Source organism: Lemur catta, chromosome 9 (assembly GCF_020740605.2).
Source record: "Lemur catta isolate mLemCat1 chromosome 9, mLemCat1.pri, whole genome shotgun sequence".
In the NCBI taxonomy this organism is placed as follows: domain Eukaryota; kingdom Metazoa; phylum Chordata; class Mammalia; order Primates; family Lemuridae; genus Lemur; species Lemur catta.
This window is the reverse complement of record NC_059136.1, coordinates 39,213,227-39,356,739: the sequence shown is the minus strand read 5'-3', so window position 1 is coordinate 39,356,739 and position 143,513 is coordinate 39,213,227. Positions and strand designations below refer to the sequence as shown.

Sequence of the window (143,513 nt, the reverse complement as noted above, 5' to 3'; positions counted from 1 at the left end):
CCTGTGTCCTTTAAGCCACTGAGATTCGGGGGTTGTCTCTTCCCGCACCATGACAGCTTCGCCTGACTGATACAACCTCTGAGACCCCCGACTCACGGCTGGGCCGATCCTCTGTGAGACTGGAGTCCCAGGGCCCCAGCCTTGGGCTTTCTTCCCAAGACAGCGTTTGCCCCTGAGGACTAGGAGTGGTTTTACGTGCCTGGCACTGGGGTGGCTGAGAGCCAGAGCAAGTCCTGTTCCAACTTTCAACTCCTACCACACCTGGCCTCGTGCCACCTTTACTTCTGCTCCGGGTTGCAATCACACCTGTACCTCCTTTGTCAGGGCCTGCTTGCTGGAGGCCGTCCTTAACATACAGTCCCTACGACAGAGTGAAGTTCAACAATAGCAACTGAGCACCGCCCACGCGCCGGGCACCGTGGCAGCTCTGGACCGTGCATCTCTCTGCCCCAAAGAACTCCAAGGACAGAGAGAGTGGCTGGGAGGGACCTGCACGCAAACCGCCACCATAAAGAACATGAGAGAGGATGAACGAAATAGTCAATTCTTGGGGAGCACGGTGGAAGCACATCCCCCCTAACCCGGGATTTGGGGTCACAGTACCTACCTACGGGATTGTCAGTGGCTAGTGATCAACCTGCACCTCACAGCCTCTCTCCTGGAAATCACCTGTTGCCTTCACTCGGTCCCCCTCAGATGCTGACCTTGTATCTCCCCGTCTGCCCTGTGACAGCCCAGAGGCCTCTGCAGGCCCCGCCGGCCCCGCAGGATGACACAGCAGGGCCCTGGACAGTCCAAGTGCACAGTCAACGCTCCCGGCCGAGCACTGGTGAGGACCCTTCTCCTGCAGGGGGACATGGCTGCTCCAATAGTCCAGGACTACCCTCACTGTCCTCTCCCCAGACACCAGGGAGGAAGGTGCCCCTGTGCCCCACCTTCACTTGGTCACCCTGTTGTGACCTGTCATAAAAGTGCCAGAGCAGCTGCTTCAAATCCTTCATTTTTTGAACTGGATCCAAGAAGCTGCTGGACACAGAGAAGCTGTCACTCACTTTCTCAGCTTCCTCCTGAGGAGTGTCTGTGTGTCAGAAAAACTGTTATTAGCGAATGTAAATATCGCAGACACACACATCCAAGCATCAACACAACCTCCTTTATGTTGTCGCTCATTGTATTTGGTTTGAGACAGACACATGGATGCTCAGGCGTGCTCCATCCTTCTCTCCTCCGTGGGGCGTGGTGAAGAGGGATGTGCACACAGCGACGCAGTCCAGAGAGGCCGGGGAGAGGGCCACAGCGTGACGGTGCAGTGTGTGCACAAGTCCAGCCACAGCTCTGCTTTCTCAGGCCGCCTTCCTCCCCTGTCAACCCCCCAAGTCAGGCAAGGGCACCTTTCGCAGTCACACACTGACACCCTCTAGGCTAATGGCCTGGCTTGAGAGCAGAGATGTCTGCATCCTCCCACTGAAGGGCCGTGAAGAATCCCCATGCCCTCTGAGCTCCTTCCCTGTCTCACCTGAAAAGCACGAGCAGGCTGCTCCCTTGACCCTCAGGAATGGAGAGGAGCAAGAAAGGCCCACCGTGGAGGGGGGGAAGGTGCTGCAGACTAAGGAAAGGGGCAGCCAAGGAAGAAGGGAGCAGGTAAGAAAGTCTTGTCACGGGGTGGGGACGCTCCCTGTTTGGGAGGGTGCTGTGCTGCTAGGACTGCCCTAACGCAGATACCAGACTGGGCAGGTTGGACAACACAAACGTGTTTCCTCACAGCTCTGGAGGCTGGAAGTCCAAGATCAGGTGCCAGCATGGTTGGGCTCTTCTATGGCCTCTCTCTCTGGCTTGCAGATGGCTGTCTCCCTGCTGCCTTCCACATGCTTGTCCCTCTGTGTGCCTGTGACCCTGGTGTCTCCCTGAGCCCCCAATATCCTTTTCTTCTTTTTCTTTTTCTTTTTTTTCTTGAGATGGGGCCTTGCTATGTTGCCCAAGCTGGTCTCAAACTCTTGGACTCGAGTGATCCTCCTGCCTCAGCCTCTTGAGTAGCTGGGACTATAGGCGTGTGCCACCATGCCCAGCTCCATCTCCTCTTCTTATTGGATTAGGAGTATAAGGAGCTGTGTACAGATGCCAAGTTGACAGGGGGTGGACTTAAGATGACTAATTTTATGTGTCACCTTGACTGGGCCATGGGGTGCCCAGATGCTGGACAAACATTATTCTAGGTGTTTCCGTGAGAGTATTTCTAGATGATATTAACATTTCACTTCATAGACTGAGTAAAGCCGATTGCCCTCTCTAATGTGGGCGGTTCTCATCCAGGCAGCTAAAGGCCTGAATAGAACAGAAAGATCAACCTTCCCCGGAGTAAGAGGATTCCTCATGCCTGATGGCCTTCAAACTGGGACACTGATTTGTTTTCTTGCCTTTGGACTTTGAACTGGGTTTCAAGCCTGTTGGCCTTCAACCTGGAACTACACCATCGCTCTCCTGGGCCTCCAGCTTGCTGACTCACCCTGCAGATCTTGGGCCTTGTCAGCCTTCATAACCACATGAGGCAATTCCTCATAATAAATTCTCTTTCCACACACATATACACATACACACATATACACACATTACACACATATATACACACACACATATGCACACATATACAATATGTATACACACATTACACACATATATACATACACACATACACACACATATACAATATGTATACACACATTACACACATATATACACACATATATGCACACATATACAATATGTATACACACATATATACAATATGTATATACACGTATACACACATACACAAATATATACACACAAATACACATATACACATACATGTATGCACATATATACACGCACACATATACACACATACACACACACTTGCATATAGATTCTGTTTGTACTGGAGAACCCTAACTAATACAGATTTTGGTATTGGGAATTTAAAATTCCAGTTTCCAAATACAGTCATATTCTGAGGTCCTAGGAGTTAGGGCTTCAACATATGAATCTGGGGGGACACGGTTCTGCTCCTAACGGCAGGGCCTCCCCTGGAGGCTCAGACGGCCAGAGGGGTTCTGGCTCTGTCCACCAGGCTGCTCCTGCCCCTGCTGTCTGGCCTCCACCCGCAGCACCTGATTAGACGCAGCCCCTCCCTCTCTCGCCCTGCGGCAGGACAGCTGAGTGACCTCAGCCAGGGCCCCCAAGGTGGCAGTCCCCCGTTTAAGAAGCATTTCTCTGCCAGTGGAATCAGTGGGCTATTCTGGTGGCTGCTCTTCAAGCAGATGGCAGCCCTGAAGTGGAAGGGCCAAGGCCACTGCCTAACCTGTGCTCCCAAACATTCACGTGTGTCATCTCCTCACAGGCCTTGGCAGGGCAGCCGCTGTTAAGGGGCAAAGCCGGCACTTTGTTCTGGGAACCCTAACTGTGAGCACAGCATGAAAAAGTGTCCAGTTAATTGTTTCCTTGATGAGTGTTCTCTTCCAAGTCCTGGCTTTGCCATTAAAAAAGGGATATGGAGCCCTGCAGGCCTGGGCTCAGGGAGGCCAGCCTGGGTTCCCCTCCAAAGGGCCTGAATTCATGTATTGAGTCACAAATTTGGCCCACAGTGTGCCAAGGGAAAGAGATGTGGTTCTGACACTCAGAGAGCTCTTATGAGCCTTCACTGCCTCTGGTGTTTGCCCTTCCCTGCTCTGTGGTTTGCTGGCCTGAGAGGGTGACAGGGTGCAGTGACATGGGCCAGGGAAGGCCTGTGTGAGGAGAACCTAGGAGCTGAGACCCAGAAGTGAGAAGGAGCCAGCCACACAAAAGGCGGGAAAAGCATGCCAGCCGGCGGCCAAAGCCTTGCTGAAGAGTTTGTGACACACTGTCCACTCATGCAAATTCCCCAAAGCACTTGGCACCCTTCGTGGGTGTCTTGAGTCCACCTCCACCCTCCACGGTAGCACTCATACCTGGGGCTCTCCTAGGCCCAGAAAACACATATTGCTTGGAGTTCAAAGACTGTTTAACATTTGAAACCAAAATCAGATTTACTGTTACAGAGCACAACCCCAAACCAGCCATTCCCCTGCTCAAAAACTTTCCATAGCGGGGCATTTGCCCTCTGACTGTAGTCAAGCTTCCTTCTCGCCAGGCACGCAGGATGGGGCGCTGGCTCACCTGCCCAGCTCATCACCCGCCACCTCCCTCCCCACCCACCGGCCTGGCCGACCAGCGCCCACTTCCTCTGTCACTTCCTCCGTGCCTTTGCTCCCCTCGTCCCGTGACTGAGGACCCTGACACAGCACCTGGTGCACGCCTTCACCTCTCCCAAGGTCCAAGTCAGATGTCACCTCCCTCATGAACCTTGAGAGCCCGGCCCTCCTCCCTCCCGCCCCTGCCTGCAGTCCACCAGTGGACGTCCTCACCGCTAGCAGAGACGGGAGCTCCCTCGTAGCCCCTGATCTTTCATATCACCAACGCTCAGTCAAGGTCTTACCATTAAGCAGACGAGTTAGGGAATATCATTTATAAAAGAAATAGTCTTCCGACACACAAAATATTATTCTAAAACCAAGGTTAAAAGGACTCAAGTGGCCCATATGAGGATTCTTGAGTCACAAGTAACGGTGACCTGCTCAAGTAATCTCAACTTAGGGTCAGGTGACTTTGTGTATAGTTTTCTTTCACTGCTATAACAAATGACCACAAACATAGTGGCTTAAAGCTTAACACAATTTTTTCATCTTACAGTTCTATAGTTCAGAACTCTGACTTTGCCTCACTGGGCTGAAATCATGAAATCAAGGTGTCAGCAGGGCTGTTCCTTCCTGGACGCTCTAGGAAAGATCTGTTTCCTTTTCTACCCAAATTTCTTGGCTCTTGGACCCTTCCTCCACCTTTAAAATTAGCCACATGGTTTCTCTCTGACTCTGATTCTCCCTGTGTCCATCTTCCATTTTCTAAGATCCTAGTGATTATAGTGGGCCCACTTGAATAATCCAGGATAATCTCCCTATTATATTTTTTATTTTTATTTTTTTTGAAACAGAGTCTCGCTCTGTTGCCCTGGATAGAGTGCAGTGGCATCATCATAGCTCACTGAGACCTCAAACCCCCAGGCTCAAGAGATCCTCCTGCCTCAGCCTCCAAAGTAGCTGGGACTACATGCGCGCACCACGAGGCCCAGCTAATTTTTCTATTTTTAGTAGAGATGAGGTCTCGCTTTTGCTCAGGCTGGTCTCGAACTCCTAAACGCAAGCAATCCTCCCACCTTGGCCTCCCAAAGTGCTAGGATTAGAGCCGTGAGCAGCCAAGCCGGACCATAATCTCATTTTAAAGTTTGCTAATCAGCAACTTTAATTCCCCTTTGCCATGTAACCAAATGTATTCGCAGTTCTGGGGATTAGGACAAGGACATCTTTGGGAGGGGGCACTATTCTACCACGCTCATGGAGGCATCGGGCCCTAAAGACCAAGAAAGGCCTGGAGTCAGGAAGTGACAAAGCAGAGAACTGTTCCTCTGCCCCTTTTGTTTGGGCATCTCCTTCATTTTGTTTCTCTCTGCAGACTGGCTCTGCCTGTCCTCAGTCTGCTTGGCAGAATACCACTAACCCCTGCTTTTGAGCTTGAGAAGAACCTCATTTCTGACCCTCCAGGGGAGAATCTGCTGGACCCAGCTTGGGTCAGGAAGCTTCCCTCCCCACAGTTAGGGTTGTTGAGTACAATATGGCTTATGGCTGCCAGGTGCCCACCCTGTGGACGGGCAGTTTTTAGAGAAGGGGGGCAGAGTGGTCACTAGCTGAAAAGCCAAGCAGACACACACCAAAGCTTTGGGGGATGAAGCCACTCTGCCAAGGAGAGGAAAAAGAGAAGGAAGACAAATGCCTGCCTATCCTCTGTTCCTCCCAACCTCTTTAGCAAAGCCTCCCGGTGGACACATTTTCACTGTGGAGACAGAATTAGAGCTGCCACTCTTTGGACTGTTGTTTTGCAGACTCGGGTCATTCACTTCAGCTTCTGGCTGTACAGCAGCAGCTTAGCCAAGGTCCAAAACGCTAAGCTAAGGCCTGGCTTAGCAAGGGGACAAGGCCAGGCACAGAAAGCAAGTGTGTGCGTGACTGTCTGACTCGACTGCATGTGCAGCTGCACCATCAGAGCTTCGGGTGTTTTGTATACCCCTCTCTGCTTGCTTGCTTGTTTCTCTTTTATTTGTTTATTTTTTTAGTTAAGACCCTGGAAAGCGAGATGTAGACTACTTTTATAGACTAAGTTTCAAAAGCACTAGAAAGCTGCTATTTAGACAATCTTTTGGTAAATGGTGGCCTTGGATTTGTTTTATAGAGATTTTTAACCAAAGTTTTCCTAAAATGAAGCACATCTTTTCTGAAACGCGGCACTGTGCAGGCGAGCATGGGGCCCTGCAGGATGGGCCTGCGTTTCTGGCTCACTGCACTTCAGGAAGCCTCTGCGAGGGCCTGAGACTCCAGAAAGGCAGCGATGAAAGAAGTCATGGAAGGGGTCTGGGCCAGTCTGGGGATCAGGGGCATCTTGTCTGAGAATGACCTTTGAGCTGCGATCCATAGGAAGGGGAAGTTTATGGCTGGGCTGAGGAATTGCGGGAGAGAATGTACCAAGTAGAGGTAACTGGATGGCAAAGGGCTTGAGCGAGGGCAAGCTTGAGGAGTCCAGGAACATGAGAAAGCCAGCGCGGGTACGGTAGCAAAGGGAGCACAGTGACTTGGGCTGGAGTGAGCCAAGGCCAGACCATGTAAGGCCTCACAGGCCTCACGAAGGACTTTGAGAATGATCCTTTTAAGATCCCTCTGGCTCCAGTGTGACGATACGGGTGTGAGAATGTAAGACCAAAGCCTCTTGATAGCTCAAATACCCAGCATAGATTCCCCCTTAAAACCTATTGTCACTTCTAACACAGTGACTGACACAGTATGGATACATGTGAGTATTATTTATGAAATGAATAAATAAATGACCAAACCATAAAAAAAAGGAATTAAAAAAAACCCTACCGTCTATTGAGGACAGGCCATTTGAGAGTGCAAAAGGCAAGGAATTGCCGTTGGGTCTTACCCACCACCTGGAGTGCAGACGATCACAGCTGTGACACACATTTGCTCACCTTCCCAGTGACTCACTCACTGACAAGGGGGTGGTGGTGCCTGAATAGGCAGGCCTGAAGATCCTTCTTTAGCATAATTATTGCTCAATTCATTACCTTCACCATCTGTGGTGGAAATGATCGTGATGACTTCTGTGTGATGAAACCCAGAGGTGCCCAGTCTTCCTGGGTGCCCTTTCCCGCCCTTCATTACATGCAAGGCGTCAGAGTTGAGAGGCTGGATTCTCACTTGCATCAACATGCCACCGCCAGGAAGGGGAGGGGGGGGCAGTGAGAGCAAATCCATGAAGACCATTCAGGCAATCAGGATGGTGTAGACGGCGGGTCTGGGAAGAAAACCAGAGGACTAGAAGCTCAAAGCACAGGCAGAGTTGGCAAGGGGGCTGGGATGGATACTGGAAGCCGAGAAGGGTTAGGGGAGAAAAGGGGGTGATTCTAGAAGCCTAGATGGATGGGAGGAAGAGGTTTCACTACAGGCAGAGGAACAGGCAGTACGCTGCTGGGACTGCCTAGACACTACATCAGATCTACAGGGAAGCAACCTTTTGTGTAAGCAAAATAAGAGGCTAGCCAATTAATTCAGCAATTGTTTTCAACAACCATTTAGTGAGATGCCAGGTGTTCTGGGGACACAAACACAAACAAAATAGTCATAGTCCCTGACTTTATGAAAGTTAGAGTCTATTATGGGAAATCATCAGGCAAACATGGAAAACAATAGCATAATAAGATCGGAGTAACAAAAACAGAAACCATGATCACTGGGGGATCAGGGTGACTTCTGGGAAGCTAATCTAAGTCAGACCTAAAAGGTGAATCCGAATTAGCCATCTGATGGGGGAGAGGGGCCCCAGGTGAAAGCTATGGTCCACTTAAAGGCGAGGAGCAGTGAAGGATGGAGCTCCAGGTAGCCAGAGCTACACCACAAAGGGCTTGGCGAGCCACCCTAGAGCTTATGGCCCTATCCTGAGGGCAATCCACACCTAGACCACCAACCCCGTGATAACCTGTCCCCTGGCAACCGTGCTTGACACATAAGAGCTCAACAAATGATGGCTAATGGCTGAATGGAGGGCAATGGGGAGCTGTTGAAGGATTTCCATAATTTTTAACGGTTCCTAAATTGAAATGTCTATTAATTGTACAAGGTCTTTCGTTCACATTAGAGATGGAAAACAAATGGTGCAATTGCTGGTCACTAAAAGACTACTTTAAAATATAAGCAAGATCGGTCCTGGCCTATTTTGGGAAGGGTACAGGGAAGATGGGTGAGCAGGAAGAGAGTGTCAAACGGATACCCTGATGACTGCACCTTTTTGCCTAGGGCCGAAATTCTCTTCCCTCTGCTAAGAATGGTTAAAGCTATGCAAGACATTTGATGAGCTTTTGGTTTATTATTAAATTCCTCTTGTAAGGGAGCTCTTCCATCCCAGATAATTCACCAAGTAAGGTAATGGTCCTTTATATTTGCAGATGATGTTACAGACTGTAATTCCAACTTGTGTGGCTGAAAGGGTAGGAGGATCACCACACTGTGAGACAATGCTCTGTGGGTCTCTCGTGTCTCTGGATGTCTTATGAGCAACGCACTTGATGCTCTTTGTTCCAGGCTATCTTTTCAAAGATGTTTGCATAGCAAATAGCCTTGCAGAGGAGATAGTGTCTGTCTCTGGAGCCAAGGGCAAGCGTGCTTACTGCCCATCATAAGAAATTCCAGTTTCCTAAGTGCAGGGTTCCTTTTCTATAACGCCCGCCACCCACTGCATATGCATCACAGGAGACAGTAATGCACTTTCACTGTATGTGAATGTATGCATTCATCTGTGCCTGTATGTGTTGCCCCACTGGGACTTGGAGGCAAGAGAAACTGATACAAATATGCTGAAGCTTATATTGCTTGCTAGGCCATTAGTAATAAAATCCTTTGTCTCTGTCTCCTGTCTTCTGCCAGCATCCATGAAACTGTGGCAGGCTAACCTGTTAGCTTACAGGTTAGATCTCAGATCCTTTGAAGTGCTTGACATACCATTCTTAGAAATAGTTTGCTCTCACATTTCAACATTCTTGGTCATTCCTGATGAATTTACCTAATCAGTGTGGATTCTTACACTGCTGGTAGCTATCATATATAAACTGTTTTTAAAAGACCACAGATCTAAAAGCCTACCTTATACACCTTCCCAGCAGATATCTTCTAAAGGGGTAATAGGCCTAAGATTCAGTAATTATAAGGAGACAGCAAAAATCTAAAAAGAAAAAAATAAAGGAACACAGTATAAACAATCTGGGAGAAGCCATTTTTATAAAACATAAATAATCATTTTTAATTCACTATATTCTATGATTAGCAGTGGATCTTGTCTGAAGTAAACAAGGACAATTAATACAGGGCAAGATGTTTTTTGTTTTGTTTTTAAATGGACCACTAAGCCAAGATTTGTATCTCTGTATGGAACTGATTTTCAAAGGGACAAAAATGGTCTTTGATCTTTCTGAACCACTTGTCTTCAAATTCTTCAGAGGATGCGGTCACCAAGGCAGTCAGGGCTGCTGAGCCAACACACTTCACCTCTGAGTGAACTTCATCTTTTATTTTTTCTGGGATGATATCTTCTCCCATAACCTGTAGCAGGAGAAAAGAAAACTATCCCATTAAAGAGGCAGCAGATATGGGATGGAAGATTATGTTGTTTATCAACTGTAAAGGCTTTCATACAAGAGCAGAAAATACTTTAGCAGCCAGGAGACATTTCCAACATACTGAAAAGATGTCTGTTTAGAAGTAGTTATCCGGCCAGGTGAGGTGGCTCAAGCCTGTAATCCTAGCACTTGGGAGGCCGAGGCAGGCGGATTGTTTGAGCTCAGGAGTTCGAGACCAGCCTGAGCAAGAGCGAGACCCCGTCTCTACTAAAAATAGAAAGAAACTATATAGACAGCTAAAAAAATATATATATAGAAAAAATTAGCCAGGCATGGTGGCACATGCCTGTAGTTCCAGCTACTCGGAAGGCTGAGGCAGTACGATCGCTTAAGCCCAGGAGTTTGGGGTTGCTGTGAGCTAGGCTGACGCCACGGCACTCACTGTAGCCTGGGCAACAAAGCGAGACTCTGTCTCAAAAAAAAAAAAAAAAAAAAAGAAGTAGTTATCCAAGGACGACATATTTAAAATATCCCATATTTCTACTCTCATCCTCCCTGAGTGAACTAATGTAAGTACTAATGAGGCAGCAGTAATATTTGGTCTACTGGGAGTACTGAGTCAACCTTTTTCTATCAAGAGCATATTCTATTGGCGAAAATGCAACAGCAAGTGATTCTCCCTCCTGTAAATGGCTGAAAAGGGTGGGGCAGAGCCTAGAAAGAATATAACTGCTGCCGCGTGTGGGGCATAGATCCTGCCTCCTAGAAGTTTTCCAAAGAAGTCAAAGGCAGCAAACAATCAAGCAACAAGTAGGTGGACCCACCCTTTCCTGACCCTGAAACAGACTCCAATCCCTCTATAACCAAAGCAATCTTGGGGACTTACGGAATGCGTTTACCCAATGAAGGCACAATACTGCTCCCTACTGGTCACCACCAGGCCTAGAGGAACACAGGATCGTGTCCCAAGATTCTGGGTTGGTTTCTCTTTCATATAAGACATCACAAAAGTAGGCTGTAGAAAGCTTGTACCAGAACCCGCTAAATAATCAGCTTCACCTTTGGTAATGACAATGAACTAAAATTAAGTTCCAAAACATTTCATACCATTTGGCATGAAAGACTATGTGGCCATCTAGTGGGGATGTTGTGGAGGAATTTAAGTCACATATGGATTTGGACTAGATGATCTCTAAGATTCCTGCAAACCCAGAGATCCAATATGTTCATGAAAACTCAAATTATAATGCTTAGAAGTACATTCAAAGAATGAAGAAGAAATAAAATGGACTTTCAGCTGGCAAACACAATCTCCAGGCCAGCTATGCCACTGGAAATCTGACCTTAAGCAAGTCACAACTTCTCCGAGCCCCAACTGCAGCTCTACCTATCTTCACAAGCTGTTAATGAGGATGAATGGAGGAAAAAAATACACAAAACTGTGGCACAAATGTGAGCATTCATTCAACTCGTTCATTCAGCAATGAAACAAACAATTCTTGGGCATTTATGATGTTCAGGCAGGCAGGCACGAACAAGCACCGACAATAGATGAAACACGTCCCCTGCTGTTGAGCCTGCTACAGGGGAATGATATAAAGAGGCTGCGTTGGTGACTGTTGAGTGATCAAAAGGCTCATAAAGAAGAGACAAAGAAGTCCTGCAGTCGATGAGATTGGCCCTATTTTTTAAAAAATGGTATCAGAGCCAGGAAAAATATTTATGATGCCTTGTTTCACATACACCCGAGGGGATACACTCACCTCAGCTATCAGCAGCAAAGTGTCTTCTTTGAAGCTGAACCCTTTCATTTTATCTTCAATTTCCTGCTGAGTCCTTAAGTTCCTCTCCAAAGCAAACGACGTCTGCTGAGGTTGGGTAAGCTGAAGCAAAAGCCTGAAAAACCGAACGGCCCCAATGTGTAGGCTCCACTTAAAGGAAAGCAGGGAGGAAATGTTCACACAGAGCCCAGGCATTCAGTCGGATGTGAGTCCTACTAGGCTAAAAAGAAGGTACCTACCCTCCCTTAAACTCTCATTTGAATCCCTGAAGCTTCTTACTCTGAATAAATTGCCCAACTTTACACTGGAGCTTCATCTTTTCTAAAATTAATAGACCAATGCTTGTCAAAGAAATCTTTAGGGAGCAACACCTCAAAAGAGCTTCCTGTGGAAGCCAAGTGATTGAAAGGGTAAGTAATTCGGAGTGACAAGAACAAGCTCCCGGATCAAAGACTCCTCCCACACAAGCGTTCTGGATTTGTTCCCTTGAAGTCAGTGTTCTGTGACCCTCCCATCTCCCTGCCCCCACAGCAAAGTGACCTCAAGGACTAATTAGCTTCACTAACACCCTTCAATTATCCAAGGCAGGGCCAAATCTTTGATGGCCCTCTGCTGACTACTGCCTTACCACTAACTTCCCCATCATGATCATAACCTGGCCTCCTCTCTCATTCTTCCTCTCTCCTGTCCTCCTCACTTGACTCCTTCTCATTGCTTTTTAAAATATTGAATGTGCAGGTTTTTTCAGTTTCCTCAGGCCTCACTGGTCCCTACTGCTAGGCCCAGAAGCACTTGGCTTTCCTGTTTGCTTATTCCACATTCTGAGGAATGTACCAGCCACTGCTCTAGGTACTGAGAGCTGTTGGTGAGCAACGGTCAGGTACCTGCCTCATGGGATGGGAGGAGGAAGACTGCAAATAAGTAATTTCAGACAGTGACAAGTGCCATGAAAAAAAATCAAAGACAGGATAGAGGCAGCATCTCCTTCAGATGGGGCAGTGTAGGAAGGCTCCCCCAACAGCCTGTTCAAGTTATGACCTAACTGACGATGAGCCAGCTGGGAGAACATCTGGGCAAAGGACTTGGCCAGGGAGGAGGTGGCCCTGACACAGGAACTAGCATGACATGCTTGTGAATCATTAAGATCACTGTGGCTGGCAAACAGCCAGGGAGAAAAAACTGTAGTAAATGAGGCGAAAAAAAGACAGGACCAATTTAAATAAAACCTTGCAGGCCATGGAAAGACATGTGGTATTGATATAAGTGCAATGGGAAGCCACTGGAGTTTTATAGAGGGGCATGACCTAATTCACAGGTAAAAAGACCATTTGTCTGCACAAAGGACCTCCTAGTTTTCACTCTCCTCAGCATTGATCCTACCTGACTTCCCACTATCATGACAGATGATCTCTTTCTTGATTCTTCTAAATCTCTACCTCCCTTCTTCTGAGCTCGACTCCTACTTCCTAATGAGGAACTCTCACTGGATGTCCCACACGCACCTGAATTTCAGTATTTCAAGCCTAAAAATCATTACCTTCCACCCCAAATCTGCTCTGCTTGTCCTCCCATGTGTCCTATCTCAGTGAAAGGCACCACCACCTGCGTACCCAAGACAGACTCTCCAGAGATGCCTCTGTTCTCCTTACTCCCATCCTTCCCACACACTCAACTGGTCACTAAGTCCTGTCTATTCCATCCTGCAGTGACATCCTTTTCTTCTTTTTATTACCACTGCACTATCCTACGTCTGGCCCGCATCACCTTCCACCAATTAGTGCAGAGCTTCTACACTGGTGTCCCTAGCTGCAAACTCTTCCTTCTAATCCATCATCCCAGCCACCAGACCGCTCTCCAAATCCCAGCTCTTATCACATACTCGAATATTTAAAAACTTCAAATACTCTCCAGGCCTTCAGTACAAGGAACAAACCCTTTAAGATGACATTTAATATCTCGAGCAAAAAATAAAATAAAATATAAAAAGTATTACTAGCTGACATTTACCAAGTGCCTACTATATATGCTGTGCAGTACCATAAGTACTTTAGATACTTCAATTCTACAATCCCCCAAAACAGGCACTCTCCCCATTTCTCTATCTATCAAGATGAGGAAACTAGAGATTTGTGCAAGGTCAGCCAGCTGGCAAGAGGAAGAGTGTAAACTCATTCACTCAATAGCAACAATTTACTAAGTTCTTCAAAACCAGATCTGACTCCAAAGTTCTACTTCCTACTTACTCTGCCACCCTGGCATCGTGGTTTTCGGCCTTCCTCGAGCTCACCAATGCTACTCTTGCCACCAGACTATGGGACAGTACTGTTCTACCCTGGAGCTTCTGCCCTTTGGGCTGTGCTTTCTTTCTCTTTACATAGTCAGTTTTAGTGGCAACTGACCAGTGTTCCTACGTTTAGCAGAAGGATCATCCCCTGTGTAAGGGCTTCCTTCTTTCTGCCACACGGACAGCTCCCGTATATTGGTCTCCGTAGCACCTCTGCTGCCAGTCACCAGACATACATTTTCCCCAATATAGTGAGCACTGTAAAGAAAGAAACTGCTTTTTAAACCATCTTTATGATCCTAGCAGTAAGCACATGCCTGGCATGCAGCTGTACTCAATGTGCTTCTGAATTAAGGTGACATAGTCAACGGTAAATAAGCACCTACTGAATACATTTTAAATTCACCAAATAAACGCGACTTCTCAGTAAGCCTCACTTTAATTTTTCTTGAATTCTCTAGATTAAAAAAAAAAACCTGCATGTTCTCTAGTATCATTTGAGACATGAGCCTGCTGCTTAGCTCATAAATTACAGAACTGATCAAGTATATTCCCCCAAGCTTGCATCAGACTCTTACGCTTTTAGGATATAAAGTACTTGAAGTCCCTAGGGACAAACCATGGGAACTCTCAATAGAATAATTAAGCATCACTTATTCCCATTATCGGCAATTCAAACACAAGAGCAGACTTTCCTCTTAGTAGATTTCTGTGGAATATGACTGAACAATTCCTTCTTTAAAATATCTCTTCTCCATTTTTCAATGTTTTATACATTTAATTTTCTTTTCCTAATATTTTAATGTTTTCCAATTCTAACATTCTATCTTGAGCAATGACACAGGTTGTATTCTTGAACAAATGTAGTTTTGTTTCCAAATCTTACATACTGAACCAACATGTTCCAAGGATTCTGTCTAGACTGTAGGAAAAATTCAAAAATACCAAGTGTCTAGCCTAGAAGTTTTTGAAGCTTAAAATTAGAAAAATAAAACCTTCACTCTGAGCTTATTACCATGTGTTATTTAATCCACTCTTAGCTTACCTGGTTCGTATAAAAGAGGCACATGCTTTCATCTGAGTCTCTATCATCATTGCTTCTCTCTTTTCTGCCACACAGGCTTGGATATTTTTAAGAGCTTTCTCATTTCTCTGGCTATTACTGCTACTTGCTTCCATAGAAAACACAGAGCTCTCGGGCAAGGTTTCAGGGAAACACAACAGGCAGTCTTTTCCTGAGTGTGGAAAGGAGGATTCGATAGTTTTGTCACTTGAGGTGAAACTGTTCTGTTTCTGACATGACGCAAACACTGCTGAAAGAGTTGGCCCCAGATTCAGGTAAGCCTCTGCCAATTTGCCCCAGTTCCAAGGATTAAAAGGATGCAAAGAAATCAGTTTCTGCAGGCAGAAAATTGTTTTCTCCAAGTTCTGCAAACCTGAACAAATGGCAAACTGGAGGTAGAGCACAGTGGTTAAGTGGTCTGTGTTGGTTGCTTTATTTTCCTAAGGAGAAAAAAAAGGTTAAAACTCTTTAAACTGCAAGGTATTTTCCATAAAAATGAGGATGTCTAAGAACCCAATTTACATATGTTATAAATCAGAAGTATCTTTCAGTAGCTATATAAGTAGAGTGAACTAAATATATTTCAATACATCTCATGTTTAAAACTATAAACCTAAAGAAATATATGCTACCTAGCAAAATAGTCACCAGCCATTCTCACACATCCTAATATCCTAATAACATTTCATGTGATAGTGGCCTGACAAACGTTCAGCACCAAAAATAATAAACATCATTTTATTTCCAACTTGTATTATAATCTTTGTCTTCAGCCAGATATCTGAAAGATGCAGGCCAATTTTCTTAGACCCTGGCCCAATGGTTCCATTGTAATATTTGAGGCTTTCTAAAAATCCAAATGGTAATTTCCTTGAGGATTTGAACAAACTCCACTTCCAAATTTTATTTGGCTTAAACATCTTAAAACAGGATAGCCCTGAAGCTCTCAGTGCTTCATGATGCATCATAATTGAATCCAAATGCTTTCCCTGGCAACTATTACCAAGGCCAATTATTTTTGGCCAAAGGGGGTTGTTTGGTTTCCTTCTCATCAGAAAATCCTTTTCAAGTCTCCTTAACCAGAGCCACCACCTCTTACCTAACCTGCCAGATGGCAAATGCCCTCTAGGTTAGGAAAAACAGGCCTGCTTTTTCTAAGTTAAAGTTTGCAGAGAGCAGATGGCAGACTAAAATTAATCTGTGAGTTGATGTAAAGTCTAAGGAAAGCCTGGCCTGCCAGCATCCAGATCAAGCTCCCGCACAGAATTACACTGAGCATGAAATAGGAGCAAAACTGCCCAGTATACAGCCCAAAGACATTGGCAGACCAGCAAGTGAAAGCCTGTGGGAAGCTCCAAATATGCCTGTGTTGAGTGAAGAGATATGAAATAAAGCCCCATGCAACTTATTTGGTGATACCATACCCTCTCAAAGACAGAACGTACCTTGTTTTATCATTGCTATTGTTTAGCGTCTGTCCTTCCCAACAGATCATTAAGCTTCTTAAGAGCTTTTGTTCAATGCTGAATAACTAGTACAGAACAAGCTCCTTGGCCATAGGAGATGTTAATAACTGTTTAGTAATGACTCTTCTAAAAGCAAATCATGTCTTTTTTTTTATAATAAGGAAAGCAACATGTATAGACTATATCTGTAAGAAATGCTACCTTTCTTCTGTAACCAGTCTATAGTGCTTTATATGATTCAAAACATTTTCATACTGAGAAAGCAAATGTGTGTTAGGGTGGAGATTGTTAACATGATTTTGATACTAGGGTTTTGACAGCATGGTTAGTAAACTCCCCTCTGGAAATTCAATTCCATTTTAAACGAGTTTGAGGGATTTTTCCAGAATTCTACAACTCCTTCTGTAATAAAATGATGATGATGACAGTTAACATTTATGGAGTGCTTACCATGTGCCAGGCACTAAGTGTTTTACTCAGTTAATCCTCATGACAATCCTTTAAAATAGATTCTATCATTATCCCCATCTTATAGATGAGGCAGTGGAAGTCACAGAGAAGTTAGATAACTTGCCTGGGTCCACACGGCTGGTAAGAGGCAGAACTACAGTCAGTTATACTGGAAGCCACAGAATAAAGGGTACTTCAGAACAACTGACACGTATTAGCTGTAACACACCTGACACTAGGTGAGCACACTGTATGCTCAGGATATAGATATTGCTCATTTGTCTTCTTAGCATCAAACCCAGAATCAGGGAAATGGTGGGGCTGAAATAAATGTGTAAGAGGATAAATGAAAGAGATATCCACTATCAGAAAGACATTTTCTTACCACAGTTTATCATGTAAGCACACCAGCCACCATAAGAAAATGTTCTGATTATTTAAGAAATAAGTCCTATCATAAATTTTATCTAAACATCACTAAGAAGAGAGGTGAACTTCAACAGATGTTGTGTGCATACAATGTTCGTATCCTGATGGGCACTCCAAGACTTGCTGTCTATTTTATTCAATGTTACAAACCTACCAGTCCTCTCACAGAATGCAAGGGGAAAATAACCACTACAACAAAAAACAGACATGAGCCAGAGCTAAACAAAAGAGGGTCCTCAAATAGGGATGAAATTTAAAAAACAAAATAAAACATGAGTTACCAGGAAATAAGAAAACCAAGCAGCCAGGCACAGTTCATTGAGATAATGTGCAAGAAACTGAGAGAAAGGGGTGAGACCCACGAGGCTACTGTCTGTTTTGAGGAGAGCCCAGCACTCTCTCCTCAACAGGGTGCCTGATGAACAGTTTTGAAAGTCTTGACGTGGTGCTAAAGGTCTTCTGACTGGTGTTCCTCCTGCCTGGTTAACATCCCAAGCTCTGGCATCTGACTGACAACAGATCCTTCTCTGAGTCACAGAAACAGAGATTTACTGAGCTACAAGGAACCAGAGAGAATTCAGCCCCTGCCACTAATGTAGCTGCCACTGCCTTTGACAATCGAGGCAAAGAGGATGAAACACAATAGTGACATGCAAGAGATGCTACAAAGAGAGCTGATGGGAGAAAAGAAAAGTAACCAAGTCTAGAAAAAGGTACTGAAAGGGCCAAAAGCACTGTTAACTTGCAGATCACGAAGACTGGGAATGAACATGATTAAATTCCACTGAGTTCACTGTTCATGCCAGCGCTTCCTTAACAAAGCGATCCATCTTCCAGCTTATGAATTAACCCACAATTTGTAGAGAATGGAAGAGGAAGAACAAAACACAGCTGTTTTCCATGTTCTTAAGACAATTACCACCAAGGTTTCCTCACACTGTAAGAGGCTGAGGTCCCACGCAGTGAACCCCTGGGCAAGCAAAGCTTAGGGATTTCTCTTAGTTAATGAGACGGAGGGTGACAGCTCAATTGCATGCATACTTTGGGCTGACCTCTGGCCAGCAACATCCACAGGGTTCAAAATCAGTGCCACAGTGCCTCATTAATTCCCTGTGAGGAAGCAAACTGGTCACCATAAACTAGGATTGGTTGATTTAGACTAATTCCCATACAAAATTTACACAAAAATCAATACAAGTAAACCATAAATGGCTTGATCTAAAAAGAAAAACAAGCAGAGACTAGAATTTCAAAGAACTACCTTTCTTTATCCCTTAAAAAAATTCTGCAAATTCCACTTAAAAATAAAAACGACTATTAAGCTTGTCATGAGTATTTAGTCACTTTTTGTAACTTTTTCCTGCTTAAAAAAGTAATATATGCTCACTGCAGAAATTTTGGAAAATAAAGTTTAAAACAAATCTAATGAAGAAAACAGATCACTCATAATCCTTGCCCACTGAGTATTTATTCCTAACAAGAGAAAAACCTCTGCAAATGAGATTTTCAGGCAATAAAGAATTTTGACCATAGCACAAGAAAAACAGAACAAAATGATTATGTTTAGAGCTCCAAACTGTTCATCATAATAAAGTTCTTACACTACTGACAATTTTCTTCTGCTTATCCAAACCCATAGATTTTGCTCCTAGCAATAAGTTTGTTTTGCATTTAGAAAATAAGCTATTCAATTGCCCTTGGTATAAGAACATCTGTGAAAAAAGCAACGGAACCACTCACCAAGTTTGTAGCAATCTCCAGCGCTTCCATGTGCCTTCCTAGGTGAGCCAGACACCGAGCCTGGCCTTCCTGGACATCCCTTTTCATGGCAAAATTGGTAGAGGACAATTTTTCAGAGATACTGGAATACTCCTGAAGTGCTTTCTGGCAATTATTTGTTAAATAAAGGACATGAAGGGAAGAGCAGAAAAGAAAGGTGAAAACATAATAGAAAAAAGGATTCAGTGTAGGCACGATTTTTCCCTAGGTGAAAGGTAATGTTCCAACAGACTCCACAATGAACTAAAGACGACTTGAGTATTCTAGTCAGTCTTATTCTCCTAAAAGGTAGAGAAGGAATGGCTGGAGAATATAACCACTACCACCATGGAAAGCATCATGGTATAACAGAAAAAGCATTCTGGAGCCAAATATCCCAGGCTTTAAATCCTGATTTTGCCACTAACTTGCTGTATAACCTTTTCATCAGCAAAATAACAACAGGATTCTCATGAAGATGAAATGAGATATGTGCGTGTATATATATATGGTATATATGTAACATATAGCAATCTGACATCTAATTGTTAGTTCCTCCCTTTTCTTACACATTTTGGGGTGCTTTGCTCCTGTGGCACTATAAAATATCTGTACTGGAGGTTCCCACATAATGACATACAGAACCTGGGGAAACAGACCTACAAGAACCCCAAAAGGATCCTTTTGCTGGAGTTACAGGAAACAAAACAAATTCTATACAGCCACATAGAAAAGGACAGAAACTTGGGAGTCTAAGACTGTAAGCACACATCATAAAAGATTAAATTCATCTTCATAAACACACTCATAACTTTGTACACTGTTATTTACATATGCTGTAACTCATATATTAAGAGGCTACTTCAAGCACCACAAACTTATGTATGTTGAATTCTACCTGATACTCTTGTCGTCTGTAGGCCAGGTCTCCTTTGAATTTCTTGATAGTTAGCACTTCAACATCATCACTGCTCTCTGTTTCTTCATAAAACCACTACAAATCATGAAAACAGCATATTACAGAGGGAAGCTATGGTTTTCCACCTCATATTCAGAAGTTGATATAATTTTCCATAATATATATGCTTAAACCTCAAAAAAGACATACTTCTTCAGGATCAGACTGAGGGGGAATATACTTGAGGAAAAATGACAATTTTAATGATGGCCCAGTTTTTATTAAAATTATCACAAGTAATAAACATACCAATAACATGATACCTCTCTAAAAAAGCAGCACACAACTATGTGATTTTACCTACAGCATTTTCAATACAGGGTGGTGGTGCCTGGGAACCTACATTTATCTAGCACAGTTCACACTGGTTCTTCAAAATGAGATGTGTTTTCTTGTAGACAAATTTTAGAGTGAATGAACAGCAGACTGACAACTCTTTATTGAAAGGACATAGGAAAGAAGAATTACAATTATGGTGCTACACGAAAATGCCATAAAGGCAAAAAAGCAGAATCTAATCAAAGGAGACAGAAATTAAGGCTGAAAGGGAGTTTCAACACAATCAAATACCTAAGACCTACAGGAGAGAAGTCTGAGGACATCTCTCAGTATGCCCAGCTGGGATACTTTATTTGCTTTCCTACTGATTTAAATCCTTCTGATAGAAATGAATGTGAGACTGAGGTTTCTTACCTATTGAATAAAGAACTCTAGGTATGATGAAAGGCACTCTGTACACCACTTTTTTCAGCTCTAAAAAAAGTCCCTCATACTCCCTTTTACCCACAGTAAAACATATCAAGGCTGAATAAAGTCTATCCCCAGTTAAATGCTATCAATTCAAACGTAGATAGCCTTGTGATTGTTCCACTATTACATCAAAACTGCTTGGTTCTATTTCTAAAAGAGTTGTCTGAGTATCAGTGCCCCTTGTTATCATTGTAAAATTAGCTTCTTCCCTTAGCCTGATCCATCACAGGAGAAAGCTGGGCCCCAGTTTCTCTGTGCTCCTTCATGCATGGTGTAACTCAAAAACAACAGTCTATGTACTTAACCCCTAATTTTCCTTTGTATTCTACTGCTCTCTAGTCACATACTGTTTTAGATTAGCCAATCCTAACTTCTTGAACAACAACTACATACCTATAAACCTCCATCACATTTTCATTATCCTACTGGGAAATAATCAAGCAAAACTGGCTTTCAAATGATTACTTTTCTTCTCCCCCATAACCTGCAGGCCTGCAAGAATTTTGACAAGGGATGCCTTCAAATACCCCCCTCTGATAAGAGGAAGGAGGGAAGAGCTGTGACCAAGGGTGGGGACTAAGTGCATGGGAACAGTCAGGGGACAATAGAAACCTTCTAACCCAAACTCCTAGTTTTATAATGAGGGAAACCAACATGACTTGAATAAGGTCTCTGAGTTTATTTATAAATAGTATATTTGCATATTCATACAGCAAAAAAATTCTAAAGTGATTTTTAGATTTTACTTTATAAGCATACAAACCAGAACTTCTGACTAAGTATTTTCATATGCATTATCTTGTTTCACTCTCACAATAACCCTGTGAGCCAGCAAGTATTATTTTTTTCAAAAGACCGATAAGGAACTGACACCTTGAGAGGCCAAGTTGGTAAAGCCAACACTAAAATTCAAGGGTTCTTTCTATCTCATAACTCAAGCTTTTTTATTCCCCAACACATGACTTCCCAAGCCCATGTCCTGTTTTTGGTCTACGTGATGGAGCACTGCAGGTCACCTTGAAAGACTTCTGCATGTGGTAGGGAGAAAATGTAACTGAAATAAAACAAAAATACAATTCAGTAATTACCGAGTGCCCCGCATCTTAAGTACAACTGTGAGGGGCAAATGAGACAATACATATAACGGAACCGATCACAGTGCCTGGAACACTTCAGTCTCCCACAAATATTAGTTATGATTAGTGAGATGAAATTTATTTTACACTCATGAAGTACAAAGTAATATTCTACTGATTCAAGAATATCTATGGAGCTCCTACTATGAACAACTGTTAGGCACTGCAGAGGGCATCAAGTTAAGGACCTACTCTTGTGCGATACTTGAGCGCTCTGCCTGGATGAGGATACTAACAAGCGCTTTAAACAGAGGCTAAAGGGAGGGGAGCGGGCCAAAGACAAAACTATTTGGTTGGAAGAGGGAATCAGAAAAGACTTCCTGGAGGAGGCGGCATTTAAGATGTACCTTGAGAAAGGGATATAAGTAAACGCTTCTGACCATCAGACGGGGTTAGTGTGAGCTGGGGAAGTTCACTGAAAAGGGGCAGGCCAGTTTGCGAGTGCCACCATTTGGGGGACAGGCGACACCAAGGTTTGAGAAGTGGGCGGTGGCCGCATTTCTGAGGCCCCCGCTCCCCGCCGCAGGATCGGCGAAGGCAAACGGGAGTTGCCGGGGATTTCAGGGCGCGGGCGGGAGGCCAGCCAGCCGCGGCCAGACCGGCCACACGCCGGGGGGGAGTCCGACAACGCGGGGATCTCCCGCGCGGACGCGGGACGGGGTCCGGGGACGCCGCTCCCCCGCGGAGAGGAAGGGACGACGGGGAGGTCTGCGTGGGGGCAGGTCAGAGCAGGACGGCGGCAGACACCCGAGCCAGCCAGAGTCTGGGGTCGCGCGGGCGTGGGGCGTCTGAGGCGCGGAAGGCCGGGGACCCGCGGAGGACGAGGCCAAGAGGCCCCACCTCTCACCTGCGGCTCGCAGCGCTTGGCGCAGTAGGACGCGGACGGTCCAGGACGCCGCTCGGGCCTCTCCTCGAACACCGAGTCCTCGAACTCGCCGCCGAACCACCAGCACCCGGTCTCCATAACGCGCCCACGGCCGGGGCAAAGAGAGGGGGCGGTGCCTAGAGCGGCGGCCGCGTGCGGGCCCCCGGAAGGGGCGGAGCCACGAGCGCCCGGGGCGCGGCATTCTGGGACTTGTAGTCTTTGGAAGGGCCACGGGGGGTCGTGGCCCGCTGCGGACGATGTGAGGGACTTGTGGTTGAGCTGCGATGGTTAGCTGACTCACAAAGTGACCAAAAGCCAGGGCAGAGGGTTTGATTTCCCCGTGTCAGGAGATGGGCAGAGCGATCCTTACCTGCACTCATCAAAAAGCACTGTCCCAGGGTAGCTGTTTAAAACTCGCAATGTGCATCCTGGCATTGGGTCAATCACTTTTTTTGTGCTTTCTATTTTCGCCTAACAAGCGCCTTGTGAAAGACACAGTGATTCCCGTTTTGCAAATGAAGATATTGGAGCTTGGAGAGGTTAAGTAACTTGCTCAGGATTAGTTATTGCGTGGCTAAGAGCTGGGAAATACAGAAAGGAGTCAGTATTCCCCAATGTCTCCGCAGAAGAGACCACCACCACTAACAAGACCAGAGCCATTCACTCATTCACGCATTTATGAAACAGACGGCAGAAATTTGCCGGGGTGGGGGTGGCGGTGGGGGCTTGATCAGGGGGCATTCATTCCACCTGGAGATAAACACCAAATCCCAGAATTATAAGACTATCATTTCTTGACTCTAAAGAGTAGAGATTATTGACAAAATACTGTCCAGTATTGCACAGCACAATATTATGTGCCATGTTACACAGCAGCTAATGAACAAAGGGCTTCCTTGTTTTTCCTCCTATTCCTCCTCACTCTCACCCATTCCTCTTTCACCATTTTTCTTCCAGGGTTCTTTCTTCAACCCAATTTTTCACTCCAGAAACTCACCCTATAGGAACCTAATCCACTCCCCCATATTTCAAAAATCTCTCTGCTATTTACTCCCAAAATCTAGAACCAACCCATTTATTCAACAGCCTGGGGTGGCAGACTCCACCTGAACAGCCTCCAGGTATTAGCTACTCGTGAATTCATCCACAGAAAAGATCCATTTTGAAACATATTTTTTTGTTTTCCTATCTGAACCCCCCACCCACCGTCACTACCAAGTCCAGCCTCCTCCTGGCCCAACAACCAACCAGTCAGGAAGTGTTAGGGCGCTTATGAGTCAAGGTAGTTCTTTGCCCTAAGGACGCAGGATTCCTGGGCTCAGGGGTTTCTAGCCTTTTTACCACTAAGAATTCTTTCAGTTATTTTTTCCCCAAAGTTGTGGAGGATTTGTGTATAAAACTACATTTGTTAATTATTGCTCCATTTTCGTTTAAAAAATGGAATCCAGATCCTATATAACAGCCAATTCAAGCTTTTACCCAGCCTGAGTCTACCAGCATTGCCTCACTGTTTTATAATAGAATCCCAGCTGAAAGCAATGAAGTCGGCTGTTAGGGACTCTGGGAAGCCTGCAGAAAGATAAATTTGATTAGCATTGGGCCTTTGGCAATAAGAAAATAGCTCAAAGACCCCTATCACTACTGAGGACCAAGGATCTGGGTCCCCAGTTGCAAACCACTGTCTTACTTGATAGAGAGGCCTGAGGATAATGTCATTTTAAAATAGTGGACCAACCAAACACAGGGCCATTATACACTCTGTAAGTGTATAATACACTTAAGAAATGCCAGGTGTTAGGCAGTGTTAGGGAGTAAACTGGAATTCTGCAAGTATCTAAAATTGTATAATGTGATAACAATCTGTTTCTATAGATTTTTACCTATAAAAATCTGATTTTTGATTAAGGTGCTGGATTGAGTTCCACATCACAAGGTGAACACCACCTCCTCCAGGTAGCCCTCCTCCTTTTCTGTAATCCTCCCCTGCTTCTGTCTATCCACTGTGGCATTAGCACACTATGGAAGTTAGAGATGCTGTCTTTTTCACTCTTGTAAACTCAGCCTCCAAACAGGCCTTGGCCCAGAGCAACTCAATAAATGCCCATTAAACAGATGGACGAATGGGTGAATGAAAGGGAGAAGCACCAGGAAATGGCAGGAGGAGCAGAGGAGCACTTCGCAGTTTTAAGTCACATATTTATGTCCTGTGAGTCGGGGAGGGTAGAAACCAACATTTATTTAGCATCTATTCCAAGGTTGTGCTATGGGTATCCTATTAACTTTGTTTCAATTTATTCTCACAATATCTCTCTCTGAATTAGACATTATTATTCCTGTTTTTACAGATGAGGAAATAGGATCTGAGAGATAACTTGCCCAGAGTCCCAGGTGGTAAATAAAAGAGGTCAGCTCAAAGTCAATTTTATCTGACCTAAAATTCCACGTTGTTAACTATCCCCCAACAACAAAATGGCGGAGCTTCATGAAGACATGGAGAGCCGAGTCTGTCACTGGCTGGCTTTGTCTGCCCCATATTCTGGGTCCTTGGGCACTCTCATTTCTTCTCTGTGTATGTCTATGCAGAATGGCTTTCTCTGCCCTGCTTACACAGATCACAACCATGGCCTCCTCAGCCTGTGATTACTACAAAGCTACAATAATTAAAACAGTGTGATACTGGCATAAGGATAGAAATATAGACCAATGGAATAGAATTGAGACCAGAAATAAACCTTCACATATACAGCCAACTGAGTTTTGGTATCAAAGGGTACCAAGTCCAGTCAGTGGGGAAAATAATAGTTACTTCAACATACAGTCCTGGGACAACTGGACTGCCACATGCAAAAAAATGAAGGTGGACCCCTATCTCACACCATATACAAAAATTAACTCAAAATGGATTAATGACCTAAATATAAAAGCTAAAATCATAAAATTCTTAGAATATAGGGGTAAATCTTCATGACTTTGAATTTGGCAATGGATTCTTAGATGTGACACCAAAAGCACAAACAAAAGAAAAAATAGATAAAATGGACTTCAGTAAAATTAAAACTTTTTAGGCATCAAAGGACATTATCAAGAAAGTGAAAATACAGCCTATACAATGGGAAAAAATACAGTCAATTCTAATTATTCACAGTAATTATGTTCGATAAAGTCACTACAAACACTGAATTAGCAAATAAAATATTGAACAAATGTTCCTAGGGTTAGGGTCCTGGGAGCCCCTGGTCACAATATTTTCATCAATTATTCAATACATAACCATGGCTTATGTGTTTTTCTGTTTAAAGACATCTTATTTAATACAAACTATTGATTCATTAACATTGAGCTCAAGGCCAAAAGCACTGCAACTCATGCCTGAATGAAGCTTCTCTAACATGTATTTTCTCCATCGGGAACATGACTGCCCTCCAGAATTTAGGAACACTAGACAGCACTTCAGCACTACCATTTTAAACAGCAATATCACAAAAATATGGACAATATGGCACTAAACAGACTACAAAAAGGATGCTTCTTTACAGTATGAGAACTGAAACAAGAAGACAGAGCATAGGCTGGGTGCAGTGGTTCACACCTTTCATCCCAGCACTCTGGGAGGCTGAGGTGGGAGGATCACTTAAGGCCAGGAGTTTGAGATCAGCCTGGGCAACATAGTGAGACTCCATCTCTACAAAAAATTTAAAAAGTTAGCTGGGCATGGTGCTGTGCACCTGTACTATAGGTTGAGGCAGGAGGATCACTGGAGCTCAGGAGTTTGAGGCTGCAGTGAGCTATGATCACACCACTGCACTCCAGCCTGGGTGACAGAACAAGACCCTGTCTCAAAAAACAAATTAAAAAAAAATAAATGAAGGTAGAGCATCACTTTAGTTGATCTCAGCTGGGAATATGCATATTGACCAACTCAAATTTTTGCCATTCTGCGAACATGCAAGAATGACCAAGAATGTGCCATGAGTACTGAGTTACAAATAAATTTTAGTGAGTAGGCAAATTTGCACATACAGAATCCATGAATAAGGAGAATCAACTGTATTTGCAAATCATATACAAATGGTCAACCACTTAACATTTTTCAACTTTACAATGGGTCTATTGGGATGTAACCCCATGGTAAAGCTGAGGAGTGCCTGGATTTACAATAATTTGACTAATGATTGTTCAACTTTATGATGAGTTTTTTAGGGTATTAAATACATTTCATACTTATGATATTTTCAGCTTAAAATGGGTTTATCAGAATGCAGTCCCATCATAAGTTGAGTAGTATCTGTATCTGATAAGGCTGTGACATTCAGGATATATAAAGAATTCCTAAAACTCAACAACAAAAAAGTAACCCAATTAAAAACTGGGCAAAGGACATGAACAGACATTTCTCCAAAGAAGATATACAAATAGTCAATAACCACATGAAAAGATGCTCATTAGGGAAATGCAAATCAAAACCACAATGAGACACTACTTCACACTTACTAGGATGGCTGTAATACCTTTATAAAGACTGAAAATAAAAGGTATTGGCAAGGATGTGGAGAAATAGGAACCCTTGTACATTGCTAGTGGAATGTAAAATGGTACAGATGCTGTGGAAAACATTTTGACACTGTGGAAATGAGTTTGGTGGTTCCTCAAAAAGTTACACATAGAATTACCACAAAACTCAGAAATTTCACTCCTTGATATACACTCAAAAAAACTGCAAACAGGGACTCAAACAGATACTTGTATGCCATTATGCACAATAGCCAAAAGGTGGAAAACCCAAGTTTCCATCAACAGATCAATGGATAAACAAAATATGGGGGAGGGGGGCATATACATAGATTTATACACAATGGAATACAATTCAGCCATAAAAAGAAACAAACTTTTGATGTATGTGACAACATGGATGAATCTTGAAAACATTATGCTAAGTGAAATAAGCCCAATACAAAAAGACAAACACTGTATGATTCCACTTATTTGAAATATCAAGAACACGCAAATTCACAGAGATAGAAAGTAGGTAAGAGGTTACCAGGGGCTGTGGGAAATGGGGAGGTATTGCTTAATGGTTCCAAGTTTCTGTTTGGGGTGAAGAAAAAGTTTTGGAAATAGTGGTGATGGTTGCACAGCATTGTGAATATAATTTAATGCCATTGAATTGTACACTGAAAAACTGATATAATGGCAAACATGTCATATAATATTTTACCACAATTTTTTTTTAAAAACTGACTCAGATAATAAAATGGAAAAAAAATCACTGAAAACTACTAATCACTGCTAACTTTTATTTTTATATTCAAGGACACAATCAATCAGGAAGAGAAGGGTTCTTTTGCTCTGTCAAATAAATATATTTAAAAGCTAGCAAACATCAGAGCAGAATTTTATCAAGCCTATAAAAGAGATGGGGAAAATGTATTAATAGTTATTTACAGCTATACAGAGTTAACATATTGCAAGGAAACATAATATAAATATATTCCAAGACTTCATTTCCAATACTTGACATTTCAAATTTTGAGAACATTAAAATTACTGTCAAACAAAACTCAGACCACATTAGCAATGGTTTAAAAAAGGGAGCAATTTAATCATTATAATACAGAGTGCTTTAAGAAATTTTAAAACATGTAAAAGAAAAAACAGCTTAGTGCATTCAATTGTTAAGTCTTTACATTGCTTCTTTTTTAAAAAAGTTAACAGTAGTATGAAAAAAGCCACCCACAAAGCCAGCTGTCTGAGTGAAGAAATCAGCTAAATTGCAGCATTTTGGAATTACTAATAAAGCTATAGTTAAAAAATAAAAAGTTTATAAAAATGAAAGCAGCATGCATATTCAAGGCTTTTTCATAACATTTTCATTAGCTGACAAACATTTAACCAAGAGCTTAATATTTATTATTCATTGTATTAGATAAAATAAACTGGCCAAGCCTACTACAGCTGGTCATTCAGAAAACCATGTTAAAATCCAAAGCTAATTAAACCGAATATTTCTTCTATGAAGAAAGCACATTTTGAAAAGTGGTCCTATTGCCACAAAAGAAAGGGTTCTTCTCAGCATGGATGAACAGCACCTGTCTTTACAAAATTTATAAGTTAGTATGAACTTTCAGTCTCCTGATATGGCAAGAGCTAACAGTTAACGCTCCCATGATGTATAACTTTTAACTTATTATGATCAGTTCAGAATTTTTTGTCTATTCACTGAAATTGTTATATAAAGTAGAATTTCACCGAACGATAATTCTTGAAAATTCTGATCTGACACCTGTACAAACATATCTGATTTCCATATGATTGTAAGAAAACACTAAGTATATATTTACTACATGATTCTTTTTCACATTTTTGGTACAATATTTATTTCAGAGTTTCACCCTATCCAAATTCTCATGCCAGTTTCTTTTCCTTTTTCAATATTAATTCTCTTCCATTTAATAAAAATAAAATCAGCTTCAAATGAAAAAAGTAACAGATGAATTACAAGTAGAAATAGTGGTATCCATGAATGTGTTTAAATGAAAGATCCAATTATTAAGGGCCAGTGATACCACAAACTCTTACTGTTCCAACATGTGTAAATAGGCTGTTTTTACACTTAAAATTATATAAGCTCATGCACAACTTTTAATCTTAGTGCAGGGCCTGATAAGACATAGAAATAAATCAGGGTTTGGTTTTTTATTCCCATTTCTAACAATTTTTACTCTGTAAAACGTTTGGTCACTCAAAAGTTCTAAGCTTAATCACATATCAAAGCATAGAGGCAATGAAGCCCATCTTACTAGACACATAGTATTAAGCTGGACAAAATATGAGGACAAGCTCTAGTGGTCATTAAACCCCCTCAGAAAGTCTAAGATTCAGAATGTCTCCATCATATTAGAATAAAAATGTACTGTATTAAAATTTGAATTTTTACAAGTTGTTTTTTAATTAGTATTCTATTTACATTGCAGAACTTCCGCCAACTGCAGTAGTTTAACTTTGGCACAACATTAAGTTCCGTTTCTTTTGGGTATTGGATCCTGGTTTTTGAGAGTGTATATGCCCCAAAACGTTTTCAGTGTCATCAAAGATTGGGCCCATTCACAGTAAATCAGACATCTTGAGTTGAAGAATTGATTCTCCTTCAACGTTTTAGGCAGCTATAAAAGAAAAACATCATAAAAAACTGAAAATGTAAAGAAAACCATATTTTTATTTTTACTACTTTTAGAAACAAAAATTATATCAATTAGGCATGAAAATACATCTTCTGTATTTTCTTATTAATAGAGATCACTTGTAATATACATCTTATATAATGTACTAGACTTGTGTGCAACTCATATATATGTGTGTGTGCACATATATGTTCTTCATATGCCAGATTCGTTTATAAACATTTATCACCTTTATGTAATAATTTATAAAAAAATTATTAGCAGGAAGTATATATTTCATTGTCAGTATTTATAAAAAAGAGACTGTAATCTAATGACTCTTGTATTTTTTTCTATTTACATACAAGGCTGGCATGTGCAAAAGATATATATGGACCTCACTTTCTGTAATAACTACTTTGGGAAGGTTTTGGTAACTTATTTTTTATAAATTGAACCATATTTAAATGAAGAAATAACTCTTTATAAAGGGAAACCTATGATGAATCCTCTTATAAGTAAAAAAATTATTTTATTAAGCCAATAATTTGATAATTAATGCATTTTATAATTTTACAATTTTGTGTATAAGTAACCTACATGATACTATTTTTTGAAAACTGTAGCTTTCTGTGAATTTTCTGACCACAATTAGTATCCACTACAGTGTCAATATTAAAGATATAACTTAAGAATTATTCACACAAACTTAAAGATCAAACTAAACCGTACAAAAATGTTCACATTATTTTTAGAAGATTACAACTCCCCACAAAATCATTGCAGAGGTTACAACAACAACAATTCACTGCAGCAACGAATTTGCTGATTTAATCTTGGCTGAGTGCACATTTTTGTGTTTAGCAATGAAAAAAAAAATGCCTGTTAAAAATATTTTATGTATCTGGGTCAGAAGAAAGCCTGTCCTGAAGATTTCTGACATTAGGAAATGGAGGGCTGCACTTCAGGATAAAGCTGTACAAAACTGTTTAACTTCTTATGACTTACTACATTCTACCCCATAACCTAGGATGAGATTTATACTGCTTATTAAAATAGATACATTTTTAGTTTCATCTGTTGTTCTGTCTTAAAAAATGTTAATGAAAACAAAACCTGGAAAAAACATCACTAAGCAATAAGAATAGTGCCTGGCACATATTAAGCTCTCTATAAATAATTGTTAAAATAAATAAAACCAGGGAGAAAACATGGGGGAATTAAGGAAAAACCTCACAGAATAAGAGAGCATATCAGTAGAGGATGGGGTAGTGATGTAAAAAGCCATGGAAATAAGAATGCTCATTTGTAAAATAATAATGACGCTCTATGTTTCATTTCCTCCCTTACTGTTTGAGAACACTGCGGTAATTTCTGACAAGATGCTATTCGGACTACTGACAGACATACACAAACATTTCATGACAACTGCATTGTTTTCAAAGTAGTGAAGTGTAGAATACTCTAAAACAGAGAATAAGGAAGAATAAAAATCATGTTATTGAATCGCACAATTATTAACAACTGAAGTCCTAACTCCAAATCAGGTATCCGATTTGTAACTATGGTACAATTTTGATTAATTCAATTTATATAAGGTTTAAGGAACATGCCAAGACCTTTCAAATTTAACCATATTTATTCGTACTTTTTAGGACTACAGAGATATATTTTTAACCAAATACAATGTTTGTGCTGGTAGTAGATTTGTTTTATATCAAAGAATGAAAAGACATTTTAGGCAATTGAGTTAATTTCATATCAAATCTGTTATTTGCCTTTTAATCTCTATGACAGAAATAACTTATATCACAGTTTTCAAACACAGATGCTACCTAAGCAAACATGAATTTATTTATATATGGCCTAGAATAGATCTTTGACTTTTAATAGAAAAAGATATTGAATAATTTGAATACATAAAGCATTTTAAACTCTAGTTAAAAATCTAATAAAGTTTTGGGGGCAACACAATGAAGAAAAAAAAGATACCCATCTTCACCTAGTTTCCTAAAACTGAGCAATCCTCACCCCTGTGGTAAGTCTTTCCTTCGGTATACTTTTCCCCTTCTTTTTAGTTTTCGTTTTTGAATCCTTTCCTTAAATAGGCAAAAAATGAAGCTTTAGTGAAGGGAGGGTTGCAAGAAATACATTTTAGTCATGTTTAATATTTATTTGTGAATCCCCCTCGCCTACCAGTCTCCATTCTTAAAGAATGGGTAACTTTCCCTTAAAACACAGTAAAAAACATTTCATGTGAAAAATAAATAATTAAAGCAAAAATGAACTCTATGTAATAAATAGAATAATCACAATAATCAAGCTACACATGATAATAATTTATCTCTTGGCTATACTTGTGGTACCTAGTCTCATATTAGGGAAAAGAAAAACTCAGAAAAAAATATCAAAAGTGAAGATGACTGATACAACAAGGTGACTGTTCAAATGCACGTGGTTGATGAATATACACTCAATTTAAAAACTTACATTTCAGTCATCTGATTTAGAAAGCTTCCGCTTCACATGTCGTGGGGGTTCCCAAGTGTCACTATCATCTGTTTCTTCTTCGTCTTCTTCCTGGTCGTCAATAACTTCATCTTCCTCCTCATTTTCCTCAAATAATTCTATACCTAATTCTGATCTTCTCTGTCTTTCTGCAAACCATTCTCTGACCTGCTCATAGCCCATATGTGATTTGTTAACAAGTTCATCAAGGTCCTGCTCATTAAGAAATTTGTGCTTCAGGTAATAATCCTTAAGTATTGCAGTTCCAGTTTTAAATTTTATGAGTGACGGTCCCCTGTCCCAGTTGTTAATTCTTTTGCTTCCTCTAGGCCGCCCACGTGGTCTTCCTCTTCCCCGTCCTTTGGGTCTCCCTCTCCCTCTTTTCCTAAGGGAAGACAGACCATTCATACTACTCGAATTGGCACTTTGATAGTAGTAGTACCATTTCAAGTTTCCATTTTTCCAAGCATAACGGGTGTCCCCAAACCAACTAACTATGTCTGTTCTAGCAAGCCCACTTTCTTTGGCCAACTTATCATACTCTTCTGGTGATGGCCACTGTGTTCGAACAAATGCACTTTTAAGCATGTGCAACTGCTCAGGTGTTTTTTTACATATCTTGCCAGTACTCCCTGACTTAGCTGCACCAGCTTCATCTCCGGGAGAAGTTTCCCCAGCTTCTTCTTTGGAACTACCTGCATTACTTTCATCTATTTCCATTTTCTCTTCCTTTAAAGCTTTTGATTTCTTCTTCTCTGTAAACCAAGCATCAATTTCTCTTCTGGTAAGTTTGGTTTGCGCTCTTAACCTATTTAATTCTTCATCTGTAAGTACAGAGCTGTTGAGAAAACTTGCCTGAAGGACACGAAGCTGCTCTGCAGTTTTCTCTTTAAACTTTTGGGGGGTAAAGTCAGGAAAAGGATTCCATGATTGCTTATGCTGTGAAGTAACAACAGTTGGGGATTCTGTGGTTTCATCACTGGAGTCTATAATAATGGTGGTAGAGGAATCGTTGTTGAGATGTAAGCACTGATTACTCTTTGAATTTCTCTGGTTGTACCTTGTGTCACTAAACCATTTTTTAATCTCTCCTTTCGTCAGGCCTGTTATTTTCATAAGTCTGATAATTTCTGAATCATGGGGAAACTGATTTTTAAGGTAGCTAACTTTTAATTCTGCAAGTTGCTCTTTAGTCTTTTTTGCCCGGATGCCGAATGAATCAGGGTTTACCAATGCAGTTTCATGTTTGACATTTTGAGAAGTTGGAACTGCTGCTGTTGCTGGCTTTGTTTCTGCATTAGGCTGAGCAGCAGGTACCTGACTTTTCTGTACATTTGTTTGATTTGGAACCCCTGCCACCGTCAAGGCTATAGGTGCTGTTACTGGCAAGGTGTTTGCTCCAGCTACTTGAGTAAGGACCAGACCTGGTTGACCAACTATTTGGCATGTCTGTAAAATAGATGGTAAACCATTGCTCCCTGTAGAAATGTGTGTAGGAATAACAGTTATGGTCTGAGGTACAGTATGCACTGTTCCGTTGAACTGTTTTCTTCTTGCCTCCTCTACTTCCTCAGGAGTCCAACTAACACCATGTTTTAGACGTTGGGCTGAAAACCATATCTTGATCTGTTCCTCTGTATATTTTGCTTGAGCAGAAAGAACTGTAATTTCTGACATTGTTGGATAAGGGAATTTGTTGTAGGTGTTAAGTAAAAGGGGGTTGTTATCTAATGCAGCATTATAGGTGGGAATGCTATTAACGGGGATTAAGACTTTGGGAATCAAGTTAGAATTCTGCTGAGCTGATACAGCTGTTATCACCTGTGCTAATCCAGGAAGAACGGCTGCTGGTGTCACTACCGTAGTGGCAGTACTTGGATGTATTCTGTTCACAATGGAAGTACTTGTATTAGATTCAGAAGCTGAAGAACTTGGATTTTCTACAATTTCTTCACGGTCTGATTTGATTTCATTCTCTTTCTCTTCAGGAACGTCCTCAGCTGAGTTATGATGAACTGTAATCCGTTTGTTCTCTACTTTATTTTTCATCATTTTCATGATAGGAGTTTTACTGATAGATATTCCTGAAGAAGAAACTTCTGTAGATTCTGCTTGCTCAGCATTCTCCTCTTTAACAAAACTACCATCGAAAGTCAGATCATTTATTGTTTGTTCAAAGATTGTCTGGTTATTACGTTTCACCATAGTCAACTTAAAATTCTCTTCTCCTGGGTGATATTTCAGATTATGCTCAGAAAGTGCATCATACCTTTTGGTAAGAAAATTGCATTCAACACAAACATAGGATGAATTTAGCACTACATTGGGATGTTCTGAATCCACATGAAAAGTAAACATATTTAGATCCGGAGTTTGAAAAGTACAATATTTACATTCATAGCCACCTTCAACCTTTTTATTTTGCTGATTGTCAGAATCCACAGATTCATGAACTTCTTCGTCACTTGAGATACTCTCTGCTCTGGTGTTTTCTACAGGTGTAAGTACAGGAGGACCCTCATCCAAATCTGATATCAATTCAAGGTCTGGATCTTGTTCACTGGCAAGGACCATGCACGGTGTTGTTGATTTTCGCCTGCTTGCCATTCTGATGTTATGGGGAAAATCTCAGTGGTGATTAAAAAGCATTGAGGCTTAAAACTGTTCAGTATTCTTCATATAAAAACAATGGCTTTTGGTTCTTCAAGTCCATTTTTGTGCTCGTCAAGTCTCATTAGCAGCTTTCTCATGGTGCAATCAGGTAAAGAGCTTACTGTTAGCAGATAAAATACCGCTGAACTGCTGAAATTCTTGAAGCACAACTCCAATCACCTACATTAAAATAAATTTAAAAATGTTTTAAAATGAGTGACTATGATCTTTTATACAAATTAGAGTTATATTTTACTTATATAAAGTTGCTGGATAGCTTAGTTATAAAGATCTAGAATAAGACAAGAATCAGAAAAAAAGTCCTCTAAAGATCAAAATAGGTGTCTACAGTGAAGGTCATGTACTGTACTTGTGGGTCAGATCCAAGCCTGTTTATTTGTACTTTTTAGCCAGTAATATATTAGAAGGGAAGACGGAAAGGGCCTGCTTTGGCAGGCATACTATTATCAATGTGAGATGACAATCTGTTAACAGGGAGGAACTTTAAAACTATAAAGAGCAGTCACAGATATTAAAAAATGATGGCCATTAAGTGTACAAGAAATTCAATCCATCACTTATGTCCTCTTATTCTTACTGGTCTATCTCATCAGCCCCAAGCATGCTCAACTATGGCAAAATAGTAAAAATACAGGATGAATGATCACTGAGTCAGAGACATTATTCTTAATCATTCTCCACCATACTACCAGAATTTATAAAACATCAGTCTCCTGATATAGATCCCCAATCCTGAAGGAATAAAGTTCAAACTCCTTGAGGGACATATAATTCCATTCACAACCTGGTCTAACCTCATTTTGCTGCCTCCCCTCCTACCATCTGTCTCCTTCTATTTCCTTATGCTCCAGCACACCAGAAATGACTGCCATTCCAGGGACATTCAATATACTTTCAGACCCTTGCTCAGGTCCTTCCTTAGGCCGGGACACCTGTGTGTGCACTTGATCTCTCTGTCTGCCCCATAGATTATCTCTTCCTTTTCATTTGGTCACATCTCCTCCCCTGTTTATTTTCTGGTCTAGCACTTACCATATCATAGCAGAGGAATGTTACATTTCTGGCCTTGCCACCACATCCATACCTGTGGTCTCCTTATTATAGATATTATGTCCCATACTTTTTTTTTTTTTTAGTAACAGTTTGCTAGAATTTAATGTTTGACCCCCTCCAGATCTCATGCTGAAATTTGATCTCGCCAGCCTGAGCAAGAGCAAGATCCCATCTCTACAAAAAATAGAAAAATTAGGTGGAAATGGTGGCACTGGCCTATAGTCCCAGCTACTTGGGAGGCTGAGATAGGAAGATTGCTTGAGCCCAAGAGTTTGAGGTTGCAGTGAGCTATGATGACACCACTGCACTCTAGCCAGGGAGATGGAGTGAGACCCTGTCTCAAAAGAAAAAAATCTGATAACCAATGTTGGAGGTGGGGCCTAATGGGAGGTGTTTGAGTCATGGGGGAGGATCCCTTATGAACGGCTAGGTGCCATCCTCATGGTAGTAAGTTCTCATGCTATTAGTTCTCCTGAGAGCTGGTTGTGAAAAAGAGCCTGATACCTTTCTCTCTCTCTCTCTTTTCCCCTTCTGCCATGTGATCTATACACACAAACACCCCTTCACCTTCTGCCATGAGTGGAAGCAACCTGTGACTGTCACCAGAAGCAAATGCTGGTGCCGTGCCATGTTTCTTGTACAGTGTGCAGAACCGGGAGCCAAACAAACCTCTTTTCTTTACAAATTACCCAGCCTCAGGTATTCCTTTATGGCAATGCAAACAGACTAAGACACAGCTTTATTGAGATAAAGTCCCTGAAACTTTGGATCTATCCAAGGACCTTTATATCTTCAATCTAATGCTATCCCAGCTGAGCTATTTTGGCTGACATCTCATTCATGTCTGCATCCCCACTGCATACAATAAGCCTGGACTGAAGGAGGTAATCACTAAATGTTTATTAAATTGAGCTAAAATGAATAGGAAAATAGTCCTACAAAATTCAACAAGGCTTGAGGGCATCACCTTAGAGAACAGTAGCTGAAATTCACAATAATGACAAGTCATCTAGAAAATGTGAATTAGGATCATATAAATACATTTTAATAAATTTTGTACCCAAAATATTTAAAATGAAATCCTGGTGCCAATTTAGTTAAAGTTTGTGTGTTTCTGAAGTCTAAACCAAATGAAAATGAAAAAAATGAGTAAGTGGTCTCATTCTCTACCACCAATTAGAGCTATTTTAATTTACTAGCATCAACCTTGTCCTAGCTGAAGGGAAGAGCAAAGAGTTTACTTCAAGGATCATAAAGCAAACTTACAACCTATAACAAGATACACTGAGTCAGTAAAGGGAGAAACACTCTTAGGAAAGAGCTGTCCAGAGAGAGAATAACCTGAGCTTTGAAGGTGGTAAGATCTTCCTCACTGAATTATTCAAATATAAACTACATATCCATTTGATGGATCCAAGCAGCAGATGGAAAGTTGGACTAAAAGTCCCTTGTTCCCTAATTCCCCATATTACAAATAAAGAGTGTCAGCTTAGGAATAATAGTGGTATCAGTCCAAAATCCCTACTCTCGAAGGTGTCATTCTTTTTTCTATAAAATCCTTTTGATTTCTAAGAGATTATGAAGATATCATTGAAATTTAAAACTATTTCTTAACTAATATTATAAACTGAGCTAATGCCATCTCCTAACCAAGTAGAGGTTAACCACTATTTTTTTTCAAGTATCAACACAGCCATGTGATACATTTTCAAGTATGATCACAGCTATGTGATCATCATTTGTCATTAGAAACAGGAATTCCCTAAATTGCTGTAAATAAGTGGAAGAGTAAGAAATGAGCATCACTCATATTTTGGGTAGTAAAGGGAAATTGCTGAAAGGCAGGGGAGTAAGCTATTTTGTAACTATTACTCTCCAGAAATCTGAGAGAAACTATATTTAATTGGGGAATACTAATAACTAGAAGTCAAAAATAGAGGTTTTTTTTCTAAAACTATTTTTCCTTAAAGTAGTGGTTTTCAAACCTTTTGCTTTAAGCAGGGGAGCTCTTTCTTCAAACAAAATACTATGAGAAAACCCAGAGCAAAACAGATAAAAGAGTAGCTGTCTGGCTGGAGGAGGCAGACGCTAAACCACTCCCTGACCGCATCCCATGGATCTCGCAATCCCCATTGCCACTTCCAAGGGATTCCAAGATGTGTTTAAAAGCTCTTGCCTTAAAACCAAAACACTTTCAAGATAATATATCAGTTTCATCAAAGTTCTCTTCCCTACCACTGCTGAGCCATGAAATTTTAAAACTAATTTAGAGTGACTTGATTATGTCCTTTGGCCTGGGGCATCCAGAGGTAATGCAAAGTAGCCAGAAGTAACAAAAGATACAGAAGAGAAACCTGAAGAGCTAAATCCCTTTTATTCTTCTGGTTCTCTAGCTTTTGGGATTAAACTTCTTATCTTTTATCTTATCTAGCATAAAAATAGGAATATGCTACCAAATTAGTACTTCCATTTTCTTCCAACTAGTTCATTACTCAGATTAGCCAGTTAGTAAGAATTGAAACAGATATAAACAAATTTTAAAAGCTCAAATATTTTTTGCTAGAGTCATGAAAAGTATAAAATATTCATATATTATATTACAACCTAGTGATATACAACCAAAATTGTGCTTTTTCCTTTGAAAACATTGGCCTTCGTAATATACTTAAAATTAAGTAAGTTACTTAAAAGAGAGCCTTTAAAAAAAAACTTTTCAGTAATGCAAAAGACTAAGAATCTGATTAGCTTGGATGTTACAGGTTGCATCAACCTCTGGGTACTTCTATATCCAATCACATAGACTTGAGAAATAATTTGTTCCTCTTTCCTCCTAAAAGTAATCACTACAACCTACCTTCAGGTTCTCTATGATTTCCCTAATGAAATCAGGGTCAGTGTATTATTTACTATATTTCTAAAGGGAAACTAAGAATTCCCAAAAGAGCTTCAAGATTTGGTCCAAAGGCTCAATTCTGCATAATGTACACAGTTTAAAAATAGACTAAAGAGCAAACAAAGGCATCCTCAGGGTTCTTATTATAAAGTCATGATTTTGGAGGAAACAAAGACCTTAATACAACTGCCCCATTTTTATGGAAGAAGAAACCCAGGCCCAGAGAAGTTAATTCACAGAGGCATTGTGGTATAGGGTAAAACCACAGGTTTTAGAGTCAACTCTATCATTTAGTTGTTAGGTGACTGGAAAAGCTACTCAATTCAACCTCAGTTTCTCACCTATAAAACTAAGATTCTTCAATTCAACAGATTCATTCAACAACTATTTGTTGAATGTCAACCATGTGCAAGGCACTGTGTTAGGCACTAAGGATGCAGTGGTGACCAAGACAGACTGACTCTGGTCTGTCACGTACCAGCAGTGGAGCAAATAAATAAGGCAGTAAACAATTACTTAGAGTACCTATGATCAATGCAGTGAGAGAGGAAGTGTCAGGAACTCTTTGAGCACATTGCAGGAGGCTTCTAGAAAAGAAGCAGAGAAGGCTTCCCTGGGGGAAGTAGAATGGTGTTATCTACCTCAGAGGCTGATCAAGTAAAAATGCTTCCCTCACCCACTCTGGTACATAGAAGGTGCCTAATTGATGCTATTTTCAGTACCTGAAAAATTCTTTCAGGAAAAGAAGAAATATCATCTATTTAATATTATAAACTCTCTTACTCTTTTTTTAAAAAGGCAACCTAATCAACTGACAAGGCACAAAAATTGAATGAAAAAGCAGAAGGAGTAAAAATACAGAATAAGAATTTCTATGGTGTGGTTCCAATTTATCTCGCTTTGTTATTAAAACACATTGGGACTAAGACAGGAAAACTGGCATACAGAAATTACTATTAGCTGACAAGCATCACATCCTCTATTTGAAGGTCAACTCAAAACAGAGCTTAAAATCAATTTGGGGGAAGCTTGTACTATTTGTCTATAAAAAGGGGTTAGAGGTCAGTTGCAGGTGGCATTGCAATTATTATAAAACAATTAAAATTAAGTCTGCCAATAAAGGAAAAAGTATGCTCTAGATGCATCCAGCACTGCATATATAATTACTTTAAAAAATTGCTTTCAGTAGAGAAATATGTTAAAAAAAAACTGGTCAAATCAATTAATTGTTATACTGCCATTAAAAATGATAACCAATTGAGTAATTAAAGAATATGGAAAAATTACCCATTCACTATTAATTATTTTAAAAATCAGAACAAAATTTGCATATTAATTATAATAACTGTGAGGAAATATGTATGTGTGTGAACAAAGACTAAGAATATATAAAAAAGAATTTCACATGAGATTATGGTGAAATTTTTATGTGTGATATTTACAAGTTTTCTTTAATATTGTTATAATACTGTTTTATTATAAAATACAACAAACAATAGTTTCAATGCCTTAAAATTACAAATAGGCTAATGTATTTCTATGGTCATTTGTCTTAAGCTGGAAACAAAGTCTCTTTTCTATTTTTAAGGCAAAAACATGTGCTACATAAAGGTTTTTCCAGGGAAGCAGGAATCCATCAGTATGTATAGCATTCAGGTATATTCCAGATGGTTTTTGGAGCTGCTGCCATGCTCTGAGAATTCAGACTGGTTCTAAGAGCCCTCCAAATCACCCATAATCTAGAGATCTGGCCAAGCCAATTTCCATGGATCTAGTTGTATCCTGGCTCTTCTGAGGGTAGGATGCTCTTCAATCAACTCATGATTCTGCACTCATCAAAATAATTACGACGACGTTTCTCTACAGAAAAGCATTTAATATAAGCAAAGTTTATGTCACCACAATACAAAAATTTTGGCAGTTCTTATACAAAGTTCTTTTTTAATGGTCAGAAAGAAAGTCTGCTTAGCTCTCCACTATATTTCCAGGTCCTGAGAAAGTGCATACTAGGACTCCAATAATATTTGCCAAAAAAATTTTTTAAATATATCTATACTGTGTATTATAACATATACTTTACTTCATTAAATTAAGCACTCATTTATAGAAGAGTTATAAAAAACAATCGAGCTTGCTTTACAACAGATTACTCTCAATGGTAAAATCCTTACTAATAAAAATTACCTTAGTCATTACAGTATTAAAACATCCTTGAATCTAAAACATTCTATTAATTAAAATATAGCAATGAACATTCAACAAACATTTACTAACATCTAAAATTTTGTTGTAATAAATCAGTTTTATGTGTGAATAGAGTATATCTAAATTTGTGGACTACTTAAAAAGTAAAACAAGGGAGACAAAAACATTCAAAAATTATTCCTGCAGTGAAATTCAGGAGAAAGGTCATAGTTCTTGTAAAGATAGCAAATGCAAATTTGCACTTAGAACCATTACTTCTCTGTTCCGTGAGAAAACTGTACATTAGTGGTGTTCTACTACATTTTTGAAAAGATTAAAAAGTCCTCAATGTAATACACTATAAGAAATTAGTGGACTGCTTCAAATTCTGTGCTTACTACTAAAAAAAAGTCTAAAAATTTTTATAATTAAGCAGAGCCATAACTGCACTGAATTTCCAAGCCTCTATTTTTTTTGGCTGTCTTTTACTTCAAATTAAATGATTAACAGATAACAGTATGTTGGCCTAGTCAGCCACAAAACCACGTTATTTTGGGAAAGATTTTATGTGACTAAAACAAACTTTTTTTTTTTATACAAATTCTGGGTCAAATAAGAACATTTAGAAGACACTATAGTTTTTAAGGATCATGTTAGCTTTGACTTAGCATCAACTAAATAAAACTGTTCTTAGGTAGCAAAAATACATACACTGAGAATATTTGGGAATAAAATTTATATATATATATATATATATATATATATATATATATATATATCCTGAGAATTCTTAGGACTCTATTCTAGTTAGTTTCATTTCTCCCTCTCTGAGTCAAGAGTTCTGTTTAGCCAGCTGAAAATATTTATTTTTATATGTTTGTATTCAAACTAAAAGTTACAAATCCACCAAAGTCACAGAATGTCTAAATAGTAGGAACAAAGAATAATGGGGTCAAATTAAAACAAACGGTATCCACCGTGTTAAAAAAAAAAAAGTAGCTTTTATACACTTAAGGCATTTTCAAAGTCAAAATATTCAGAAGCAATAGTCAAGTTATTAAAAAAAATTAAATTAGGAATTTGACAACCCAAATTTGTATCCACAACAAATGTTTTTAAAGACTACTGGTAACCTAAGAGTCATTACCTGTGAGATAAATCTTGACAAAATTGCGAAAAACCAGTCTCAAGACAATAAAAAAATCAAGTACTAAAGTGAATACAGAGACAGGAATGAAAGTGATAAAAGTGAAAGCATAAAAGAAACTGTGGCCAAAGATATCATAAGTCCAGCGGATCTCTTTGGCGATGCTAATTAAGCCTGAAAGGTTAAGAAACTCTATCCTCTCTACCTGTTTTTTTCCACTTGAGAAAGTAGACCTTAATGATGCTAAAGATTAAAAGAAGAATCCAAGCTGGACAGATTTCTCCTGGCAAGCTCTGACCCCAGATTTGAGGAGTGAAATGTCCTTTTGAAAGGTCTTTCTCTCTCTCTCTCTAGGACACTAACATCCTGGTTTCCTACCCCCAGCTGGCATGTAGGTAGGTATGCAATACATTGAGAATGATACATAAACTAGCACTATCATGAAATCTCCTATCTTGTTAGTAGTTTGCGAATGTGATCCAAAAGTAATTTTCTGATGAAAACAGTTTTTCCCTACTTTTCTCAAGAAGGTGTGTTAAGTCTTTCACAGCAGACTAACACGAGAATTCTATTCTTAGTTCCAAGTGAGATTATCTCTGAGAGGCTAAAAAACCATTCATCTGTTCATTATCTTCCCTATTTATAAAATAAAGGTAACCATTACCAACTTGACTGACAATATAATGGTTCACTTTGAAAAATAATAGTAATTAGTATTGGTAATATCAACTTGTAAGAACTCTATCAATTTTTTCAAAAAAAGTGAACCACCACATTAATGGTTACCAAATCTTTCCTAGTATTTTCTGGAATCATCCAAAATAAACAATTACGAAACTATCAATATTTCCAACATATAGTATGTAATCTAATGCTTTTTATAAAACCCAATTAAACAGTCAGATAAATAAAATATAAAAGCAATTATGTACAAATATATTCAACTATTTAAATACTGGTATGGTTAATCTAAATAAAAGAATTTAATTAATATCCTAATTTTTATAATTATAATTAACTATTATTAGTAGCCTATATATTATAAATATAGTTTCAGGAATTGTTCTTATAAGTCTTCAAGCATTTTTCTAGTAAAATTTCTAGATAAATTTCCCCACACTAAAAGTCCCTGCCTTCACGACTTTCATTTGTCTTATTTACCTGTTATCATAGCACCTGATACAGTGCCTCATGCATAGCAGAATTCAGCAAATATTAACTGAAAAATCAATTATAAATGAACCATATAAGATTTATTATGAAGTGTGATGCTGTTTCCTTGGAAATTAAAGCAGTCAATACTCCTAGTTTTTAAAGTTTGAAAGTATGTTTTTAACAAAAGTATTAAGCATATATCTGCTGCTTTTTAAGGAAAGCTTTTAAAAACTTTAGCCAAATATAGTACCATGGGATCTAAAGTGAGTGCATTTGGTATCTGAGTATTCCCATACCAAATCAATGAGACACATACTTGCCACAGCTTCCTCAGCATCCTGCCCTTTGTAAGGGAAGGGGATCCCTTCTAATTAGGAGGTGTTTAGCTCAGGCCATCATTACCAACAGGTCCAAAGTAGCTATCTGTCTTCTCCTACAAAAAAAGTAATATCATTTTATTAGTCTAAGTATAATTTAGCTTTAGTCAGGAAATTTTACAGTTTATGCTTTAGCTTTTTAAAAATAAATGTAATTTTGAAAAAAAAATTATTTCCTCATAAAAATTTTAAAAGAACCATGTAAATGCCAAACCCGATACTGGTAGAAAACACAAAATTTAAAACTACACATTAAAAAATTCTATTTATATCATATAGAACAACCAAGTAACTATTAGACTATTTTTAATAAAATTTCAAAATGTGAGTGTATGCAGTCTGTAATATAAAAGTTAACATGTAGAAACTGGAAATTTTAAAAAATTAGTACACAAAGGTTATGAAAGACAACTTAGTTAAACTAAGAAATGGGAGTAGGTGTATGTGTTTATGTGTTTGTACATAAACCTACTGATATTGCTATCCTAATTTACTATGTATTAATTGGAATGGAGAGGATTATTAATGCTGACAATAGAAGCCAATGATAATTGAAATAAACTAGTGGCACTCTACCCCTAAACATGTGGTCATCTAATAGAATGACTAGTATTTAACTATTTAGTTTTTGCTAGAAAGCTACTACCAAATGGCTTTACAATCAGTGCATTAGTATTGTACAATCAAACAAATTGAAAATCATTCTCTAAAAGTTCAGACTGGGGGCCGGTGTCCAAAAATGTTGTAATATATAACTCAGAATAGTTAAAGCCATGAGAAAAACTGAATAAAAACTATAACTGCTTCCCTTATTAGAATAAAAGTAAATAATGTTTTTGAAGTATTAAAGCATTTTTGTTGTTGTTTTCTTTAGGCCCTGATTACTCTGTTTACCAAGTCAATGAATAGTAGGGAAAATTATTTTCCCAAAACACCTTATTTTTTATTTCTGCTATTATTACGTACAAGTTTATGAAGAGCCCTCTTAAGTCAAAATGTAATGTAAATATACCAATCCTCTAATAAAATACTTCTATGTTAAGTTAAAGCTTAGGGTGAATAATTACACTATTTTCATGAAAAGCAAAAGAGCAGTAGCAGGCCCAATGAAACCTCCAACCTGTTATCTCTAGCCTGGGATTCTACAATTTCATTTCCTGCTATCTCCTTGATCAGCCACTCCTTAGCCATTCATCTACAGGATGTGGACTAGAAGAAAAGATAGGAAACAGCTGCCAAAGAGGGAAGGTTCTTTTCCAAAATGAATTATTAATATTTGTAGGAAATTGGTAACATATTTCAATCCATTCTTAAATCACACAGTCACTGCAAGATATTTTACCGAAAAAGAGTCTCTTGACGGGCTACCAAGACATGTAAAGGCACAAGGCTACTAGAGGAGCAACAAATGAGCTCTTCAATACTTTTGAATGAATATCATATTTGCCTGATGTTATTTCAGTCTTGATACTGAGATTACTTCCTATCAACCATATACATTATATAATAAAAGAGAACAAGTTGTTCTGGCAGTAGACGGATTATAAATAAAGTCCAAGAGCTTAAACTCTGGAACAGATCCAGCACTGTCACATACAGGATGTGTGGCTTTAGACAAGTGACTTAGCCTATCTGTGCCTCAGCCCGCTCATCTATAAAATGGAGCTAATAATAGTATAGAACTTAATAAGGTTGTTATAAGGACTGAAAGAAGTAATACATGTAAAGTTTTTAGAATATTTCTTGGTAATCAGTAAGAGCCCAATGAACATTAGCAAAGGAAATCTTTAAAATTTGCTAAATGTTGAAAAACAGTAAAAATTTTAAAATTTTTACTGATCTGGGTAACAATCAACTAATAAATGTTATTTGCCATTTCATACCTTTGAGCATATTAAACCATGTCGGAACAAGCTGGCTTTAAAAGGTGGACATTAATCAATCATCATTAACCCTATCCACACACACTTTCTCTGACCTTAGCTTCAAAATGAATCACTACTGTATGACACATTTTAAGGGGTATTTCACAGAACTAGCAAATGTCTGATATAAGTAATCTTATCACAGTAATGAGGAGAAATTGTTCTCTTCTCATCATCCCCTCAACTCCCAAATATAGTCCATGCCCAGCAAAGTTTTAACACACTTCTTTTTGACAATATTGGACAGTAAAAGGGAGTAAACTTAGAATAAAAGAAAAACATAATTTTGAGTGAAGTGCTTAGAAATACCAGAACCGCCTATCTCTTCATTTCTTACAAAAACCAAAAAAGGGAAAGAAAGACCTTTAGGAAGGGGGAAAAGAAAGTCAGAAATCAAATAGGAAATATGAAATCACCAAAATGTAACGACAGAGTTATTTTATTTAAAATGATAAATGTAAACAGATATGGCTGCCATTTTAACATTTTAATGTTGTTAAGATAGCTCTGATCATATGATTTTTTAAATATCTAAAATCAAAAACTAAAACTAAAAATGCTGCATTAAAAATGATTTATTCAATTGACTCCCTTGAATAAATGTCATTTTTAAACTGCTCATATATACTTTTTTTCCAAAGTATATCACCTTATTTGTTTAGGCCAAAGGTGTATATTAATGCTTCTTAAATACATTACAGAATACTGATTATGTAAAATGCCAAGAATAAGTGTCTTTTAAGACCAACCGTGGCAACTACATAAAAATTTACATAGTAATATTTACTTTAAAAATTAACCATATAAAATACAGATCTCCAAAATGTAAATTCAAATGTATATCCTGATTAGTAATCTAAATTAGCAACTTCATTCATGCAAATCTGGTTATTCATGACTACAAATATACCAGAGCAACAAGCATACAATAAAATATATCAGTAATAGTATAGAAACATGGGCTCTTATTCAAAGGCTAGTATCACAGTTTTTTTAAAAAAGAAATATAATTTACTTTTGAAATTACATAGGATTATTTAAGAGGATTTTAAATTCAAAAACCATGTAACACTGGCTATTATCATAAATAGTGTAACAGATAATTTCAAACACCTCATTGAATAACTGCATTGACTATGATATTAGATTAAAAACTAGCTTTAGGTACTGAACTTTCAATATTGTTAATATTAATGTAAGTGGAGTCTTCTGGGCCCAAATCCTCAATGTTGTAACATAAATAAAAGGATTATTTCCTCAGCTACATTTGTGATCATTTTAATAATTTTAAAAGTACTTTCTTAAGTATTAAGCCATAATTTATAGCCAACTAAGTCTCAAATATCACATTTTGTGCTCAATTAACATAAGAAAGAAAATATATGATACATCATAACATTACTTTTGTCTTAATGTGAAATATAATACAAAAGGAAGAAAAATCTTCAAAATGAACCACCCTACCTATGATATTAATTTCATTAATAAAATAATTGTAAAACTTCATTCATATTTATTGAAAAAAAGAACTTACAAGTATCATTAACGGTGAAATAATTGCCACATCATTCATGAGCTACCCTCCAAATCCAGTGAAATAATAAACTCAGCTATAAGGAAAACAAATCTACCAATAAGCGTTCACCAGCACAGGCACATTTATGTTTTCAGCCTCAGCATATTTTCAAACCATCTGGCATCAATGCCTCTCTGGTTCACCCAGCCTAATCTGTTCAGCATTGAATATAAAACTAGACCTACACACACATTGGGGAAACCAAAGAACAACACACATGTATAATAATGTTCCAAATGTGAAGTTCTAAACTAGTTTATAATTGAGCTGTATCTTTAAAACATTTCCATTAAAGATGTTAAACCTCCTCTGAAAATACAAGAAAGGTTCAAGAAATCTCTCTGAATCATCGCTATCATTGGTTACCCAAGTCTTACTTTAATCCTTTTTTTCCCATTTTAATCCTGATTGTTAAATAAAGCATTTGAAGAGGTACTTCAACAAAGAAGATTCACTGACAAAAGAAATGCTATCATTTTTATACTGAAAGGACCCTAGATTATACATTTTACTTTACATAAAATTAGTCTCCTTGGCCCTAAAACGCTTTGAGAAAGGAGAGGAAAACTAAGAGGAAGAAATATTCATGAAAGCCCTTTTTCTTTTATGTCCTGTCACTGAATTATTGTCATTGGCAGCACACACATTTTTTTTCTTAAAATTAGGAGTCAGAATTGCTATTTTAGAAATTAAAATAATCTATGGGTACATTAGGGCCAATATCCCTGTTAGAAGCAACTCCTGCTAACCTTTACTACCGGCATAAAAACAAAGGATTTTTTCAGGATAATTTTTCAAAAACAAAGATTCCCGTAGCACCATATAACACAAATCAAAGCTTTTTTCAGACAAAGACTGAGAAACAATAACCAATACCAACAATCTAAAGGTGCACTTATACGCATACATACACACACACACCACACAGACCCCAACTCAACAAATAATCACTATTCCTGCTTCTTCCTCCCTAATGGTCTACCTCCCTAATGGTGAACCACTGTATATTTCCCAATCTTGTGATTTTCCCTTTTCTGCTATCATAGTAACCTCCAAGAGAATTGCTTCTTCCTTTCAAGTTACGTGGACTCTCAACCTAATCACATCACAAATTCTATTAGCCTGTGCTTACATTTTTCTCTCAAAGATTACTTCTTGGCATCTTTTTTTAAAGAGCTGCGGTGAGATGACAGAAAAGCGCTATGGAATTCCTGCTCCACCCAATCTCTTCCCTATATTCCTCTTCTATTTCCCCCAGTCCCTATTCCTAATTCCCCTGCCCCAAGTCTCTCGTTGACGCCTTCCAGAGGCTGGGAAAATCACTAACCTAAACTAAGGATGTCAAATGGAATCTTTTCCTTCTTCAGGGTTATGCTCTTTCCTTACTGTTACCCACGAGGGGAGCAGGGGAAGAGGTATTGAAACAAAGAATTTCAAGTCCCTTTACCTCCAACTTTGGTGTAAATACCTAGGGAAAGGGCATCTGCCAGGGCTCTTCTTTCCTGCCCTTTAGCGCCGTCCGTCACTCCCCAGGAGGAATTAGTAGATTGTTTCCTTTAGGCCCTAAGTTTTGGAGGATTCCCTGTGTCAGCCTCTCCCTCTCTTACCGCACCCCCACCCCCGCCACCCCGCTACTGAAACAGAGAGAGAACCTTTCTCCCTTCTCTAACTTCTCCCTAAATCCCAGGGCTTCCTCAAACTCGTAATGTAGTTCTTAAGGACTCAACTCTGAGTCTTCCCCAACAGAGCCTGTCCCCGAAATGGGTGCACAGACTTCCCTGAACTAGGGATACAGTCTTCCCTCCAAAAGGTTTCGGGGGCTCCAACCCCAAAGCCAGTGCACTCAGCTGCAGCAAGAGAATCTCTCCTTACTCTCAGGAAGCCTGAGTCCCCACGCGGTGGCCACACGCCCCGGAGGGCAGCGCTCCTGACCTCCCCTAGAACTACCAACATTACTGGGGTCCTCCATCCTTGCGGCGCCCCCAGCCCGGGGAGACTCAGTCTTTACTCCCCTCAACAATTCCAAGTTGCTCGGTCTTCTCTCAAGCGATGGGGCTGAGATTTTTCCCTCCCCGCCCCCAAGCTCCTTCCGCGGCTGCAGAAACCCCGAGAGCGCAAAGGAGGCTGTGGGTCCGTCCCTCCGCGGCGACTGCCCAGCGGCGAGGCAGGCCCCGTCCCTCCCCCTCGGACGTTCGGCGCTGGGTCCGCCCGGCCACTCGGCGCCGCAAACCGGCTGAGCCCCCAGGGTCTCTGCCCTGGGGCCGCCCTCCTCCCGCGCCGTCCATTTTTCCCGGCTGGCCACGGGCTCTGTGCCCCCGGTTCCCACCCACAGCCCGGGGCTTCGGGCCCGTTGGTCGCCGAGCCGGCTCGCGCCACTACCTGCAGGGGCCGCCGCGCCTCTCAGCGCCCCGCCGCCGCCATCTTGCATTTCAAACCGGCTGCACTTTTCAGGGAGTCAACTCTGACCTGTGAACCCTAAACCCGGAACTGCTCCGCGGGCCCGCAGAAGGGTTTCGGCAGCTCCGCGGCTCCAGGGGAGCGTGAGGAACCGGGATGGGGCTGTAAGGAGAGGCGCGCGCCCCAGCGGCCGTCGGGGGTGGAGGGGGGGAGGTAGAGAGCCGGCCGAGGCGGGGCCCTCCCGCGCGCGCGCACCCTCCGCGCCCCCCACCCCACGCGGCGCCCGGCTCTCCACGCCCTGATCCAGCTGTTTCACTAGGGTCCGACCGGGCCCCTACCCCAGGGATCGGCGCGCCTTGGGAGGTAGGGAGCCGCCCCGCCCCCCTGTCAACAGAAGCCCCGCCCCTCCCGCGGAAGCCCCGCCCCTGTCGGGAGAGGCCCCGCCTCCTGCCGGCGATAGCTCCGCCTGCCGTCCACAGAAGCCCTGTCTTCCCTCGGGTCATTCCAAAAGGCAGCCCCGCCTTCCGGGCGCTCCGCCTTTCTAATGTCACCCCCGGATCGTGAGGGGCGGGCATGCTCTCCCACCGAGACGCCCGTTGTCATGCCACGCCCCATCTCCTGGAGGCAGTAGGGCCCGCCCCCGCCCCCTGGGCGAAGCCGGCCCCCTGTCAATGGGCGCCCCGCCTTCCCGAGGCCGGCGCGTTCCGGCCGCAGACCCCGCCCGCTGTCAAAAGTCGCCGCGCCCCTTGTCATCTGCAGCGCCACCTCTTCTTGCCTCCGGTCTCCACTCAGCCTCGAGCGCGGCTCCACCCGTTGACACCAAAAGTTCAGTCCAACCTCACTTTGAACCGCCGTGTGAGACGGAGCCCCCTCTGCTCCCTCTGCCCCTCACGAGTCACTTTCCTTTCAAGCCGGGGTCTCCACGTCCCGACCGCCTCACAGTGAAGCGGCCCCGCGGCGAGGGCTGGCTGGGGAGCCAGGCTTTCGGGACAACTGGACGGCGTCACCGCCCCGCCCCGCCCCGCTCCCTTTCCCTTCAGCCCCACATCATTGTTAGAATGAGAAAGAATATAAACCAAAGCCGAGAGAAACCACTCACCCTCCAGGCCACTCCGCGCGCATTCCCGGCCCTGGACGTGGGAGAGCTCTTGGGCGCCTCGACTTTTATTCCCCACCCCCGTCCTCGTCGTGGACCCTTTGTGCTTTGACAGCAGTGCTCCGCTGAGCCACAGTAATCCTAAAATATGCACTTGCTTAAAGTGAAAGTCTGATTGTTGAAATCAATGTACACCAGCGTCTTTTTGTTGTGGGTTTCATCTTAGAATCCTAGAACCCGTGTGTGCTTAATCTTACAAGCAGAAGTTCTCAATCCTGCCATCCCAATGCCCGTTATTTACAACACAACAAAAAATTTAGCACCACTTTACTCTCCTGGAATTAAATTTATAATGTAAACTACCTATACAAATAATTTCAAGAAACCAATGTAATGTTCTATTAAATAAAGGCAAAAGAGTAGTTTATAATTAAATACTATACATACTAATATCAATAAAAATGATAAAACAATAGATCTTTCACAATGTAAATAAAAACTCTGCCACTGATAAGAGAACTGCAAGACAAAAACTGCCCCCCTAAAATTTCAGTATGCCCCCTAAGGGGCAATACTGTCCCTGCTCAAAACCGCTGCTTAGGAATTAGCTCTGAGGAAAGGAAATGCTTCAAATACAGAAATTCATTCTTTTGTTTATGTGTTTAACGATTAGATTTTTGAGCACCAGTGCATGCCAGGCACTGTGGGAAATGTAAAACTGAGTTAGGTAATATTCCTGTTTTCCAGGAGCTTACAGACTAGTAGCCAAGCAAAATACATGAGCATAAAAATGTATCAAAATGAAAGTTGTGAGGAGATCAAGGAGTGATACATAAAGAGACCCCTTTGGGGATATAGGTTGAGGAATATAAACTTCACATTCTCCCCCTTCCCTTCCTTTCTTCCTTTTCTTACTCCTCCTCCCACTCCTCCTCGTCTTCCTCTTTCCTGGTTTTCTTTAGCACCAGTTTATAGAGTTACCTCTTCTCTGTAAGCTGTCTCCCTGGTTCACCGCCCAATGCCAGCAGCCCAGAATACTCCCAGTTTAGGGTCATGTCCACAGGGCAATTCTGTTCAAGAAAACAATTTCAATAGCACAGTGCTGAGAACAGTGTCCTTAGCTGAATTCTCAATTATTTGGTATCCTTGTACAAAGCAAGACTGTTATCACCACTCGAAAAAACTGGTTGCAAACTTAAGCAATATGAATATATGTTTAGCATAGCAGATTGTGCCAGCCCACATAAATCTGTTTAGAGATCATGCTCACAGAGTAACTTGTTTTTATTAAAATAAACTCATTTATAAAAATTGTAAATATGACTGATTTTAACAGCTGTGTGGCTCCAGAAGTAAGTTTTTACCCATGGATTGGCACAATTAGAAGAGTCTAGATGTTTTTATGCATATATTTTGCAGTTTTTCATGCACAGACTGGTATGACAAAACTTCAATACCGTTAGAGATGAGAAGTTGTTCAGCAGGTTTTAAAAAGCGCAGCACTTTTGCTATTCAGAGGTTCTTCCACCTTTGGAACAGTGAAAAAATATTTGTAGGAAATGAAGAGCTTTGAATAAAAAGTTCTAAGCACTGGTGTCATCTGAAGAGGAATAGGCTTCCAACGGCACTTTGTAGTACTTCTGTTATTATTTTTCCTTTTTCTGCTTTTTGTGAAAAAGTCTTTTAAAAAACATGGTACCATGAAACAGAGCAGCCAAAAAGACATTAAACTAAAACACTTTAAACTTTGAACTGAAGGTAGGTGAACTTAAGAATTTAGCCCTAGTGAAATTGCTCCCACAATTTTCTCTAATGGCTACTTCAGAAGGTGAACAGAAATGTTCCTGCTAAAACTAGTTCAGGCTGAACAGATTTCCAAAGCCAATTTGGGGTCAAGTCATTTTCTATTCCTCTTAGTGTTTGCTCTGCTAAAATAATAATGTTATTGATAATGACAACAGTAAAAACAAGTTGATATTCTTGGTACTTGTAAAATGCCCTCCCACTCTGCTTCTCTTCTCTTTCTATTAATATATCTAGCATAGGACCATATATAGGACTATGGAGGACTGTAGGTGCCAAACAAGGAAAACAGCGAGGAAAAACTGATTTTCCAGTATTTATTCAAGGAGTAACACTTCAGTACACTTTATCTTTTAATCATGGTGTCATCTGGGTTGGTTCATTCATTGGTGTGTAACTCTGTTTCCACCAAAAAGCTTAGTGGCTGTATCAACATTACCTCTGGGAAAAAAAGGGGGCAGTTCATCTTTTTTTGACCTACGAGCTTAAGACACAACCCTAGGGGAACATCCAGCTAGAAAGCAGTACTCGCCCTGGTGCCATGGTGTGTGCCTGTAGTCCCAATTATTCAGGAGGCTGAGGCAGGAGAATCACTTAAGCCCAGGAGTTTGAGGTTGTAGTGAGCTACGATGATGCCACTGCACTCTAGTATGTGTGACAAAATGAGAGACCCTGTTTCAAAAAAAAATTTTAATTAAACCTACAAAAAGTCAATGTCTCCGAGAAGAGATATTCATTTCTAAAACTGTCAGTGACATGGACATCAACACTGGAAAGGAAATTCCTTTTCAGTCATTAAGCATTTTCAGACCCATTGCAGACTTCCATTTTCCAGGAAACTCATGGCTCATTAAACTCTGGGCACTCTGGATATATATTAACCCATTTTACCCTCCTGTTGTCTCTGTGAAGTAGCAGGTATTATTTGCAGTTAACATATGAGGAAGCTGAGGTTTGGCAAAATTAACCCACCCAAAATTAGTAAACCGGGTTTTGAACGCACCCTAACCAGTCCTAAGTCCTAAGAAAGATGCTACATACACTGCTTCTAAGAAGGAAGGCATTGCATTAGCCAAGTTACAGTGTGCATGGGATTGGAAAGCATACATAGTCATTGAAGTCAGTTGATGTTCAAGTCCCAGATCCTCTTGCCACTTGCTAACTATATTAAGCAGTACACACCTACCAAAATTTAGCAGCCTAAAAGACTGAGCAGTTCTTTAGCTCAGAGTTGTGTGCGTCATCTGGGTGGTTGTGATCTGGACTAAGTTTGGCTGATGTCAGCAGGACTTGCTCACATGTCTGTGGTCAGCAGGTGGGTTGTCTGGGGGCTGCCTGACCCGGGATAGCCACTTTCATAAATCTTGGGACTGGCTCATATAGGATGGCTTCAGTCAGACCTTCAGTGAGGGGGGACCTGGCCAGGTGTCTCACATCTTCCAGTAGAATAGCCTGGACTCATTCACATGCAGCCACAGGGTTCCAAGAAAGCCAGAAGCAGTCTTTGAGATCTTTTGAAGCCTAGGCTCAAAGTGGACACCCTGTCATTTCTGCCACATTCTACTGGCCAAAGTCAGTCATAGAGCCAGTCCAGATTCCACCTGTTGACGAGCATAGCTGCAAAATCATATTGCAAAGGATGATGCTGTAGGAAGAGCAAACAATTGTGGCCCTTTCTGTCATCAATTTACCACACTATGTGACTAAAGGTAAGTTTCTTAACCTATCTGTGTCTGTTTTTACTCATCTGTAAAATGAAGATAATGTTACAATTGTGTCCTATCTCAAAGGGATGATAGTTCATGCGAAGTGCCTGGTTTACCTGAATTTCTCAGAAAGTATTAGCCAGGATGCTGCTGCTGATGTCCTCCAGGGTCTTTCCAGCCTGAAAGTCTTATGAATTCCCATGGGAGACAGACTAGGATTTTATGTAACCCCTTAGGGAAAGACGTTGGCTCTGATTTCCTCATTGTGGATTTCATGCCGTTCCAGCTAACACTCTTCTGGTTGTGAGGCATAGAAACCCACTCAAGCTAGTGTTATTCGGGAAGCCAAAGCTACTGTTTGTCCGTGCATGTCCACTCCATCCTCTCCTCTCTTAACTCCTTTTACGACTCCTCTAGAACATTGCCTAGCCAAGTGGCCTCAGCCCAGGAGTCCAATATGACTGTTTAACTCCGCCCATTAGAGCTAAATGGCCTGTTTCTCGGTGTCCCGATTCCAAACTCCAAAGAGAGAATCTGATTTGTCCAGCACATCTCTTCTTAAAAGGTCAGCATAATCTAATCTGCCATGGCAGGAGGCGAGGGAAGTCTTCGGGAGAAAGGGCACCTTCACGTGGGCAGTGGAGGCTGTGAACCAGCGAAGGCAATGATTCCCATCTCTTGGACACACGGAACCTTCTCTAACATTTGAAATTACCTTCCCATCAAATAGTCAAAGTACTCAACTTTAAGGGCCTTATGAAAATCCATCTCCTCCCTGATAATTTCTAGATAAAGTGCAGGCAGGGTGGCTATTTCTCCCACCCACTCACCAAATACCTACCACATGCTTTAGCTCTAACACAGGTATATTAGTCCAGGGCTACCATAAAAAAGTACCACAAGCTGAGTGACTTAAATGACAGAACTTTATTTTTCTCACAGTTCTGGAAACTAAATGTCTGGAGGAGTTGGCATGGTTGGTTGGCTCCCTTTGAGAGCTATGAGGGAAGGATCTGTTCCAGGCCTCTGTCCTTGGCTTGCACATGGCCATCTTCTCCCTGTCTTCACATCGTCTTCCCTCTGTATGTGGCTGTGTTCAAACCTCCTCTTCTTGTAAGGACACTAGTCAAACAGGATTAGAGTTCACTCTCATGACCTCATTTTAGCTAATTATTTCAGCAAAGACTCTGTCTCCAAACATGGTCAATTCTAAGGTACTGGGGGCTAGGACTTTAACATATGAATTCTGGGGGTACACAATTCAGCCCATAGCAACAGGAAAATAGTCATTGCTGTAAACAATGCAAGTAGTATCTGAGCCTGTCCTTTCCTGGGCTTATCTACAGTTCTGCATATGGGAATGTCCCTGAGAGTATCCAGTAACCACCTATTGATTCTCGCTGTAATAAATAAGCCTTTCTTAAAGCTCTAAGTTCTTGAAAAGTGGTCATACCGGATACTCTTTGAAGGCTTTTTTTTTTTTTTTTTTTTTTTTTGTGACAGGGTCTCACTCTGTCACCCAGGCTAGAGTGCAGTGGTGAACATCAGGGCTCAGGCAATCCTCAGCTTCCCAATTAGCTGGGACTACAGGCGTGTGTCACCTTGCCAGGCTAATTTTTTTATGTTTTGTAAAGATGGGGGTCTTGCTATGTTGTCAGGCTGGTCTCAAACTCCTGGGTTCAAACAGTCCTCCTGCCTCAGCCTCCAAAAGTACTGGGATTATTGGTGTGAGCCACTGCACCCAGCCCTTGATGGTTTTTTATATTATCAAGACTTTATTTTAAATTATGTGTAAGCAGATAGCATTTTGTTTATTTACACATTGTCTAAGGCAATGGTTTTTCTGCTAAACAATGGAATTCTTGATGCTTTAAAAAAACGTCTATGCCCCAGACTTACCCCCCAAAATTCTGATTTATTTGGTTTAGGGTGGGATACAGGCTATTTTTTTTTTTTAAAGGCTTCTCATGATGCTTAAATGCAGTCAGTTTGAGAACCACTGGCTTCAGGCAAAGAAGAAGGGAAGCAACTGACTCATAAAGCATCTCTACCTGCCAGGCTCTGGGGCCAGCACTTTGCTCTATAATTTAATGTTATTTTCAAAACAATCATATGATTATTAATTCTACATCCCTCATTTTGTAGATTAAAAAACTGAGACTCAAGAAGATTGATTTGCTCAAGTTCTATAAGTTGTGGAGGGAGAAGGTCAAATATTGGATAGCAGGAGCCTGGTAGGGCCAGAGGTTGGTTGGTCTGGATTTTTCTATTGTTTATAGAGGGGAGTCAGCACAGAAGGACAGAGCACTTTTGTTTTGTTTTAGTTTTGTTTTGAGACAGGGTCTTGCTCTGTCGCCCAGGCTAGAGTGCAGTAGCATCATCATAACTCACTGTGACCTAATTCCTGCATTCGAGTGATCCTCCTGCCTCCTGCCTCAGCTTCCCAAGTAGCTGGGACTATACGGCACACCCCACACCTGGCTAATTTTTCTATATTTTGTAGAGATGGGGCCTTGCTCTTGCTCAGGCTGGTCTGGAACTCCTTCCTGGCCTCAAGCGATCCTCCCACCTCAGCCTCCCAAAGTGCTAGGCATGAGCCACCATGCAGCCAACACACCAGTTTTTGACCACCTTTTTAAACAGATCTCACAGTCTTTTGTTCGCGCTAATGTTTCCATTATAGGGTCAACAACCATCATGTGAACATATTACCTCTATTTGTCAGAACAGACTGGGCTATACTGCTGTAACAAACCTTAAATACCCAAGGCTTGACATATAATTTAGTTCTCAGTCATCAAAGCTTCTTAGAACTACTAGTGACCCGCCAGGGTACCTCTCTTCTAAGTGGTGACTTAGGGATCCAGGTTTTTTTTTTTTTTTTGGCCATACACAGGAAGTGTGGGGGAGCAAATGGGCTTGTTGATGAGCAGTAAATGTTTCTTCCATGTTACCTTGCCCTAAGGCATCTTTTTTTGGAAAACATGTCCAAGAAGACTGAAACCCATGTTTGACTCCACAGACCCTCCTTCCCCCATGCCCCGCACAGTGAAGCTTACAGTCTGTCCTTCTGTGCCTTGTATGAGAAACAAAGTAAAGGCAAAGCTAAACTCTTTACTGAGGTATGATGCAATTTAGATGTTTAGAGGGATGTCTAAATTTAGATTTAGATGCAATTTGACATATTTTACTGTATTATATATTCCTTGGGGGTGGCAGGAACCATCTCATTCTTAGTTTGTATCGCTCCTAATACCTTGCACACAGTAGGTCTTTAATATATATAAAGTAGGTCTTTAATATATATAAAGTATATATGTCCATATATGCGTAAATTCAGCAAATATTTATTCAACAAAGCATAGTCCCTCCCCTCATGACTGTAATTAAAATACCCTAATAATAACTTTTATTAGTGTTGGGTCTTGTCATTTGTAATGTGGTTTAGCTACTTTAATCTCATTTTAATTATGAATGTTATAAATTGAAAATATAGACCAATTATCTTGGATTTTTTTTTTGTTTGTTTTTGTTTTTGAGACAGGGTCTCTCTCTGTCACCCAGGCTGAAGTACAGTGGTGCCATTATAGCTTATAGCTCGCTGCAATCTCAAACTCCTGGGCTCAAGTGATCCTCATGCCTCAGCCTCCTGAGTAGCTAGGACTACAGGTGTGTGTCACCATACCCAGCTAATATTTAAATTTTTTTAGAGACAGGGTCTCACTGTGTTGCTCGGGCTGGTCTCAAACTCCTGGCCTAAAGTGATCTTCCTGCCTCAGCCTCCCAAAGTGCTGGCATTACAGGTGTCAGCCATCGCACCCAGCTAGACCAATTATCTTGGACTTCTCATTAAGTTAATTTCTCAATTTGTAATCTACTCACACATTTCTTTCCCTCTTGTTTCATAGCTGGATGGGAAGTAGGCAGTTTTTAGCCAATGAAGAAATATAATACTATGCCTATATTATATTATGCATGTACCCAAAGGTTAAAAACCTTCTTTCTGATCGTACAGATAGATTTACAGACTTTTAAACAACTTTATTGAAAAACACCCAAATGCAGTTGAAGGATGATATAAAATTATAAGACATAATTTTTCAGCTTAGACACTCAAGGATATTTTTTGATCTTTTTTAGCCTTCCTTTAGATATTTCAGATTTTATAACTGAAAAAAGAATTTTGATTTGAGTAATTTTGTAGATTTTTACTAAATTTTTTATTACAAAGGAATATATTCACTGCAGAAACTTTAAAAAATAGAGATAATAATCCATCCCTGTTTCTCCCTTCCTAACCACTATTAGCATTTTAGTGTATTTCCAGATTGGCTATTTTTAGATGAAAGAGAATATTTAATTATCTCTTCTCCTGCAAGGTTATTTGGTCTAAGAATATTAGGAAACTGTCTTTTTGGATAGACGTTTTCATTTAGCTAGTATTTTAGTGATTATATTTCATGCAACAGCTGTGGGGTGAAGGTTCAGAAGAGACCAGGGAATTTGTCTGAGTAATGGTGGTAATTTACATTTTCTCCCTAATGGAGTGGGGAAAAAGACTTAAGAAAAATTTAAGGAAGAAACAGAAAAGAGACATAAGTAGTAGTCCTAAAAATAAAAGATGTAAACTGAATGAAAAAAAAAATTACAGAACATAAGATTGGGGGTAACTTATTTTTCTTCCTAAATAATTCAAGCAAAAGCTTGTGTCTTTTTTTAAGACCCTGATTTTCCTAAATATTCACCACAGTAAATAGCTATAATTACGATTCATCACACGTAATCAGTTTCCAAATTATTTCATGAATACATTAGCTATTGCAACGAGTTCCCTTTTTTTTCCCCCAAGTCAATCTTCAAGCCAGTTGAAGTTTCACAATGGTCCTTTAAACCAACACTTGTAGCTCACAATGTCTGCAAGTCCAGGGTACCCATGTCTGGCTCTTTTTGATCTGTTAAATGTTTTAGTTCCATATCTTTTGGACATTTAAATCATTTTGATTCGCCATGTGCTCTGAAGGTAGAAGTATTTCAGGAGCCCTCTCACTGCATGTTAAGTGCTGTTCTCTGACTCCCAGCCAGAGCTCGGATGTTGGCAGGGTTGTTTGCTCAAATGTAGTGATTTCATTTCCAACCTTTGCACACTAAAATTATATAGCCTAAACACGAAGCTTCCAGATTTTTTCTCAAAAAGAAAAAAAGAACCAGAATAAAAACATAACGTGGCTACAATATAAAACAATCTTTAAAATGGGAAGAAATTTGAAAATAAAATTGTTACAGTGTTATGATAAAATATTGAGGAATGATTAATGCTGGTTTGTGAGGTTCAATAGCTGAGAAATCTTAAAAAATGGAACAGTTACTGTTGGAGCATTTCTTTTTTTTTTTTTTATTTTGTAAAGGGAGTGAATGTATTAGGTTGGACTTCCCCTAAAGCAAACCCTGAGTTTAGGATATGAGAACAGTGGTTTATTTGGGAGGGGATGCCTAGAAATACAAGTAAGGGAGTAGAGAAGTTAGAAAGGGAAAGGAAGGGGGCTAGCAAAGGGTACAGTTACAAGCAGGTTACTGCTCTGGGACCTAGGGCTCAACCCCAGTGGAGATCCTAAAGATGAAGTGTAGAACACACCTCAGAGTTATCCCACCAAAGGGGCAAGGGAACGGGAGTGGGGGATATTATTCACCAACTTCCATCTATTTCTAGCTGGCAACTAATCACAGCGGGGCCAACTCCCTGTCACCCTAGTTTATGTCCAGCATGAATCATGAGAAAACCCTCAAGTCACAAATGCAAGAGGCTGCCATCGGCACATAGCAGAAAGTTGAGTACCATAGGGATATGAGCTGGGCACCTACAATGTCTAAGGGAGGTGGTTAAGAACATGGGCTTCGAGTCAAGCAGACCTATTTGAGTCCTGCTTCTGCCACTTATGTGTGACACTGAGTGAACACCTTAATTGCTCTATGCCTCAGTTTCTTTATTTGTAAAATGAATATAGTACTATAACCTATCTACTGGGCCTTTTAGAGCCACTGTAAGTGTTAAATGACATACTGTGTGTAAACTGTGCACAAGGTGAGAGCTCACTATATGTATCAAAGAACTGGCTCAAATGGACATGGGAGATTAAGTCAGTAAATTGTGGCTTGGTTAACCTTTGTGACAGACAACTCCTGGGTTGCCCGCCAGGCTCACAATTCCTTATAATGTGGGTTTCCCATGGCAATGTCACACTATTGTGTGACACTGGCCTCTGGCCAGAGCTAGGGTGAACATCAAGACCAATCCATTTCTTTTTTGGGGGGTGGGTGGGGGTACTTTGAAATCTAGAAGAGAGAATCATCACTGAGCCCGATGTATTTGTCTTTGCTGAGTCACATTAATGGCAACTGTTTTAGGAACTCCTTCCTGCCAAGGGCTTGGAGCAACCCTAGTTCTCTCCTCTTGACTTTTGGTTGTTCTGATCATCCATGAGGTAATTTACATCCTTTCAGAAATGCGCCTTTTTGCTAAAGTTAGTAATAGAGAATTTCTAACCAAAAAATCTTAACCAATAAAGCCCATCTCTTCTTAACCCAACAATTTAACTAACTGCTGGCTGCTCTCTTCTTTCATCACTATTTATATATAAATATAGTATTGCCCGGTATTTTGTACTCATTCCCAGAGCTGGTAAAAAACAAAACCAAACCCCCACAGCCTTCTAGTCCTTTCTGGAGTCATTTTGCTGACTATGCAAAGCTTAGAATACACAATTAGTAATTAAATGGCTTTCAATCTCATAAGGATGCCCAATATGTAAATAATTCACTGTAAGCAAACCAAACTGAAAACTTTTTTCCTATCCTTGAAATGAGATGAATCTAACAGAACCAGATTCTAAAAATATAATCAAGATGATCTTGTATCTTTTTAAAAATTAAATACTATTAGCTCCTAGATCCTACTCTGCTTTTCTGAAGTATGGGCTTCCCTCCACCATAGCCCGTTTGCCTCCATTTCCTACAAAACTCATTTCTTCCTATTCTGCTCTCATAATCTTCTTCTCCTATCTATTTACACAGGCGTTAAGTCAACTGATATTTATCTAGTGTCAACTATGACCCTATTATGGTAGGTGCTGGACCTATCATCATTATACAAAACAAAACAAACTTAGTGCCTGGCCTTAAAAAGCCTATGATCTCATGGTGAGACAAGACATCAAATAGACAAAAATTTGAAAATACATGGTTAAAAATTATGAAATGTGTCATGTAAGAATAGTGGGGATTAAATTAGAGATTAAAATAGAAAATCTCATTTAGGTTGAAGGGGTAAGGAAAACTTCTCTAAGACAGTGACTCTAAGACATGCTGAGAATGAAGGATAAGGAGTAGAGGCTGGATAGGTATAGGTGGAGGGAAGAGCATTCTAGACAAAAGGAACAGCATGTGAAAAAGCTCAGAGGAAAGATAAAAGAACTGAAAAAAGGCCAAGTGTGGCTGGCCCATTCCAGCGTGAGCCAGGAGGAGCAGGGAAATGAGGCTGAGAGACGGGCAGGAGCCATAGAAAGATCTCCAATGAGAAGCATTGAAGGAAGGGCTGAAGCAAATGATGACATCATATCTGAGTTGCTTAAAAGAACATTCTGGCTACTGGGTGGAGAATGGATGGGAGAGGGGCAAGGACAGAAGCAAAAAGACCAAGCAGGAGGCTTCTGAAGTTTTCTAGTGATGATAGTGGGGTGAGAGAGTGAGGTGGAGGGAATAGAAAGGGAGAGAACTGAGAGGTATCACGGAGGCAGAACGCTCAGGACTTTGTGATGGATTGGAAGTCGAAAGAGAGGGTAACTTTGCATTTCTGATTTCAGCATTTAGATGGATAGCGGTGACATTTATTGATATAAGGAACTTTGAAGGAGCATCACGTTTCAGAGGAGGATCAAAATATGTGGGTCTGTAGTTCCGAAAAGTGACGTGGCCTGGAGATACAAATTCGGGAGCAGTTGAAGCATTAAGTATCCCTTGTACGTGATGAGTCGCCTCTCTGCTGTCTTTTGAAAGTTTAACTATAATGTCTGTCTTGGTGTGGATCTCTTTGAGTTAATCTGACTTGGAGATCATTTGGTTTCTTGGATGTTTATATTCATGTCTTTCATCAAATTTGGGACGTTTTCAGCCATTATTTCTTCAAACATTCTGTCTGCCCCTTTCTCTGTTCTCCTTGTGGAACTCCCACAATGTGTATGTTGGTCTGCATGATGGTGCTCCACAGGTCTTAAGCTCTGTTCACTTTTCTTCAATCTTTCTTTTCCTCTGTTCCTCAGACTTGATAATTCCCACTGTCCTACTATCAAGTTTGCTGATTCTTTCTTCTGCCTGTAAAAATCTGCTTTGAATCCCTCTAGTGAATTTTTCATTTCAGTTATTATACTTTTCAGCTCCTGAACTTCTTTGTAGGTTTTCTGTCTTTTTATTGTTAATAGTACATATTCCTGATGTTAAGGACATACATTTTTCACATGAACAAAGAATAAAAGTGGATGCAGACAAGCAAAAGGGGTAGAATATGGAGATATCTTGTTCGTCCTCCATTCTTTTTTTTAATTTCAAAATATTAAGGGGGTACAAATGTTTTAAGTTACATGGATCACTTTTGTAATGCTTGAGTCCGGGCTAAAGGTGTGCCCATCACCCAAAGCGTGTTCATAGTACCTGTTAGGTAGGTTTTTGCCCCTCCCCTCTGATTGGTTTCCACTGAGTTTTACTTCCTCTATGCACATATGCCCATCTGTTAGTTCCAATTTAATAGTGCGTACACATGGTGTTTGCTTTTATATTCTTGACACACTTCACTTAGGAGAATGGCCTCCAGTTCCATCCAGATTATTGCAAACGGTATGAATTCATCTTTTTTATGGTTGAGTAGTCCTCCATGGTATATATATGCCACATTTTATTAATCCACTCATGAACTGATGGGCACTTGGGTTGATTCCACATCTTTGCAACTGTGAATTGGACTGCAATAAACATTCGAGTGCAGGTATCTTTTTGGTGAAAAATATTTTTTCCCTTTGGGTAAATACCCAATTCACTCTGCTTTCTGCTCTGGAAAGCTGACCAGATGGATTACAGCAATGGGTTCCCAAACTTTTTGGTTTTTGATTGGGTTTGGGTAATTGGAAACCCTAGCAAGAGTTTGAAGGAAAGAGAGAGAAATCAGGGCATTTATTCTCCTGGTTCCCTCCATGTAGTGCTGCCTGGGGCTGACAGGATCCTTTGATTGAAGGTCATTGCTTTTCTCAAGGTGACAGACTACACAAAACTTCCTTTGGGCTTTAACAACTACTCCAACTCCTCATCCATTATAACGTAGGGATGATAACTAACCCCAAGCTACTATTTATCATTCCCCTACACCCATAATCCTTCCTTGAATTATCCCAGTTTCAATATGCTGTTTCCTAATACCCAAGTGGAACTCATGCACAACATGTATGACAGAGGAAGATGCAAGAATGTCCTTAAAGCACTGCTTACAATCATCAAAACCTGGAAATACTCTAAATGCCCAACAGTAAAGTGGATTCATAAACTGTAGTTTACTCACAAAATTACACAGCAGCCAAAAGGAATTATCTACAATATGCAATACTATGGGAGAATTTTAGCAAAATAACATTAAGGAAAAAAGGAAGCTTGAGAAGATATCATACATGCAGTAGCATGATACCCATCTATAAAGTAAAAATCTAGTATTAAAAAATGTAATTTATGGGAACACAGGAAAGCAAGGAAATTATGAATGATTCAGGATTTTAGTTATCTTGGTGTGCAGTAGCAGGGGTGAATGTGTCTGGTGGGTGAAGATGTGGTTAGATATAGATTATCATGGTCCTGATCTTCCTTTTGAGAAGCAGGTTTTTATGGGTGTTACTAAAAATAATTAACTAAAAAGGGAGGCCATACATGGATCAATGATGCATATGTCATGACAAACATTATTATTAATCCAATTCTGTATACTTAAGGTTCAGTTTTAAAAGGAGGAGGGGTGGTTTACATAGGGAGCTATGAAAAATTAGAGGAAGACCCCAATTTAGACTGAGGAATCGGAGATCTTCCTGGACCATCTCTAATGTCTAAAGTAGCCAAGTGAAAGGGGAACTGAGGGTGTGTGGGGAAAGTTATTGCCAGCAGAGGAGATAACCTGAATGAAAGCCCTGAGGGGAGAAAAGCCATTGTGTTTATAAAATTGCAAACAGCTTACATTGGTATAAGGTTGTATTCATTTTCTGTGAATGTTGTAACAAATTACCGCAATCTTGGTGGCTTAAAACAACAGAAAATTGGCCAGGCGTGGTGGCTCACACCTGTAATCCTAGCACTCTAGACAGCCAAGGTGAGAAAATCTCTTGAGCTCATGAGTTTGAGACCAGCCTGAGCAAGAGTGAGACCCTTTCTCTACTAAAAATAGAAAAAATTAGCTGGGCATGGTAGCATGTGCCTGTAGTCCCAGCTACTTGGGAGGCTGAGGCAGGAAGATCGCTTGAGCCCAAGAGTTTGAGGTTGCTGTGAGCTAGGCTGACACCACGGCACTTTAGCCTGGGCAACAGAGCAAGACTTTGTCTCAACAACCAAAAAAAGCATAAGTTTAAAATTTTGATGAAATCCAGATCATCTAATTTTCCTTTTGTTGCTAGTGCTTTTGCTGTTGTATGTAGGAAACCATTGCCAAGTCTAAACAAGGTCATGAAGATTTGACCTTGTTTTCTTCTAGAATTTTAGTTTTAGCTCTTAAATTTAGGCCTTCGATCCGTTTTGTGTTAATTTTTAAAACGTAGTATGAGGTAGGAATCCAACTTCATTCTTTTGCATGTGGATATTAAGTTGTCTCAGCACCATTTGTTGAAGAAACTGTTCTTTCCCCATTGAATGGGCTTGGGCACCCTTGTCGAAAAAAATCAACTGACCATAGGTATATTGGTTTATTTCTGGACTTTAATTCTATTCCATTGGTCTAAACTTATGCCTGTACCATTGCTTTGATTAATGTAGCTTTGTATTAATAATAAGTTTCAAAATCAGGAAGTGAGTCATCATCTTTTTCAAGATTTTTCTGAGGCTATTTGGTGTACCCTGCAATGTCACATCAATTTTAGCACTTACCCTGTTTTTCAAAAAAAGGCCTTTGGGATTTTTATAGAAATTACATCAAATCTATAGATTGCTTTGAGAATTATGGCCATTTTGCTAACATTATGTCTTCTAATCCATGAATATGAGAGATGTTTTCCTGTTTACTTAGGTCTTACTTTAATTTCTTTTAGGAACATTTTATAGTTACCAGTGTTTAAGTCTTGAACCTCCTTGGTTAAATTTATTCCTAGGTATTTAATTGTTTTAAACGCTACTGTAAATGGAACTGCTTTCTTAATTTTCTTTTTGGATTGTTCATTGCTAGTGTATAGAAATACAACTGATTTTTGTATGTTAATTTTCTATACTGTAAGTTTGCTGAATTCTTTTATTAGCTCTAACAGATTTTTTGTGAATTCTTCTTACATATAAGATCATGCCATTTGTAAAAAGAGACAGTTTCACTTCTTCCTAGCCAATATGGATGCTTTTTATTTTTATTGTCTAATTGTTCTAGAGATTGACTGCACTTTTGAGCAAAAAATGAGAAAAAACATTTTAACGTTGCAATTTCTACATGGTTTTCAAACTCCACATAGCAGTGTAGACATATCACTTTTGAAATCTGTAGAAAGTGTCTCATGAAAAGGATAGGGAGGGCTGAGCGTGGTGGGTCACACCTGTAATCCTAGTACTCTGGGGGGTCAAGACCAGCCTGAGCAGGCGCGAGACTCCAAACTCTACAAAAAATATAAGAATTAGCTGGGTGCAGTGGCATGTGCCCATAGTCCCAGCTACCACAGAGGGTGAGGCAGGAGGATCGCTAGAGCCTGGGAGTGTGAGGTTGCAGTGAGCTATGATGATGCCACTGAACTCTATCCTGGGGCAACAAAGCAAGACCCTGTCTCCACAAAAGAAAAAACGAAGGAAAAAAAAAAAAAAAAAAGGACAGGAAGCACTTAGTCTTTGTATCTAAAGAAAACTTACCATATAAACATTCTAGTGTCAACAGCATTTAAAATTATGCACAGTAATATATGGAAGAACAGATTTTGTACTTCTTTTGCACTACATTATCTTTAGTATGTTTTAAAATACTGAAGAAAAAGAAACAAAATTGAGAAGTTTTCACCTTCAAAATTTATTATACAAGCCATACACACAAGTGAAATCCTAGTTATAAAAGATGCATCTGGAAGAATAAGTTATAATAAAATTCAACAAAAATGAGCATGTAAATGTATATCCACAGGAATATACACAAATTTAAATGTTCTCAGTGACTGGCATTACTTTATGCATTACATAAGACAATATCTACTAATTAAGTTATCTGATTTACTGGGTTTTAGAAGGCCTTAAATATAATATCCAGATAAATCAATAACAAAAGGCAGCTCCACTCTGAACTATATTACAATCCAGAATCTTATTTTAGATTATCATTCACTATGCCCTTTGAAAGGTTTCCAAGAGACGTTATTTTACAAAATAATATTAGAATGACCCCCCCCCAAAAGAATATGCATGGAGGTGAATGGTTTTAACTTTAAGAAAGAAATGTATTTTTGGTATCATTAATACAAAGTTTATAATATTTATATAATTGTATATAAATGGTATCTATAGAATATAAACTAAATATAATTTTAGAAAGATATAAACAGTTTTCAAATATAAAAACTTTGTGCTATTAAAAAGATGTTTAACAAGGTAGTTATTATTAAAGTAAACCAAAAAATATTTAAAATCTTTATTAACTCAAATTAGAATTATAAAAATGTTTATCTAAAAACACTAATTTTGATATTCAAGTACAGAATTGTGGTACAGCCAAAAATTGTTCAAGGGCCCTCCCTCAAATGACTTACACAAGCTTTTAAGTGAATGGACAAGGTACACTAAAGGCAGATGAAAGGGCATTCAATAAAACAAAGATGACAAAAAAGATGGCAAAGACAATGGCTAAATAAGTTTCTAGTCTGATACAAAAACTATTTTTAGGAAGGATAAAATTAAAAGTGCTTAATACAAAAAATTTTAATGTTACTAATTGCTCTCAAGTGCCATAAAACAGGAGTTACCAAAATAACTTCTTTATTAAGAGTTGGCCAAACTTCAACTACTATTACTATAGTGCCTTGTTCAAACAAACTTCCCACATTTATCAGTTATCTTACACATGTAATTTATCTTACATACGTACATAAATATCAGGAAAGTTTAAATACTTTTATTTTAATCTTTTCCTTAAAGATGCAGGATTTCATCCTGCATCAGTTACATGGACATGACAAAAATGAATTAAATAGGAAGTGAATATAAAGAATACTTGGTACCATGACATCATGATCTGGAACAAATGAAGTTTTCTACCTCTTGCTCCATTTTCTAGATAAAGGGTAGGAAGAAAAATTATTAAGTTTCAATATGGAAAAAGCTAAAGAAATATTATGTCAATACTGTTTTTTTTTTTTAGTGAACAACCTTAAGAATATTCATGTACATATCTGATAATGAAAATTTAAACATTTAGCTCAGTATTTAAGACTATCACATAAACTGATTTCGCAGATGGGACATAGTTATTTAAATGCCTTTGAAATGAGTCCAAGATGCATTCATTTTATGTTGACTTCAAACAGTAATAATCAAGGTACAGGTGTACTTATTAATATTTTATACTTTGTAGGTACCAGTATTATCTATATTATACTACACAGTTACCATAGTATACTTTAGTAGGTATGTTAAATACTATACATATTATATACTAGTGAGTATCTAGTGGGTACCATTTAATATTTTGTAATTACCAGTAATATACACATGTAGGTACCACTTAACATCTCTTTTTAAGAATTAGTACTCTAATACCTAGTATAAAGCAAGATTTATACTTAAAAGGAGCTACATATCTTCATTAACACAAAAATAAAGAATATTCATAGTTTATGTTCCACTGTATCAGACACAAACTAATGAAATTCTAGATTGAAAAAAATACTGAACTCACCCTTACCTAGAATTCATAATCCACATATTAAAAAATGGTCTTTAAGTTCTTATAATCAGTTCTTTATATAGATTAAATAAAGCCTTACCAAGCTTATATAAGTGATATATTATGTGACAATAAGAGCATTAGAAAGTTTCAACTCAATAGTTTACCTGAATAAGTGTTGTTTTATCATAGTCACTGCGATGCTGATAAATACACTGGCTGATTACTGCATACAAATTTTCCAATTGAAAAATATTGTATTCTTGACTTTTTTTAACAACAGTCTTCAAAAGATTCTAAAAGCAAATATGAGTAAGTTTACATATGTGAGAGAGGAATTCCCTGAGACAAGATATTTAATTTCAAAGGTTTGGGGAATTGTTATCATAGAAGCCAGAGAGAGGGCAGACCAAGCCATCTGATGAGACATTTGATGAGCAGTGGCTCTGACATTTAAATGTAGTTAACATTATCTGTAATCCTGGCCTTGACCCTGTGTAACTCCTATTCTAAAAACTATTACTAAGGAGGTTGCCAATTTCAACTCTAACCCTGAGCCTCTACAAATTAAAAGTTAAAAACTAACCTCAAATTAGATTAATAGGGAAAAAAAGCAATGTTTTTACAGGGTATTTTATAGCAGTATAAGTACATTATGATTAATTCCATTAAAAAAGATACTATATAAATGGTGAACTACCTCACAACTTCAGGGTTCTTCTTATATAAAAAGGATTTTCCATCTGCTCAGTGTTTTTTCTCATAAGTAAAATGGTGGACTCACTAGGATTTATGTAATTCTTCAAATCTGGCCCTATCAGGATACGTCATTACCTCATAATTAACAAAAACATACCATTACAGTTAAGTAAACATCAACTAGAATGGTCATAGGTAATGGTCATAAAAACAATATATGGGGCCAATAATTTAGACTAGTCTGTTAAAAACTATAAATTAACAAACATGTTAGTCATCTCCAACTAGTGCCTTTATGCAAATGATTCTATAGCAAGTTTATCCTCTCATAAAAGGTCATCATGTATTGCATGCCTAATGGATACACTGCACTATTACACAGTTCCTTTTCTGGTGGGGAAAAAGTACTATTACCAGAAAAAGTACAAGTTGAAATAGTCTCAATAGATGGCTTTCTATAATTGACTCAAAATGATGTGTCTGTATCCTGAGCAGAACAAAGTTGTAAAATTTATAAAAATTGATTAAGTAGACCAATAACTGCCACCCTTAACCCCAAACAACATAGAAGTTCCTATCTCAACATTAGGGATACCATTTTTATGGTCATGAGATTTACAGGAGCTTATAGTAATAGTTTCACACACACTTTTAAAGAGATTTTTCAGAGAGATTAAAGTTTTTTGGGAAGAAACTGCTCCAGGAATATTGCTGCTTTCTTAAGTACAGACATCAAGTTCCTATTAACTCTGCTCCATTCAAAAGAAAGGCTTTCCTGAGTCTACTGTTACTAGCAGGTTCACCTTGTACTTACACAGAGCAGATTTCCCTCTAATATGTTAAAATTCTTATCTATACAAATAATTTATATCTTTGCATATAGCTTTATACATCAAAAAATTTCAGCTGGGCATGGTGGCTCACACTTGTAATCCCAGCACTTTGAGAGGCTGAGGCAGGAGGATTGCTTGAGCCCTGGAGTTTGAGGCTACAGTGAGCTATAATCATGCCACTGTACTCCAGCCTGGGTGACAGAGCAAAACCCTGTCTCATTAAAAAAGAAAAACCAAAAACCAAATAAACAAACAAAAATAAACCCTCAACATTCTCAGACTTGAAATGTGGCCAAAATAAAACAGGTAAATTGTAATTAGGATGCAAATTTGTTCACTTTTGAAGTAAAAGGGCAAAAAAATTAATCTTATTACAGATATATGTTAAGGCAATTGCAATATATCCAAGTTGTTAGTTGGGACCATAAGACTGTTGTTCAGAGGTATCAGGTGGAGAGTTCCAGAGGTAGGATCATCCTTACAGAAGTGATGGCTACTCCAAGAGTGGAAAAAAAAAAAAAAAAAAGAGCAAATGGTTAAGAAAAACCCTGAGGAACTGATAAAAGTAGTTGAAGGCAAGGATGGTTTAAGGACACAACAGTCAAAGAAAGAGAGTTATCAATAGTCAAATGTTACAGATATGGCAAGAAGAATTCACTTTAACAAAGGCAAGTATTATTAGGTATTAGGGTGTCACTTTATTAGAGTTCTAAGGATGAAAACCCAACTGAGAGGATAGAAAGGGAGAAAGAACGAGCAACAGATAACCTGCAGCATATCAGAATCACTTACCTATTTTCCCTCTGGTTCTTACCACAGATCCTCAGATATAATTCCTAATTTGGAACAGGGGAAAGAGAAGAGCAGTAAAGGGAAGCTGGGAGGAAGAAAAAGTTTTAGTTTCTCATGTAATTCCTATGTAGCCAGACTGCCACTAGTCCATAATCCAGTGTTTGGAGATTACTAATCTGTTCAGTGAAAGCATTATGATTTCAATTTACATACTTTTAATAGCTCATGGTCCACAACAAGTGAGGGTGTAGGTTGAGAAAGAATTGCCAAAGCCTTTTCAACACTGATGAGCTGCTGCTGTTCTACTTGGGAACGCCTAGCTCGAGTCATTCGCAGAACACCCATTTCTAGAATGAAAAATTAAATAACTATTATTTGGTCTACAGACATTATAATACCTAAAATAAACAGTAGGCTGATTAAATAATAGGGCATGTTTACTAAGGACACAAATACTGATTCTGGCTTATTAACTCTTTCTGTTATAAGATTAGGACACTGCCACTCAAAAATTAAGGACAGTTAGAAAAGTATTTCTCAAATTGAGTATTTCAGGGGGATCCTCAACAGGTCAGGCTGTCTTCTATTTAGGTACAAGATTTACAAAATTTTAAGATCTGGAAAGGACCTCAATAATCTAGAATAAGAGTTGCAAACTACTACCCATGGGCAAAATCTGGCCTACGATTGTAAGTGAAGTTTTATTAGAACATAACCGTGTCCATTTTATCTACCTTCAATGCAGCTTTCCCGGCAGGGTTGAGTAGTTGTGACAGAAACCGAGAGTGTATGGCCCCTGCCCAGTCTAAAGCCTTTACCACCTGGTATCTGGCCCTTTAAAGAACTTACTCATTGATAGATGAGAAAAATGAAGCCAAGAGAGGTGAAGAGACTTTTCTAAGGTCATACATCTAATTGTTGTAAGAGCCAAGACAAGAATCCAGATCTCTTGATACATAAGTCCTATTAAATAATGTCCTTTCAGAAAAAAGGTAATGATAAATGAAAATAAAACTGACCAAAACAAAACAAATTAAATATCCACATTAGAAAGGCTATGTAATAGTCCATTATTGCTGATTACTCAAACATATCAGAACTCATTTCAAGGAAGCCCTTGTAAAAGGCTAATAACCTTCAGCATATAAACCACTGAAGAAAACCAGTCTCATGAACCAGCTTTGACCCCATTACCCTCACCTTTTTGCTTTGTCTGACTAAACAAATCTACTGCCAAAGGCTCAAGAAGATCCAAATGAAGATAATTCTAAATGGAAAATTTGGGGAGTAGGATCATTGGAGTAAATACAATTTATCTTGGACCTAACCTACCACAAGGGATAAAAGAATGATGGGGGTGGGTAAGAGTTGTTCTATATCACTCAGGAGGAATCAGAGAAAGCTGCTCATCTTGCTTAAAAATAAAAGAGTATCCTGCCAGCTTTTTAAAGCTGCATAGCCAGGCCCTGGGCTATATTCTTTAGATAGATTATTAGATTCAATTCACAAAATATCTCATTACCCAGCTACTATCTACCCCAATTTTGCAGATGAACAAACAGGCTGACAGGTTAAGTATCTTGCCCATGGTCACAAGCTACTAAGTACTGGTCTGTTTGATGCCAATGTACTTTTAACAACAGTGATTTACTAGTTCAACAGTAAGTAAAGATAATGCTATTTTTTTCTTATTAACACCTGCACTCTGAGGACAAGAAAAAAGCAATAAATTGAGATGTAATTAGCTGTTCATGAACTTTGAGACATCTTTTAAAATTAGTAAGTTGCTTTTTAAATAGAAAAATACTTACCTTTTGCTTCATTTTCATCAGAAATATCTATTGTCTGAGAGCTAGAAGGATCTCCATTGCAAGCAATCTTATCTTTCCTCAATTCTGTACATGCTGTAATCTTCCTAGATTCTTTAAGTTCATTCTCAATATTATAAGCACTTGAACTATTGTTTCCCAATTCTAGATTGCTTTCAGAGGCATTCTGCTGCTTCTCATTTTCTTCCATTGAAGACTCTCCTGTGTTTCCATTTTCATTGTGGTCTACACTTGTATCTTGAGTTTCCTCTGTATCACTCTCGATTTTGTCATCAGCATTATGGCAATCATCCTTTGCCTGTGAAATCTTCCGTCGCTTTGTTATGGTGCCTCCATACCACTTCGACTTTTTGCGAATTTTTCTCTTCAACTGAGCTTCAAGGAATTTAAAGAAAAATGGTGAATGAACATTCAATAATTTTCTCAGTTCTAAGAAAGTTTTTCTTAAAGAAACGCAGAGATATGAACGGATAAGGAGTTTGAGAAACCACAGTAGTTTTGTATGTTTAGAATATAGAAACAACAGCAGAGTATTGTGAGGAGAAGGTGAAGTGGGCAAGGCCCAGATCATAAAATGACCTGTCATTCTAAGAAGTTTGGATTTTATCTTGAATAATTTTATGAAGGGCTATGACATAATCCGCCTGACACATATTTGAGAAAGATCACTTTGGCAGCAGTATGAGAAATGAACCAGAAAGAGGGCAAAGGTTAAAATAGCCTACATTTATTGACTGTTTATATGTGCTAGAAACTTTTTTAAGAGACACATCTATGTTGCCTAGGCTGTAGTGTAGTGGCTATTCACAGGTGCAATCACACTGCTCTATAGCATCGAACTTCTGGGCTCAAGCAATCTTTCTGCCTTGGCTTCCCGAGTAGCTGAGACTACAGGTGCATAGCACCACACCCAGCTAATACTAAGAATTCTTCTAAGCCCTTTATGTACACTTATTGAAATTTCATCTTAACCCAGTGAGGTTTGCTATTATTATCACTACTATTACATAGAGAACCTAAGGTCCAGAGAGGTTAAATATTCTGTCTAGACTAGATGGAGTATAATCACACTGCAATGGTCATGGGAGAAGTAGTAAAATTTAGGTAGCAGAAGTGACAGAGGGAGAATGGAGGATAGATTTGAAAGAAATTAAGTAGTTTTCATAGAACTTGGGAAGATAACTGAATATTGAGGGGTAATAAAAAGGTAAAAATTAAGAATGACCCCAGGCCAGGCACAGCAGCTCACTGTAATCCTAGAACTCTGGGAGGCCGAGGCAGGAGGATTGCTTGAGCTCAGGAGTTCAAGATCAGCCTGAGCAAGAGTCTCTACTAAAAAAAAAAATACAAAAATTAGCTGGGCATGGTGGTGCGTGCCTGTAGTCCCAGCTACTCGGAAGGCTGAGGCAGGAGGATCACTTGAGTCCAGGAGTTTGAGGTAGGCTGTGAGCTAGGCTGAAGCCACGGCACTCTACCCAGGGCAACGAAGTGAGGCTCTGTCTCAAAAAAGAAAAAAAATAAAAAAAGGATGACCCCAGGATAAATACCACTGTTCAACGGTACTGTACTTGCCAAAATTTATATGGATAAAGAGGAGGCAGTTGAGTCTGAAACACCTATGGTAGCAGTCCCTTCAAATTACCAGGCTTAGTGGAGAAAAGGAAACAAGGGGTACACAGGTTTTTTGTTCACCTTCCACTTTTGATTGATGCATAACATGTATATAAAGCACAGCTGACCCTTATATAATGTGAGGGTCGGAAGCACTGACTTCTGCCACTGACAATTTGCATATTTTTGACACCCCCAAAACTTAACTACTATAGGCTACTGTTGACCAGAAGGCTTACGGATAATATAAATAATCGATTAACACATATTTTGTAGTTGTATTATATACTGGATTCTTACAATAAAGTAAGCTAGAAAAAAGAGAATGTTATTAAGAAAATCATAAGGAAGAGAAAATATATTTACTATTCATTAAGTGGAAGCAGATCATCATAAATATCTTCATCTATGTCATCTTCATGTTGAATAGGCTGAGGAGGAGGAGGGTTGGTCTTCTCTCAGTTACGGCAGCAGCAAAAGAGGTAGAGGAGGTAGAAGGGGAAGCAGGAGAGGCGGGAACACTTAGTATAACTTTACAGAAATACATCGTAATTTCTGATATTTTTGCTTTTTCATTTCTCTAAAAATGTTTCTATATGGTGCCAATCCTTCTTCCTTTAGTTTCAGTGCCTGTATCATAGAAGGGTCCATATCGTAAAAGAAGTCAAAAGCAGTCCTGAATAATCAGACTCCTTCTGCCAGATTGTCTAATGTCAATCTGTTTTCTGGCACTGCTTCTTCTACATCGTCTTCATTATCAGGTACTAGTTTGAAAGCACTCATCTCATCAAGTCGTCTTCTGTTAATTCCTCTGTTGTGGTGTCTATTTGCTCTTGAATTTTTCCAAGATCTGTATCTTGAAATCCTTTACACCCAGCTTTTTTGCCTTATCTACAATCTCTTTCATGATCTCCTGGATTGGCTCTGTCATAAACCCTATGAAGTCATTCACAGCATCTGTATTCTCCAGCAAGAATTTATTGTTTCAGGCTTGACGGCTTTCACAGCTTTTTCTATAACTATGGCATCTTCAATGGTGGAATCCTTTCCAGACTTTCATCATGTTCCATTAGGGTTCTCCTTCTGTAGTACTGACTATCCTTTTCCATAGAGTCCTGTGTGTAATGAGCCTTAAAAAGGTCTTTATGATCCCCTGATCTAGAGGCTGAAATAGAGATGATGTGTTTGGGGGTAAGCAGACCACTGGTTGATACCTTCGGTTTTAAACTCATGGGGTTCTGAGTGGCCAAAGGCATTGTCCAATAAGAAATTGTAAAAGGAAATCCCTATTGGCAAAGTAATTCCTGATTGTGGGGACAAAACATCAATGGAATCAATCTAGAAAAAGGGTTCTCATTGTCCAGGCTACCTCATTATACACCAAAAAGACTGGCAGCTGGTGTTTATCATTTATTTCCCTTCAAGGCTTGGGGGTTAGTAGCTTTATAGATAAGGGTAGTCCTGATCATAAACCTGACTTCATTTGCACAAAACAGTACAGTTGGCCTATCCCTTCCTACTTTAAATCCTGGAGCTTGCTTCCCTTCCTTTCTAATAAATGACCTTTCCCCTCACTAGAATAGGGCAATTTTTTCCCCCCAGAATAGGGTACTTTCATCTGTATTAAAAACCTGTTTAGGCAGATAGCCTTTAACCCCTCTTCCCAATGACTTTCTTAATGGTGTCTGGGCCCAGTGATTTTCTTAGTGGTGTCTGGGAACTTGTGTGCTGCTTCTTGGTCAGCAGAAGCTGTTTCTCCTGTTATCTTGACATTTTTTAAGCCAGACATCTTTCTAAAATTATCAAACCATCTTTTGCTGGCCTTAAATTCTTTTGCTTTAGATTCTTAACCTTCCTTTTAAGTTGTCATAAAATGACTTCGCTTTTTGTTGAATCATATTAGAGTCTAAGTCTTTCTTATAACAATCATGCACTCACATAAAATCTGCATTTTTAATATGACAAGCTATTTCACAAAAAGTATATGGTTTTTGCACCTGCTGATATAGCTACAGTGACAGCTTCATGAACTTCCTTTTTTTTTTGAGACAGGGTCTTGCTCTGTTGCCCGGGCTAGATTCATCATAGCTTACTGCAACCTCAAACTCCTGGAGCTCAAGCGATCCTCCTGCCTCAACCTTCCAAGTAGCTGGGACTACAGGTGTGTACCACCATGCTCAGCTAAGTTTTTTACATTTTTTGTAGAAACAGTGTCTTCTATGTTCCTCAGACTGGTCTCCAACTCCTGGCCTCAAGCAATCCTCCTGCCTTAGCCTCCCAAAGTGCTAGAATTACAGGTGTGAGTCACTGTGCCTGGCCGCCATTTTTCTTTCTTTTTTTATAGTGGTCCCTAGACTGGATTCATTTATCTTGAAATGGTGGGCAACAGCAGGAGCAGACCTCAATCTGCAGTACATAACAAGCAATTTGACTTTTTCTTGTAAGGTCATGATTTTGCTTCTTGGGAGCACTTCCAGCATCACTAGTGGCACTTTATATGGGTCCCATGGTGTTATTCAAGGTTTATGGTATTACACTAAACACGATGAAAAATATTCATGAATGCAAGAGATCACTTTTTACTGTGATACACTGGAGAGATAACTGCTTATGTTATCTCTTTGGAGATGATTAGCATCACATGGTGTTTTAAGCAGATATAACACTTGAGCTCATCACAAAAGCAAAAGGAAGTAGTTATGAAATTATAATAGTATTACAGTATGTACTATAGTTAATTTTATACAGTTATGATTTAATAATGATGTTTTACATTTGCTTTCATTTCTCTCAACTGCAAATGGCATTATATAAAATGTGTGTGCATCAGTTTTGATAAATTTTAACTTTTTATAACAGATTTGTGTATGTTTTATGGTAGTAAAAGATAAAATAGACTAGTGTCTACACATATTTTATGCATTCATGACACACCTTTTTCTCAACTTTTTAAAATATTTCTAGGCTACGAGGTTCATCTGCAAGTTTTTTCAGAGTGTTGTAAATCTCCCAAAATTTTTCTGATATTATTTATCAAAAAAAATCCATGCATAAGTGGACCTGTGCAATTTAAACCCATACTGTTTAAGGGTCAACTGTACTCTAAACATAAACATACAGTTAATATCCACAAACAGAAGTAACCCATATAACCAGCAACCAGATCAAGGAACAGAACATGTACCAACACTCCAAAGTTATCCTCGTTCTAGTAAGGTAAGGTAAACAACATTCTGATTTCTAACATCATGGATTAGTTTTGCCCACTTTTGACTTTATATATGAAATAAAAACTACGTATTTTTCTTAAATTTACATTATATCTAAAAGTGTGCCCAGGATTCATTCTACATTATTTGGGAGTTTCATCCATACTGCTGTATGTAGTTAAATTTAATCATTATCACTGTTACATAACAATCCATAATTTCTATTCTACTGTTCACAGGCATCTGAGTTGTTCCCAGCACTGGGCTACTATGAATATTGCTTCTTTGAACATTCTTGTACATGTGTTTGAGTGGACATAGTATGTGTAATCCTTTTGGTCATATAGCTAGAAATGATTGTTTTAAGGGAGCCAGTTTCCATGTCCTCAATTTCCATCTTTATATATTTGCTTAAAGTTGATCTGACTGAGAGCATTCTGGCAGTGGAGGCCTACTATTGCTAATTCTCCTTTCTCATTCTCCCTTTCCCAGCTGCTTCCTCCCATTTTTATAAAAGAAAGGAGACAGGGCTTACTCTTTTATCTATCTCAAATCAATCACCCCAGGATGGACAAACTTGTAATACAGTAAGGGAAGGTTCTAACCTCAGCATACACACATACACACATACACACACACACACACACACACACACACACACACACACACACACACACAGAAAGAGATCTAACACGGCAGTGGAAAATTATGGCACCAAACCCTGGGAAAACAAATGAATAAGAGAGGCTGAGCAAGTCTGACATTCATGGGGCTTAGAGAACAAAAATTGGAATTAAGGGCCTGTCAAGGAAGGTAGGCCTTGAAAAACCCCACAGGTTTTCGGCTGGGACCCTCTGGAGTTATACCATAAAAATAAAGGTGAATAGGAAATAGGCTAGAATTTACAGAAAATAAAAATCAGTTTCAAATCAATCCACAATTAGATGGTAAACTGGGATTGCAAGTGGTACATTAGCTTGGATTTATTTTGAGAATGCAAAGTTGCCTTAAGATTAACAAAATCAATGTAGTTCACTACATTAATATAAAGAAAACTGAGGGAGAAAGTGAATGGGATTAGAAGAGAATAAAGGTTACAATTTCAGAAATGAAAATTACCCTAGTGCTTACCAGGAGTGCTGCAAGCCATGGGAGTATTCGGTGTCTTTAGCTTTTCGTTCTGCTCTGCATCTGATTTTTTATCACCAACAAGAGTGGAATTTTGCTTTGGCATCACATGGTAGTAAGATGGCGCATATTTGGAGGAGCTGCAACCTTATAAATAGACGTGGGATATCAAGAAGGATTTCCAGATTTCAAAATTATATGAAGGTTTAAAGTACTCAATACATATCTGAAGCATGTTTTTCTGATGCCAAATCATTTTCCTACCTCTTTTCTTTCTAGATTCCTGGATTTCTTCACAGAGCTGTTCAAAGTCTTCATCAAGTTCTTCTTTAATTATGGCATAGGCAGTATCTCTTAAAGCACAGGCTCTATGCCTAATAAGACGATCTATAAAATGAGTAAAAAAATACAATTCTTAAATTTCTCCTTTTAATAATTTACCAAAAATAAACTCAATATATTGGGCTAAGATGGTAGCCCTTGCAATTACTTTTACCATGAATAGTAAAAGTTATTGAAATTGTGTTATTCTGTTTTTGGTGCTAATCTAATATCCTGGACATCTATTACAACATGGCAGATTAAACCCAAACAATTCTATTGGTTTGCCCCATTCAAATCTCTTTTAAATATCAGGAAAAAAAAAAAAAGAATCAATGAATAGTAAGAGACTAAACAATAAAGATGCCAACAACAAGAAAAAACAGTGTCATTAATGAATAAAGACTGTGGAAAAATTTTGAAAGAGATATAGAGGATGTAATTGCATTGATAGAGAAAACTAAACTAAGACAATGAAACAGCAACCCTACACAGGAAAAACTCAAAAAATCCTAAGCTCAGAGTATGAGTGCTGTAAACTGGAATATGGTTTAAGGCAGAAGACAGGTAACAAGGGAAAGTAAGATTGCTTGAACTGCGGAATCAATACCCCTCACAGGACAACAGACTGCAATATTCATTCCCAGATTGTGACTGACAGGTATAGCTACAAGAAATAGCTACAAGGAATGATGAAGGGGACTTCTAACAAGACACTGGGGCAAAATAAAGTCAGAGCGAAGTCTAATCAGTGGTTCTTGAACCCAGCAGCACCAGCATCACCAGCATCACCTGGGAACTTGTTAGAAATGCAAATTCTCAGGCCCCACACCTATGGAATTAGAAACCCCAGAGATGGGGCCCATCGATTTATATTTTAAGAAGTCCTTTAGGAGATTCTGATGCCCACTAAAGTTTGACCACCACTGGTTCAAATATTGGTAATTTAGCTCAAACTAATTTCAGATTGCTACAACAGACAGAAAGAAAAGCAGCAGCAACATGATTGCAATGGAACAGAAAAAGCCCTCTGTCTCCAGAGAAACTGCTTTCCCTTTCCTACAATTAAGGGGTGTTCTTTGCTGGCCTGTTTTCCCCCTGCTTACCTCTAGAACTATAAACTACAGAGAAAAGCCTACGGAGGGTGGGAGAGAGGACTGGGAGGGGAAGAAAAGTGAGCTTTTCAATTGTTGAAGAAATTCTCAGTAGTTTCCTGTGCTACTCAATCTAACTTATAAGCACTACCAATTTAAAAACAAAAGGCAAATATACTGGAGGAGAAAATGCAGAAAATAGAACTACTAAAAAAATGTTTTTGATCCACTGATAGAGTTAAGAACACTGCATCCATAAAAATAGAACAGGAAGCTAGGAAAAAATAAGAACCTGAGAAAGAACATTTCTTGGAAATGAACAAGTTGCAGAATAAATATATCATTAAAAACTCTTTACTTTATAAATTTTATTTATTAATAGAGGCAGTTTAGACTATAGGGGGTATAAGCATAGAAAAAGGTCTGGAAAGATATCCCCAAACTTAAGTGCCCACCTTTGGGAAAAGGAAATGGGGGACTTGGGTTTTTTTCATATTACTATTAACAAGTATTATACTATATTACTTTTGTAATAAAAATTATAATGGTCTTAACTAAGAGAATCTTTCAAAACCTATTTTTATTAGAGTGCCTATTTTTCCATTTTGAGAAAGAGCACTGATAAACAAAGTAAACAAGCTATTTTGTGCCTCATTACAACAGCGGTCTCCAACGTTTCTGGCACCATGGACTTATTTCATGGAAGACAATTTTTCCATGGACAGAACAAGGTCGGGTGGGGTGGGGGTGCGGGGGGCAGTGATGCAAGTGATGGAGAGCAGCTGTAAATATAGATGAAGCTTCACTTTGTTGCCCGCCACCCACCTCCTGCTATGCGCAGCCCCCCCTTCCTAACTTTTACATGGAAGATAATTTTTCCACTGACGGGGATGGGAGGGGGTATAGGGGGTGGCGGCAGCTCTGCCATATGGGGCCATGGCCCAGGGGTTGAGGACTGCAGCATTAGAGGATATATTATGTAACTGTTAATACACAGGGATTTAGGAGTGAAGGAAACCTGCATTCAAATTCTGCCTCTGCCCCTTCCTCGCATTGTGACCTTGAGTAAAGTTTTTAACTTCTCTGAACTTCCACTATTGGTAAATGGGGATAAGGTTGCTGTGAGAATTAAATAGCATTATATATGTAAAATGTTTATAACATAGCACCTAATGGGAGTTAAATATTAAAACAATTGATCTCATGGAGACAGACAGTAGAATGATGGTTACCAGAGTCTGGGAAGGATAGTGGGGAGGGGGAGATAAAGTGGGGATCGTTAATGGGTACAAAAATATAGTTAGATAGTTAGAATGAACAATATTTGATAGCACAATAAAGTGACTGTAATCAACAATAAGTTAGTGTATACTTTAAAATAACTAAAAGAGTGGAATTGGAATGTTCCTATCACAAATGATAAGTGCTTCAGGTGATGGATACTCCAGTTACCCTGATTTGATTAATACACATTGTATGCTGGTATCAAAACATCACATATACCCTATAAATACACACAACTATTATGTACCTATAATAATTAAATATAAAAAAGTTAAAAAAAAAGCATCTGATATAAAAATCAACCCTCACTAAGTATTAGCAGCCCCTACTTCACCCCCGGAAAAAAAATCCACTAATGCTCACCTCCAGGATCTCTATCAGGATTGTATTCTAAAGCATTACTACAAATTAGATCAATATCTCTCAAATAGTCTTTCACAGTCAGATACTTGTGTAGATCAATTTTACTGATTACAGATGAAAGGTCCATTGGTTGCTTTATTACAGTGACATAATCAGGAACCTAAAATTCAAGCAAATGACTAAATCACTAAATTAACTCTAAACAGAAAAAACACTTGAGTCAAGTTTCTCTGCCAGGCAATACAGGGAATAGGGAAGAAATACGTAAGAAATAAGGACAATACATTAACATGAAACCTTTAACTCTATCTAATGCTGCTTGTGTTTTGTATTTATTCTTGTTCATGGGCAGCTGTATTTTCCAGTAATATCCTGTATTCTTTTCTCATCCAATTGCTGGCCACCAATGGCAACTTAAAACCTAGCTCTCTAGCTCACTTCCAACCATGTAGGTCATAGTAACATCATGTGGCATTAAGATATTCTTAAATTCCTTCTATAATGTTTGGATTAGGCAGACAAAGTCAATTGTCTGAAAGAAAGGAAAATGTGTCCCATAGCTTTTAAAGTCTCCACGTGCTTAGGACACTAACTCAGTACATGTTTTCCATATAGAGAAAACAAGTTCATAGCGTAGACAAGGAACCACATAAACTATTCAAATATTCTTGGATTTTGAAGCTTTATGGCCTAGAACACATTTGATCCAAAGATTAAATTAATACCTCATCAGGGTCAACAGGCTTAGTAAATACTCGGAATCGCTTGTCAATAGCAAGTCTGTGTGTAACATTTCTTAAGAAAATCCTCAGTTCTCTAAATGTATCTTCTTCTTGTTCTTCTAGTCGTTTTACTTCTTCTGCTGTCAATGGTCTTGGCTCAGGTGGTGGTGCTACTGGGAGTACCTCTAAGGCCTGCAAAACTTCACAGGAATGGAAGATTTTAGTTACTACTGCTCCATGATATTGAGGTGACAAATGATTTAGTGTAAAAAATGCCAGGGTTTGAGGGGTTATCTTCCTTATATCTGCTGGGAATCCAGGGATTTGAAATACAAAAGTACTATCATAATCTCTAGCATTATAGCTCCTCCAGGAATAACTGGTAACTTGTCATCTGGAATGCTAATTCCTAAAAGTCATTACCTCTGTTCCATTTTAAGATAATTTAAGAGGTTACCAAAACTTTGAAAATGTATTATTTCTAGGACAAAATATTCTAACTATAAAAAAAGTCTTCTTTACTGGTAAATTTTTGAACTAATGAAAAATGTGATGTTTCAAATATAACAAAAGTTTAATTTTGTTTAAACAGATACACAATGAGTATTCAGGATTTAAAAAAAAAAAAAAAAGGAACACGAGAGTTCTACCCCAATAAGCTGGCAATCTATTAAGGGAGTAAGAGACATAATGATATCATTGTAATGTCATATTAGTAGTATAAAAAAAGTGCAATGGGTCATAAAGCTAGAGATAATTTTGCCTAGATAAGTTAGGGAAAGCTTCATAATAAAGAAAAAGATGAGTTATACTAGAAGGACATGCAGTTCTTCAGGCAGAGACAGAAACAGAGATAGAAGCATTTATTGACAGAGCAAGCATGAATGAAATCATAAAAGGGTAGGAATATGTTGTGTATGGCTTAGAGTATTTTGTAAGACAAGAGGTGGTGGGGGGTGGGTGGGGGGAGAACACAAGTGCCCAAAATAAGCTCGAAAAGATAGATTGGGCATATACTATGAAAGACCTTGTGTGTCTTAGGAACTTTAGTCCCTTTTAATGGGAAGCATAGAGACTTTTATTTTGGAGACAAGAATCTTGCTTTGTTGACCAGACTAGAGTACAGTGGCATCATCATAGCTCACTGCAACTTCAAACTCCTGGGCTGAAATGATTCTCCTGCCTCAGCCTACCGAGTAGCTGGGACTACAGATATATTCACCATCATGCCCAGCTAACTTTTTCTATTTTTTGTAGAGACGGGGTCTCGAACTTGCTCAGGCTGGTCTCGAACTCCTGGCCTCAAGCAATCCTCCTGCCTCAGCCTCCCAGAGTGCTAGGATTATAGGCTTGAGCCACTGTGCCCGGCCAGGAAGCATAGAGATTTTAAGGAGGAGATTCCATTGACCCATGACTAAAATTTCCAGCTTGCGTTATCAGATAGATGTCAATGTCATTAATTGATATTTTATGCCCACTTTGTCAAAGTTACTATATATTAACTTTGACATAGGAACTCACCTGCTTTCTTTTTTGATATAGGAGGCTTAGCAGCTTGTTTTAGAATTAAATCTTCAAAAAATTTTGTCCGTTCTTCTTCACCTGGTAACTGGACATTAAAAATTTCTCCATAATCACGGATAAACAATTCTTGCACCTTAAAAAAGAAAATAAATGCAATATACATATATGTATATATTTATGGATTTTGTAGATGGTCTTTGACCTACAATGGTTTGACTTACACTTTTTAGGCTATACAATGGTGTGAGAGTAATACACATTCAGTATGCTACTCAACTTATGATACGGTTATGTCCTGATAAACCCATCCTAAGTCATGAAGCACGTGTACAGTACATACATATATGTGGTATATATACACATATGCATACCAAATGCATGTATCTATCATTTAATGCAACAGTAGGTTATTATACACATATTTTAATGACAATCTAAACTGTATAATAAATAAATAATTTTTTAAACAAGTCTTTTAAGAATGCTGGATTTATGTATAAACTATGTTTGTAATTGATTAAGAACTAAAACTTATGAGATCTTTAAAACTCAAGAATCTGAACTACAATTAATATAGTAACTAACAAGATACATTTTACTTAAAGGGTTTGCTGAGATCAGTTAATCAGAACTCAAAGTGAGAAGCAAGATATGAAAAGAAGCAGTTGTTCAGTAAGATATAAAGGCCAGATAATAAGTGTTAGCAAGGATACGGAGAAATTGCAAACCTTGTGGACTGCTGGTAGGAGTGTAAAATGGTATAGCCACCAGTATGGAAAATAGTATGGTAGTTTCTCAAAAAGTTAAACATAGCATGCAACCCAGCAATTCTGCTTCTAGGTATAGAGCCAAAAGAACTGAATACAAAGACTCAAACAGATATGTATACGCCAGTAATCATAGCAGCATTATTCACAAAAGTCAGGGGGTGGAGATGACCCAAATGTCCGTCACCAGATGAATGGATAAGCAAAACGTGGTATACATATACAATGGAACACTATTATTTAGCCTAAAAATGAATGAAATTTGGACACGATACAACATGAATGAACCCCGTAAACATGCTAAGTGAAATACGACAGACACAAAGGACAACTATTGTATGATTTTATTTATACAAGGTACCTAGGATAAATAAATTCATGAGATAAAGTCTAACAGAGTTTACCAAGGGCTGGGGGAAGAAACAAATGGGGAGTTATTGTTTAATAGGCACAGAGTTTCTACTTGAGATGACAAAGTTCTAAAAACGGATAGAGGCGATGGTTGCTCAACATTGTGAATATACTTTTTTTTTTTTTTGAGACAGAGTCTCACTCTGTTCCCTGGGCTAGAGTGCCGTGGCGTCAGCCTAGCTCACAGCAACCTCAAACTCCTGGGCTCAGATGATCCTTCTGCCTCAGCCTCCCGAGTAGCTGGGACTACAGGCATGCGCCACCATGCCCGGCTAATTTTTTTTTTTTTTGTATATATTTTAGTTGTTTGGCTAATTTCTTTCTATTTTTAGTAGAGACGGGGTCTCGCTCTTGCTCAGGCTGGTCTCGAACTCGTGAGATCAAACGATCCGCCCGCCTCGGCCTCCCAGAGTGCTAGGATTACAGGCGTGAGTCACCGCGCCCGGCCGTGAATATACCTAATGCCATTGGACTGCACGCTTAAAAATGGTTAATATGGTAAATTTTGTTATGTGTATCTTACTGCCCATTAAAAAAAAAAAAAAAAAAAAGGCAAAACAGATCCCAAAAGGATGTTTCAAAACAAACCTCTAGACCTGTCCCAGCAATATTATTATTATTATTAGGGGATAATGTTTATAACTAGTAATGTTTCTTGGTGTACTTTGTTTAGGGTATCTTTGATGTAGATAAATTTGCATTTATGGTTTTTGCATTTTTTGTTTTGCAGGGTTTTCTATGTTCCAAGATTATTGCTATGGTTTGAATGTATCTCCTCTAAAATTCATGTTGAAACTTAATCCCCAATGTAACAGTATTTAGAAGTAGGACCTTTAAGAGGTGATTAGGCCATGAAGGCTCTGCCCTTATGGATAGTATTAGTGTCTTATAACAGGGAATTAATTAGGCTGCTTTCTGCCCTTTCATCTTCTGCCATTTGAGGACAGCATTTGCCCCCTTCTGCCATGTAAGGACACAGCAATATGGTGCCATCTTAGGAGAGAGCAGCCTTCACCAGACACTGTACCTGCTAGTTCCTTAATCTTTGACTTCCTAGCCTCCAGACTGCAAGGAATAAATTTTTGTTGTTTATAAACAAATTACCCAGCCTAAGGTTCTTTGTTACAGCAGTACAAATGAACAAAGACAATTATGAAAATGTTTTTCTGTAATACTTTGATATAAAAATTTTCCTATTATGCCAATATTGTTTATAAAATAAATCTTTTATTTGTGCTAATTCATTTCATAAATTGTTATGTCTACAGAGGTCTAATAATGGACTGTATTCTATTAATTTATTCATCCTGGCTCAAACTCCACAGCTTTAATTACAGTAGCTTTGTGGTACATATGCTTTAATATTTGGTGGGCCAAGAACCACCTTGCTGCTTTTTTAAACTTTTCTTAGAAATTCAAGCACTTTTTTCTTCTACATTGAATTTTAGAATCCACTTAAATTTGGGGGGGATTTTTATGGGAATTTGTACCTTTTCTCCCTTTCTTGTGGCCTGGAAATTATATGCTAGATTTCTGTTCTTTTATAAGTTTTAATATATTTAAGCTTCTTTTCCTACCAAAGTCTTAGGTTAATCAGTATCCACATATCTGATAAAAGCCTCAACATGTTTTCACTTCTCTCTTCTCCTTCACTATGCCCTTCCTGCTACTTCAAGTTCAGACCAACTTAGATTTCATTTTACATTTCTTTAAAAAAATTTTTTTCTATCACAATTTTATGATTCTAAGTTTTACTGTTTTCTTTGACCACTGCTTCTTATATGCCGCTACTATAAAATAAAAAACCCAAAAGGAAAAATAATCCTTTAGTAATTCTTTCAGTTGGGGGTTTGTATGTAGTAGTTTCTTAGACATTCCATGTTCAAAAATATCTTCATTTTGCTCTCTCACTCAAATGCTAACTTGGTTAGATAGAAAATTACAGGTCAAAATTATTTTTCTTCAGAACTTTGAAAACACTGTCTCCTAAGTAGCCGGTGTTGCCAGTGAGAAGGTAGAAGCAACTTGATTTTGTCTTTGCTAGTAATGGTTTTTCTTTTGGAAGATTTTTTATGTACCTTTGGCATATCTAGGCAAAGTATTTATCATATTTAGAACACAGGGGAGCCTTTTAAATCTAAAGACTTATGGTATTCTTTAGTTGTACAAAATGTTCTTCTACTGTGTGAATATTTTCTATCCTACATTTGTTTTCACCTCCCATAAATCCCAGCAGACATTAGAACTTAATCTATCTCCTCCATTTCTTTTAACATTTTCTCATACTTTTTAACCTTTTCTCATACTTTTCAAGTCTTTGTACTTTTGTATCACAAACTAAGAATTACTGGTCTCATGATCTTTCACCTTGCTAATTTACTCTTCATCTATCTGTGTCTGCTTCTTTTCAGCCCTAGGGGTCTTTCCTTTTTTAGGGGAGTTATTTCATTTATAATGTCTTCAACTGGTTATTTGTCACAACACTCTGTTCATGATACATGGATATGATTATCCAGGGGCTGTCCTTTCTCAAATGCTTCTTTATAAGCTTATTTTTGCCTTTGAAATCTCTGATTGTCCATAGGTGCTATTTATGTTTACTCTAGCTCCTACCTTCAGCGATTATGGAAGAAGCCTGCCTGTACCGGAAACAAAATGAGCCTGAAATTTGTCCTCTGGATACAGAGGCTCCTCATTTCTCCTAATATCAACAGCCATATGTAAGTTTCTGCCACACTAGTCTTAGGGCCCAACCTCACTGCTCTAGCTGAGGACAAACCCTGCTGACTGCTGCTTAGTATACGGACCGGAAGTAAAGACAGCCAATTACTCCAGAATTGTCCAAAGGCTCTTTCAACTGCTTCCTAGCACTAACCCAGAGCTAAAAACCACTTCTGCCTTTCAAAGCAGTCCTTTCATGTATATGCTTTGAATTGTGGTTACCTTCATCAATCTAATCCCCACTACTCTGCCTTTCACGGATTCATGAAAATTTATAATCTACTAATGTCATTCTTCCTCATCTTTCCATACTTGTCTGAGTTGTTAGGGCCTACTACTGCTCAAGCATATATACAACCATTTTCTGACTGTAGTTTTGAGATGGATAAAGTTTAATGTAGTTAATAATGGATCATATAATATTCCTCATATATTATAGTCCAATTCTGTATTAATTGTATCACTGAATCACTATAAAACTACACAAGGCTCAAAGTGGACTAGGCTCAAAGTGGACTCACTTATTTGCATCCATATAGACTAGATTGTTCATTTATAAACATGAACACTTCCTAGCCTTTGGCCCACCATCCTCCCCCCACCCCCTACTATACAGTGTCATATTGAGGTACTTTATCCAGTTTACAATTACATGTTTAGGTAATATTACCCTAAGAAAAAAGTTAGAGAACATATCCTTTAAGAAAAGATCTTGTAGTGCAGCATTCCCAAATTCTCAATAAAGTTTATCCAGATTACACTGATTACATTTTCAACTTCTCTACATCCATAAAAAGAAAGTTCAGATAGTTTGTCTTGTTAACAAGAGTATAAACTCATTTCAAACCTCAAAATGATTAATAAAGTTTTAACTGACAGTGAGTATCAGGCAATGGTATAATATAGCTATTAAATTGCAATCCTTCTTTATTCTGTGTTAATCAGAACACCACTAGAGTAATTCATTCATTCTGGCTACAGCCTTTCAAGAAAGAAAGACATTCAGGAGAGTGACTTGAATTTTGAACAAACTACAACGAAGTGTGATGTGTAGCAGACCTTCCTATTACCATAATCCATGTACTCTTCCTTTGAGCATACTGCTATGTCATATTTCCTAGCCTGCCTTGCAGTGAGGTATGGCTACATGACAAAGGTTTAGCTAACGAAATGTGAGAGGAAATGATATACTCTACACTTCCAGGTCAGGCACACACGAGGAAAAGTCCTTTCAGCGGGCTATAATAAAAGCAACCTGGACAGTGACATGATGAAAATGAGAAAGGCTCTCTCAGCCTGAGTGTCTGAACAACTGCATAGCAAAAGGCAGACCTGCCAATCTAGTCACAAGCCTAGTACTGTTAAGTGAGTAGAAATAAACTTCTATTTTATTAATAACCCCAATGAACATACCATCTCATGTTTAGTGTGAGGAAGCCTAGGTCTGAGTGGAGAGACAGAAATGAACATAAAAGAGTATGCAAATAAACAAAGAGTTGTCATGATGAAGACACGTTAGACGGGTTCTATATGTAATCTGGGGAACAAATGGCAATTAAGAAATGGAAGCCTCTTGTTTTTCTCCACCTCTTACCCACCTCTACCCCTCTTTCCTTCTCTAAAAAAAAAAATTAAGAAAGTAAAGGAAAGGAAAGAAAAGAAAGAAAAAAGAAGAGAGGAGAGGAGAGGAAAAAGGAAAGGAGAGGAGGGGAAGGGAAGCGAAGGAAGGCGAAGGAAGGGGAGGGGAGGGAGCTTCCCAAAGTAAGTTGGATTTTGTTAGTCGGAGCTAACAAAGAGAACTGTGCAGAAGGTGTTTCAACATAGGTGGCATATCCATATGAAGGAGAGACTGTAAAGGAGAGTCTAAAACTAGATAATTGGCCAGGCGTGGTGGCTCACACCTATAATCCCAGCACTTTGGGAGGCCGAGATGGGAGGATTGCTTGAGCCCAGAAGTTTGAAAGTACAGTGAGCTATGATCAAGTCACTGCACTCCAGCCTGGGCAACAGAGTGAGATTTTGTCTCTAAAAAACCAAAACTAAAACTAGATAATTAACTAAACTACAAACCTTTAAAGATCCTTCTCACCCAAAAAGTCTATTAACATATATTTAATATTCATTTCCTAGCTTATTCAGCTTTCAGGTTTCATCATCAATTCTTAAAACAGAGCCACCAGGGACATAATCTGGTCTGCTGACAACCCCTTGACCTCATTTCCCCCACACTGCCCCCTCATTCACTCTGTTCTATCACCCTGGCCTTCCTGCTATTTTTCTAACAGGCCAGACACAGTTCGGCCTCGGGGCTCCTGCACTTGCTTTTTCCTCTGCCAGGATCTTTTGTCCCTCAGATACTCAAATGGTTCACTACCTTACCTTTCTCAGGTCTTCATTCAAATGTCATCTTCTCACTGAGCCCTTATTTAACATTGTGACACTACCCACACTCTTTTGACGCTCCTTACCTAAAATTTTCTCCATGACAATAGTTATGGAGAAAATATGTAATATAAACTATTACATATTTTAAGAATTTATCTATTTATGCCTTTTCTCCCCCTCAACTGTTAACCCTATATATGTAAGGAAGATATAAATTTTTATCTTTTTCACTGTTATATTCCTAGTGCCTAGAACCATACCTGGCAGAGTAAGCACTCAATAAATATTGCACTGGAAGGGAAAAGAGAGTAATGGGTGGAGGAGCTATTGCTGTCGTTGAGAAACTCTGATCAAGGAAGACCTTCCTGAGGTGATATTTGGGCAGAGATCTAAGGGAAATAAATGATCATGCCAGGCAAGTATGAAAGAAGAGAGTATTCCAGGCAGAAGAAATATAAATTTTCTTTACTATTCGTAGTTATCTAAATTGGCATAAACTTCAAAGACAGTAATTTGGTACTGTTAAAAATTGTAATTATACTCCCTGATTCAAATATAGCTATTCCACTTCTATGAATCGATGCTAAAAAAATCCACATAGTAATGCTCATACAAATTAAAATGCAAGGATGCTCACTGTAGCAGTTCAATAGAAAAAACTGAAAAACAACCAAAAAATCTTTTAAGGGGGATTTGGATAAATTACGGTACATCTAGACAATGGAAAAAGTCATATAGCTCTTAAAAGAAAGGAGACTTCAGTACTAACAAATACATAAGATATACTGATAAGTGAAGAAAGCATATTGTAGAACAGTATGCATATTATCTCATTTTTGCAAGAGAAAATATTTACAATGTATCCTTAATGTATATATACACATGCCATCTTACCCAATGCATGCATATACTAAGTAATTAACAATGGTATCTTTGATAAGAAAACTTTTCCTTATTTTATTTACTTCTGTAGTTTACAATAAGTCATCATTATTTTGGTATAAACAACTCTCTTTTTAAAGTATAAATTACCTCTTCTGGCAGAGCAGAATGGGGTTTGTCAGAAGTTGCAAGTAGTAAAACTGGAGCAAATGATGGAATATTCTGTAATAATGTGGTAAATGTGGCTTTGAGTGTTGGTCCAACTATTTCCCACCACAAGTGGATATGAGGAACATACACTATGCTTGGTGCTGTTCTCTTAGCTTCACGAATCATCTAGGACAGGGAAGAAAAATCATATTCAGTTAGAGTCAGCACATTAGTAAAGCTAGGTCTATTAGTCTGAAACAATGTTTAACCTCACAAAATCATCACACAAAACCCCAAAGTTTTAAAAATATTTCCCCCCACAATCCCATAACCTTGTTTTTAAGTATTTTGTAAAAGTTGCATATTTTGGAAAACATATTGTTTTAAGCAACCAAAAAACACCTCAAGAAATCTAGAAGACTTAAAAAAAAAAAAAAGAAATCTAGCAGACTTTTCTGTTGTGGTAACCAAGATAAAACAAAAATATAAATATTAATATTTTTATACTAACAAATTTATATATAAAAATAGCAAACAGAAACTGCAGAATATCTGAGTATACATAAGGAACAGTCACTGTTTTAAGTACTCACTTCATTATCACAACAGCTGTGTGAGGTTAAGTACCATTATTACTACATTCTGCAAATGGTGAAAATGACACAGAGATCTAGTAACTTTCCTAAGGTCACACAGATATTAAGTGGTAGATCTGGGATTTAAACCCGTATTTTTTAATGACTAAGCAATTATGCACAGTTCTATTTTGTAAATCTGAAGTTCAAAATCAGAAAGACAAAAACAATACAAAAAGATTGAGGCAATTCTATCTTGTCTCTGGATGACTGCTTTGTCTTATAGCTCATTTGTTTGAGCAGCAACAAATTACCTGGGCACATGTTTCTTCAGGGGACGTAGCATTAACTCCAAAAAGAACAGGAATGTCTAATGCATACACAGTAAATTTTTCCAAAGCATGAATGACAGCTGGTGCCAAGTGAGAACCCTGTCCAAATCCTGGTTCTCCCACTATCAACATTCTTGGTCGAAAAGACATAGGTTGGTAACAAGCATTTCTGAAAGAAATGATTATTAAGCCATGTTTTAGAAAAAACAAAAGTTTAAATGCTTCCCCCAAATTACCAATTATGAACTTTCATAAGTCAAATGTCTTGCCCATAAGACCAGCCAATCACAACAAGGTTCACAGTCTGTGGAAACAATTGACCCCCACAGATTTTTAGGAATACTTTTATATAGTGTAATTTTTACTATAGTGACAACAGTTGTCACTATGGTAAAAAAAACTTCTGACATTTTAACTTAAAAAGCAGACCAACAAAAAAAAAAAGAAAAAGAAAAAGAAAAAAGAGATAAAAAAATAACAAAAAAAAAGAAAAGAAGAATTCATTTGCAAGGAAAATATACCTATTCAAATGAAGAAAATTCAAATTTTCTTTTGTCATAAGAGATTTCTGAGAAAGTCCATTTTCATATACTGATGGAACATCATCATCACTGTATGCCAAGTCACTTTCTAGCAGAGGACAAGAAATATCTATAAAACAAAAAAATGGTACATTAGTAACTTTTCTGAATTGCAAAGCAAACCTTTATGTAATACTTCAGTTAGCAAGTCAGAATACTTCAATGAAATTTTTTCAAAGAGTCAAAAATATTTGCACAGGTATGACTTAACAAGTAAATATAAAAATGCATTTCAAATTTAAAACAGATTAAGTTAAGGGTAATCCACGAAGTAAATTTCCTTCAAATATTGCAGGTAAAGTACAACCAAGTTCTTTGCAAGAGACTTTTTTTTTTTTTTACATAAAGAAACATTTCTGGGATGTATGAAACATGGTTTGTTTTCCTGATTATGAAAACTAACTTTAAATGGTCAATCAAGTTTTATACCTGAGTCCAGTGCTTTATTTGTTCTGATTTCTGCATGTGGAAATACTCTTTGCAGGGCTTCTAAGATCTTGTGAACAGTGCTTTGCAGAAGTGGTTTCACAATAGTGGACAGTGCCTGCCCAGGTGATGTCACAGCTCTTTGGGAGGCTGGTATCATCTTTCGCATAGCCACCTCAAAATCCTTAGCTGAGATATTGATTGAAGAGAGATCCAACTGTAGTTTCTCACTAGTGATATAGATCTGTGGGTAGCGTCGACGTAGAGCACATAAAGCAGCTTCAGCACATATTGACTTAATATCTGCTCCACAGTATCCTATCCAAAACAACGATGAGCAGGAAGGCAGCCAAACAAACAAAACACAAAACCCTGTTAGCATGACCATGGTTAAAAGAAAATTAAAAATCAGAGTAGTAAGACCAAAATCTCTTTTACCTAGTTAATTTATATGGTGGTAATAACCACCAACAAATCAATCAACTTTGGTGAGTGAAATATGCAAGCACTAAGTATATCACAGGGGTTAGGAGCAAGAGTTTTAAAATCACAAACTAGGTTCAAATTTCAGTTTGTCATTTACAAACTGTGATCTCTGGAGAGTCACTTATACTCTCCACCCATTTCTTCATCTGTAAAATGGAGATAATGCTACCTACTTCACAGGACAAATGTGGGAATTACATGAAATAATATACAAAGAATGTTTAACAGGATAACTAGAAAAATGTAAATGGTCAGTAAAGGATAATTATGATTGTCTACTTTGGTCTTAAAATCCCCCAATGGACAATTTGCCAAATATATCTATTTAATATCCAGAACTTTGTGAGAAGAAAATGCCATAAATAAGAAACAAGAAACAAATATAATCTTGAATTTCTTTAAACATAACCTGCAATTTGCTCCATCTTTGAAATAAATGTAGTATCTCTTTTAATTGCTTAAAACAATGTTTACCAACACAATTTTCTGCTAGTTCTTCTAAAAATATGTCCAGTGGTTTGGGATCCCAATCCCTTGTGTGAATCTTTAGAATCTCTTTTCGAGCCTATGAATAAAAACAATTTAATTTTTTACAACTATAATCAAAGTGTTATTCAGATTAGAATAATTTCAATTTAAAACACTCTTGATTATCTAAAATTTTGAAGTAACCAATACTTAATATAGACAGATATATGAAACAGTGAAAATGAGACAAAAGATTTATTTGTAAGAGTTTAAGGAACTTAGTTTCATTATGAAACAGATTTGCATTTACAGTGCTCAAGTTATATTCATCATAAATGTAAATGAAAGAAATTAAATAACTACTAAAGTAGTTGTTCATTCTGGTGCATATTAAAAAGTTTTTTAGAGCACAGGCAGCTCTACCCATATTTTCTTCTTTGGTTCTCAAAAAATTAAGTGGACTTAAAAAAAACTAGGTAGGATTATATGATGGAATTCGTGAAAAAGCCAAGGCTAATGAATTGGCTTAAGGATTGGCTCATTAAGCCACATGATCTGAAGCAAAACTGACAACATCCAATGGCTATATTTAAATTGAAAAAACTTTAAGAGTAATTTCAGGGAGGCATTATTATATTTTTTAAGAGACAGGGTCTCACTCTATCACCCAGGCTGGAGTGCAGTGGTATGATCATAGCTCACTGCTATGATCAAGCAATTCTCCTGCCCCAGCCTCTCAAGTAGCTGGGACTATGTGTGTGAGCCACTACGTTCAGCTCTAGGGAGGCACTATTATATTTAAAGAAAAGGATAAAAAATTGTTCCCATTTGAGTTTTTCACTATCAACTATCACTTGACAAGGTCACGATATAAAACTCAGGAACCTCCAAATTTTTACTGTACCAAAATTTGTTAATGATAAAAAGCAATGTATTTTTTCAAAATTTGAGTGATGTTAAATTCTTACATCTTTATCAGGTAGGCTAAAAAGGAATTCTCTGTCAAATCGACCAGGCCTTCGTAAAGCAGGGTCTATAGAATCTAGTCTGTTGGTAGCACCAATTACGACAATTTCCCCTCTGCTGTCCAATCCATCCATAAGAGCCAGCAGGGTGGAAACAATAGAACTAAATTAAAAAATAAAAGAGAAGAGATTAATATGGACACAGAATATATTGTTCAGCAATATTTCTTCTTTCGGTAAGAGTTACTGCACTAAATGTATGAATGAATTTTCTCAGAGTACTTCACTACTTTCAACGAATAAAAAAAAACCCTGTAAAATAATATACTAAATGGCACATAGAAATTGAAATCAACTGAAAACAGATGGTCTTGAGAGCCCCACAAATGGATCCTGGAAGACATTTCATGTAGCTTCATTGTTCAGAGTTCCCAAACAATGATGCAATTATAAAAAAATAAATAAAATACCGGTAGTACCAGGTAGGACAAACAGTACGTTAAAATGACAGTGTTTCATTATATATATACATGATCAAACAAAGGACACCAAAACAAAGTAGAATATACATAAGGCATAAAAAAATTGGATTTTAGTTACACTTTAAGCTTTTTATTATGGCAAGATAATAGTAAAATGATCTCCCTATCTTCATACCTTCAATAATTATTAGTGTTCCTTTTTTATGCCTTTACCTGACTACTTTTTTTCTATTTTATTTTTATCACTTTTAGAGACAGGGTCTCACTCTGTTGCCCAGCACCATCATAGCTCACTGGAGCCTCCAACTCCTGGCTCAAGTGATCCTCCAACCTCAGCCTCCTAAGTATCTGGGACCACAGCTACACACACCATGTCAGGTTAATTTTTTTTTTGTAGAGATGGGGTCTTGCTATGTTGCCCAGGCTGGTCTCAAACCTCTGGGCTCAAGCAATCCTCCTGCCTTGGCCTCCCAAAGTGCTGGGATTACAGGCATGAGCCACCATGCCCAGCTCTGATCACTTAAAAAAAACAAAAAAAACAAAAAAACAAACCTCAGACACACAGTTTAATTCATAAATATTTCATGTACGTACTTCATGTATGTATTTCTAAGAGATAAGGACTTTAAAAAACCATAATACCATTACCCCCAAAGTAAATGACAATAATTCTTTAATGTCATCTAACACCCTAATTTTCTCTGATTGCCTTGAAGTACCTTTCTATGTTTGATCTGCTCAATCCAGGACCCACACTCACTGTACTTGGTCATTTGTCTCTCAAATCCTTAACAGTTCCCATCGTACCCCTTACTTTTTCCCTCCTCTGTGCCATTTATTTGCTGAAGAAATGAGGTTATTTATCTGGTAGGATTTCCTTCTCCCATTTTGAACTGGGCTGATTGCTTCCTGATGTGATTTTGTAACTTGTCCCTCTATTTTTCATATTTCCTCTAAACTGGTAGCTAGATCTAGAAGCCTTACAGATGCAAGTTAAACTATTTGGGATAGCATATTTCATAGGAAGAGGTATCATGTACCTTCTATTTTATCACTGCAGGAGGCACATAATACCAGTTTCCCACTTAAAATCAAGCAGCCTGGCATGGTGGCTCATGTCTGTAATCCCAGCACTTTGGGAAGTCAAGCTAATTTAAAAAAAATTTTTTTTTGTGAAGATGGGGTCTCACTATGTTGCCCAGGCTGGTCTCAAACTCTTGGCCTTAAGCCAATCCTCCTGCCTCACCCTCCAGAGTAGCTAGGATTACAGACACGAGCCACTGTACCTGGCTTGTAGGCATTATTTTTTGATGCTCAAATCGCCCCGTCTTTGGCCAATGGGAGCCCCTTCAAAATTTACTCCTATGTAATTCTACTACGATCCTAGTATTCTTCGATTGCTTCCTTGCTTTCAGGCACTACAAGATGTTCCAGGCTTGTCTTGCTTATTTTCTGCTTCAGAGTTGCAACCTGCCATCTCTCCTGAGCCCTAGTATTTAGAAACAACATTCTGGGGACTAGGGACACTAACTGCTACTGGATTGTGATTGCTTCTAGGCCTTTTTAGTGTCCATAGTTACGATTTCTTTTTCTTTTATAAAAAAAGTTCATGAGTTCATATTATCAATTCAAAGATTTAAAAATTTTAATTTGACTTCTTTATTTTCTATTTGTATCCTCTTTCTCTTAGGCTAAAAATATTATTACCTAATGACATTCACATAATTACTTATTTACATTACAATATTTAACTAAAAATAAGATACAAAATACAGTTTAATCATCTTCAATGTACTAAATTCTAGAGAAGCTTAATTTAACAAAAATGTATGGCAGAATTTTAATGTCTTTGGTTTAAAAAAAGTATATAATAAATTTCTCTTAAAAATTTATATATTTGATCCTAGATCCCTACATAACATTTGGAAAAAAAATTATATATTTATGATGGTATAGATTTGCTTATTACAATTACTCTATTAATTTTTTTTGTTAAAATTCCTCCAATCCCTTTAGAACTGTCCCCAAATATAGTAAGTACTCAATTTACTTGATTACAAAATGATGGAAGTATTGTTAAGTATGTTTCTCCCTACTAACACAAAGAATACAGTGTGATTGATAACGAAACGTGTCATACAAAAAAAGTATGTCTGATTACTAATAGGACATGCACAGACAAAACTATATTTACCACAGTACTTAATATGTATCTTAATATACTCAGAGCAACAAATAAAATTGTCTATCATTAAGTAAAAAAGACCATCAGAATATATTTAATAGTAAATATTGCTAGATGTTAGAAAAGTCAAAACCTATCAATCACATACCATGTCTTGTTCATCTATCTACATTATTTTCAATATAAAACAATACTGGCATATATAAAGGCATGCAAACATTTGCTTTAGTGTATTCCAAATTAATTAAGCAATTACAAACAATTCATGAGACCATTTGAAATGCTCTGAAAAACTAAAGATGAATTGGTACTAAAAGTAATTTAAATCCAAGTTGGAACAGTAGCACTAGGAAAAATGCTCCCTTGGATAAGCAACCAATCATGGTAGGGGAAGGGTGTGTGTGAAGTTTTCCTATCTTCAAAATGAGAAGGCTGGGCTACTATTAGAATCTTAAACTAATAGTAATGTCCTAAGACATATTTTGTTTGGTACACGTGGTATCTTAAAAGCATCCAAATTAGTTGACAACATTTAAGATATTTAATAATTTCCATATAATATTTGAGGAAAAAAATCAATTTTTCAAGTCCAGGTCAGCTTCTGCACATCAATAACAGGTTGGAGCTAAAAATAACTAGCTCTGCTCTTGTGACAGGGCACTCAGCAACATACCTCACCACAGTCCTACTCTCACCATTGGCTTTGCCTCACTCATTTTATCTGCCTTACTTCACTGGCCTGTGGTCATTTGTTTACATCATGAGTTAAATCTTCTGTAACTAATATTTTTAATCCGTGCTTTAGAACACTGACATTCAGAACACGTTCACTTTTTCTTTTTGTACTATATATTGGGGTTTTACTGTCAAAAACTGTTAACTACTAGTTTGTAAAGTTTCTTTCACCATTTAACGTACTATCTGTCATACAATGTCAATACAGCTCAGAATATAGGAAGGAAGCTTGAAGTGCCAACAAGCAAGTTTTACCTGTGAATTTGATCTTGCCTGCTTGACCGTACTGGAGCCAGACCATCGATTTCATCAAAGAAAATAATTGATGGGCGCATTTGATAGGCCTAGAAAGCAAGTCCAGTGGTTGTATGCTATTACAAAAAGCCTCAAATGTGTAGGATTAATATAAACCATTTTAATCTGTTTCATCCAAACTTGCTTATCAAAATATAATTTCTAAATCTGATTATATATCATTTCCATCTATTTTCACTCAAACTTGATTACCTGAATTTATTTATGACTATTTATAATTTATAAATTTAAGCTCTAAGAACTAGGTCTTAAGAATTCATACTAAACTGTAATGACCTAACAGTATAATTTTATTTGCAATTTCAACTAGAAGTATTCAAGTCTATATTTCATGGTTATATTATAGCTATAGTTACTAGGACACACACAGAAAAATCGATTAAAGACTAACTGTGGAAATGAAGAATAGAAGACAGTGACATAGCCTTCCTCCACGTCAGGATGGGAAAACATTTAGCAAGATGCCATAATTTTTATCTATTTCAGTAAAGATAAAATAAAAAAAGAACTTCAAAGAATTCCAAAAAGAGACTGAAGAGTATCTGCAGCAATATGTCTCAGTAGATCATAATGTATTAGGTCAGTAAACATGAAATGTCTGATTTCAAATCAAAAGTTTAGTTTATTATATCTCAAACAAGAAGCAGTACAATTAATCAAAGTATGCAACTAAACTATCAATACAGTTTTGCCATCTCAGTGGTAGCTTGTTTATGCCAGTAATGAAGAAGCCTGGAGAGTGAGTGGCGATGAAATTCCAAAAGGTATCCAAAGCCTGGAAGAAGTAGTGGTCAGTTGGTGCAAGGTCTGGTGAATACGATGGATGACAGAGAGTTTCCAAGTCCAGCTGCTGTAGTTTGAGCAGTGTTGTTTGTGTGACATGTGATCGAGCGTTGTCTTTCAAGAGGATTGGCCTGTCTCTATTGACCAATCTCGGCTACTTATTCACAAGCATCCTCATCATTTCATCCAACTGGTTGCAGTAGACATCTGCTGTAATCCACTGACCAGGTTTCATGAAGCTGTAGTGGATAATGCCAGCGCTGGATCACCAAACAGATACCATTAGCTTTTTCTGATGAATATTCGGTTTTGGACTGTGTTTTGGCACTTCATCTTTCATTGTGCCGAACGCTTGCAATCATCAAAAAGAATCCATTTTTCATCCCATGTAATAATACGGGGTAGAAATAGTTCACCTTTACGTCGTGACAGCAAAGAAAGGCAAGCTTCGAGAGGATTTCTCCTCTGATGCTGGTTTAATTCATGCAGTACACCCATCTATTCAGCTTCTTTACCTTGCCGATTTGTTTCAAGTGGTCCAACATTGTTGGAATAGCACATCAAACCTTGATAATTCCCATGTAGGTTGAGATGGATTTGCTTCCACTACAGCTTTCGGCTCATCATTATCCACCTTGGTCTCAGGTCACCCACATGGCTCATTCTCAAGATTAAAATCACTAGAACAGAACTTCTCAAACCATTGACGTACTGTGCATTCATCAGCCACATCCTTCCCAAACACTTTGTTGATATTTCGAGCTGTCTGTGCTGCATTGGCTCCATGACAGAAGTCATATTAAGAAAATAACAGGAATTTCTGACTTATTCATGGTTTCACAAAAATTAAAAAATTTTTTCAAATATAATCACAAGCAAAACTATGTGTTTGAAAGAATGAGGATGTACCTTTCACAATAAAAATATAATAAGTGTCAAAGTGAAATGTCAGAGATACCGTCACAGTACTTAAAGGAAATCGAACATTTCATACTTAATAACCTAATATTGTCTCACAATGTGCTGTCAATACAACCTGGGATGTGAAACTGAAAGTTACTCTAGGACAGAACTAGTCTTCAACTCTCATACTGAGACATAATTCACTACTACTATTTCTCTAAATGAGACTATCAATCTCTCTAGGTATGAGATCTACAACTACAAAGAACTTAGATCCAAATATTGCTTTCTCTTCTTACTATAAAACTGTTCATTGTAAGTCAGTATTATCTTGATATATAAAAGAAAATAATAATCTAGAAAGATTACATATTTGGTCCAATTCTTCTGAGTTTATTTCTATAAAAAGTGATTAATGTAAGATTTATCTAACCCTTATAAACCCATACCTGCATTGATTATAGAACTATCTATATAGGTAAATTTTAATATCATACCTGATCAAATAGCAATCGTAGCTGTCTTTCAGATTCTCCTACCCATTTACTCAGACAATCAGCACCTTTCCTCATGAAAAATGCTACTCTTTTATCTCCTTGACTGCACTCATTGGCAAGTGCTCTAGCAACCAGAGTTTTTCCAGTTCCAGGTGGACCATAAAACAAACAACCTCTGTAAAAATAATACATTAAATATTTTAGCACTACATGTAAAAAGACTATTTAAACAAAAATTAGAAACCAATTTCATGAATTGACTTAATTAGTGAATAAAAAATAAGACAACTGAAATACTATATAGTTTCATGCCACAAAGCACAACTTAAAACTGCAGTTAATACTGATACTGTAAAATGAATATTTAAAATATAAATGGAACCCTTTATTTGAAACATGTTTTATTCTTTCATCATGCTTATATAACCTTACACTTGCATATGTAATAATATATCACAATCATATAATTAAACTTTTATGGGGGGAAATTTATGTTCTAAGGAAGAAGAAATGTAGAGAGAAAATTCGAGGAGTATGTTGTTTCTTTTATTTATTTATTTTTTTTTAAGACACAGTCTTGCTGCTACCCAGGCTAGAGTGCAGTGTAGTCATTATAGCTCACTGCAATCTCAAACTCCTGGGTGCAAGTGATCCTCCTGCCTCAGACTCCTGAGTAGCTGGGACTACAGGCACGAGCTACCATGCCTGGTTAATTTTTTTATTTTTTGTAGAGACGAGGTCTCGCTCTTGCTTAGGCTGGTCACAAACTTCTCACTCAAGCAATACTCCCACCTGGGCCTCCCAAAGTGCTACGGCTATAGGCATGAGCCACCACACCTGGCCTGCTATTTCTTTTTAAATTCATTAAATTACTTTAACTAGGCACTTACAACATTTCCTGTAAAATATTAATACCTTTCTGACTTCTTAAATTATAAAGTTTAACTTAAAACTCATCACTGTTTAACTGTAATTGATTTATGGTACATTACTTTTATAATGGAAAAGAAAAAAAGCTTACTAATTTTTAAAGATTTATTTATTTGTTTGCTTGCTTTTGAGACAGGGTCTTGCTGGACTGCAGTGGTATGATCATAGCTCACTGTAGCCTTAACTCCTGGGTTCAAGAGATCTTCTCGTCTCAGACTTCTGAGTAGCTAGGCACACATCACCTATGCCTGGATAACTTTTTTTATTTTTTGTAGAGATGGAGTCTTGGTATGTTGCTCACATTAGTCTTAAACTCCTGGCCTTACATGATCATCCTACCTTGGCTTCCCAAAGCACTAGGATTACACATGTGAGTCAATGCACCTGGCTAAAAAGTTTATTTACATTGCTGTTTCCATATTGCTTGATTCAGAGAGAAAAGTTGTATAACAAAAAGAGAAAACCACTTGTACTCCTAAATCTATTGAAATAAAATAAATTTTAAAAATTAAAATAAACTATATAGTATTTCTGTTATATAAATAAGCTACAATTCAGTTATATAAAAAGGGAATCAGGGACTAGGGTTTAAAAATGAGTTAATAAAGTATGAGAACTAGAAGAAGCAATAGTAGTATAGCACAGATTTGGTTAAAATTAAAAGTATAATTAAATTACCTTGGGGGCTGAATTTTGAATTTTTCAAACACTTCTGGATAAAGTAATGGAAATACCACCATTTCTTTTAGAGCTGCAATATGATTCGAAAGGCCACCAACACTATCAAATCGTACCTGATAATGGAAGTGAACACTGACATTGTTAGATTTAGAGTCAAAATTGTTATCCCATGCCTAAACCTAACCCAGTCAACCGAGTAACAGCAGTCAACCGAGTAACAGTATCTTAGTTGTGATCTGAGGATTAAAAAACAAGTTTGTAAAGATTTAAGTTTCTGATTTAAAAAAAACCATTGGTTTCTGTTTTAACTTTAAAACTAAACTAAAACAAAGAAAAACAAAGCATAAATTTTGAAACAAGAGTACTCACTGAAGAATCTAGTTGCATTGGATCAACATCAGCAAGGCTTGCTCCAATTTTCATTCTATCTTTATAAATGCCTTTTAATTCATCTTTCCGAAAATTTAGTGGGAGGCACCTATTAAAAACACAATCAGAAATGGAAAAGGAGGCATTACAACTGATACCACAGAAATACAAAAGATCAGAGACTGGTATGAACAGCTATATGCTCATAAACTAGAAACCCTTAAAGAAATGGATGAATTCCTGAAAACATACAACCTCCTGAGATTGAACCAGGAAGAAATAGAGCTCCTGAATAAACCAAAAAAGTAGTGAAATTGAATCAGTAATAAAAGAATCTCCCAACAATAGCAAAAAAAGGTCACGATCAGTTGGATTCACAGCTAAATTCTACCACATGTACAAAGAACTGGTACCAATCCTACTGAAACTGTTTCAAAGCATCAAGGAGGGAGTTCTCCCTAATTCATTCTACTAAGCCAGGATCACCCTGACACCAAAACCAGAAGAATGCAGCGAAATAAGAAAACTACAGACCAGCATCTCTGCTGAACACAGGCACAAAAGTCCTCAACAAAATACTAGCAAACTAAATCTAACAGCACATCAAAAGGATAATTCAATCAAGTGGGTTTTCATCCCAGGGATGCAAGGATGTTTCAACAAATGCAAGCCAAGAAATGTGATTCACCACATAAAGAGAATTAAAAACAAAAACCATATGACCATCTCAATAGATGTAGAAAAAGCATTCAATAAAATCCAGCATCACTTCACGATAAAAACCCTCAAAAAACGTGGCATAGAAGGAACATACCTGAAAATAACAAAAGCCATATATGACAAACCCACAGGCAACATCATACTGAATGGGGAAAAGTTGAAAGCATTCCCCCTAAGAACTCGAATAAGACAAGGATGCCCACTTTCACCACTTTTATTCAACATACTACTGGAAGTTGTAGTCAGAACAATCAGATAAGAGAAGAAATAAAGGGCGTTCAAAAAGTCCAATTATTTGTTTACTTATAGTATGGTCTTAAACTTAGAAAACCCTAAGGACTCCTTCAAGAGACTTCTAGATTTGATAAATGAATTCAGCCAGGTTATAAAATCAACAGACAAAAGTGAATAGTATTTCTACATACCACCAACAACCAAACTGAGAACAAAATCAACAACTCAACCTCATTTATAATAGCTGCAAAAACAAAACAAAACAAAAAAAACCCCACCAACCACTGAACCCTAAGAATAAATATATCCAAGGAGGTGAAAGATCTCTGCAAGGTACAAATCACTGATGAAAGAAATCATAGATGACATAAACAAATGAAACATGGATCAGAAGACTCAATATTGTCAAAATGGCCATATTTCCCAAAGCAATCTACAGATTCAATGCAATTCCTATCAAAATACCGATGTCATTTTTCACAGAATTAGAAAAAATAAATTTAAAACTCATATAGAACCAAAAAAGAGCCCAAAGAGCCAAAGCAATCCTAAGCAAAAAGAACCAAACTGCAGGCATCACATTACCTGATTTCGAATTACACTACCAAGCCATAGTAATCAAAACAGCATAGTACTGCTGTAACAGTAGACACATAATAGATCAGTAGAACAGAACAGGGAACCCAGAAATAAAACCACGTACCTACAACCAACTGATATTTGACAAAACAGACAAAAACATATACCGCAGAAAGGACACACTGTTCAATAAATGGTCCTGGGAAGACTGAATAGCCATATTCAGAAGAATGAAACTGGATCCCTATCTCTCATCATATACAAAAATTAGCACAAAATGGATTAAAGATTTAAATGTAAGACCTGAAACTGTAAAAATCTTAGACAAAAATCTAGCAAAAACTCTTCTGGATATTGGCCTAGGCAAAGAATTTATGACTAAGATCCCAAAAGCATATAAAACAAAAACAAAAATAGACAAATGGGACTTAATTAAACTAAAAAGTTTCTGCACAGCAAAAGAAATAATCAAAGAGTAAATAGACAACCTACAGAATGGGAGAAAATATTCACAAACTATGTGTCCAACAAAGGACTAATATCCAAAATCTACATGGAACTCAAACAACTCAGCAAGGGAAAAAAAACCTCATTAAAAAGTGGGTAGGTTGGTCCAAGTGCAGTAGTGTTTACAACTAATTGATCACAACCAGTTACAGATTCCTTTGTTCCTTCTCCACTCCCACTGCCTCACTTGACCAGCCTTTAAAAAAAAAAAAAAAAAAAGTGGGCAAATGACATGAATAGGCACTTTTTAAAAGAAGATATACAAATGGCCAGCAAACATAAAATAATGCTCAAACTGACTAATCATCAAAGAAATACAAAATTAAAACCACAATGAGATATTACCTTACTACAATTAGAATGGCCATTATGTACAGTCAAAAAACAAGAGCTGTCAGTGTGGGTGCAGTAAAAAAGGAACACTTATACGCTGTTGGTGGGAATTAGTACAACCCCTATGGAGATTTCTAAAGAACTAAAAACACATCTACCATTCAATCCTGCAATCCCACCACTGGGTATGTACTAAAAGGAAAATAAATTAATATATCAAAAAGAGAACCTGTGCCCATATGTTTATCCCAACACAATTCACAACTGCAAAGATAAGGAATCAACCTATGCGCTCATCAACCAGTAAGTGGTATAATGGACATTGGAGACTCAAAAGACAGGAGGTTGAGAAGGGGTGAGCGATGAAAACTTACCAATGGGGTACAATGTATGCTATTCGAGTTATGGATACACTAAATCCCCAGACTTCACTGCAATACAATATATGTAACAATTCAACTTGTACCCCCTAAATCTACTAAAATAAAACAAAACACACACCTATCAACTCATCCTCTTCCCCAAAATCCACATTAGAATATGAACATTTTTCTTAAGAATTAAAAAAAAAAAACAAATTTAAACTGGAGCAATCTATGTATTTCAATTTCCTCATTTTCTATGTCCACAATTTAAGTGTTAAAAATATTTGTATCTGACGCTTTATTATTAAAGATTCACAATCAAACGAAAATATCAAGTTAGCAAGACGCCACAAGCACCATAAAATAATTCTTGATGGAGAATTCAGACAGCATCAATACACATTATAATACTTGTGCCTAACATTTATAGAGAATTTACCATTTGCCAGACACTGCTTTAGTTTTAGGTGCTTTACATGTATTAAGCCATTAAATCCTCACAATAGTCTTATGAGGCAAGTATTATTATTTTCCCTATTTTAATAGAAAACCAAGGCATAGAAAGGTTAACTGATTTCCCCAAGGTCAACCAACTAGCAAAATGGCAAGACCAGGAATCAAATGCAATCTATTTCAAGACCTGTAACAACTCTGCTATACATACATATACACACACACACACACACACACACACACGTAAACAATTTTATATATATATAATGTATTATATATATAACTCAGCAGAATGGATCCACATCAACTCTCTTAAGAAAATTCTCTAACTACTTTCAAAAAGTTATAGTAGGATGCAAAGAATATATACCTAGAAGAACCTGCTCATTTTATAAATGGAAAAATGAAAACTGCTTACATTAGAGGAAGATATCTGTACCAGAATGCCTTAGCAAAATGATTGCTACAACTGAACACAAGTAAAAGCACACAATGCTCACCCTAAATGATAGTACTTGTTAGCCCCAAATGCCACAAGGAATTTATACTGTGAAATCTAAGATGATGGACAAGTTTTCAGTTGTTGCTTCCTAAAGGATATTTCTTTTTTTTTTCCTAAAGGATATTTCTTAAGTAATTCTTGAAAAAAATATAACTGTATGAAACAAAATACACAGGATTAGATGCACATTTTTATGTATGAAGCCAAAAAAGACTGTATAGTCTCAGTATACAGCTTTTAAGTGCTCTAACTCACTGCTGTCCAACAGACATAAAATTCAAACCCCAAATGTAATTTTAAATTTTCTATTAGCCACACTAAAGAAAAAAGGTGAAATTAATTTTAATAATAGTGCTTCTACTATAGGTGTTTGGGAAAGAAAAAAAAAGAATTTTAATAATTTTATACAAAAGTTTACATGTATCTCAAAGACCTAACATGATAAAAGAATAGACCTTAGAATACAAAGAATGGTTGGTTTGCATGCTCCTTCAATTATTATGTTCCAACCACGTTGTCAAGCATTACTTTTTCTTCTTCTTCTTCTTTTTTTTTTTTTTGTGAGACAGCCTTGCTTTGTTGCTTGGGCTAGAATGCCATGGCATCAGCCTAGCTCACAGCAACCTCAAATTCCTGGGCTCAAGTGATCCTTCTGCCTCAGCCTCTCGAGTAGGTGGAACTACAGGCGTGTACCACTGCGTCCAACTAATTTTTTCTATTTTTAGTTGTTTGGCTAATTTTTTCTGTTTTTTAGTAGAGCTTCGGTCTCACTCTTGCTCAGGCTGGTCTCGAACTCCTGAGCTCAAGCAATCCTCCCATTTCGGCCTCCCAGAGTGCTAGGATTACAGGCCTGAGCCACCAAGCCTGGCCTGTCAAGCATTATTTCTACTCTAAAAATATTTTATTACCAGAATCCAAGCACTGCATTTTCATTCACCCACCTACATTTGCAAAGTGAGAATAATCCTTGCTCTATCTCCTTTGTATAATTATTGTGAAAATCAGGTAAGCTGGTTAGTATATGTGGACTTATACTGCAAAGAGTTATGAAATGAATGAAGCCTTCTATTTTTCTTAAGAGTTCTACAATAAGAATGTAAAAACTAGTTATTTCTTCAAATCACTGTTCACTAACCACCATTTTGACTATATAATAGTTTGGCAAGAGATCATAACCATATGTTCCAAACTGTTATTTTGTTTCAACTGTAGATATTTTTAACAAGACAGTATTCTAGTTTATACATTAACCTGTTTTGCAACTTTTTAATCAGCCAGACTGTAACTATTCCCAAATTATTGTTTTCTCACCACTTTTTAAAAAAGATAGCTAGTAGTTTAAAAAGACGTCAATATGGCATTTACCTATTGATAGCTCTATTACGGCTCCTTTTTCTCCGCCTCTCAAAGTGTTGTTCGTCTTCAGAAGAGGAAGATGAAGTAGAGTCACTACTGTGGATTGCATGCCTTCGCCTAAAGTAAAGAGAAAAACTGAAATCATGAGGGAAGACAGGAAAAAAGGGCATGGTAAGACACAAGTATCAGAAATACCTAACGATCCAAAAATCTTCATCATAAAATTAATACATTTGCTAAACCACTGAAGTAAGCTTTGCTGGTTGAATCATTTTATTTTTTAATCCAACTATGATGTCTACAAAATGGTTGAATCTTTTGAAGTGAATAAAAGACTTAAATAACTGAGTGGAAAGGAAAAAAAGACAGGAGGCTACAGCAGAGCTGACCATCAAATGTTTACGAAGAAAGGACATGGTCTAGGCAGGGTGAAGACTTAGTCTTGATAGAAATCAGTTATTTTCAATGAGAAAGGTGGGATAAAGAGAATACCAGAATCTTTGGGAATGCAATTTTAAAAACTATTTTCAGCATTACACTACATATAATTTCACATTTGAAAGGAAATCACCTATTTTTAAATGTCAAATAAATTTAAAAGGAGGGCATTTTTTTATGTAAAAAAAAGTCAGGTGGCCAGGAAAGCTTAAAAAATACTGGCAAATAGTGAGGAATAAGATGGCCTTTTATCATCAACTGTAAATTCACAACTCTGTCACTTAACAGCTTTGTAAATGTAGATGAGTTACCCAACCCATGACTTTACTGACAAAAAAAGAAATACTATCAAATTCTTAGGCTGGCTGGTAGTATTAATATTAAATAAGATGCGAAGTGCTACCTACATATATAAAAGAAAATTCTTATCACTTCTACCTTTAGATAGTTGCAAAAGACTCACAGAAAAAACAAAGAATCTGGCTGGGAAAATCTTTAATCATTCTACTAGTTCAGGATCTAGAACTTTTCTGAGTTAGAGTACAATCATGGTAAGTAGGTATTTCCAAAAATATAAAAGGTTCACAGTATATTATCTGCATAATCTAGGTCCAGAAACTCCTATCTAAAAAACTCTGAAAGAAAGTTTTTCCATTCTTCATTTAGCAGCATAACCTGAAATGGCACAAGGCAACTTTTAGCCTGTTTGTTCTACTTACTATGATTATTCATATGCTTTGCCAGAGAATTATAAATATATTTGACTTTGCAATTCTGGCTCAAATAGCCCTACAGATATTAATGTTACCGCACTATATATGTTGCATGCTATCTTTGTAAATCCACCCAAAAAATATGCATTCTGAAACACAAATGCCCTAATGGTTTTCGATAAGGGGTTGTAGAAACAGAAATAAATGAGAAAATAATATGATACCCATCCACCTACCCAAATACACCCAAGACTGTTTTTGTGATCAGTCTGCAACTAAAACTATCTAGTACAAGTCTGTAATTTCATATAAAAGACTAACTTATTTAATATTATCATTAATATTATAAATAGACTCTAGTATATTTACATAATTATATGTGAATTCACTATGTATTCACATAACACTAACTTCACAATTAAGAAAAGGATTAACATTTACTGACTGCCTTCTGTACCAGGTGTTTGACATATGTCATTTAATCTTAATTAAAACTTTGGACAAGTACATTATTGGTAACTTCATTTTATAGTTGTGGAAAATGTGGCTCACAGGTTAAATAACTTGCTCAAAATATCAGAATTACTCACTGATGGTGTCAGAATTCAAACTTGTATCTGTTTATTCTAAAATTCCTAAAAGTTACTCAAAGTACTGAAAAAAAAAATTCCACATTCTGTATGCTACTACACTGGTGATTTCTAGTTTTTTATTTCACAAACCAGTAAAGTTCTAAGCAAACAGTAACAAATCTTGTGGACTAACATAAGGTCTCCAATGTTTGATTGCAAAGTAGAGATTATTTTTAAACATCAAAATGTAGTTATAATAGGAAGTACATACAGCACTTAATATATAGGACAGAGACTTTTAAATGTTTTACATGTATTAACTCATTTAATTCTCACAATAGAAGTATGAGATAGGTGCTATTATCTGCATTCTACAGATCAAAAAACAGAAGCAAAGAATGGTTAGGTAACTTGCCAAAGGTAACTAACAAAGGATGAGCTAAGCTCTGAACCTAGACAGTCCTAGTCATGGATCCAGGTTCTTAGGAATTACTCTATACTAGAAAAGGAATTACTCTATACTAGAGAAAGGCCATTATTTCAGTTTTAAAAAGATTCTAAACACATATCCACATCCACTCATTTATCCCCTCCATTTTACTAAAAGCCAATGAAAAATTTGGCATGGGCAAGCACTGGACCAGCACTTTGAACCTAACAAGAGCTTCAGCTTTTCGCCAATTCTAGTTCTTTGACAACAGATAGGGAGTATTTTGAAACATTGGTAGAGCACTCGTGCTATTAAGTTACCTTGTTGTTCAAAGGGACTAGGCTTGTTCTGAAAACAGTGGACTAGAGTAAAAGAATAAAGCTTAGACTACTGGAGGTTAGCAACTGTAAGGAAGAAAGAGAATCCTGCTTATAGGCAGAATTCCTGAAGCTCCACTCTGATAAGTGTGCCAAGAGACACTTGGAAGATCCTGCATTGTTGTTGGAGGTTTCTTGCTCACTTGCCATAGATGCTAAGAACAATGTTGAAATAATTCTTTAGATACGTGCTTTATTTTCTTGCCTCAGTAGTTGAAGTAGTACATGAACTATAAACAAAAGCTGGTCTCTTCAAGAAAAAGTAAAAGCCTATAAGCAAAATGACTATGTTAAGGTTGTTAGAAGGGATGAGATCTTCATAGCACATTGGCATGAAAGTTAAAAAAAAAACTTTAAAGGACTACATTCAAAAAGTCATAGAATAACAAGTGTTGGCAAGGATATGGAGAATTTGGTACTCTAGTAAACTACTTGTGGGAATGTAAAATGAAGTAGCCACTATGGAAAACAATTTGGCAGTTCCCCAAAATGTTAAACAAAGTTAGTTATCTGACCCAATGATTCTACTCCTAGGTACATATCTAAGAAGTGGAAACGCATGTTTACACAAAAACTTGTACACAAATGTTCATAATAGCATTATTCATAAGAGCCAAAGCAGAAACAACCTAAATGTCCATCAACTGATAAATGGACGAACAAAATCTGGTATATCCATATAATTCAATCTTATTTGGCAATAAAAAAGAATGAAGTAGGAATACATGGTACAACATGAATGAACCTTGAAAATGCTATACTGAGTGAACACCAGTCACAAAAGATTTTACTTTTATGAAATATTCAGAATAGGCAAACCTATAATGACAGAAAGTATCTCAACAAAGTATTTCAATAAAGCTGTAACCACACAAAAAAAAGTTTAAATAGGTTATCAAAACCAATACCAAGAAAGTCAGCAAGTCAAATAACATTACTGAAGGGATAGCTCAAATCTCTTAGTTCATACTTTAATTTAAACTTGTCAGGGCCAGGAGAAGTGGCTCATGCCTGTAATCCTACCACTTTGGGAGGCCAAGGAGGAAGGATCGCTTGAGGCCAGGAGTTCAAGACCAGCCTAGGCAACACAGCAAGACCTTGTTTCTACAAAAAATTTAAAAATCAGCTGGGTGTAGTGGCATATGCCTGTAATTCCAGTTATTTTGGGAGGCTGAGCCAGGAGGATCCCTTGAGGCCAGGAGTTTGAGGTTGCAATAAGTTATGATCAAGCCACTGAGCTCTAGCCTGGGCAACAGAGCAAGACCCTGTCTCAAAAAACAAACAAAAACAAAAAAGTTTTAACAAGTGTCAGAATTTCCATTAGTCCACGAAATTCAAGGGCAGGAATCCCACCTAAGTCATTTTTATATCCATTGTGCTTCACACATTACAGCATTCAAACATAAATTAAATGGGGGCAGGGGTGGGGGTGGGGGTAGGAATCCTGCACCAAGGAGCTATTTAACAATGTGAGACAGTTTCCATAGGGAATGACCAGATACTATGAACCAAACATGGAAACTCAAAAACAGCAAATGGGGAAAAAAAAAAATCTTACCTTCTGCAAGATACATTGGTAGGTGGTAACTGTTGAGACAGTCACACTATACTTTTTCCTCTCCTTTTCTGAAAATTGTAACATTTCACTATCAAAATAGAGATCTTTAACAATATTCTAAGGGACCTACAACAATATTGACAATGTAGCCTCCATTCAAGTGCAATTAATATTGGGAAGCCCTGACATTTTGAGTTTGTCTTCTTGATTCTCTATCCTTCTGGGCCTTGGTCATGTGACAAGGGATGATAGAATAAGAAATCTAGAATGTATACTTGTGATTCTGAAATGAAATGAAAAGACTCAGGGACACAAGTACTTTTCTTATTTTTCTGAAAAGAAATGAATCTTTAGCATTTACAAAGGTGCTGCCTTCCATGACCAAAACATGATGATAGTATACTGCTATGAAGAGACTTATCAGTACTGTTCAAAATAATTTGAATAATCAAAGAAAATTAGTGTTTCCTATCATGTAAGAGAAATAAATTATAAAATAGATACAGAAAAGGATAACCAGTGTCATGAGAGCTCTAAAAGCTTAGAACTTAGAACATGTGACAAGGTAGGAAAATGCAGCTGTGACAGTATGTGAAGAAAAGAGTAAACTTTAACTTAATGTGAAGATTAAAGGAAGTTATGTGAAATGCTTAGCACAGAGCCAGGAATACAGTAAACACTGAATCAATGGTAGTTCTATTATTAAAGTGTGGAACAATGGAATAAACTACCTTACCAAAGTAGTTATACTAACAGTTCCTATTAGTGGAAATAAAAGCAAAAACTAGTCAGTGGTACTGGGGATTAGAGTACTAGAGGCATACAGCTAAACTCTCCCAAATATATAACTGTAGAATTCTATCCTAATACACCCAATCCTAAAATCCTTCCCAATCTAAACCCAATCTAAAATCCTTCCCTACAATTATGTTGTCATAAATCAATCACTATTTCAGAACCAAACCTGTTCATTCGTTTACAGTAGGGACTTCTTGGTCCTGCAGAAGATAATCTGTATCTTGGTCTTGCGGGAGAAGCTGGACCACTATAAAATATGTTGCGCTTTCTCTGGTGACGAGGTTCTAAAAACAGAAATATATATGAGATACATAAATATGTATGAAGATAATTTTTCTCTTCATCTAAATACTTACAAAGGTGCTGCCTTCCATGAAAGTACTAGTAAATATCTATTATAGAATATTTTGCTGTTCTTGTCTTAAATCATTTATGTATGAAGGGTTGCCATTGAAAATATACATAACACAGACACCAACCAACCAAAATACACACTGGCCATAAACAACCACTGTGATTGTACAGATGCATAATAGGTGATTATCAGCCCTGCATGTAAATGCTCACAAGTATTAAAATATAATGTTAACATAAATCAAAAGCAGTCATATCTACACAAACTGACAAAATAGAAAGCTGTACAATCTATCTAAAATAAAGACAGAAAATTTCAAAATAGCCGAATTATTTGTTTTGCTCAAGGCTAACATTTAACTTGCTTTGGAGAAATTACTTCTTCCAACTTTTGGATAGGTTAAGACAATAGTCATGAATATTCAGCAAAATGAAAACATGAAAAATACCAAAAAACAAAATTTCAGGAAGGACAATAAAGAGAAAGCTAATATATTTTCTTCTGGAAAAAATATGTATAACACTTACTTTCCAATGGAGCCTGGTAGTAAACAGCAGCCTTTCTTTGTCTAAGATAATAGCGTTTCTGATTGTCTTCTTCTCCATCTTCTTCGTCGTCGTCGTCGTCGTCGTCGTCGTCGTCGTCATCATCATCATCATCATCATCGTCTTCTTCATCATCATCTTCATCTTCACCATCATCTTCATCTTCACCATCATCTTCATCTTCACCATCATCTTCATCTTCTTGGTCTTCACCCTCTTCAGACGATTCTACAATTAAGAAATACTTCCAGAAGGGTACTCAGCAAAATGTTAACAATTTTTAACATAGGGGAGTTGGGAGAGAAGAGATTCTCCCCTTTTTAAATTTATCTACTCTTAGATTATTCACAGAAAGAACTTATAATTCTTTTGCAACATTAAAGATTTTTTAAAACGAGGTAAAAAATTATAGAATTAAAAACTAGAAGAAGGAAAAAAAGGAAGTAGAGAAACAAGTTTGAAGGCTACTATTATCAAGTACCAAACTAAAGTTTATAGTGTTCCTGAGAATTTTGTTAATATAGGTGATTATACTTAAGTTTCCAAGTTAATGTGACATGTTGACAAGTTTTAAAATCTTTTCACTTAGCTTCTGTCTTTTAAACTTAAGTTTGACTTTCCATCCAGCCCTCTGGCTGTCATCTAGTTATATGCCACATAACTCAATCTACTTATGATAATGGTAAAATACCCTCAGCAAAACATTTAAAATACATTTCAGAAAACTGGTTTGCACTCAAGAAAAATTCTAATAGATTTTGTTAATAAGTCTTAAATGGAATAACAAAACTTAGCTTTAATCATCTTTTAACTAAAATAGATAAATGATATGTCTGCAGTAAATATACATATAAGCAAACCAATGTTATTTGCTTTAGAATTGATTTGTTACTTTACCAAAACAAAACATACCATCCTTTTAAGCTCTTCCCTGCCCCCATTTTTTTCTTTTCAATTATTACCAATTGTCTGATCTGTTACAAACTACCATAAACATCACAACTTCTAAATAAAAAGGCTATTTCCTGCTAAATAAAGTTCTTAAACTCAAACCCAGAAGACAGAACAAGAGAAAAGACTAACCCACACTGCCTTCTTGATTATCAGTTGTTTCTTCATCAGTTCTTTGAATATCTTTTTGTTTTCCTCTCGTGTACATATTAAGATTGCCCTAAAAATGTTTAAATAAAAGTCATTAACATTTGGTATCTATTCATTAAAAAATTCAGTAGGATCCTCCAATCTTCCTTAAAATGAAGATATTTACAGCTGTAAACTCTTACAACTCTAGCAGTAACTAGTGACTGATCAAAGAAATGCTGGACAAAGTGACAAATAATTTAACCAAAAATGAATTAGGTACCATAGAAAAAGATTAAACTGAAGATTATTAAACCACCCCCTTCATAGAAAAATATATTTACTTCCTCTGTTTCATTAAACACTCCCAAGTCTTCAAGTTCTCTCATTCGCTGTCTACGGATTTTCTTCATGTCATCCATTTTTTGAAGTACAGCTTCAGCGGTGCTTTAAAAAAATTGATATAAATATATGCTAAAATTGTAAAAGAGCAGATTTTTAAAAACTTAATTTTTCTTCTATTACAATATTTCATGGAGCTTAAAATATTTCTGTAAGCAGTAATTACTTGTGTAAAAATATTTAAAAATTTCTTTTCAAGAATTTAAACACATAGAATTATTACAAAGACCTCAAATAATCATTTTCCTTTATGCTCTACATAAACTAAATGCATTAAATATTCAGGCTGGTTGAAATTCATGATCCCTCCCCAACAAAAAAGTTTCTGCCAGATGAATCATCTTGATCTAAGGCACTTTTACTTACTTTGTTATAAGTTTGTCAAATAGCACAGACTGGTTCACAGTATTATAACGACTTCTAATCCTACAACTGCGGCGCACTTCAACATCACCATTCTCTTCTAGCAAGTGGCCTGTAGTTTGAACAATATTTCTAGTCCTCAATGACCGAATAACTGGAATCACTTTGTCTTCACAGGTGCATACATAAAAATAAATAGAAAAATTTGAAATAATAGTGTTTATGAAACAATTCTAAAATGAACAATTGAAAAGCTACACTTTCATGTAACAAAATCATAGTGTCTTAAACTTAGCTTTCCTAAAAACATTAGAAAACAAAAATAAAGTTATGACATATACCTACCATATCATCTAGCCCTTCCACTCCCAACAGAAGAGGAAAGATACGCAATAAAAAGACCGATACACAAATGTTCAAAGCAGTTTTGTGACAGTCCCAAACTAGAAACAACCCAAATCCATCAAAAGATGAAGAGAAAAACAAATTGTGGTATATCCATATAATGGAATATTACTCAGCAACAAAAAGCAATGACATGGGTTATACTCATAATAATTATCCTGAGTGAAAGAAGCCAGACAAAAAAGAATGCATACTATATGATTCCATTTATATAAAACTCCAGATAATACAAACTAATCTATGGTGACAGAAATCAGATTCCAAAATAAGTGGGCATGGCTGTGTTTCAATGAAACTATTTATTTTCTCAGGAGTCAGGAGTAGGGGATGGAGGTGAGTTGAACAGCAAGGAGAGGAGCTGGAAGAGCCAGGAGGAATTATAAAGGGGCCTGAGGAACCTTTTGAGGGTACTGATTTTGCAGCATATACTGATATCAAAACCTAAGAAATTCTACACTTTAAATAGGTACAGTTTATTGTATGTACCTCAATAAACATGTAAATAAAATATTAGTTGCATGTTTTAAAAATCTGAAATGCCTTTAACATTACATACCTTCTTTGCACTCTTCTTTTTTTTTATCAGCCTGCTGTCTGGCCAACTGCCTATGTGAAAACAATATATTAAAGAATTTAAAATAATTGACCTAACTTTAAAACCTACATTTCATAATACTATAAACCATGAAAAAAAGTTAAATCAGCTTGGAGAGTAAATACTCAGATACCTGAAAACCTAAAAAACACTGAAAAACAACAAAGCTTGAGAATATCTATGTTTACATAAGTTATGGCTAAACAAAGTCTAAGAACCCTGTTTTGCAGTTCAGTGATATATGCATTAACTCTTAGCTAAACAGAATTAATCAAATCCAAATATCTTACTTGAAACAAGAAATTAAATCCTTAGCCTAAGTATTTAAGTATAGTTGAACTAAGTAAACACTGAGCAAAAACAAGATGAATGTTACTACTAGATGAGCTGAAAGAAAAAACAACAACAAAAAAAACAAGATGAATTTTACCCCACAACGATACAGCAGTCTCATCCTTGAGGAATCTGTTAACTATAATCAGATCTAATGCCCCTTAGTGATAAGTTAATTGCCTTTTAAGAGCATCTCTGGCTATGATCTTTACATGACATGCAGTATTATTATTCACATGTAGAAACAATCCCATTTGTGAATCAGATATTCCACCTACAAACTGGCAGACAGAATCTACTGAATTGGAAAGAATACTTTCCAAGCCTTAAAGTAAAATACCCCCCTCATCTTTTTTTCCCAAAAAATCCACTGAGCAAACAAAACAGTATGTCTCATTAATTTATTTTTAGTGACTCAATTTTCCATACTTGGACAGGCTATATCTATTAATCAGCCTATGTATCAAACTATTTGCAAGCAGCCTGGTTTATATGTGGAATTTCAAATAAAATAAAATAAAACCATCTTATCCAAAGGATAAGATAGTCTCATATCTTCTCATATTCTCATAATAATGTAAGCCATCATGAATTCCTTCTCTCTTGGAACATTAAGTACAAACCAGTAAGAAAATAAAAACCTTTGAGCAATCCATCTACAGGTCAAGGCTTAGTTCATTTATAAGCTCATCGACTTTTCTCATAAAGAAGCCCCTCCCTCCACACCATGTAGATCTACGCATTTTATAAACTAGGCCCCTCTTAGATGCAAGGTACACAATGATTAAAAAGCAGTATTTTTCTTTTCCTTTTGCCTGCAGGGGAAGGGAAGCACTTTTATCCTTGGTAAACTTTTCTTAAATTATTGGATAGTTAATTTTCTTTAGGCTTGTGAGCCACACAATCTGTCACAACTACCTGGCATAGTAGGGTGAAAGCAGCCATACAAAGACAAAATGAATGGGCATGGCTGTGTTCCAATGAAGCTATTTACAAAAACAGGCAGCTGGACTTTGTCAACCTCTGTGAATCTGATGAAAGCTATGGATCTTTTCTCCCTAGAAAATTGCATATACTTTACACATGTTCAAACATTACTTCAGAGGTTTCATGCACCCCCTGAAGATCACCCATAATCACTGGATCCTAGTTAAGAACCCCAGGATCCAAGAAGTATACAGATCCTGCCCTTATGGCATAGTCATTCAAATCTTTCTGTATTTTTCTAACAATCTTGATCCTCTGGTCTTTGAGCCCCAAACAGATTGAAAAAAAAAAAAAATGGTAAAATAGAACATGAAGGAAGTAAAGAGATTACTACACTCAGGCATATGGATAATAGTGAAAACGGTAAGAAACAGCAAAAGTACATAAAGCAGAACTCAAAAATACTGTAGGCCATTTTATAAAAGCCTTATACAAAAAGATACTGATGCTACCACTATATAAAATAATAAACAGTATTTATAACAATGACTTAAATACAGGGAGAGGATTTTTATATTGGAATTATTTTCCATAGAAGACAAATGGCCAATAAGCACATAAAACAATACTCAACATTATTAGCCATCAGGGAAAAGCAAATCAGAACCAAATGAGATATTTCACACCCATTAAAATGGCTAACACCAAAATGACAGATTATGACAAGAGTTGGTGAGGATATGGAGAAACTGGAACCCTCATGCATTTCTGGTGAGAATGTAAATGGTGCAGCTGCTTTGGAAAACAGTTTGGCAGGTCCTCAAAATGTCAGTGCTAGTATTTGACCCAATAATTCCACTACTAGGTAAATATCCAAAAGAACTGAAAACCTACGTCCACATAAAAATTTGTCCACCTACATTCATATCATTATTCATAATAGCCAAAAAGTGGAAACACTCCAAATGCCCACCAGCTGATGAAAGAATAAACAAAACATGGTATATCCATACAGTGTAATTTCATTCGACAATAAAAAGAACTAAGTACTAATATATATCACAATATAAATGAACCTTGAAAACATTATACCAAGTGAAAGAAGCCAGATACAAAAGGCCATATATTGTACGATTCCATTCATATGACATGTCTAGAATGGTCAAAGCCATACAGGCAGAAACATAGGTGCTTTCCAAGGGAAAATGGGGAGAGCTAATAGGCACAGGAAATAGGTGATGAAAATGTTCTGAAATTAGTAGTGTAATTTTAATTTTAAATTTTAAAGCATGCAATTCGAAGGCTTTAGTATATTGATAGATGGTTGCTCAATACTATCAATATACTAAAGCCTTTGAATTACGTTTTAAAATTATGAATTTTATATGATTTATATATCAATAAAGCTGTTAAGAAAAAAATAATTAAAAAGATAGGAATTAAACATACTTTAGAAGGAATCTAATTAAAAATACCAAATCAGTCATCTTTAAATCCAGATCAAAAAGCACCTATTTTAATATAATCCCTTAATACCTTTCTAGCATAAAGCCTAGCATAATGTTTCACAAACTTGAAAAATGTACAGATCCTTTTAAAGGTAAAAACTGAGTACTTTCAACATTAAATTTTTTGTATGACTAGGTAAAGCCAAACTACATTTAAGTTAATTTATAAGTTTTATACAAATAAAACTATAAAACCGACTACCAACAAAAATATTAACACAATATGAGGTTTTGCTAAAATGAAATAGTCATTTGGCAAGTGATTGTGGTATCGACTGCTATCAGTTTCTCTTGACTTTGGCATGTTATGTATCATGTTTCTTATGTACTGCTGTGTATCATGACGACTTAACTCATCCCCCATGTCATACGACATCATGTGGCCTTCTTTTGGAAGTATATGCATCGTTTGTGTATTAAGTTCAGACTGTGTTCTTCTCTCATTAACCTGAGATAACTAGAGCAGTACTACTTGGTGCCAATTCAACTGTAAACACAAATGTACAGCCTGAAATTTTACAGCAATTCTCGGTAAGGTAGAAATTTACATGAACCAGAATGTTTATTTTTTCAGATCATGAAAGATAATTTAAAAATTCTCATAGAAAATTCATAGATCACTCCTTCACCCTCCCAAGAATAAAATGGAAGACTTTAGCTTATATTGTATTTCTTGACTCTAAAAGTTGTAAATTTTCCCCCATTTTAACAGCTCTGAAATTGGAATGTCTTACAATTGATGGCATGTCAGTTCACTGTCAGTGGTTCTTTTTTATTAGTGTCTCATAAAACAATGTCATGTATTTCAACTGCTGATATAGATTGCATGAAATATAGTAGTAAACACTCCCTAAATAATGGATGAAATACAATGCAAATTTTAAAATATATGATGAAAGACTGATTAACTGAAAAAAATTTTAAAGCTCACAAACTTTAAAGAGCATAACCTCACTTATCTAGAAAATATGCTATACAAAATAAGAATCAAAATTCTATTTAAGAGTAGGAGGGCTGTAGACACTACAAATAATGTATTTATGAGAAGAATTGTAAAACCAATTATTTCATCAAACAAATTTTACTCTAACTGAGGCTTTCCCCCATTCATGTTAGGCCCACTCAAGTGGGGAAAGCAAAGGCTTTAAGCTAATTTAACTTAGATTTAAACCTGCCCTGAACAAAATAAAGTTCCATGAACTTAGCCAAACTACCTAATCCACTGAAATTGATTGCTGGAGTATTAAAATGGGATTCAGGCCACCTACTTCAGGGTTCTTGAGAAAAGAAATTTAATATGTATAAAGTATCTAGTTCCATTAGACTAAAAAGAAAACCAAACCAAACCAAAACAAAAAAACACATGTTCTCCCTCCTTTGTGAAGAATGCTTTTGAAACACACAGAAACTCATAAATGACACAAAATTGATAAAAAACTTTACAGCAAGCAATCAGAAATAGAACTACTATTTTGAACAAAGGCTTTGTGTAGACTTTGAAGCAGAATCATGTCACAAGCTAGTTACAGTCACATAAAGCCTCTTTAGATACTCAAACACTTAAGAGAACCTATCCTGCATCAACCTTGTCAGTAACACTCATACATAGCACAAATAATATTTTTAAACAAGAAAATAAGAACCTGAATGTGTACAAATAAATTTTTAATTTAATAATATTCATTTGTAGTAATTTCACTTCAAGTAAATTACATTTTATAACCCTAGAATCTTGATAACCAGTCAAAAATACACTTTAAAAATTAAATGCAAATCCTAAATTACTGCTTCAAAACTATTTTGAATTAATGTTCAAGCATCTTGCATTACCTTGTAAAATGCCTGCCAATAGCATGATTCTCCGTTACTTCCATATTCTTTTCAAAACTAGAATCTGAAAAAGTCTGTGCATTTTTTCTCAAAGACTTTAAAGCACGTGTCCGGTGGTAGGTTTCAACTTCCTTAACTGAAGATCCATTCTTTAAGAAAAATTAAGAAAGCCTTCTAAGTTTCTAAGTTTTTTAGTCAAAACCTCAAATTTAAACACCTCCTAAGTTTTCTCCAATTATAAGTTAGTAACAATTGCTTTTTGTGCAGAATCATTTTGCATCACCAAGAAACTATAACAGTTAATATCTAAAATAATCATTTCATGATAAATAACAGTGATGTTTATAAAATAGCTAATATAAGATTTACTGATTTATTGCTCATAACAAGTAGTTCATAACTATTTCATAGCAAGTAGTCTAGAGAGTGAAGTTTCTAATACTGATAAAAAAAATCATAATAGTTCACAATAGCAGGTACTCATTTATTTTAAGTTTACAGAAATTAGAAACACCTAAGAAAAATACACACAACAAAACACTGTCACCTAACCACTGGCAGCAACCTTAAAATAACTTGACTATTAGAACTGTAATTTTGCCTATACTCCCAGCTACTCAGGAGGCTGATGTAGGAAAATTGCTTGAGTTTAAGAGTGAGACCAGCCTGGGCAACATAGCAAGATTCGGTCTCAATAAAAAATAATAAATTTTGTAAAAAGGAGTTGTAATTTTAGCTTGGACAGCAAAAAGGAGTTATTGCCATATATTTTGCTTTGTTTAAGATAATGCAACAACTAAGTTAAAAAACTGTTTAGGTATGTTAATCCATTGTAAAAGCCATAGAGCTCTATGTGAATTTATTTTAGTACACTCTCTTAGGCTGCTTTGTGAGCTACAGAGGTTCTGTCATAAAGTATTCAAAAGTTCACACACACATCTCTGAAATCATATAAATGGTATTTTTACATTAGAAGTACTTAATGACTCTGGAATTCTATGCCTTTCAACTCTGAAAATTGATCGTTTTTGAAAAATAGGCAGTGTTTTAGAAAAAAAAAAAAAAAACATTTGAATCCCTGCACCCCCCTTTCCAGGCTGGTTTTACTCTGTCATTTATTTTTGCTTTATCAGGGCATTTATTTTTGTTTTGGGCAGAACACATTTGGTTGGTTCACAAGTAAAATAAGGATATTTTACACAAGGATTTGTGTAAAATTAGACGGGTACTTTATAAAATATTAAATGATGCATATGATTTGTCACCACCTTTATCAGTGTACCTAAATTTAAGGATGCTTGAAAAAAGAATACCTATACTTTAGGTAGTATATTTTTTTCATACAACACTTACATCTTAGATCAGTATAGCGTAGCATAAGACTTCCCAAGAAATACTTTAAGAGAATATATTTCCAGATTTTCAACTTTCAAACGTACTTTTTCCTAAAACTGATCAGGCTGAGAAGGCACAGGACATCCCATGTGTCTTTCTCCCATTAAAAAAGAAAGTTCTATCTCTCGCCCGTTCTTAATCTTACTGCTATGGACTGCTTCAAGGCATTAAAAACCTTCCTAAAGCCAAAGAACACTGGTGTAGGTGTTAAGAAACTGAATGACTAAGCAAGGCAACAAATCCTTTACCTTGTTAGGTGGTTTCCAATTCTTTGCTTTCAACAAAATTGCAAAGAGCTCTAATAAAGCTAAGAGACCATTAAAAATAATTTTTGGCAAATGAATTTTGATGTATAAACCACAAAAACTGAGTGACACTGCTAAACAAAACTCCTTTCATTACTATCTACTTATTTCTATGACAAATGTTTCTCAGTACTTAAACAATGGAACTGATGCAGAATGCTGTCATCAGCAATAACTAAGATATATCCACAGGGCTGAGTGTGGTAGCTCGTGCCTGTAATCCTAGCATTCTGGGAGGCTGAGGTGGGAGGATTGATTGCTTGAGGTCAGAAGTTTGAGATCAGCCTGAGCAAGAGTGAGAGACCCCCATCTCTACCAAAAAATGGAAAGAAAATTAGCCGGGTGTGGTGGCATACGTCTGTAGTCACAGCTACTGGGGAGGCTGATGCAGGAGAAGCACTTGAGCCCAGGAAGAAGGGTGCAGTGAGCTATATTGATACCACTGCACTCTAGTCTCAGAGAGGGAGACTCTGTCTCAAAAAACAAAACAAAGAAAAACAAACATACATCCACAGACACAAGAACTACTCCGGTGGTTAAGGGAACTTTAACCATATGAGATGTAACAAAATCTTTCTATGTTTAATCATTTAAAATCAAAATGGATGTTTTTGTTATCTTGATTGACTGAATATTAATAATTATATAATAATTTAATCCACAAAAAATTTATTTCTTGGAGTTCAGAAGCCTTCTAAGGCCCAGAAATTTTTCTTAAACTGATTTCATGTCCCATGCAACTGTTTTCTACAACATGCATAGCCAATACTTTGTAAAACTTGTTTACACTTCAATTGTACATAGTGTTTTATATAAAGAAATATACAATATTTTTATTAAGTACCTCTAAACCTGAATTTGTCTGTGTGAAGCATTGTAAGACAATACAATTCTCTTTTGAATACCATTACAGTTGTACAGAGGTTTTCACTGGTTCTATTTTTCCACTGTTAATGATAAGCATGAAACACTGACTTTATCCTACATATAGTAGGCATTTCAAATAAATAGTTTGTATAAGAAAAATATATATCAAGGATACAGTGTTGTAGGTTAAGTGGATTGAAAATGCAAATTTAAAAAGCAAAAACAAAAATCAAAACACAAACGTTTTGATTGTTAAAAGAGCTTGTTCATGTTATTATTATTATTCTTATTTTTTTTGAGACAGAGTCTCGCTTTGTTGCCTGGGCTAGAGTGCTGTGGCGTCAGCCTAGCTCACAGCAACCTCAAACTCCTGGGCTCAAGCAATCCTCCTGCCTCAGCCTCCCGAATAGCTGGGATTACAGGCATGCGCCACTATGCCTGGCTAATTTTTTCTATATATTTTTAGTTGTCCAGCTAATTTCTTTCTAATTTTAGTAGAGACGGGGTCTCGCTCTTGCTCAGGCTGGTCTCGAACTCCTGAGCTGAAAAGATCCACCTGCCTCGGCCTCCCAGAGTGCTAGGATTACAGGCGTGAGCCACTGCGCCAGGCCCATGTTATTATTTTTTAATGTTCCATGACGTATCAAATAACCATGGTTTTCAGATTCCAGTGGATACACATAAAAGTCTGATATAATAGTTTTATTCTTTCTAATGTCAATATCAAAAGATGACAGAAATTATATCCTTTGAAACTGTTTAATTTAAACCAATGGGGGGAAAACCTTAGGTGGTAACTTAAAACTGTACACGAGAATATAGAGCTAAAAAACAATTTAGGAATTCTTGGGAGAAAACACAGGGGGAAAGCTTCATGACACTAGATACGGCAATGATTTCTTAGATATGACATCAAAAGCACAGACAACAACAAAAAAAGAGATAAGCTAGATTTCGTCAAAATCAAAAACTTTCATGCAAAAAAGGATACTATCAACAGAGTGAAAAGGCGACATACAGAATAGAAAAAAAATTTGTAAATCATGTATCTGATAAGAGGCTGATATCTGGAATATATAAAGAGCTCCTATGTTTCAACAAAAAAGCAAACAATTCAAAACTGAGCAAAAGGATTTCAATAGCCATTTCTCCAAAAAAGATATGCAGATTGCAATAAAGACATAAAAAGATGCTCAATGTTGAGCTGGGCAGCGTGGTTCACGCCTGTAATCCTAGCACTTTGGGAGGCAGGAGGATTGCTTGAGGGCAGGAGTTTGTGACCAGCCTGAACAACAGCAAGATCCTATCTCTATAAAAAATTTAAAAATTAGCCAGGTGTGGTGGTGCATGCCTACAGCCCTAGCTACTCCGAGGCTGAGCCAGGAGGATCGCTTCAGCTTGGGAGTTGGAGGTTATAAGCAAGCTATGATCGCTGCCACTGCATTCCATTCTGAGTGACAGAATGAGAACCTGTCTTTAAAAAATAAATAAATAAAAAACCTCACAGCTGTAATACAGACTTATAAGATGTACTTATCCAAACTTAAGGTTTCTTGAAAGCTTGAAGAGTAGCATATTTTAATGCACAATGGTATCCATCCTATCTACACCAAGCATAGTTGTGATACACTTCTTTAGCTTCATCTTTAAAACAAATGAGTGGTGAACTCCTCACCATCAACCTATTCCACAAACTCCAGTAAGTTGGTTTCTACCTCTACAGCTATTTCAGTAGATCTACAACTATCTCCCAATAACTAAATACAATGGCCTTTTCTCTACCGCATTGATTCTATGGAGTTGCTCACTTCCTTTTTTTAAAAAAACTGTTATTTGCATTTATTTTATGTTGCATCTAGTTTTTGTTTCTTCAGTTTCTTCTGGGATATCTTTTTCTTCCGTGCAACCTCCACTTCTGGTTTTGGAACAATTTGTTCCTTTTCAGTAAGGATCATCTCCCTGTGGAAGCAGGAGCTCATGTATGGGTTAATCTGACCATGAGCTTTGTAAGTTCTGAGATGCATCTTGGGTGCTGCCTTCACCTGGATGTGCACAATGACCACAGAATCTACACCTAAACCCTTAAGTTCAGCATTACCCTCTGCATTTTTAAGCATGTGCAGCAAAAATTCAGCACTTTCTGGGCCACTGACCCTGTGTCCAGCCCCACCGTTTGGCCTGGACATACCTACCAACTCCACCATTGTAATGTCGGATACACATTATTTCTCTAAAGTGACATCTTTCAGATACTTGGCGGCTTTTCCTATATGCGTACCCTTGATGGCCTGTGCAGTTTCTTAAAGTGAACACAAAGATTTGAACCTCTTGACTTGCACGATTTTGTGGGGTTTTCTGGGTCAAGTGAATAGTGAACCATTTTCACAGATCACCTGAGGCTGCTTACAAGAAGAGACTTCCTTCTTTACACGCTTTGATTCCTTGGCTTACATGATACTCTTGGTTATATGATTCAACTTCTTCTCATCTTTAGAATACAGCCATTGCTTCAGATCTTAATTCTTTTTGTGTTTTGCTGTTTATTTATTTGTCCTCAAAGATATATAGTCCTAACCTCTTACCAACTCTGGCATAATACTCCCAATGGTCTAATGTTCACTGCTTTAGCTGGAAACACTGTCTTTTGTCCCTGTATCCAAACAACTCTCAGAACCCTTGCTCTATTAGTTGGTATTTTTCTCTCCATTCCTACTACTGCCACCTTAACTTAAACTCTATTTTTCTCTGTTTTGGTCTATGTAATATAATGTATTCATTAAGAACCCAAACTCTAAAAATAGAGTGGCCAGATTTGATTCTTGGCACATCACTTAGAGCTGTGTAATCTTGTGCAAGTTACACAGGTCTCTGTGCCTTAGTTTCCGTATCTGTAATGAGGATGGTAATAGTTACTTAGTAAGGCAAATGTATGTGTGTCTATTAGGTACCGTGCTGGCACATAGCAACTATTATATAAGCGGTAGCTATTACTATTACAATCTTAACTGGTCTTCCAAGCCCTAGCTTTGTTGACTATAATTCATCTTAAACACTATTTCATCAGATCCCTATTCTAGCTCTTCACTGCTTCCTAAATAAAGTTTAAATCTAAAATCAAGGGTAATTTCTTGCTTATGCTTGAATACAGAGCTGCCATGTCACCCAACTACACGGAGCACCATTGACAGTCACATATCAAAATTTCCCTATCCATGCTCTGTGATACTTCATTGAGTTGTATACTTTTCATTTTTGTGTTGTGTTATGCTTTTTAAAAATTTTTTCTGGGTGCAGTGGCTCATGCTTCTAATCCCAGCACTTTGGGATGCCAAAGCAGGAGGATAACTTGAGGCCAGGAATTCAATAACAGCCTGGGCAACATAGTAAGACCTTGCCTCTACAAAAAAACTTAAAAAACATAAGCCAGGCACGGTGGCTTATGACTGTAGTCCCAGCTCCTCAGGAGGGTAAGGCAAGAGGATCACTTGACCCAGAAGGTGGAGGCGGCAGTGAATTGTGATCACACCACTCCACTCCAGCCTGGGTGGCAGAGCAAGACCCTGTCTCTAAAAAAATAAAAACAAAAAAGTTTTTAAAAGCTTACAAAAATCTCCCATATGCTCTACATATCAGTGTTAAGTTTGGAGTATCTTTCCAGACTTTTAAATATATATATAATTTTTTTAAAAAGTATCTTCTATATACTACAGCATGTTTTTATTTTACCTAACAGCATATGGAAGGATAAAAATGTTGGTAAACTCAACCAAAAGTAATGTACAATCATCACCAAAAAACCCTACTATCCATCCTCCAGTGACTCTTCAGCATGAGAAACAACCATAAATTAACAGAAATCAAAGTGCCTCAGACCTGCGAAAGTACAGAAATAGACAATGGCTAGTCTAACTCCGGAGGAAAAAGAAACCACAGAAAAGGCATCCAAACTCCTAAGGCTAGTAGGATGAAAATAAAAGTTTAAAAAACAACAATGATGAGTACCAGGCGCACTGTCTGGAGAATGAGAACGGACGCGCTTGGGACTCTGACTCGGGGGGGATGGGCGGGACATGGACAATGTATATGACCTAAACTTATGTACCCCCATGATGAGCTGAAATAAAAAAAAAAAAAAATTTAAAATGGCACCTTGCCTTGTGTTTGGCTTTGTGACCAACTGTATATTGAAATGTATATTATTATTAAACCATTAAATATATGACAGCAGCAAAAAAAAAACAAACAACAAAAAAACAAAGTCAAAACAACACGACTACAATATTCAGAGAACCCATACAAGTCAGAAAAAAAAAAAAAAACCCAAAACACAATTCCATAAGGCCAGAAGAATGAGATGATATTCAAAATGCAAAAGTAGAATGTAGTTAGTGGCTATAGGTAACTTCAGAACTTTGAAGGTCAGCTGCTGGGATTAGACTAGGAAAGCTTCAAGCTAATGGATTAGCATGAGTAAATTTAACCACCTACAAAAGTAACCTACCCTAAGAAATGCTCTGTGAATAAATTCGTGCCTCAAGAGACTACGAAATATCCAAATACAATCAAGGTGATCAGAGAGTGTAGTCTCTGAAATGCATGACTGATGTTAAAAATAAATAAATAAAGCAAGGTATGGCCGGGTGCGGTGGCTCACACCTGTAATCCTAGCACTCTGGGAGGCCGAGGCGGGTGGATCGTTTGAGCTCAGGAGTTCGAGACCAGCCTGAGCAAGAGCGAGACCCCGTCTCTACTAAAAATAGAAAGAAATTAGCTGGACAACTAAAATATATATAGAAAAAATTAGCCGGGCATGGTGGCACATGCCTGTAGTCCCAGCTACTCGGGAGGCTGAGGCAGTAGGATCGCTTAAGCCCAGGAGTTTGAGGTTGCTGTGAGCTAGGCTGATGCCACGGCACTCACTCTAGCCCGGGCAACAAAGCGAGACTCTGTCTCAAAAAAAAAAAATAAAATAAAATAAAGCAAGGTATAATCCAATGAAATGTATGGAATGTAAAGACCCTAAATTAGAAAGTATTCCAATCACAAAGGTATGTTTCATTTTTGGTATTGACGGACTTTTGTCAATGTGAATATGTTACCTCTGAGGACTATCCATTTCTTTTAATCCAATTCCATGCTCACTAAGTAACCCTCTGATTATAATTTGGTCGACACAGGAGCTTTGATGTATAGAAAAGAGGCATATTTTGTCTCAAAAAGCTATTATCCCTACTGGGAACCCTGGCCTAGAACAAAAAATCCTTCCCACCCTGTAACATCCAGTTGAGTGCATTCTAATTGCTCAACCACCAAATACCACTAATCTGGCATTTATGGCAAATAGTCTCTGTATATTGCTGTGTTCGGTCTACTCTGCTAGACTAAGTTCTCTAAGTTTCCCTTAGAGCAAAGATAATCAAGAACAAATATTACACATTTACTACATGTTCTAGGTGTTGGGAATACACTGCTGAACAAAAAGTCAAACTCCAAGTCCCTATAGTTACATTCTGATTGGGAAGAGATAAAAATATTAAAAATCAGCAAATTATAGATTATATTAGAAGGTGATAAGTGCTAGGAGAACATAAAGCAGGAAAAAGGGGTTTGTCAAGGGGAGTGGGTTGTAATTTTAATACGGTGTTTAGGGTAAGCATCACTGAAAAGGTTAAATGTTAGCAAAGACTTTAAGTAGACAGACTCCTAAATTTGAATCAGTTCTACAGCTTACTACAAGGTAAATCTGGGCAAGTTATTTAAGTCTCTGTGTCTGTTTTCTCATCTGTAAAACAGGGACAATCATGCCTACCTTGTAAGGTTATGAGAATTATTATTTGTACAATTCTTAAAACGCATTAAGTACTACAAGTTCTGAGATTTTGTCTTTTTAGTCTAAGGAAAAAAAAAAAAACCTAAAAGGAGGTAAAAGGATGGGTCATGCAGATATCCAGGGAAAGAGTATTCCTGGATGAGGTAAATCAAATGGAAAGACCCTGGTGTTCAAGGAGCAGCTAGACCACCATGGCTGGAATGGATTGGGTTTTTTTGTAAAGAGGTAGAAGAGGATATCATTATAGAGATAAAGGGAAGGAGGCAGAAGGGATAGGGTTGCTCACAAACTTAACTTTTGCTTATTTAGGGAGTCACTAGAGAGTTGTTTTTTTTTTCTTTGAGATGGACCCTCACTCCATCGCCAGGGCTAGAGTGCCATGGCGTCAGCTTAGCTCACAGCAACTTCAGACTCCTGGGCCCAAGTCATTTTCCTGTCTCAGTCTCCCAAGTAGCTGGGATTACAGGCTAATTTTTCTATTTTTAGTAGAGACGGGGGTCTTGTCCTTGCCCAGGCTAGTCTCAAACTCCTGACCTTAAGTGATCCTCCACCTCGGCCTCCCAGAGTGCTGGGATTACAGGCATGAGCCACCATGCCCAGCCTAGTAAAGTTTTTCAGAAGAGGAGTGATCAACTGTTTTGACTTTTAAAAGAATCACTGTATTGAGAACTGACTGTCGGAGGAGGGAAGGGCATAATATTATATATAATGGTGGAATACAAGGAGGCCAATCAAAAATCTATTTTAATAATTCAAGCAAGAGATAATGGCCTGAACCAGCATGGTAACAGCGAAGGACAGAAGTGGTCTGACTCTGAAAATATTTTCAAAATGATGTCAACAGAATTTGCTAAAGCACTGGACATGAAGAGTCAATAATGACTCTAAGGTTTTTTACCTGAAAAACTGGAAAGATGGAATGGCCATTAACTAAAATTGACTATGGTCTTAATAGCTAACAATGACAAAGTCCTAACTATATGCCAATTATTCAGTTAATCTCTTTACATGCATGATCACATTTAATCCTCACTTTTTATGTGGTGGGTATCATTCCGTTTAACAAGTGTAGAAACCTATCGATCGTTGGTAAGCTGAGATTCAAACTAACAGTTGTCTTAAGAACCTATATACTTAACCAGTATTCAGTACATCATTATGGTCACAGGATCTAGCATTTTCTGAATATGATAATCAATGTTTATTGAAATAATTAGCTTTCCAGAACACAGGTTAATAAGTGACCAAGTCCAGTGCAGAAGTGTTTGGCCTCTTCAGATCTCTGCCAATTCCTGCACATGACTGGGAAACAAATCCTGAAAATCAGGAAATTACTTGTCTTTCAATTCAGAATCACAACTTCACAGATTGAAGGGACTTAGTCTTTTAACCCATTCCCCTTGGCAGAGAAGCAACCAGAATGGGGTGGCCACAGAAGACACTGACAACAAATTTCCTATAATGATTTTAATACAAGACCATAATACCTTAATACAAGACCCTAAAAGCATCTGTCCGAACTAAAGAGAACTGAGCTTTGTCATTCCCACCACACATCTCCCCTTAATCCTGATTCCCCAGTTCCCAACCCTGCCTGTCTCCTGTCCTATTTTTTCCTACTCCCATGCCTACCCTCACTCTAACATCCTCATTCCAACTAGACTGTATTATCTGCTACCTTATCTTTACTAGTGTTGCTTACTCAACTTCTCCAACCTTTTGTGAACGCTGTCCCCTCCACCGATGCCTCTTTAAGCAGCTGGGGGGTGGGGAGGGTCTCTCCCTTAGCTTTAATTCAGCCCATCAAAAACCCTATCTGTACTTCTAACCTAGGAGAAGCACTTCTTTCAAGAGGACTCAAGCCGACTGCAAACTTCCCCTATAGACACTGTTTGTAACTGCAGCATGATATAACAGAAAGGGGAGGCTTGGGGAGGCAGACAACCTAAGTTCCAATTTTAGATCTACCACTTACTGGTTACCACCTTTTTGAGTCCGTTTCTTCATCTGTCCAATAGATATCATAACTATGCAAAGGGTTGTTATTTAGCTTAAGTGAAGAGAGAGTACATGAAATGTTGGTCTTCCTGCCTGCACATTATGCAACCTGATATTTATTCACTGCGCTCTTATTACGGAACCCCTTGGATCGTAAATGAAGGTCAGAGAACCTGGACCACAGTCTCTCCTCGTAGCCCCTAAAACGTTGCCCACGCCAACGGCAAGCAGTGCATGTGTGTTGCCTCCACCGGTCGATGAGAACCCAGGGCCAGAGCCCGGGCAGTTGGTCAGGGAGGTGGGGGCGGGGGCGGCCCAAGCCACCGCAGCTGGGCCCCAAACTGCACTTCAGCTCCGGCGGGCTTCGGCTTCCTCTTGCGCAAAAGTAGGTGGTGACCAACTGCTTAGACCTCTTCCAGTCAGCTCAGTCTCCGCGACCCGACCCACCCCCCTGGGGCTCCGATCTCAGAAGCCTTCCATTTTACCTCTCCTCGATCACACGCCTCCCCCCTCAACTGTCACCCCGACCTGCGCCGCCCACCTCCCGACCCCTCCGGGCGCCTGGCGCTGGCAGTCCCCGCAGGCACCGCCCGAGGGGCCCGCCTCAGGCCGGTACTCACGCCCGCCGCGGCCGCGGTGACGGCGGGTTTCTGCGCGGCGCCGGCAGAGCGGAGCCGCCTCCGGCCGAGCTGCTCCAGGCTGAGGAACTCGTTGGACAGGTCCAAGGAGTCCGAGGCTGACGTGGCGGAGTGGCCGTGCATCTCCAAGCTGCTGCGGTGGACCACCATCTTCTGTCCAGAGCTGTCTCGGCGTCCGCGGTAGGAGAGGGCCGAGCTCTGGGCGGCAGCCGCTCAGGATCTTCCGCGCTCCGAATTCTGGCGCCACAAGCTCCGCGCCAGCGGCCGCAGCGCGCGCGCCTGGAATCCCTCCGCCTTCTGTCCCGCCCACGCCGCCACCCTAGAACGGTGGACTCGAAACTCTCCTCCCATTTGCAGAGCAGGGGAGGCCGCGCCGAAGGTGAGAGGAATGCTTGCCGACGGCGTCGAAGACCTGAGCGGACAGTAGGGCGACAACGCTGACTTCCTTTCCCTTATATAGTCCCGGCTCGCTGAACTCGGCGGAGAGAGACGGCAGAAGCGGTGCGAAGTCCCGTTTGGAATTTTGGCGCGTGGACGGCGGAGGGGGAAGGGAGGCCTCCGCCCGCTCTGATTGGCTGGCGGGGCTTCGCGTCACCTCCCTGCCCCTCCCGAAGCCTGCGCGCCCCTTCCCGCCATCTAGGATTCAAATGCAAAAAGTCCAGTCCTTGACTGGAGGGTAAGGAAGCACTTGGCCTTTGACAGGTTTTGACTTTGAGCTTTAAGAGCTTTTTATTGATGGTTTAACCAAAACAAGTTAAGTACCAAAAAGAAAGAAAACAAAAAGAGCTAAAGGCGAGCCAGCAGAGTGTATAGTTAAGGACGCAGCTCCCTACTCAGCTCTGCCATATCCCACGTAGATGATCTTAAGCAAATTGTTCACCTCCCCGTGCCCTAATTTCCTTATCCGGAAAATATCTATACTGATATTATACCCCCATACCCTAGAGCCGTGCCTACATATAAGTGCTCAATAAATGTTACCATCACAGATTTACAGAAAATGCTAAGATGACAGCAGTTACTTGACTACTTTGAAATAGGTAACATACTGAATGATCAGAATATGAGGGGAATCCCAGTGAAACAGACAAAAGCTATTGATTTGGATGACTGCAATTTATTAATTCAACCTTTGTTAAATATTTATTGCGCATCTATTATGTGCTAGGTATTATTCTAAGCACTGGGAATGCAGCAGTGAACCAAAAGAACAAAAATGCCCTCATGGAACTTAAATTCTAATGGAAAAAGAAAGACAATAAACTAAATTTCTTTTTAAGTGGTTAATGCCAGGCCAGTGGCTCCTGTCTGTAATCCCAGCTAATGGGGAGACTGAGGCGGGAGGATTGTTTGAGCCTAGGAGTTGGAGGCTGCTTTGAGCTATATGATCCTGCCACTGCACTCTAGCCTGGGCGACAGAGCAGAGATGCCAATCTCTTAAAAAAAAAAAAAGAAGTGGTTAGTGTTACAGAGAAATACAGATAAGGAAGGGAAACGGAAGAGAGCAATTTTAAACAGGGTGGTTAGGGAAAGTCTTGCTGAGAAGTCTGAGCAGAGACCTAAAGGAGGTTAGATATATCTGGGAGAAGAGAGACGCAGGAAGAGGAAAGGGGAGAAGAGTGAAACAGATGAGAACAGAGCCACTGGGAGAAGATCCTGCTGGGCTGTGGGCCTCAGTAAGTTTTTTGGCTTTTATTATAAGTGGGATGAAAAGACATCAGAGGGTTTTGAACGGAGAAGTGACTTCCCTCTGGCTGCTGCATGGAGAATGCAGTATTTGGGGACATACTAAAAAAGTATTTATTGTTTCTCTGAATTTTTAATTTAACTAGGCATCCTGCATTATTATTTGCAGTCTGGCAACTCTAGTTAGGAGGCCACTGCAATTACCCAGGCAAGAGTCCACGATGGCACAGACCAGTGTGAGAGCCATGGAGGGAATGAGAAATGGTCAAGATTCTGGGTATATTTGGAAGAAAGAGCTAAGTTAATTTGCTGATTAATTGGATATAGGGGTGAGACAGAGGAATCAAGGATGACTCCAATGTTTGTTTTTTTTTGTGTTTTGTTTTGGTTTTTTTTGCTTAAGCAAATGGAAAAATGAAGTTGCCTGCAACTGAGATGGGGAAGGTTAGGGTAAAGCAAGCTTGGGGAGAAAATCAGGTATTCCTTTCCACGTGCATTTAAGATATGGAAGTTGTTATATGTTCTAAACTTAAAATTTGGTTTTTAAAAAAGTTTTCAAACCTGTGCACCGTGATATTTACTGCAACATTATTTATTATGTCAAAAAACTGAAAGCAACTTGAATATCCATCAGTGGGGCCACATTAAGTTAATAGTAATGCTGCTGGGTGCAGCAATGCACGCCTATAGTCTCAGCTACTCCAGAAGCTGAGGCAGGAGGATCACTTGAGCCCAGAAGTTTGAGGACAGCCTGGGCAACATAGCAAAACCCATCTCTCTAAAAAAAAAATAATAATTTATAAAAATGCTATACAGTCATTAAAAGTTATGCTGTAATTCTGTTAATTTAATTACAGTATATAGAAAGTTGTGCACAACGCATTGTAACTTGTTAAACTACAAAGAAATAGGTACTGTGTAGTTCCATCTTTGTTAAAAAATAAAGTATATGTGTATACTTGCATTGAAAAAGCCTGGAAGAAACGATACCTAATTGTTAACAGTGGTTAAATTTCTGGATGGTAATATTACAGTTGTTGTTTAGTTTCTTTATACTTTCCCCAATTTTTATGATTTTCTGCATGAATATGTATTACTTTTACAATAGAAAAAAGTTTTAAGTGTTTAATAAATATAAATAAAAAAGAAAAAAATAATATCTAAAGTAGTATAGCTTACTGTTTTGGGGGCTTAAAAATACTATATGCTATGTGTATTATATATCTCATTTTTTTCTTTATTCAGGAAATTTTTATTGAGCACCCGTTCTATTCCAAGCATAGTTTTAGGTGCTGAGGATAAAGCAGTGAGTAACACAAAAAAAAAACCCCTAGCTTCATGGAGCTTACATTCTCAGGGGGGCAGGTAGTCAATCAATAAACAAGAAAATGAATAAACAAGATGACCTCATCATAGTAAGTGGTATAAAGAAAATAAACCAGGGTCATGTAATAGTGAGTGGCTGAGGGAAGGGTAGGGAAACAGAGTGGACTTGAAAGGTCTCTCTGAGGCTGTGACATTTTAGATGACACATGAAATATAAGAGGGAATCAGGCTTTCAAAAAACTGGCTGAGTTTTCCAGGTAATGGAAAGAACTAGTGCAAAGGCCCTGAAGTGAGATATCTAGAGTAGCTTAGACTGTTTCCAGAACTTCAAAGATAGTAAGAATTCCCCAGGGAGTTTATTAAACACTCTACACACAGCTTCAGGTGCCCCTCTGGAGAGCCTGATTTCATGGGTCTGGGATAGGGCCTAGCAACTTGGATTTTTTTCAAGTCTCCTGGTGGTTCCTATCCACAGGGTGATTTGTGTCACACTGGCCTGGAACGTAGTAAGCAAAGAGCTGACTGAGAGAGCAGTATCTGCTGAGGTTAGGAAGGTAGGTGTGGACTAGGTGGAATGCTTCAAGAACACAATCGGGAGTTTGGTTTTGATCCAGTTGCAGTGGAAACTGTAAAGGATGGCAAAGCAAAGAAGGGACATGATCTGGCTCTTTGGTGAGAATGACTGGAAGGTGGCAAGAATGGATGTAGAGTAAGAAATTAGGAGTTTACTGCACTGTCCTGGTGAAACAAGATGGTGGCCTGGACTAGGAGCCATGAGCACAAGCAAAGTGGACAGATGGGAGATTTATTTTGGATCAGAGTGTACAGAAGACCTCCCCGCCCCAACACACACACACACACACACACACACACACACACATACACACACATACACACACACACTCTTCAGCAGAGTGACTTCATCTAGGTATGCTGTTGACACGAAGTGGCCTGGTGAGACCATCCACTGGCAGCCACACCAGCAGGACCAGGGGACCGTTTTAGCTGGTCAGAGCTGAGCAACTGCAGGTAAAAAATGCAACACACCTCATGGTGTTTGTTTTAGACACCTGCTACAATCAGAGTTGACTTCCTTTACTGGGCTAGACCAATTAGGAATTATTTAACTTTTCTATTTACATTTTATTTATTTCTCAAGAGGTAATACATTCACATGGCTCAACTTTCCAGAGTTTCAAAAGCGTATATGGATAAAAAGTCTCCTTCACGCTCCTATTTCTTAGCCATCTTGTCTCTCTTCCCATCAGCAACCAAAGTGATTAGTTTCTTGTGTATCCTTCCAGAGATAATCTATACCAGGTATAGTTTACTCAGGCTGTTGCAACAAGTTACCATAAATTTGGTGGCTTAAAACAACAGAAATTTATTCTATGACAGTTCAGGAGGCCAGAAAGAAGTCCATAATCAAGGTGCTGGCTGTTTTGGTTCCTTCTGGGGGCTCTGAGGGAGAATCTGTCCCATGGCTCCCTCCTAGCTTTGGGTGTCTGCTGACCACCTTTGGTGTTCCTTGGTTTGTGGGAGTATGCCTGCAATCTTTGCTTCCATCTTCACATGTCCTTTTCCCCTGGGTGTCTCTGCGTGTTTGTATCTCATGTCTTTCTCACCTTTCTTTTATGAGGACACCAGTCATTGGATTATTTAGAGCATGCCCTAAATCCAGGATGATCTCTTCTTGAGATTTTTTTTTTTAATTAAAAAACATTTTTTTTAAAGATGGGTCTTGTTCTGTCTTCCAGGCTTAAGTGCAGCCTCCAACGATCAAAGCTCACTGCAGCGTCTAACTCCTGCGCTCTAATGATCCTCCTGCCTCAGCCTCCCAAGTACCTCGGACTACAGATGTGTGTCGACATGCCTGGCTAAGTATTAAAAAATTTTTGCAGACGGTCTCGCTGTATTGCCCAAGCTGGTCTCAAACTCCTGGCCTCAAGTGATCCTCCTGCCTTAGGCTCCTATAGTGCTGGGATTACAGGTGTGACCCACCACACCTCGCCCTCATCTTGAGATCTCAGTTACATCTGCAAAGACCCTATTTCCAAATCAGATCCCATTCACAGATACTGGGGGTTAGGACTTGAACATACCCTTTGGGAGCCACTGTTTAACACACTCCACTAGGGCCTGGCAAACTTTTTCTGTAAAGGCCCGGATAGTAAATATTCTAAGCTTTGTGGACCATATGGTCTTTGTAACAGTTACTCAACTCTTCCATAGTAGTGTAAAAGCAGCCACAAACAATATAGAAACAAATGAGCATGCTTGTGTTTCAATAAGACTTATTTATAAAAACAGGTGGTAGGCTGTTTTTAGCCCAAAGGTCATAGTTTTCTAATCTCTGATCTATACTATACAAGTAAGTGTGTGCATGTGTGTGTGTGTGTATTTGTTCCCACCTTATTTACATGAATGGTAACATAGTGTATACTCTGTCCTGTACTGTGCTTTTTCATCTAAGACTAAGTCTTAGCAATTTTTCCCTACCAGTACATAAAGAATTCTTTCCCTTTTTGGAGCCACATAATAGTCTACTTTGTGGACACACTGTAATTTATTTAACTAGACCTCTGCTGAACATTTTTTTCTGTCCTCTTGCTATTGCATAACTGTTTGAATAAATTGGTTCAAAAGTCAGTTCACACGTGGCATTGTATATGTAGAATAAATTTCTAGAGGGCCAGGTGTGATGGCTCATGCCTGTAACCCTAACACTTTGGGAGGCCAATGTGGGAGAATCACTTGAGCCCAGAAATTTGGGGTTGCAGTGAGCTATGAAGATACCACTGCACTCTAGTCTGGGTAATAGAGTGAGACCATGTCTCAAAAAAAATTTTTTCTAGAAGTGGAATGGCTAGGTCAAAAAAGTATGTACAACTACATGCAATAACATAGATGACTCTTACAAACATAACATTAAGCAAAAGAAGCCAAATTAAAAAAAAACATAATTCCTTTTATATTAAGTAGAAGCACAGACAAAACTAACTTTTTGCTGTTAGAAGTCAGAATATTGGTTATCCTTAGGATAGTAAAATATAAAGGGAGCTTGATCTGGATTCTGGTTACTCAAGTATATTCAGTCTGTGAAAGTTAATAGAGTTGTACCCTTATGATATATGCACTTTTCCTTATGCATATTATACCTCAATAAAAAGTTATAAAAGGAGCTACACAAAGGGCATATGCATTTGTAATTTTATTGGAGATTACCAAATTGCTCTCCACTGAAGTAATAGCAGTCATGTTAATTCTTTTAAAATAAGCAAAGACACTCACTCCTGTAATCCTAGCACTTTGGGAGGCTGAGGTGGGAGGATTGCTTGAGGCCAGAAGTTTGAGACCAGCCTGAGCAAGAAAGAGACCCCATCTCTACAAAAAATGTAGTCCCAGCTACTCAGGAGGCTAAGGCAGGAGGATCGCTTGAGCTCAAGAGTTTGAGGTTGCTGTGAGCAATGATGACGCCACTGCACTCTAGCCTGGGCAATAGAATGAGACCCTGTCTCAGACAAAAAAAAATAAAAAAACAAGCAATGTCCTGGCATGGGAGTTCACGCCTGTAATCCTAGCACTCTGGGTGGCTGAGGTGGGAGGATTGCTTGAGCTCAGGAGTTCGAGACCAGCCTGAGCAAGAGTGAGACCGAAGCTCTACTAAAAAATAGAAAAAATTAGCTGGGCATGGTGTCATGTGCCTGTAGTCTCAGCTACTTGGGAGGCTGAGGCAGGAGGATTGCTTGAGCCCAGGAGTTTAAGGAGTTGAGGAGTTGGGACTTCCTTATCTTAACTTAAAACATCCCAAACCTTTAGACAAAGGTTCATTTCTTTAACCAATTATCAATCAAAAAGTCTTTAAACCCACCTATAACCTGTAACCCCCGGCTTTGAGATGTCCCACTTTTTCAGGCCAATGTACACCTTCCATGTATTGATTTACGACTTTATGTATAATTCCTGTCTCCCTGAAATTTATAAAACCAAACTGTAACCCAACCACAGTGAGTCCACTTAAAGTTTCTTGGGTGTGACTCCAGGCTATGGTCCTCAAATTTGGTTCAGAATAAACCTCTTTAAATTAAAAAAAAAAACAAAACATTATCCTGGTTTACAGTGGACTCTAAATCCAACAACTAATGTTCTTAAAAGAGAAAGGAGAGAGAGAGAGATTTGGCACATAGACACACACAGAGAAGGCAGTAATGTGAAGACAGAGGCAGAGGTTGGAGCAATGTGTCTGTAAGCCAAGAAATACCAAGGTTTGTCGACAACCACCAGAACCTAGAGTGTATCATAGTTTCATTACCTTATTTGGGATAAGGTCATAGGTGGGTCCCTTTCTGTTCTTTGGTAGCAAAGTTAGAAAGTAAATATCAATTTGTAAAGGGATTTCTTTCAGGAATCTTGTAAATGTGACCTTACTTAAACTGGATAGCTAATCTCATTGATTTCCCACAAAAGAGGAAAAACCACTAATTGCATGGAAGTCAGGGAGGTCATAGTTGACATTTGCCATTTTTTAGCTACTCCTCATTTTAAAAGATGCCCCTTCTATCTGGGAGATTTTCTCTTTGGATGGGTTTGGGTTAGGCATGGCCCAGCTTCCTTATATGGAAATCCTACAGGGATATATACTTCATTTTCCTGGACACCTGGCCACTAGGTTTCAGGCATGTGACCTTGGCCCAGCCAATGGGCTGCTCCTGCCTGGGACATTTACTGCCTCTTGAGGAATGACCCAAAGATGCAAGGGCAGAGATTATTCATGGTGGCAGAGCAGAGGATGCAGAGACAGTGGTATTAATGATGGCAAGCTTATAACCTGGGTTGTGCGTCTCCTCCTCTAAGCCATGACCAACTTCTGCCCTCCCCAACCTCCCAGTAAACTTTATTTTGCTCAAGTTAGCCAGAAATGCTTTCTGTTGTTTGCAACCAAGAACACTGACTGACTGGTATGAGACCTCAAAAGAGGAATTTTGCCAAAAGAGGAATTTTGCCAGTGGTTTTCCAGAACAGATACCCACAAAATTAATGTTGAGAGGCCATGTGAGACAGATACCCTTTCAGATTTGGGGGTTGGAAGCTGGAGAGAGAAAGAGAGAGGAAACAGGAAATAAGAAGGAAAGATATTCTTATAATGCAGTTTTCAGGCCTTACCTATCGACCTCTCCTGAATATAAATACTCCGTTTCTCAGTTTTCCCATGTAAGGTGTGGTACACAGCAGTGAGGCTGAGAACCATGGAACTAATATCCCCCTTCCCTTCCAATCTACGTCAGACGGGTCTATTACTATGTTCCAGTCCAGCTAATTTCTCACTCCCAATGCTGAGGTCCACTGCCCCAGCTCCCAGAGTGCATTGCTGTCACAGCAGTTATTGCTTTGTATTGAAATTATCTCTTTAACATGGGAAAACAGTAATCAGGTAAATGAAAATTAAAAAAACAGTGGGAATGTCAGGGTTTAGTTGTTTTGTTTTGCCTATTTTTGTTTGTATTTTAATAATAATCCTCAATGCGATATTGAGGGATGGGCCCATTTCTTGAAAACAATATAGCAACATGTATCAGGAGTCCTGGAAAATGTTTAAGACTTTGGTTCCAGGAATTCCATTTCTAGAACTCTGTCCTAAGGTAATACTCAGAGGTGTAGACCAAGATTTACATACAAAGATGTTGATTGTGGCTTTATTTATAATAGTGGGATCTGAAAACAAACTAAATGTCTTAACCCTAGGGGAAAGTTAAAGGAACAATAGTCTACCCCTGCAGCTATTTATATTAATGTTAAGAAATTTGATTTTTAAGAAATGTTTTATTTTTAAAAATTTGTTATTACAATGTAATACATATAAAAATTTGAGAAGTACAGAAGTGTAAAAAACAGTTACAAGTCATTCTGTGTGATTGCTATGAGGAAAAAGAAGTTTTCTCTTTCCATTGGAGTTGCTGAGCCTGGAAAATATGAATGTGGGACTGCCAGGGGCCATCCTCCCCACAGCGGGAAGTGAGAAGTTGATCTCAGAATGAAGCCACCTATTGAGATTGAGAGATGGTGAGAAATAAGGGGTGTGGAAGTGGTCCTGACTCTGGTTCCTTGAGACTGGTTTCTGCAGCTCATCCTTTGCCTCTGAGAGCCATTCCACTGCCCTTCTTGTTATTTTTTTAAAAATTTTATTTCTTTTTGAGACAGAGTCTTTCTCTGTACCCTGGGCTAGAGTGCCCTGGCGTCAGCCTAGCTCACAGCAACCTCAAGCTCTTGGGCTCAAGCCATCCTCCTGCTTCAGCCTCCTGAGTAGCTGGGACTACAGGCGCATACCACTACGCCGGCTAATTTTTTCTATTTTTAGTAGAGACAGGGTCTCGCTCTTGCTCAGGCTGGTCTCAAACTCCTCAGCTCAAGTGACGCCACTGCCTCAGCCTCTGAGAGTGCTAGGATTACAGGCGTGAGCTACTGCACCTGTTCCTTTCCTGTTATTTGAGGCAATAAACAGCCTTTCTGCCTTGACTTTGAACTGAATGAATCAGGACTAACACAACTGGGCCAGTTGCTTTGTTGGAATCAAGATACACTTTGTGCCATAATCCTAGTCTAACAATTAATTAATCCTTTGAAAAATCATTAATTCAACAAGGATTTATGCCAGTTACTTTTATTTTTAATAGTCACAAACTATCCTGGGAATAGACATGAAGCTCATCAGGGTATAGTGTCTGGAATACATCATTGTTCCTTTTAAACTCAAGACAGTAAGTATTCATACTTAATCTCATGTCATCTCCGACATATTTTCTTGAAGATACATGAGAGAGGCTGTGGGTTTAAAATCTAAAGCTCTTTTAGTATTCTGGGATTTAACTCTGTATCTGAAGATTTTTAACTCATTGAAGACAACTTAGTGCTTTCTATCATTGCACCTATCTTGGCCTTTCATTTCCTCTTACTGCTATTTTTCCTTATTCTTTACAGCTTGAGGATCATTTTTCTTTGACAGAAAAAAATGGAAGCAAAATAGCATTGAGTATTTCTATTTTCTTTCAGTTGTGTGATCACATCATATCATATGGTCCCAAGCAATGGGATTATCTCTTCCGTTTTCTTCTAGCTGTTAATATTGAGCATTAAAAATATACCCCTAATAAAAAGTCCTTTTGTTATTATAAACCTCAGTGTACTGTGTGCTGTAGATTCCTGAATCTCCCCCTACATGTCTATGACATTTCTTATACTTTCCTTTGTTGTATGTCCCTCCTCTAAACCCTAACCTTTAATTTTTAAATCCATGGGACACTGGCTTCTTTGGGTGCATCTCTTATTTCTTCCTTATCCAGATCATTAGAGGTCAGAATCTGGTTCTAAGCACCTCCTACTCCTCTGAAACCATATCCTTTTTAAGTCTTTATTATGGGATCATACATATTTTTTCTATGATGTATTTTTTTTTTCAATTTAAAAAGTCATTTCTGCTTAAAAGAGAAAGTTTAGAAGCATTTAAAAAGCTCAGTATGGTAGAGACTGCTGGGTGTCTCTCAATATTCATTCTCCCCTTCTGTCTTGAGACACCCAAATGTTAGCTGGGCTGCCCAGAATATCTATGTTTCCTGATCTCCCTTGCACCTGGGTATGACCACATGAGTATCTTCAGGTCAGTGGAATGTGAGCAGAATTGATGTGAATGCAAAAACAGCAGATGTGGTGGTAAGCCATCTTCAACCTCGAGGACCAGGGAAACACTCTACATATGGCCTCTAATGAAGTATCAGGAGCCTGGGTAACAGACACTGTAGAGACCCCATATCAGCTCTGGAATGTACATCCTCAGGCTGTTACTTGAGAAATGCATTTATCTCTCATTTAACTCATAACATTTCTGGGTTTCTTTGTTATAACAATCTCACATGTATCCTAACTAATAAAATATCATTAATTAAAACAAGGATTTATGCCAGTTACAATGCTTACAGTCTGTTCACAGAGATATATAATGATAATAATCATACTGCAAAACTATGTAGTTATTTATTGCCTAGGGTACTGAGAACTGCAGAACTCTTAGCACAACTCCATCCAAAACCCTGCACTAAGAGACCCCAAACTCTAGCATGGCTTCTAGCAGCATATGGTTGTGTCCCTAGGGTGACGGTGACCTCAGCCGCCCATTAAAATGACTGCCAAAGAAACCTCAATGCTGCCAGGAAAATTTACTATTTGTTTTTGTCAACACCTGATGATAGGTGCCTGACCTCCCTTTGA

General features: G+C 38.2%; 3 protein-coding genes across 8 annotated transcripts; all 3 read right to left on the bottom strand.

Moving 5' to 3' along the window:
* Positions 1–9,429: 9,429 nt before the first annotated feature.
* On the bottom strand, positions 9,430–22,851 carry C9H8orf76 (chromosome 9 C8orf76 homolog). 2 transcript variants are annotated; one of them, XM_045560536.1, is made up of 6 exons: positions 22,695–22,851; positions 19,902–19,997; positions 18,986–19,129; positions 14,883–15,340; positions 11,536–11,668; positions 9,430–9,755 (listed from the first exon to the last, which is right to left on the bottom strand). In XM_045560536.1, the coding sequence occupies exons 1-6, from the start codon at positions 22,809–22,811 to the stop codon at positions 9,558–9,560; spliced, it is 1,146 nt and encodes a 381-aa protein (XP_045416492.1). In that variant the 5' UTR covers positions 22,812–22,851; the 3' UTR covers positions 9,430–9,557. The 2 variants fall into 2 exon arrangements, with proteins under 2 accessions (XP_045416492.1, XP_045416493.1); XM_045560537.1 differs by having other exon boundaries at positions 14,883–15,289.
* A 5,438-nt stretch (positions 22,852–28,289) lies between these two features.
* Positions 28,290–50,107, bottom strand: ZHX1 (zinc fingers and homeoboxes 1). 5 transcript variants are annotated; one of them, XM_045560533.1, is made up of 4 exons: positions 50,096–50,107; positions 43,799–43,915; positions 32,360–35,209; positions 28,290–29,872 (listed from the first exon to the last, which is right to left on the bottom strand). In XM_045560533.1, exon 3 carries the CDS (start codon positions 34,982–34,984, stop codon positions 32,363–32,365), a length of 2,622 nt encoding a protein of 873 aa, XP_045416489.1. In that variant the 5' UTR covers positions 34,985–35,209; positions 43,799–43,915; positions 50,096–50,107; the 3' UTR covers positions 28,290–29,872; positions 32,360–32,362. The 5 variants fall into 5 exon arrangements, with proteins under 5 accessions (XP_045416489.1, XP_045416487.1, XP_045416488.1 ...); XM_045560531.1 differs by lacking the exon at positions 50,096–50,107 and adding an exon at positions 49,740–50,079; XM_045560532.1 differs by lacking the exon at positions 50,096–50,107 and adding an exon at positions 48,808–48,878.
* Positions 50,108–67,228: 17,121 nt separating this feature from the next.
* ATAD2 (ATPase family AAA domain containing 2) lies at positions 67,229–132,499 on the bottom strand. Its single transcript, XM_045560530.1, has 28 exons — positions 132,225–132,499; positions 121,210–121,358; positions 116,573–116,622; positions 115,615–115,780; positions 115,191–115,293; positions 114,850–114,937; positions 113,749–113,994; positions 113,033–113,150; positions 107,990–108,097; positions 102,932–103,040; positions 102,560–102,675; positions 100,952–101,126; positions 98,709–98,797; positions 95,055–95,214; positions 94,093–94,183; positions 93,136–93,450; positions 92,647–92,776; positions 92,108–92,294; positions 91,219–91,404; positions 83,900–84,035; positions 82,382–82,578; positions 81,657–81,816; positions 78,859–78,981; positions 78,598–78,741; positions 72,629–73,021; positions 71,031–71,164; positions 68,661–68,789; positions 67,229–67,880 (listed from the first exon to the last, which is right to left on the bottom strand). The coding sequence occupies exons 1-28, from the start codon at positions 132,390–132,392 to the stop codon at positions 67,836–67,838; spliced, it is 4,215 nt and encodes a 1,404-aa protein (XP_045416486.1). The 5' UTR covers positions 132,393–132,499; the 3' UTR covers positions 67,229–67,835.
* Between the last annotated feature and the right edge of the window lie 11,014 nt (positions 132,500–143,513).

Coding starts and splice junctions, on each gene's coding strand:
- C9H8orf76 (XM_045560536.1), bottom strand. CDS start 22,811: ATGGAGACCGGGTGCTGGTGGTTCGGCGGCGAGTTCGAGGACTCGGTG. Junction 19,130..19,901: donor ACAGACGACAAGAGTATCAG/GTAGAATTCAAC, acceptor AATAATTGCCAG/AAAGCACTTCAGGAGTATTC. Junction 9,756..11,535: donor CTTTGCTGCTGATAGCTGAG/GTGAGTGTATCC, acceptor CTCCTGCTACAG/GTTATGGGAGAAGATATCAT.
- ZHX1 (XM_045560533.1), bottom strand. CDS start 34,984: ATGGCAAGCAGGCGAAAATCAACAACACCGTGCATGGTCCTTGCCAGT.
- ATAD2 (XM_045560530.1), bottom strand. CDS start 132,392: ATGGTGGTCCACCGCAGCAGCTTGGAGATGCACGGCCACTCCGCCACG. Junction 113,995..114,849: donor TAATCAAGAAGGCAGTGTGG/GTTAGTCTTTTC, acceptor TCTTAATTGTAG/AATCGTCTGAAGAGGGTGAA. Junction 93,451..94,092: donor ACTAGCAGAAAATTGTGTTG/GTAAACATTGTT, acceptor TGTTTTGGATAG/GATACTGTGGAGCAGATATT.